Source organism: Saccostrea cucullata, unplaced genomic scaffold, assembly GCF_032062105.1.
Source record: "Saccostrea cucullata isolate Sc308-1 unplaced genomic scaffold, CSIRO_AGI_Scuc_v1 ctg1080, whole genome shotgun sequence".
Lineage (NCBI taxonomy): Eukaryota > Metazoa > Mollusca > Bivalvia > Ostreida > Ostreidae > Saccostrea > Saccostrea cuccullata.
Window position 1 is genome coordinate 1 of NW_026924105.1, and position 144,179 is coordinate 144,179.

At 33.3% G+C, this 144,179-nt stretch overlaps 4 protein-coding genes, 2 long non-coding RNA genes and 1 pseudogene across 6 annotated transcripts; 1 reads left to right on the forward strand and 6 right to left on the reverse strand.

The window, feature by feature from the left end:
- Positions 1 to 1,781: 1,781 nt before the first annotated feature.
- Positions 1,782 to 3,972, reverse strand: LOC134265718 (uncharacterized). Its single transcript, XR_009991806.1, has 4 exons — positions 3,855 to 3,972; positions 3,577 to 3,673; positions 3,063 to 3,230; positions 1,782 to 1,861 (listed from the first exon to the last, which is right to left on the reverse strand). It is a non-coding gene; the product is annotated as an uncharacterized LOC134265718 (long non-coding RNA).
- Positions 3,973 to 9,510: 5,538 nt separating this feature from the next.
- LOC134265719 (uncharacterized) lies at positions 9,511 to 11,706 on the reverse strand. The gene is made up of 3 exons (XR_009991807.1): positions 11,659 to 11,706; positions 11,124 to 11,286; positions 9,511 to 9,882 (listed from the first exon to the last, which is right to left on the reverse strand). It is a non-coding gene; the product is annotated as an uncharacterized LOC134265719 (long non-coding RNA).
- A 6,471-nt stretch (positions 11,707 to 18,177) lies between these two features.
- On the reverse strand, positions 18,178 to 19,872 carry LOC134265722 (uncharacterized). Its single transcript, XM_062747944.1, has one exon. The coding sequence runs from the start codon at positions 19,870 to 19,872 to the stop codon at positions 18,178 to 18,180; it is 1,695 nt and encodes a 564-aa protein (XP_062603928.1).
- A 392-nt stretch (positions 19,873 to 20,264) lies between these two features.
- On the reverse strand, positions 20,265 to 23,156 carry LOC134265723 (uncharacterized). The gene has a single exon (XM_062747946.1). The coding sequence runs from the start codon at positions 23,154 to 23,156 to the stop codon at positions 20,265 to 20,267; it is 2,892 nt and encodes a 963-aa protein (XP_062603930.1).
- A 9,160-nt stretch (positions 23,157 to 32,316) lies between these two features.
- Positions 32,317 to 43,548, reverse strand: LOC134265724 (microfibril-associated glycoprotein 4-like). The gene is made up of 5 exons (XM_062747947.1): positions 43,260 to 43,548; positions 42,506 to 42,642; positions 37,550 to 37,646; positions 36,997 to 37,161; positions 32,317 to 32,576 (listed from the first exon to the last, which is right to left on the reverse strand). The coding sequence occupies exons 1-5, from the start codon at positions 43,546 to 43,548 to the stop codon at positions 32,317 to 32,319; spliced, it is 948 nt and encodes a 315-aa protein (XP_062603931.1).
- Positions 43,549 to 53,787: 10,239 nt separating this feature from the next.
- Positions 53,788 to 59,553, reverse strand: LOC134265725 (microfibril-associated glycoprotein 4-like). The gene is made up of 4 exons (XM_062747948.1): positions 59,265 to 59,553; positions 58,537 to 58,659; positions 54,966 to 55,130; positions 53,788 to 54,047 (listed from the first exon to the last, which is right to left on the reverse strand). The coding sequence occupies exons 1-4, from the start codon at positions 59,551 to 59,553 to the stop codon at positions 53,788 to 53,790; spliced, it is 837 nt and encodes a 278-aa protein (XP_062603932.1).
- Positions 59,554 to 70,957: 11,404 nt separating this feature from the next.
- LOC134265726 (uncharacterized) lies at positions 70,958 to 74,526 on the forward strand (annotated as a pseudogene).
- Positions 74,527 to 144,179: the final 69,653 nt, after the last annotated feature.

The following is a 144,179-nucleotide window of genomic DNA, read 5'->3' on the forward strand; positions in this document are numbered from 1 at the left end:
TTAATAATATAAATTTTAAAATGGGTTTTGTATAGTAGATTAATGGATAATAAATATTCATCCATTCAAAATAATGTATGGGTGGAAAAAGGTATGTTTTCTAGAGAAGCATAATCTTATACGTATTCGTATTATACTTCAAAACATTATAATCAAATATACCTAATTTATTTTTATAAACATCTTAAATTCTTTATTACATAAAACCTGTCTTATTAGACTTATACAGGGAAGAGAGATTACAAATGTATGTGTCGGAATAAATAAAGTGTAGCATTGCAGCGTGTAAAGATCGTTGTGATAAGTATAAATGAGAAATGAAATAAAATGGCGGACACCACAGTTAAATGTATTGCAAATGTGTCGGATTAAACAGGTTCCACTGTAATAGGTTTAACAATAAAGCAATATACATCCTAATTATCCGCCCAGACATCTCCATTTATCAGTGTTTGTAAATAACAACGAAATATTTCTATTTTCAAATTTATTACAACACATATAAAGTACATCTTTTACTGAATTCATTCAGTATCGCTAAAACAGAACAGTTCAACGCCCTTCCTTTACCGGAAACATATTTGTTTACATGTTTTTTACTTGATGTTAAGGGGGTCGACTGTAGTTTTATTGTGTGAAAACTACAAATGCGAAACTCTTCATTTTCATACCATATATAATTTACATAAACTTCAGTGTACATGCAAAGTTTGGGGGAAATCTACTGTCCAGCTATTTTTGAGGGATCGTCTCAAAATACAGGTACATTAACTATAGGATTATATGGGAAAATGCCCATTCTTAGCACTCTAAAGCAAATTATACAAATACTACAATAGACATTTTGTTCAAGCTATAATATGTGATGAGTTATACTATATTATACAATATATGAAAGAAACACAAAATTCTACCGTCTTGTTACCAGAGGGGGCATCTCAAAATGCAAAAAATTAGCAAATTTTACAATTTTTATAGAACATTACAAAATATGACGTACACAATGGATTCACTTGAAAACATAATAAAAATATTGGAGATATTCTCAAATTTCTATCTTTTAAATTTCAAGAGCGTATGTTAATTACTTTTTCTGTAATAATATTTTTATTACCCCTTTCTTTAAGAGCTTCAGATTAACATAACGTCAAAAACACACAGCAACGACGACAACCTACCTATCAATTGCAAAATCGGTTAAAAAAAAAATCAGTTATATGAAATTGTAATCACATTTATATACCTAATTTTTTTTAAAATTTTGTTTAATTTTAATAATTAAGCAAAAAGGTTCATAAAAAACAGTAAATACGCTTCATTTTACTATGATGCGCGAAATATTGCGCAATAGAACTATAGTCGGCCCCCTGAAATATCTAAAAGAACTCAAGATAAAATTAATTTAAAATTTTCTCTTGAGGGTTTGCCAAAACCATGGTCGATCTTTCCTCTGTTAGAAAAAAATAAAATTAATTCTTCACAGATACATGTATAATAATATTTTTTCAATAAAGAAAAACTTTTATACATGTAACTGAAATTTTCACAGAAATACTAAAACAGAAAAAAAAATGTTATTATGATTTAATAAGGTTTACTTAGTGCCGTCTAACCATCATGGTGGTCCCCTTCACTCATGTCCCACTCGTTACTGTAGGAGACCATGGGTTGATCCAGGACTGCGGGGACCATGGACCGTTAAGGAAGGCCCGGTGACAGTAGTGGAACCACCAGCCTCCTCTAACTTCACTGTAAGCAGCACAGTTAAATTCACTACCTCTGTCGCTATCTCTGTCTGGGGTGGAGAAGTACATCCCAGACAGACTGAAGGAAGAATAAGCTGTGTCTAACATAGCGTCACCTATAAAATTAAACAAAAGGAATCACAGAATTAATTGATTTATTAATTTTTAATCTATTTGTCATTAATAATACTGAGGTACTTCTAAGATAGACGGCTTTAAGTTCAGGAATGATCGATAATAATTATTTTGTTCGGTCTTAGAATCCTCGGTGTCTATCATACTGGCACCTGAAGAATTAGAGAAAATATATAACAGAGATGATAATTATTAATTTACATCACATTAATTTTAGTACTGAAGTACGTCTGAGGTACACAGTTTAATGTGTTGTTCTTTCCTGTAAATAGAGATAAAAATAATACAAAACAAAACACTGAACAATTCACATAACATCCTTTCTAGTGTAACAATAAACAACAGACATGTTACACTTTTTTAAGCATGGTATTATTGGGGGGGGGGGGGGGGGGCAAAGGTCACTGGAAATTTTAGAAAACATGAAAAAATGAAATTTTAATATTTGTCCGAGACCAAGCCTTTAAAAATGTAAAACGTGCAGCACTAAGTAAATCATTAATAACGAGATAAGAATTGGTGAATGTATCTGTGAATGTTTAAAGATGGTAGATTTCCAATTAAATAAATGTAAATGTGAAACGCGTTGAGGTCTTTTGAATTTGGCTTTTTAGGTTTATTTTATTTTTTTTTTTATTTTATCCGATCAAATTTTTCTATCATCAAATTTTCGTAAACCTTTCGACATTTAAGATTAATGACACACTGTAAACTTCCTATTCCGTAGTAGTAAAAAATGTGAATCATTGAAAATCAGACTATCATGCTCTGTAAACTATTTTTTTTAGTATTACTTAAAATGTGAATTATCAAAAATTATCAGGAAACTCAAGCTGAATAACAATGTTGAAGAAATGAAAATATTGGATTTGTTTGTAAAAAAAAATTAACATAATTTGCCTCGTACATAAAATGTATAATTAGAAATCGCATCTACTTGAAAATAACAAATTCAATATCCACTGAATATGTTAATGGTATCTGCAAATGATATTTTGAAATATTAAACATGTTTAATTAGCAAGGAATAGAAAACGTATACAGAATATTAAAAAAATGTCAGAAAAAAACGTATCTTTCTCTTTTTTGACAACTTAATACTATTTCAATACAGAAGAGTATTATTATGATAATATACGTAATTGGAACCTAATTTTAAGAACTTAACGTAGATACACTTACCTAAAGTTCCCGTGGCAGGTCCTGCAAGAAAGAGTTGATATTTTCCTGCTTCGTCGGAGACAGAGAATCGGTCGTACATTTCATAAAGCGTTGTACCATTCTGGAGAGTGATGGACACATAAAGGGCCGGGTTGTTTTCTTTTGTTAATTGATGGATTACGTCATTTCCTGTATTAAGATGTATGTTTAATCAGCTAAAAAACACATTGAAATACAAATTAATTCTATTATAAATATGATTCTACCGTAATGAACAATCAAATTATTTTCCTTGGCTGTAGACAGTAATGCTTACTTTGGTCTCATAAAAAATATGCCGCTAAATTATTTTCTTTCCTTCTTTTTTTCTCTTTATTTGATATATAAATCTAACATGATATGTAAATGTCGTAGATCACATATTACCTAGTATTAAATTAAGATCTTTGTTACGCTTTCATCTATTACCTGACACACCTATTTTTCAAATTTTAAAGGCATACAAAGTTCCTATTTGAAAACAATTTACACTTACCAATACAGACATCCTATTCCGGTGGACCGAAACCATTTTTATATTCCGTCCAGTTCCTGTTAAAGTCCAGGGATCCAGTAATTCGTTTTTGGATTGCCTTTAAATTTAACACGTATAGCAAATCATGTGTTTAAACAGTTGTGTGATCAATATGTTATGCTATGCCGGGTAATCTAAAAATATTCATATTTTTTCAGTTTATATCCTTTTAAACAACAAAAACATTGAGTGTTAAATACATTGTATAATGTGCTTTAATATTAAAATAAACTACAAACCGTCCATCCCCCGCCCATTGTGGTCATATCGCAGTATGCCTGGACAGGACTGGTGATGGTTCCATTGGGGTAGATTTCATACACCCTTGAATTAAAGTATCCGTCTAATTGAAGATCCTTACAGTCTACGGGAATGACTAAAGCAGAAAAAATTTCAATCCATAAAAGATAACTGAAAAATAATACAGAAATCATACTGTGTAAATACAATCCACAGAAATAACTCATAAAATGAAACTGGAATCATTAAATGTATATACAATCCATAGAAATAACTAATAGAAATAAAGCTGGAATCTTACATGTACTATGTATATACATTGTAGATAAAAAAATCATAAAAATAGTACTGGAATCACATTATGTATGCACAATCCATAGAAAGAACTAATAGAAAATAATGATGAAATCTTGGTATGTATATACAATCCATAGAAATAACAAATAGAAAAATATACTTCCTTAATGCTGGTATTCTTATTACAGAAATTGAAGTGATAAGAAATAATAAGAAAAAACTATTACTTAGTAATGCTGAGCGATAAAATCATAATACTAATCTGATTTGTGGCAAATGAAATAAAGAAAATTAACAGATATACATACAGTTATGTGAGTAGTATCGCCAGCCACCCTCATTAGACATCCCCGACTTAAAAATCTTCGTTTGGGTACGACATTTCTTCGTCTGAGGATTAAACCCATGGAAACTACACTCTCTTTGGCAACACGCTGCACACTCTATACCTGATGTAGAGTTGCACTCTCCTAAAAGGTCTTCATTTGACTTCTTATCATCTTTTTCCAGTTGTGCGGTGTATTTCCTCGAAAGAATGGTAGATTGGCACACCGCAAAAAAGACCAAAACTAAAATAATTACACAGAGAGCGCGCATATTGTAACTTGTACTTAGAACTACTGGCTGAGTTGTGGGGTACCTGTAGAAATTTGTTATCTAGTATACAGAACGCCAAATATAAATATCAAAATATACATCAATTACTGAAAATGATTGGCTATTAGTTACGTACTCAGCATGTTTCATTAATCAAAATATTGATTTGATGAATTTGATGTAAATTTCCAATTCCAAATATTCAAATTAATGTTTTATGAGTGTGAGCATTTTACCTAACACAAATTGGAATAAAAGTCGCATTCAAAGTAATGTCAGTAGTAGTTTTTATTAAATTTTGATAATTAAATATTCTATAAAATTGTAAATTAAACTTTACTACTTATATTTTCTGATTAAAAATGATTATTAAAATATCTGCAATATCATCGAGTACGTATTTCACGACAACTGACCATTTTCCGATCTCCAAAGTAACGACAGCGCCCAAAATGACAAACAGCGAAAAAAAGATATTTTTAGATACAGAAACCAATCAGAAGATGTGGTGAGGAAACCTGTGACTGTGTGCCCGTATTTCGGGTATTTCTACAATCTATCAATAATTGTCGGTTTTATATATCCCAGAGGCTAGACAATGTGTTAAATAAAAGTTATTTTGGAATTAGGTTGCAGATAATTTAGGTTTAATATCAACGAGAAATCAACTGTATTAAGATATTATCATAACAAAAATTGCAGTAAATATAAAAATAAAACGGATGTTATGAGTTTGCACTTTTAGTCTGACAAAAGATAACGAACGCGAGCTCTACAGATAAAAGTAATTAAAGAGGCTGATCAATAGGAATTAAATCTTAAAACCGGACGGTCCCACAAAATAAATCATGGGAATGCAGCTGCTACTTACCTGTTATGAAAAAAATTATTTGGTTAGGATGAAGAAGGAACCAATACGCAAGTGTGTTAAGGAAGCAGTGAAACCATTCTCGGGAAATTTAGACTTTTTAAAGAAAATTCAGTTTGATAATTTACTAAGACCGCTGATAAAAGTGAACTATTATTTACTTTTGCGTAGAGAATGTGTCTAACGCAAAGACGTGCGCCACATCCCCGTCATCACGTATTTCTATTTATAGCGAATTGTTCCTTAATAAAAAAGCTAGATACAACAGATCCTGGAGTTAATAATTTTTTTGAGTACATGATAATATAGTCGAAAAATATCTGTTCTGCCTTAAAAGTGCTGCTAGAACCCCACTGTCCTGTCAGTAAAATAATAATTATACACATTTGCACGAAACCTTACCCGATGTTTTGAATTTTATACATATGAACTGAATTTTTTCGCAAAACCATGCTTAACTCGGGATTCTAGCAGCACTTTCCAAATATTTTAGAGAGCAAACTTTCCATCTGTACAAATTTTATTTTTTTAAATATCCAGCTTATTGTTGTTCTGTTGCATTTTTTTGTCACAAAGGACAGAGGGAAGGCCGACCGGGATAATATGTAGCTGACTGTCTTTCGAAAGAGAATATAATCGATAAAAATGCATTAGCACACCTGTTAAATTAACTGAACTCCATATGAATTTAACATAATATTAATAATATTTGCTTTTAAACTCTATTTTACAAATCTTTGTACATGTTATCTTATCCAAATTCTCTTTACTCGACATGGTGAATTCCCAAGTTACTTGATATACACATATGACGTCATCGGTCGTTCATTTAATCAAAATGACAAATACAGCATAAAAAAATGAAAACATTTATTTTCTTAATGTATACACGTTTCTATACATTTTCTAGTGTTATATTACTTCTCTAAATAGTAATATTACGAAAACATGTGTTTTAAAATTGACGTCATCTCGCCTACTATGACATCATAATGTAGCACTGATTTAGTCAAGGTAAAATTGTTTGTATGCTTTCTTATCCATATTTGGATAAATTAGCTACTAATAACAACAAGTGATATTCTAAAGATTATGCAAAAGATTGGAAATTATTTTGAAAGTGCATTAAAATTTTAAAACGTACTCAAGATCAGAAGTAGTAGTAATTAAATTCAAATTAAAATTTAAAGTAATTTTTGCAAATTTCGAAGGAGTTACAAATATGGAGATGTAAATCTACAAAAGTACACCTAGTATAAAATGATTGATTGATTGATTGTATGTTGTTTAACGTCCCTCTCGAGAATTTTTCACTCATATGGAGACGCCACCACTTGCCGGTGGAGAGCTACAAATTTTGTCTATACACGGCACTCAGGTCCTTTGAGAAATGAGGGATCTTTTTCGTATCAACACCTAGCAAAAGCTACATGCACTGGGAAGGTCAAGGTAAAAGAATGGATAAAATTGAAAAGTAATGTATCCTTGCTTTAGCTTATTCAAAAATAATATATGTAACAGTTTTTTTATACCCCCCGCTTGAAAAGTGGGAGGATATACTGTAATCGGTTTGTCCGTCTAGCTGTACGTACGTCCGTCTGTTACGCTTTAGGGTACCCATCTCTTATCCACAACTCCTTTGTTTATTGAGTGAAATTTAATGAAACTTTCACAGAATCTTTATTACATATTGCCATTGTGACCTCCTAATTTACTTTTTGATTTGAACGTATTTTGGGTTTCCCAGCAACAGCAAAACATGGACTTTGTCATCAGTTATAACATATATGGGAGGCAGGGGGTATCATTTAGTGAGCTCATTGCTCACAGTTCCTCTTTTTTTTCAATTGTAATAAAACAAATTTGAGAAAAATGAGGTCAAAAAAGGTCAAAAGACAAACAAGAGGCCCATGGACCACATTGCTCACCTGAGTAACTTTCGTGATGCAGTTCTTTACCAGATTTCCCCTCTTGTTAAACCTATCGTGGCCCCCTACCCCCTTAAATGTGATAATTTTTATACTCTAGAATCTACACTACCCCAAGATGCTTTCACATATCTTTCAGGTTTCCTGGCCCAGTGGTTCTTGAGAAGATTTTAAAAGATTCTTTCAATATATTTCTATGTAAAACTTGGATTCCCTCTTGTGGCCCGAACACCCTGGAGGTTATGAATTGACAATTTATAATCTACACTACCCCAGGATGCTCTAAAACACTAAAGAGACAGCTTTTCTGGCCCTGTGGTTCTTGAGATTTTTTAATGACCCCATCCTATTTTTTCTTTTCTTGATTATCTCCCCTTGTGAAGGGACTTGGCCCTTGATTTTAACAATTTAAACCCCCTTAAAAACCTAAGTGTTATCTCACATTTCACAATTTTTGAAAAGGTATCAATCCTCATCATAAATGTTTGATTTATATATAATGGAGCATATATAGTAATTAATTTACTTTAACATTAATCCCCCCCCCCTGTCCTCTATGACTCCCCTGATCCAGGGGCCTTGAAATCACCATTCTGGAAGAATGATAAATGCTCAGTATAACTAGGCTTGTACATGTAGTTAGTTTGTTAAATACATAGGAACAGAAAAGATTTTCAAAGAATTAATGCATTTTCACAATAAATTAAATAGAGCCCCACCCTGAGTAACACTTTGAAACTTATTTCAAAGAGGCACCCTTCCTCATATAACTATGTATGTAGTTTGTTTAACCCTTTCTCTACCGGCACATTTTAGGTGATTTTAGAGACTTTTTGATATGACATTATTAAATTATTTCCAACCTTTTTATTCAAGGAGAAAGCTAGGTATATTGCATACCATTTTGTAGGGAATGTCTTAGAGATGATATTTTATGACTATTCAGATACTCAACAACTGACCTTATTAGTAAAAATGGAGGTCAAAGGTCAATTAAGTGCAAAGTTTTATGGAATTTTTTGATACTTTTTAATCTTCAAGCTAAATATTTACTATGATGTATGTTGAAATAGGAAATTTTGGATATGCTCACAAAAAAGCATGATACTGTACTACATGAAACACATAAACTTTTTTTTCAATTCTGCGTATAGCTACTTAAAAGCAGTTACTTAGCAACCCAGAATTTTTTTTATTTTCGGGCAAGAATTTTCGGTTATTACTCATCCTAGACACATTTATGCATCCCAACACAAATAAAAGTTAGATGTGAGGTCTTAAAAGTACAAGGGACGAACAGCAGATAAATTTTCTTAAAGTTTGACCTCATTAGAACTATTTTTAGGAGGTCAAAGGTCAATTAAGTGCAAAAGTTTCATCAATTTTTTTCAACACTCTTCAATATTCTTGTCATAATTTTTACACAATGGATGCTGAAATGGAAAAATCTGAATGTACTCTCAAGAAGGGATCAGAACTGCAATATCCATGCATCATTTTAGTTCAAATATCTGTTTAATGACCTTTAAAAGGTTGCTAAGCAACAACTTTTTAAAGTTTTTGGCTATAAACATGTTTGTTATTTCACATTCTGGACACATTCTCGACACTTTTTGTATATTTTATGACATTGTATGTAAGATATCGGCCATAAAAATGAAAGAACATTTTTGTATTAAAAATTGACCTTGACACTCTTGTTCTTAAGGGTGTCAAGGTCATATCAGTACAGAATTCTGCTTTAAATTGTAAGTAAATATCAATTTTGAAATGCTTCAATCATGGATAAATCATATAATAGTTGACGTGATAAAAATGGCAAAGACAAAATTTGCAAGCAAAGAATTCTGGTCTGCTTCTTACAAACCCCTAGCAACACATGTATACAATCTTTTTGTTAAACAAAAAAATCCATTCTCTTGATGCCATTAAAAATAATCTTTATTTTCATGGATTTAATAGAACAAGAAAAAATAAACTAAATGATTTTATTACAAGATTTTTCTGGTATAACATAGCTTAAGGGGTACAAAAAAGACTTGACATGTTATCTTAGAGGGAAATAATAATAATAGATAGCATTGGCAATATTTAACGCAAAACTGTTTAGTCAATAAGTTGAAAATGTGACGTTTATATCCAAATATACAAATCCAGAAATATTGCAAGATGAATTCCAAATCAGACTGAAATCTTCAACAAAATGTTGAAGAGCACTTTTACTTTGTGTCCACCATTCTTTTATCAACTGTCATTTCTCTGTAAGACTGGAGGAAATTCTTTGACTTGTCCAAGATATTATTATCTGCTGTCAAGTACAAGTGATCAGCTTCTATCCTGTAAAAGATTTAAATATTTTGAAACAGATACATGTCATTGTGTATATGAATTTATATTTATAAATAAAATTAAGAATGCTAAAATTACTACATTTATTTGATTTTCCTTTTAAAATTGTATTTATTATGTGATTCAAGTAGTTAAATGATATTGCTAAGTCAAAGTATCAGGACTGATAATTCAACAACCTTGTAGTAAACCATCATGGTAAAATTACTGAACTAAAACAAAAAGCATATATGGCAATCTGACTAAAGCCTCTGTTTACGCTATCGCAACATATAAAAAAATCTAGCAGTGGATGGAAGATCTAATTTTAATTAGATTGTTACGAAAGCCATGAAGGGACACATCAATTTTTCAAAAAAGTAAAAAATGAGATCTCGAATTAGACAATCCAATTCCATGGATCACTAAATCGTTCCCTCGATTTATAATTCGAGATCTTGAATTACACAATCCGATCTTACAGATTACTAATTCGCCCCCTTGATTCATAATTTGAGATCTCGAATTACATACTGGTAATTTGTTTTCACAGATTAATAATTCGAGATCTCGATTTGTTACAATGTCAGTCTTCTGATTTTCTCAGTGCTCTTGAATTTCATTACATATATGTACAGATACATCCAACCATTTTAATCAATTTGTGCGTTCTGTTTATTTTGTTTCAGCAGCCGGTCATTTCCAACCTCTTTCATAACTAATTCAACGTATATTTATTTTAGAAATATTATGATTACACAGGACCCATATTCACTTTTACTATTTAGGACTTTCAATTATTCTAATATACACGTAACACAAAAACCTCTAAGATTTTTTGTTGTACAAATATCAGTACTAGCATATGGATTTGAAAATGTTCATGTATTTTTCTCATTTTGGACCGTAATATGTAATAAAAGGTAGGATGTAAAATACTACAATATTCTATTCTTTAAACATGTATTACCATATCCGATATGTACAGATAAATAATTTTATTGAAATCATGGGAAGGGTTTACATTCCGAGGGAACGAATCATTTAAACTAAGAGAATGAATTATACAATCTGAGATAACGGATTGTGTAATTTGAGGGAACGAATTGATAATCTGTGAGAATGAATTGGCAATTTGTTATAACAGATTGTCAATCTGAGAGAACGGATTGTATAAATGGAGAACTCGGTTTACTTTTATAAATTTTTTAAAATTCTATGTCCCTTCATGGCTTTCATAGATTGCATACCTGCATGGCTGCCAGGGTTGTAAAAAGAAAGGAGACAATAGACTGCAATGTTACTTCAGGGCAAAATTCCTGGGGCAAGGCTGTTCATGAGCATGGGAGTGTTGATAAACCATCCAGTGAGTTTGACCACCCATGTATATGATGTACGATAATTGGAAAGTGTCTGAAAAATTGAGAAAATGGAAATTCTAACCACATACCTTATGCAGATTGGAAATACAACAGCAGTCTAAAAAAGCTTGTTCCATATCTCGGCATTCATTTATATTACGTGTTTAAATAATGTGTTTGTATGAATAATCAATCATCATAAGTATTATGTGTTTCAAATACTCAATATATTTTTCAAAATATAAATCAAATGTTTATAAACTTGTATGAATGCACAGTTTTGGTCTGATTTCAATATACATCATTATTCTGTGCGAGTTATCATGAGAATGACACAAATGAAATTTGACTTTATTTTTTGAAATCTGTGAAATTAGAAATACTTGGCACACAAGAAATTTTCAATACCAAAACAAAAATTTACCTGTTCATTGGTGTCCTTACATATTAACTGGCCTTCGTAGTTCATGATGGGCTTAGCAAGTGGTGGGTATTCACAGATGAAAGTATTGTTGCATATGGTGCCAGCACCCTAAAAATTCAATGTGAAATTGGTACATGTATACACTGGTACACACATACTGAAAACAACTATCCATTATTATGGCAACTTTGATTTTACTTTGAACTTTCGAGTGATTGTCAAAAGCATCAAAGTTCAAAAGCAACACAAAATTGGCTGAACAATACGAAATACGCACGACACACTAAAATATGAAGATCTAGTACATGTGTACATTTAGTTTTCTTTTGAACGTGAACTAATTCATACATTGCGTTTTAATCTTAAACTATTCAGTCAATATACACGTATTCTCACCTGCTAATACCAAAGGCATGTCCGTATTGAAATTTTCAATACCAAAACAAAAATTTACCTGTTCATTGGCGTCTTTACAATTGGCCTTCGTAGTTCATGGTGGGATTAGCAAGTAGGTATTCACAGATGAAAGTATTGTTGCATATTTGATTCATTGATGTGATGATCTTCGTCGTGAAATAATCATGAAAATTGACGTTCAGATTTCGGATCGCCATCATGTTGTTCACTGCAAACTGCTACCATAGCGGAAAAACGTGGTTATTTCAATTCGTATCAACTCATACAGTGATGAGTCGTATTTATTTATAAATGCGAGTTTTTGTATTGTTAAATCTCGTGCCAATATAGATCTAATCAAATTGCAAATTAAGAATACAGTATAACAAGATACAATAATATTAAAAATCTGATTTTTTTTTAGTAAAGATCGACGTTTAAGGAATCTACAATTTTTATCAGCATTGTATATCACTACATGAAATATACATCATTACATGTGGATGAATAAATTAACATTTCACTTCACACAAAAGGCAGAACGATCGTATATATTTGTTTTTTGAAATCTATTTTCTTTTCTTTTTTTTTTGTATTATGCATTTATTTCAGTAAAAAATATATTTAAATGGTCAAAAAAGTCTTATAAAAGAATTTGTTGTTTCGAGTAAGACGCAACAATATCGACCTTGACGTTACATGTAAATATTGACCGATTTTTCCATAAAAACTATGCGAAGGTCACAAATTCAAATTATCGTAATTAAGAAAATACTAAGGGTAAGAAGTCCTATAAGGGCTTGTTGGAAAGGAAATTTTCTCTACTTGTACCAGCTTTATTTTGTTTTCCCTATTTCAGCACAGAAATAAACGTAACACTGAGCTTTGTTTAAACATTACGAATAAAATCGAGAAAAAAACACATAAGTGCAAGAAAATTCTTGTTTTTAAAATATACTTTAAAGTAATAACAATAATTTTTACATATTTTAAAAGCAAAGAAAATATACTTTAAGAATATACCATACTTTCCTCATAAAGTTAATCAGGAAAAAAATTTCAATCGTCTGGAAAATCAGCAATTGCTTTGGAAAATTACGCCATTTTCCAAAAGTCACGTTTGTCTTCACAACGTAAAATCGATTAAATACCGGCAATCAAGACATAATCTTTTTAGATATTTTAAAAGTAGAGAAAATTTCCAAAAAGATGATATATAGTTTATATACCTTCATGCTACCATAAAATAGATACGGAGATCTTATTTTCGCGAAGTCGTGTTTTAACGCGCCACCGGTCAATTTGACCGGTACGGAAGTGAAAGGGTTAATACCCAGGAGCAGAGAAGAAGATTTTCAAAGAAATAATGCATTTTCACTATATAATCAATAGAGCCCAGCCCTACACCAGACCCCTGACCCTTGGGCCATGAAATTCATAATTTTAGAAGAGGCATCCTTCTTCATCATAATTAAGTACTTTATTCGTTAGCCTTTTACCCAGGAGCAGAGGAGAAGATTTTCAAAGAGTTATTACATTATCACTATAAAATCAATAGAGCCCCGCCCTAACTCCAGAACCCCTGACCCTGGGGCCATGAAAGTCACAAGTCAGAAGAGACACTCTTGCTCATCATAAAAATACATCAACTTGACGTATATTTGTTTAATACCTAGGAGCAGAGAAGATTTTCAAGGAAATAATGCACTTTCACAATATAATCTATATAGCCCCATCCTAGCATTAGAACCCCTGACTCTGGGGCTATAAATTTCACAATTCTGGTAGAGGACTCAATGCTCATTATAATAATTTCAACAGTTTGACTGCTTGATGTCCAGGATTTAAGAAGATGTTTGAAGATTGGATTAATTTTAGAGGTTTGGGCCCCAAACCTAAGGCCACAGGGGGGCAGGGGCCATGAATTTCACAATTTTTGTTCCCCTTCATCCGCAGATTTATATTACTATTGTTTGCAGTTAAGTGTGAAGTTTTGCGTTACGTCACGATCTTTTTCGTCATATGCATCCTGCATAAACAATTCACGTGATTGGTCAACTAATATTATCAACATTGACACGGAAATAATTTGTTGTACGAGCTACCAATCAGGGATAAGAAGAAACACCCAGTCGTGAAGCTTGCTTAGGAGGCGTGTACAATTTACCTTGAGCGCAGCTGTCAACTAGATGGTGACGTAACGTAAAATTTCACACTTAACTGCAAACAATAGTATGCCAAAATTGGTTGAAATTGGCTCAGCGGTTCCAGAGAGGTTGAAAATGTCCAAAAGTTTACAACCTATTGACGACGAATGACGTACAACGAAAGACATACGACGACGGATGAAAGCAGGTAGCAATTGGTCACCTGAGTTGCTCAGAGCTAACAATGTTGAAGCACTTGAATAGCTCTCATCAATATGTATTGGTATATGAAACTAAACTAAATGCAAAGTGTGACAGAAGGATGGATAGTCAGACATGTAAATACTGTATGCCCAGGCCATAATAATGGAGGGACATAAAAATGAGTTCTCCAAGGCAATCTCTTGTCAAGTGAATTCTAGAGCTACAAAATGTCATTATTGCATTGCACCAAGCAGTAGCACTCATCAATGTCCACATAATATCAACAGGAAATGAAACCATTGGCATAGCATCCAGGCTTCCACATCAATCCTGTAAAAATGAAAAATCATCTTCTTCAGTCTAGTTAGTATTTCAAATTCAAATGAAAGCTAAAAGATACCAACTAGTATGTCACCTTGATTATCAAGCACTTAGGGTAGCATATAATTATTGAAAAATAGACATCATAAGACAAGCACAGATCCAGATGGGAGTTGGAAAATCATATCTCCTTTTTTGAAATTTACATAGTTATCAAGCTTGTATAGTTGAGTAATCAAAACAATGACTGTCCCCCCCCCCCTCTAAAAACCCCTGACTCCCTGATAATGAAAATGAAAGTGATTTTAACAGATTTTTCTCTTTAAGAAAAAAAAAGAGTTCCAAAGACCACATTGCTCACCTGAGTCACATTCGACATTGTCCTTCAGAATACTCTAAAACCATATTCCCACTAATATAATAAACCGATAAATTTTAAAAGTAAGTAGGTCTGTCAGCATGTTTGTTTTTTGGAAATTTTTAGTTTTCAATTTTTTTTTTGTTAAATAAAAAATAACTTTAAATAGGTAATACAGTGTACATAAATAAGCTACACTTGTTATAACCTATTTTGAATGAAAAAAAAATGCAAAATTGAAAATTAAAAAATTACACTATCAGTAAAACTTAATTAGTAATACAAAATCTGTGAAAAAAGTTTTGGCCAAGAGAAATGGATTGGTTGGCAAGTACAAACAAACAATAGGGATCGAAATAAGTTTGATCAGAAAAGTTTATAATGCAAGATGTCATTTTAGTTATTACTGACCTTTGAACTTGAAACTGGTGCATTCATTTACTATCCAGCATGCAAATTCATTCCACAATGTGGTATCTTTCCATCTGACATCAATTCTAACCTTTGATCCTTGACCTTGACATTAGAAAACATGAAATATATCTGTATTTGCAATATGTATTATTCCTGCTTTTCATTTTAGTCAAAACAAACTGTAAGCAGATAGACAATTTGAAATGCTCATGAATTAATTTAAGTGTCAATCACATCTTTTCAGGGATTACCGACAAGCTCGCAAAAACACATAAATGTAAAAACATTATTGAATGTTAAAATTAATTTTAAAAATGCTCACTTGGGCCTATCTAATAATAAAGATATAAATGCAAGCTGTCAATTTATTACTGACCTTTGAACTTGCAAGTCCAATACACAGTGTGGTATCTTTCCAGCTGACATCAGTTCTGGCCTTTGATTTTTGACCTTGACATTGGAATATGGTTGTCTTGGCACCAAAGAAACGTTTAGCAGGTAGACTATGGTTTTTCTTGTCAGAAAGGCCCGAAAAGTTGCAATTGAAGGAAGTGTACCACTTTCACCTGCACATTCCTCATTACTGCAGAATGGTTTCCCATACCCATAGACTCAAGTCAACATATGTCAATCTGAAATACTATAAATAGTTAATAATCTTTTTATATACATGTACATGCATTAGTCATATAAATTATTTGCAAATCTGTAAATGTATTATATCTGGCGTGTATGATATTTGGAGAAAATTGATTTTTGAACAAGTTAGCGTAGATTTGATTTAGCACATTTCTCAATGTTCTTTTTTATGGATATATGTAAAAAACATTTAGCGTTGTACTTTAATTAGCGGAAGTTCCTTTCCGCCAAAAGCAGTACAAATTATACATAGCCATATTTAATATGTTTACAGTAATACAATAATTTCATGTTGCCCCATACTCTGGCAATACAGGTGCAGATTAAAATTGTCGATAAGATTTGAAGATTAAAAATATTAACACGTGGGAAAAATGAGTGTCACGCCAACAACTGGAGATAACTCTTAGGAATGTGAAATTCGTCTTTTACAAGACATAAAAGAAAACCTACCGATTGATCTACATGTATAACCAATCTAAATTTGTAAGGATCTGCAGTTTTGTTGATGGTTCAGTACAACCTAGTCACTGTGATCTGGTACTAAAAAGAGAAAAAAAGTAAACCAAAAAAATGACATATTTAAATATAAGGCAACAGCATAGTTAAACTTGTTTATTCATTAAAAGAACAAATTAGTGATAAACTCCCATGTACAATGTGCAGTTTTCTGTTAAATTCTATCATAGGTTGGATGATCATAATAAAAGCTTTTTGGACTCTACCCCCCTCCCCCCTTCTAACAACACCAACTTTATATAATAATTATGAATGTATAAAAATTACTTTTAAAGGAAAACAAGATCAACAGTTATGAATGTTAATCGAGGTTCAATACAAAATGAATATTTCATTCGAATTTCCTCGATCATACAAGACTAGCTCAGTTTAGGGAGAAAGTAAAATAACTGCATAAACTGTATTCATGTAACTTACATCAAACAAAAAGAAGCCATGCTTAGCCATGCTTGCACACTAAAGTATTAGTGGCTTGGTCAAAAAGGGATAAGTCTAATAATACTGGTGATGTCTTTATTGATGGTAACATCAACGTAAGAACTGTAAAAACAAATACAAAATTTATCAGTAATAATTAACAAGAAAATCTAAATTACATAAAGTACAGAAACATGCACTAAGATGACCCTTTGGTATACATACACATGTAGACTAGAGTTCAATATTCAATAATATCAGTTAATTGACTAGTAATATGTAATATGAATAATATCTATACGTTTAATTTAATTCATTACTTAATCTCAATAAAGTTATTACCAGTGACAATCAGAAAATATGACTGTGCTACTTCACTTAAACACATGTAAACAAACTTGGCGCCTTGCCTTACATTACTGTACAAAGGGCAATAACTCTAAGTAAATCATGACACAAAAATTCCATGTGCACGACAAATAATCTCACAACCGATAATTTACATAATAAATCAGTTCTATTTAATCATTAAATTGATATGATATATAAAATACATATTGCTATGGGACTAATAATTTTCAATCAAAATTTCACCACACGTGGGTCAAATTGGCGCCATGTATAAAACAACACTAGCCATGCTTGTACAAAAATGCTCTACATACAGAGTAATCGTTATATCTATACTAAATCAGAAACATTAACTAACAAGATCAGGGACGTTAAACGTTACTATGAGCATATATGAGATGCATAATTTCTAATTACCTTGTTCTCCTGACCAAGTCGCTAAAGTTTTAACTTTTGTCGTTCTTTCGTTCACGTTAGGATGTACAAAGATGCTGGGCGGAAATTACGTAATATACAAATAGTAGCCGGACCCAAATATAAGAAGATTGTCTATCCGGAATTATTTACCAAACATTGTTACACATATGTGATTAACAAAATATTACAAATAAAATAAACTTCATTAAAATTATAGTAAAATAAAAATTATGACATTTACACTCCCACCAAAATCATCATGATTTTAGAAATTCAAACTATGCAATCTACGTTATCATCTACACTACAACATACAACAATAACATAGCAGTTACATTAATTTGCAATGAGTAGCACAAGCTTATGAACTGTTCTCTCCAGAACTCCAGACTGCATTTTCACCTTGACTCTCCGTACAAGACCATCATCATCTGGGTTGGCTTCAACAACTCTACCGAGAGGCCATTGGTTGCGTGGCAGGTCAACGTCCTTCACCAGAACAATGTCCCCTTCCTTGATGTTCCGACGAACTCCATGCCACTTCTGTCGTAAGGTGATCTGAGCCAGGTACTCATGTCTCCAACGGGACCAAAATTGTTCCATAAGGTACTGTACACGTCTCCAACGTTTACGGACATACATGTCTTCCTTCACGAACTCTCCAGGAGGGGGAAGGGGAGAAATGGTCTTCCCAGCTAAGATGTGGTTCGGAGTAAGCGGCTCCAGTGAGTCTGGGTTGTCTATCTCACTGACCGTTAGTGGGCGACCGTTTACAATAGACATTGCTTCGTAGAATATGGTTCTCAGTTTGGAATCATCTAGCCTTCCAGGACAAAGTAATAATATGGCGTTGAGTATGTTACGGACGGTTCTTATTTGACGTGCCCACACACCTCCTGTATGACTAGCACTGGGCGTGTTAAACACGAATTCACAGTGTTTCTCTGCTAAGAATGAACATATTCTTTCCTTGTTAAGTGCTTTCTGGAATTCATTCTTAGCTCCAATGAAGTTGGTTCCTTGATCTGCGCGCAACTGTTGCACGGTTCCTCTAATGGCGATAAAACAGCGCAAAACATCGATAAAGGCGTCTGTAGACATGTCATCTAACATCTCAATGTGGATAGCACGAGAGCACATGCAGGTAAATAGTAACCCATATCGTTTTATTTCCTTCCGTCCCTGTTTCACAATAAATGGGCCGAAACAGTCCATACCGCAGTATGTGAAAGGCGGAGATGGTTCCATACGATCCTTGGGCAAGTCTGCCATTCTCTGTGTCTCTGTCGGTCGTCTCAACTTCCTGCATATAACGCACTGACGTATGTAGCTGGCTACCGTCTTACTTCCTCCTACAATCCAATAACCAAGAGACCGGAGCTTGTTCAAGGTAATTCCTCTTCCTTGATGAAAGGTTTCCTTGTGAGCATGTGAGAGAATCAAGTGCGTGATATGACCATTTCTGGGTAAGATTATTGGGTTCATGTAAGCAACAGACAAGGTTGCCTTCCTCAGTCGGCCTCCGACTCGAAGTATCCCATCTTGTAGAATTGGTTCTAGGAGTTTAAGGGAGTTCGACCTTGGTAGCCCTTCAGATTTCTCGAGAGCGCTGATAGCATCTTGAAAGGTTTCATGTTGAACGTGCTTGATGATAGTTTGTTCTGCTTGAAGTCTTTCATCCGGGTTTGGTGGATAGGTTCCCTTGACACCATTTGAGAGTCTCTGCATTCTGGCAATGAAGGATATCATTTTGGTCCAAGATGAGAATCGAGACAGAATGTCAAGGATACTAGAATGAGCCTTTGTTTTGGTACATAGAGATCTTGCAGATCTTACTTCAGGGTCTCCAAGTTGCAACTCTGTTTCAACACCTCTGCTTTCGATGATGGGTTGCCATAGTAATGGAGGACCGGTCAACCATGAAGAATCATTAACTTCAGATGCACGTAGTCCAGGCGAGGTGTGATCGGCTGGGTTGCTGGCAGATTCAATGTAAAGCCACTGATGAGGTTTTGTTGCATCTCTTATCATCTGTACACGGTTTGCAACAAATACGTGGAACCTGCAGCCTCGTTGTTGATATAGCCAAGCACCACTTTAGAGTCTGTCCAAAAGTACTCTCTGTTGATAGGTAGATTCAGCTCCCTCTTCAAAAATAAATTGACCTTCACTGACAATACTGCAGCTGTCAATTCCAAGCGAGGTATCGTTACAACCTTTAGAGGTGCTACTCTTGCCTTTGCGATAACTAAAGCACAATGTACCTTCGTTCCCCTTACAACTCTAAGGTAAGAACACTGTCCATAGCCATTTGTGCTTGCGTCCGAGAAATGATGCAGCTCATAGGTTATCGGTTTGCCAAAATCACTTGGTATGAGGCATCTTGGGACTTTGATGAGATCAAGGTTCTGTAGATCTTTGATTCAAGCTTCCAATTCAAGTAGTCTGTCTGCGGGTAGAGGGTCATTCCATCCTATGTTACCTTGACACATCTCCTGCAGTATTCGTTTCCCAGTCAGAGTGAAAGGGGAGAGGAATCCCAATGGGTCGAATATTGATGCTACAATGGATAGCATACTGCGCCTAGTAGGAGATGCATTCTGGTCGACAGCTTTGAAGCAAAACGAATCCTCTTCAATGTTCCACTTTATACCAAGTGCTTGTTCCATAGGTAATTGTTCATGTGAAAGGTCTAAGTCTTTAACATCTGCCGCTCTCTCTGATTCAGCAACAGAATTTATTACGTTCTTGTTGTTGGAAATAAATTTGTGTAGACGCAATCCACCATTGGCACACAGAATCTGTGCGTCTTCTATCAACTTGATAGTTTCTTCTTCAGTCTCAACACTACTTAGTCCGTCATCCACATAGAAATTGTTCTGCACAAAGAATGATGCAGCTTGAAGTTGCTCTTCTTGGCTTCTGGCTGAGAACTTGAGTCCATAATTAGCACATCCTGGCGAGGAAGCCGCTCCAAATAGGTGAACTCTCATTCGATATTCTTTGGGTTCTGCATCTAAGTTTCCTTCCTCCCACCATAGGAATCGTAAGAAATCTCGGTCTGCAACAAACTGGTGGAACATCTTCTCTACATCACACATGACAGCCACAGGGTATTGTCTGAATCTGCACAGAACACCAGTCAGAGCATTTGTGAGATCCAGACCAGTCAGTAGATGCTCATTCAATGAAGCGTCTTTGTATCTTGCTGAACAGTCAAACACTACTCTAAGCTTTCCAGGCTTCCTCGGGTGATAAACACCATGATGTGGGATATACCATGTATTTCCACTGACACCATCTGACGATACTGGTTCGGCGTCGCCTCTTTCCAATACTTCTCTCATGAAAGTCTTGTAATGTTCTTGATATGTCTGGTCTCTTTTAAGTTTTCGTTTCAGATGATCTAAGCGAATCAATGCAAGTGACTTGTTGTTAGGCAGGGAGGGTCGCTCCTTGAATGGTAGAGGCATTACCAAATGCTTATCCTCATGCTGCTGTATGTTTTCTTTCATAAAGTTAAGGAAGGCGATATCATCTTGAGATATCTTTATATCTTCATTCTTGTCATGCGCAAAGTCTTTCTCCAAAGTTTTTATGACATCCCTGGGTGTACAGCTATGCAGCTCCTTCACTGAAGTTCTGTGACAAACCACAGTAACGTCCGAGTCTGTGCGATCTGTGTATCCAACCACGCTCCAACCAAGCAGTGTCTGGATGCCATATGGCTGGTTCTCGTTTCCTGTTAGAGTTTTTTTTGGTACAAGAGCTTGAGGACAATTGTATCCAATCAAGAGTCCAAATTCACATGACTGAAGAGGTGGTAGTTCGTTGCTAAGCTCCTTCAGGTGTGGCCAGCTCATTACGGTTTTCTTTTCAGGTATATGTGAGCGATCCGCAGGAATGAAGTCTCTCGTATATGCATTGTCTATTGTCACAAATTCGGTAGACTTGAACCCTCTCACTATCAGGTTCTGTATACGGAAACTGTTAATGATAGTGTGCTGCGAGGTCATGGTAGACAAGCTGAGACGTGTTGGTTGTCTATTCACATGCAAGGCAGCAGCCGTTTCGTCTAGTACAAAGGTAGTGTCACTTTGTGTGTCTAAGAGAGCATATGTCAATATCTCGTGCGAGGGGTTCTCCTGAACAGAAAGCCACACTGGAACGATCATGGAGGTGCTGTGACCATATCCTCTGCTCACACGAGAGGAACTGGCTACCTTGACCTCTAATTGTTGCTTTCTTGTTGGTGATTCATCTTCATGCATGCAGGTTGGGTGTTTTCCCTTGCAGATACCACACGTATGCTTCTTCTTGCAGTCCTTGTTTCTGTGGCCCTTGCGTAGACATCCAAAGCACAGGTTTTTCTTACGCACTACCACTCGTTTATCATCAATAGACAAGTCAATAAATTTCTCGCACTTGAACAAGGGATGTCCTTCTTTCTCACAATAATCACATAAGTTGGGTCTCATGTCAGTTCCCGTTGCATTGTGCTGATGAGTTGAAGTCGTTGCGAGGACATTTGCTTTGCGACTCGAGTTTTTGTGCTCTCTGGCAGGTTTTGTGTCAGTGTCCTTGAGCGCATAGATTGACGAGACTGGATTACAAGCAATGCGAGCCTCGTTTACGACGAAGTCCACAAACTTGGAGAATAATGGATATTCACCAGTAGAGTCAATAGTTTCTTGAACTTGACGATTCCAACGCAGTGCAGCCCAATTAGGAAGTTTGCTTAATAGTTTCTGATTTTCAGAGCAGTCGTCCAGAATTTTAAGGCTTGGAACCTGAGGCGTTGCATCTCGACAGGCTAGTAGGAAGTCTCCAAAATCTCTGAGAGCCTTTGAATTCCCTTCTGTGATTTTGGGCCAATTCTCTAGTCTCTTCCTAAATGCCTTCTGCATAACAAATGGGTGTCCGTATCTGTCCTGCAGGACTCGTCTGGCGTTTTCATATGCAGAGTTGCTTCCATTGTAGAAGAATCCATCTATGGCTTGTAGTGCTTCACCCGCCACGTTTCTCTTCAAATAGAATAGTATCTCTTGCTCAGGAATGCCTTTATGTTCTATCAATGCATGAAAGGCTGTCTTCCATTCTACGAATCTAAGTGGATCTCCTGTGAACACTGACGGCTCAGGTATAGGTAGCCTATTAAGGTTCACTGAGTCTGCAAACACCTTTGCTAAGATACTTGTTGTAGAATCATCGTTTGTGGTGCTGTTCGAGTTGACTGTAGCGTTGTAAGTAGGTGGGTTGAACGGAGTATAAGTAGACCTCCCAATGTGTGTAACGGTAGGACGAGTAGTAGACATGACGACTGGTGTAATCGTAGGGTGGCTAACAATAGTCGTAACAGCCGGGGGGTCAGGTCAGTTGGACGGCTTCTACAGGAAGTGTCATGTTCAGTTTGACGTCTGCTTGTGGCTGCAGCAATGTTCACATCCCCCTGCATCAAATCCGAGTAGGCCTTGAGTCTTGCTTCTGCCATTGCAACTGATTTCTCTGCTTGCAATTTTCTCACTTCCCGCTTATGAGTTTCTAGTAGTTTTCGTTGTTGCTCTTGCAGTGCTACAAACTTTGTTTGCTGTTCCTCTTATTTCTTTATCGACTCCAGTTCTACCCTTTTGGTTGCTACATCTGCGAGGGCATTCACGAACTTTGAGGACAGTTGTGATTTTATTGAATCACTCTCCGAGACACTAGACCAACTCAAGTCACTAAACACAGACCTAGCGTACTCATTATGCTTTAAACCTTTACAACTGTCTATGGTGTCTTCAAATCCTGAGATTTTTTCATTGATGAGATGAGTCATGTCTTTAGAAATAGCGACACAAGCGTCCACTTTCCGAACTACACTTTGGTGTGGTGCACTACATGAATTACGCAAATGTTCAAAAGCCTCTATGACCTCTCTTTCCAGTTTCAATATTTCGTCTAACATGTTTCCAAGATCTTCTTCACTGGACTCTACTTTCATATTTTGTCTACACTCTCTGACCTTGAACTTCCATCGATCGAAGCACAATTGAATCCTCTTTTCACGTCTCTTAGACTCCTGGTCCATGTAATCTAACATTCGGTCGGTGGGTTTATGTACCCGTTCAGACTTCCTCTGTCTCACAAGTAAAGTGTCTTTGTTTGTCGTTTGTTGTGTCTCGTTATTCACTGGTTCGTTGTGTTCATTATTCATCGTTGTATCATACTTTTCGTTGGATGTTGTACCATTAGCTGTATCCGTAACATCAGGCGTTGTATTGTCATCAACCTTTGACATCTTGATGAGACTGAAGTCAAGTTCTTACTATTAGTGGCTTGTTCTCCTGACCAAGTCGCTAAAGTTTTAACTTTTGTCGTTCTTTCGTTCACGTTAGGATGTACAAAGATGCTGGGCGGAAATAACGTAATATACAATCTAGTAGCCGGACCCAAATATAAGAAGATTGTCTATCCGGAATTATTTACCAAACATTGTTACACATATGTGATTAACAAACAAAATATTACAAATAAAAAAGACTTCATTAAAATTATAGTAAAATAAAAATTATGACATTTACAATTATTGTTATTTTATATATGTTAAATACCAAAGAATATTATTGATATAAACGTACATCAAATGTAATGGCAACGATGGCAGATGGCTCCCAAATGAGTTAATCAAATGACCACGCTGCTTCCACAACCGCGTCCTTAGAAATCTTGGCCAAATCTCGATCTCTTGGAATCTTGGCCGACCAAATCTCTATCTCTTGGAATCTTGGCCGGTTATCTCGTAGAAGCTTGGGAATGATCGAGGTCACCCGGAATCTTGGCCATGGCCAGGGTTAGCTTGGGCATGCCAGGATGTAAACGGCCAGGGTACGCAAGCCAGGCTGGCATGGGATTGGCATACTGCAAACATGGATTGGCCAGGCTAGGGTGGACGGCCAGGGGTAAAGATGTAAACATGGGTTGGCTAGGGTGGACGGCCAGGGTTAAAAGACCCTGACCCTGGGAGTTCCAGGATGCAAGCATGGGAAGGCCAGGGTGGACGGCCAGGGTGTACATCATGGGTGGCCAGGGTTAAAACTATAGATTACATAGACCCTGACCCTGGGAGGTCCAGGATGCAAGCATGGGAATGCCAGGGTGGACGGCCAGGGTTAAAACTATTGATTACATAGACCCTGACCCTGGGAGGTCCAGGATGCAAGCATGGGAAGGCCAGGGTGGACGGCCAGGGTAGAAATCATGGGTGGCCAGGGTTAAAACTATAGAATATATAGACCCTGACGCTGGGGGTCCCCTATGGCTTTCCATAATAAACGCAGAGAGAAGGATTCTAGCAGCAGTTTTCATCGTACAGAGACTGCTTTTACATATTTTTTTTTTTACAGAAAGAAATTAATTATCCGCGCCGTAGTGTTGAACTCAGCTTTTTAATTATTTTTTTCTATTTATAGACTTCATGGTCACATGATAACATCATGGTGGAGTGCTTTTTTACCGTGTTAGTTCCATAGAAGTCGGTAGGACGTTTTAAGATAGAAACACTTTTATGGAGGACTTTACCGATTTTTATCGATGTTACATCTTACGAAACAGTGTAAATTCGCCGAATTATGACCTTTGTCATTAATATATATACATGTAATATGTAGGTCATATCTTTAATTTTTAATTTCCTTTCATTATAGCGGGCGCAAGATTCCCATTTCTACTTTCAGAAGAGTTGCTAGCTTGAAGAAAATCATTGCTTTTTTGTTAATTACAACATTTTTTGTAATGGTAAAAAATCTGCAAAGTTATAAAAATAAAATAAATAATTTTTCTGTATTTTGTCACAAGGTAAGCTTTCACTTTTTGGTATTTTCTTCACAATAATAATTCAATATTTTTATCAACGGTAATGCAAACACAACATACAAACAGTTAGAATGATGTTGAGCGACAAAAACTAAAGGTTTTTATGTGATTTGTAGCAAAATCAGAAAAAATAAGTTGTACCACAGGCCTTTGGATCGCTTAAAGCAATATGAGCTGCATTTTTGAGATTTTTTTTTTTTGCTGGTAAAATGTGTTATTATGATTAATCTGTATGTTATCTTAACCATTATGATCAATAAGACCAAAATAAAGTTTAAAAATGTTTCAGAAGAAATATTCTGTACAACCGAATATACATAGTATATAAGAAATCATTATTGTACAGGATGATAATAATTCAGTTTTGCTTCAATCAAAGCTTATAAAAAGTTCTTCCATATCAAATATGAACAAAAGAAATTTATAAACGTTCTATTTTCCTGTCAATGAAATGGTAAATAACAAATTTGAAATATTATTTTTTCGATGTCAAACATGCAGCTCATATTGCTTAAAAAAACTGTGTGTAGAAAAATATAAAGGTATGGAACTCTTACACTGGGTAACCGATTTCGCTAATAAAGTGTTTTTTAATCAAATGCTCTAATATTCTACTTTCTATTTAAATCTCTTTATAGATAAACATTCTTCATTTCTACCAAAGCTCATTCCGAAATTTTGTATACTTCTCGAGATATTCCAAAATTAATTTTAAAAATGACCTAATTTCTTCTACTTGACATAAGCTTGGCCCCCTCGTTAGTCACATGTAATTAGACGGTTTTTGAAGTGCAGCGAATTGGTTGCATAGTGTTTGCAAAATCTTTTAACATTTTAAAGTTGATTTTTTACTCCAGATTGTAAGGTTAAGTCCGTAATAATTCCTTTCGCGAAAAAGTATTTTGAAAACTTCTACATCAACAACTACACGCGGCCATGTTGAATATTAATGTAAAATAAGGTATGGTTGAACGATTTTTTTCCCGGAATGCATTATGTACTTCTCGATTTCCAAAATAATTATGCCACTAAAATGTTGTTGGTGACTTAGTAAGATAATATGATCAAATTATCTAAAACCTTGTAAAGCTCGAATGCAAATGAGCAAATATTCATTGAGTATAGAATAAATTCCTGGGAAAAGTTTTTCTTTCGTTCCCGCTTAACAATTAGGGAAGCTCTTTAAAGGCCCAAGCTGATGTTGAGTTAAAAAAATAGGTTAATTTTGTATTGATTTCAGAAGTATAAGAAATTACGGAATGAACTTTGGCAGTAATGAAGATTGTGTATATATGAATAGATATGGATAGAAAGTAAAATTGTAAAGCAATTGATTTAAAACAATTTTATTGGCGAACGTGGGTACCCTCTGACAAGAGTTCCCTACCTTTATTTTTTAACACCTTACTTTTTCTATGCGATCTATAGGCCTGTATTTATACATAGTTTACAGCCACCTCATTAGATACTTCAGACGTGAAAATCTTCTTGTGGGTTCGACATTTTTTATCTGAGGATTGACTCCATAGAAACTACACTCTCTTTGGCAACGCGCTGCACACTCCATAACTGATGTAGAATTGTGTACTCCTAAAAGTTCTTCATTTGACTTCTTATCATTCAGTTCCAGTTTTGCGGTGTATTTCCTCGAAATAATGGTATATTGGCACACCCAAAAAAGACCAAAACTAAAATACTTAAAGCTACTGGCTGCGTTGTGGGGTACCTGTAGAAATTCGCAATGTAGCATACAAAACACAAAATATAAATATTTAAACATACATCAGTTAATAAAATTTGACTGGCTAACGGTTTTGCAATCCGTGTGTTTCTTTACTCAGATATTGATTTGTTCGATGTGATATAAATTACTATAATTGTTTTCTTTGAAATTCCAGATATCAGAACGACCGTTTGGTTCTTATTATGTCATAATCCAATATCTATAGCATGTGTTATATAAGGTCAATGTGTGATTCATATTAAGTCATAATCAATATCTACCATGTGTTATATTAGGTCAAAGTGTGATTCTTTACAAAGAATTATCAATATCTATAACATGCGTAATATTTGTTTCCATCTTGGTATCTAAATAATCTACTTTTCACACATCTTGACTATACAAATTCTGGAAATTAAAAAAAAGATTTTTATTACAATGATGACTTTAACTTTTCTATCCTCGACTTACCTTACTTACTCAGTATGCAGCAATATACCTTCATCACCTGCATACGGAGTGTATATATCTCGGTTAATTCGATACGCAAGAGCATGCTCTTCGTATGAACAATTTTTAAAACGAGGTAAATCATTGACAAGCAAGTTGATGATATCAGCAGTCTCGTTTAAAGTCATAATTCTTTAAGTTCTATGGTCGATACAATGACCTTCTCAGCAAATACAATTTAGCATTGAGTCTAATGCTGACTGACGTTATTCATATTAATTGTTAGTCCATTATCAATACAGTGAATTGACGACGGATTTTCCCGTTATTTCCCGATTATGAAACACCATGAACACATGGCGCGTGTAACCAGTCAGCAGGGGATGCTCACTCCTCCATGGCACCTTATCCTACCTCTGATATTTGGGAGGTCTGTGTTTGCTCTAATCCTATTTTGTATTGTTTTGTGGACTTTGATTGTGAACACTGTTCGTTTCACCATATCCTTCTTGAGGCGTAAATACTATATACCTGTGTATATAATTCAGGAATTTATAGATAGCATGCTTTATTTTTATCACATGAACGCAATGGCAAAAATGGTCTAGTCAAATTTCTCTTCCTTGCATTTGATTAAAGATAGATATTTTTTCATAAAAATTTGTAATTTATGTTTAAAAACCTTTCATTGATAGTGAGACATTTTTTGCGTTGTACAGATCTGAACTGAAATTTTTAGATGAAAAACCCGGAAAATATATTTTTGCAATGTATCAAAAATGTGAATTTCTAATTTGATCCAAAAAATACAATTTTTGGGAATCAACACCACCTAACAGTACCTATTTTTTTTCATTCTTTAAATTGAATTTTTGTTTTGCCAAGGTTTGCTTATGCTCGTCATAAAATGTTCTATTTTTACATATGCTACGATGGAAAAAAAATGTATTCCCTTTGAATGTCTGTTTCATTTGTATAAACAAGATCAAATTTTATCAATTTTTACTGCATACAGGATGTAAAGCAACAAGTCATTTTAGATAAAATGGTATTAATCCTTAATCATACAAGTAAGATATGACAAAGATATAAATTTCTGAGAATGATATAATTTTTTTGTCCTTTTCTGCAGAACTTGACCTCAGCTGTTCATTTACGTTCCGTGCCAATGCAGTGGTATTTGACGACCATGAAAAACTATTTTTTTGAAATTTGGACACCAGTGACGTATCAGAATTTGAATCCCAACAAAGACAGTGAGACAGTAGTTGACCCAATCTTTGACCTCCTTTTGACTTATCATAATAACGGTAGGTGGCGCTAAGTGACTGAGAGGAACTACTGAACTACTATACAGGAGAAGTCGGAATAAAATTCTCCTTTATTTGTGAGGATTTGCCGTTTTATTTCGAACCAGAAGAGTGTTCAAAGGTTTTGCGTTTTTTTTTTATTATTTTACTGTGTTTAAGAGTATTCTGATACATAATGATAATGATTCATTTTCATTCAATAAAAATAATCATTTGCATTCATTATTTTCTTTTAAAATTTCATTAAGTACGATGTATTAAAAGTTCTGAATAATTAAAAGTAGTCGTCTCAAGTTTATATATGCAGTATATTCGTCTCCACGGAAGAAATCAAGATTTATTCTCATGCTTTCAAATAAACTATGGATAGCGTTTACATGGAGACAGGTTGTACATTGAATTGTGGCGTCTCGGTATATCTGCATATGAACTTACACTCAGATCTCTTCTCACCATACGTATAAAATGATATTTGGAACAAATTGTTTTTAAAAAGTACCGGTTATCCTTAAATCAGACGAATATATATTTTTTTCTCTGACGGTCGATCCCTCTGTCCGTTTGTCTGTCAGTATAGCTTTCAGTGTTAAAAAATAGCCCTGACCATAACGTTTGATTGGTTTCAGGTATGGATTTCATATTTCACAGGTTTATATAATATGACAGTACTTTTCCTAGGGTTTAAATGTTTTTTGTTTACATCTTGACCATCATTTTGGAATTTGACACACTTTTGGAAAATGTTCCCAAATCTAAACCTTGGTCATATGACTTATGGCTTACATATTTCACTGGTGTATTCCATTTGCAAAACTCTTTTTTGGGGTATAAGTATTTTTGACATTCTGATTTCGCTTTTTTAGTTTAATTCACTTTTGAATAAGTTTTCAACATTTAATCTTAGCCATAAATATCGAACGGTTAAGTCAAGTGATATCTACTCCTCATGTTTTGACACGACCTTCTCTTGCGTACCAGAAGTAATGACCTTTGACCTTGAACTTAAGGATTTTATCTGCTCTTAAAAAAATTACCTTAATCAAACCTCCTGAATGGTTAGTGCTTGGGATTTAGTATTTTACCGATTTATTATTTTTTGTGGTAAGACCTTCCCTTGAATGCCAATATTTTTATCCTTTTACTTATACCCCAAATTTGTACCTTCTTCTGAAAAAAAAACAACTTTGGTCAGAACTTTTGAATAGTTGAACCTGTGACTCTTATATTTCACCTTTGTATTCTTTGTAATTTTCTTTTGGGTATCATTAATATTGACTCCTTGACTTTGTCCGTTTTATTCTACTTTTGAAAATCACTAACTTTCTTCATAATAATTGAACTGTTGTAGCCTTTAATCAAACCAAAAATTTAAAATTTTTGGATGTACATAAACTATAATCTACACATTGCATAATAAAGAAAGACTTGTCTTAACACACATATCGATGTTTTATTGTGTCAAAACATACTGTATACAGGGAAATTTTTGCCCCCGTTTAATTTTCGCCCTTTTCGCCCTAGTCTGGCGTGGGCGAATTTAAAACGGGACGAATGCTAAGTAAACTGTATAATATCTTTTACAAAAATATTTTTGGGTGAATTTAAAACGGGGCCAACTTGTTTTCAGATGCGTAAGGGTGAAAATAACTCTGTATACAGTAAACATTGATTTTTGTTTTTGAAAGATGTAGTCTCATGATTACACAGGTATTTGCAAACGTATTGATAAATGCTAGATAGCTAAATTTTATGAGCAAAGACAGTTGCAGATATAAGAAAACATATTTTTTTTTTTAAAATGAATCAGTGTTTATTTCTTTACTTTTTCTAACTTCTTTAGCTGTTTGGCAAATTTGAATTACTTTTTTAAATACTTCAATTATCTCTGACGTAAATAACAATCAATATTTTTGGGTTTTCGCTTATGACATTGCTCTTGCTTGACTTTGAACGTTTGTGACGTTAGAATAAAATACATATTACACATTGTAACCGTTTACCCCCGTTCTGTGTTATGGTGTTTTGAAATAAAAAAAGATAAAAAAAAATCATATGATCGATAAGTCTACAATGACAGATCTTGTGCATCCATTTATTATTTTTCAAATGCTAATCTGTAGCAATAAAAGATAGTGATCTTCAGAATATGTTTTTTTTACTTTAAGATCATAATATACTATTGATAAAAATGTTAGACCTATCAAACGTTCGAGCCTTGCATCTCTGCGTTTCTTGTAACACGTTAAAGTCAAAATTTTTAAGATAAATTCATGGTATAAATGGTTTTGGGAGAAAAAAATATTCAGTCTGACGTCAACAATTATGTTTATTTTTTATGATATTAAAGAAATATAATAACATCTATTTAAGCGGTTCTGTATAGCAGATAAATGAAGGAAAAAATAGTCATCCAGTCTAAATACTGCATGGGGGGAAAAATAGGTTTTTTTAGGAGCATATTCTTAGACGTTGTATAATGCATAACATTAACATGAAATATACCTAATAATTTTCTCTTTTAATATTTTAAAATCTTAAGAAATGAAAGTGAATGGTGTAAAACACAGTAAAGCGTATTGCTCATGTGTCGGATAACACAGGTTCCATCGAATAGATTCAACAATAAAGTTTACTATATCCAAATTATCCGTCCAGATATCTTCATTTTTCATTGTTAGTAAAAATGAACGAAATGTTTCTAATTTTATATTTATTACAACACATATGAAGTACATCTTTAACTAAATACATTCAGTAGGAAAAAATACAACAATTTACATATTGCTTTAAAGAATAGTTCAACATCCTTCCTTTACCGAAAACATATTGATTTACATATTTTGTCACTTGATGTAAAAAAATATTTTAAAAAAGAAACCCTCGATAAATATTAATTGAAATCGGGTTTGTCTTGATGGTGGATGGTGTTTTATCTGTTAAACATAAAAAAAATAAATAAATACTAAACAAGACTCAAGAGCACTACTGCTACACTGGCTGCCATGTTGAAAAGTGAAATGTCCCAAGGTACAGAAATAGCATATTTTTTTCAAAAAAAAAAGAATATTCAAACCATTAGAAATTTTTACGGAAATACCGGTACGAGAAAACTTGTTATAAAGATTTATTGGTGTTTACCTAGTGACGTTTTATCATCATCAAGGTCCCCCTCACATACATCCCCCACTCAACGGTAGGAGACCACGGGTCAATCCAGTGTCCCGGGGACCAGCGACCGTTAAGGAAGGCCCGGTGACAGATATTAAACCACCAGCCTCCTCCATTACTGGCAGCACAGTTATGATCACCATACACGTCGTTATCTCTGTCTGAAGTGGAGAAGTCCATCCCAGACAGATCGTAGTAGATTGGATAACCAGTGTCTAACATACTGTCACCTATAGATGTAAAATACATGTATCTCATACAGAATGAACTGTTTTATTTAAGCATTAAATGGTATTTATCATCGATAATAAAGTTTCATGACTGCAACGGCTTGTTAGGGCTTAAATTTATCTTTTCAATTCATTTGACATTTTTACCCCGCGGGGATCCGGGTTAGAATAGGTCCTCAGTACCCCCTTGCTTGTCGTAAAAGGCGACTAAATGGGGCTGTCCTTCGGATGAGACCGTATAAACCGAGGCCCTTGTCACAGCGGGTGTGGCACGATAAAGATCGCTCCCTTCTCAAAGGCCCTGAGTGCCGAGCAAAGGCCTAAATTTGCAGCCCTTCACCGGCAATGGTGAGGTCTCCATATCAGTGAAATATTCTGGAGAGGGACGTAAAACAGTATACAATCAATCAATCAATCAATCAATTTATTTGTCTTCACTGCAACTTTGATATTGATTTCAAAACCCCTGTTTTATCTTAAGATCAAGTTATATATCATGGAATTGACATTGCCAAAATTTTTTGTTCAATGTAAGCATGAATGTTGACTTTCCCTTATGACATAGCGTTTCCGGATTGTTCGTCAATTGTGACATCAAAATAAAACGCATAATTTAAGCTTTTAACCCACATACCGTGTTTTTGTGTATTGTATGTAGTAGGTTGTTTCACAGTTTGTTAGAAATCTACGCGTGAAATGTAAATAAACCAGATTAATCTTATTGTCGGCGGGGGATTCTCACTCCTCCATGGCACCTGATCCCACCTCTGATGTTTCGGGGGTCCATGTTTGTTCTGGTCTTATTTTGTATTGTTTTATGGACTTTGAGATTGAATACTGTTCGTTATCTCCATATCCTTCCTCATTGTCAAAAATACTGAAGAACGTAGGAAAAAGACTAGTGGTTTTAAATAGACTGATGTAGTGTGTAAGTTATTTTTAGCATGAGGCGTGAGTATAAAAGTTACCGGTTAGGCCAGAGTGGTCAGATCAGGCGGATGCAATATTGTACTTGTCCTTTACATTCTCAGGGTGTGGTGAATTCTACAATTTATAGGGACTGTTAAACTGGTAGCCATTAGAATAAGGAAGGGTTGTTTGGACTGGCATATTTTCTGTTTTCCCTACGCAGCACAGTTAAGGTTACAGTAAGAAGGCAGGGCCTAATTTGTACGGGAAATGTTTACTATGACGTCACACATAACATAAGGTCTTCAAAATACCACAAAACTAAATTATTTACTATTTCAAACAGCTGGATAGCTGTATACTACATACAAACTTACTATAAAATGCAGTTTTGTCGTTTGTTAAATCCCACACAACAGTATATAAACGATGCATCGATCGCAATGCACTTGTCAATGTAACGTCATCTCGGAAAAATGACGCAGTTTGTACACAGTGAGAGGCTGATCAAGTCACATTTTGTAAAATAAAAAATGTCTTTTTTTCTCAAATAAAATATTATTTGCAGTAAAATAAAAAGCCGTTAACTTGGATGCGATGTCTATTTTAGTATTTTATTTATAAACTGTACGTGCATTCCCCAGACAAGCGATACTGTCGTGTGTTTGTATGCAGATTCATTAAATAAGCAATGGAAGTACCTAATAAATCTATTTATTGCAAGGGCATACCCTCAATGTATCTTGTCAAAATTTTACACATAAACTCAAGAAGCATTAAAATATTTGAAAAGTGCTGCGAACCTCTTGAAATCTTGCAAATAAATTAATTATAGCTATATTTAATGTAGTTGACCAGCAAAATATTCAACCTGCCGTCCAACAAATTAAATTCTACCAATTAAAAAAGGTAATCTATATAGGTTCGCAGCACTTTTTACAAACTACATATAGTGTTGAAAAGGATTATAAAATAAACTAAAATTTTTAACTTGGTTATGCCCTTGCAATATTGAAATTTATAGATGACCTCTAAACTGCAAGTATAATTGCCAAAGTCATGTGATGTCAACATCACATGACAAGTCTAAATAAAAAATCTAAATGTCCCCAACATGTAGATTTAAACCACATTACATTTTTGATATCAGTGAATTCCTAAAAAGAATCGCCCATCCTAATAAAGTATGTATTTTTTTATCTTAAAAAAATCGCCAATATTTCCGTTCGTAACCTTAACTGTGCTGCGTATCTCACTAGTCGGTAAGCGTGTTTGTTTTGTTGGTCAATTTTCACTGTTGTAAGTATGTTCTTTTGCTTGCTTTTTGTGTAAAGTTATTTTAGGGTTAGTTAAACGTGTGATATTTTCAGTGCGTATAGTGTAGAAGGAGTGAGGAGTGTTTGGTGTAATTCCTCGACGGCTACCTATCCAGCATGGATGGTCATGCTGGTGCTGATGCTGTATGGTTTTAAGGACCCAATACGTTCTTTCCAAGCCGGAGGGTGAGACCAGCGAGTCCGGGCCTCCAACTAACGTGGTGAATCATCTATAGGCGATTATCCGCATGTGTGTTTATAGGGGCAGATCAGCACGTGGTGGCGGGAGTACTTCAGCGTGACTAGTGTCGTGAATAGTGAATTTCAGTGAATTGTGTTTCTAAATAGAATTTGAGAAAAGAAATTCCAAAACCTATCATACAGTTTCTTTATTAAAGTGAACTTTGTTTCTAATTTCTAATAAAGAACAGCTAAATGTTAATCTTAATATCTGATACGTGAATTGAACAAAAAGACTCTTGATTCAAAGTTATTTATATTGTATCAGATATTTGTTAAACTTACTTCTGTTTAATTTCATTTCTATTTTGAGTGTGGTGTGATGGGAGGGAGAAAGAATATTATCATTATTTTTTTTGGTTTGGGGACTATTCCTTTTGGTGGAAGGATATTTAGCATAAAATTCTGCAAATCTGCACATTTATAAAATTTAATGTAATGGAAATCTAGCCTCACATACTTTTAATCGGAGAATATTTTCCGTTTTGATATTGCTAAAAATATTTAATATAGGTCTTAATTTCTATTTTTAGACGAAGTTTTACACCTTCCCTCAACAAACTTTTCCAAAAAATGAAAATGTATTAAAGAAGTCAAGGTCAAATTTACACCATTTTTTGACTGAAAATCACATATTTTGACAAATATTTCAAAAATAACATCACAAACCCCATCTTTTTCTTTCATTATTTTAATTTTCTTGATACTTGTGACTGATGAGCATTCAAGTCGTAAAAAGTTTGATATAAGAAAATTTTTCATTGCCTATTTAAGTTTTTATTACCCCCAAATATGCTATTTTTTTAGTGCAAAAAGGTCACACAATAATTTGCGCGCAATAAATTGCACGATTTGTTTAATGATAAATATTATTCAAACTATTTTACGTAAAATAAGATTATATTTATTACCATGCTTACATCTAATCAATATAATAAGGGTTAGAGTAATTAACCAAAGAGATGTAATTTAAGTGCAAAAAGGTCAACTTAAATGTACCGTAGATCAGTAGGATGCACACTGACCCTCTATTTTCTTTGCGATTTTGAGTTACACTTTATGAGTACTTATCCAAAATATACCTCTCAAAAAATCCTTGATATACCAAATTTCAGGAGTGACCTACCTTAAACATTTGAAACTGGAAAATTAAAAGGATTAAATAAGAAAAACTACCCCTGGTATCTTGAAGAAATGCCTGGTAAGGTCATTTTTGTGATTAAGAAGGACATGGATATAACAAACAGTATTAAATCTCTAAGTCCATAAAACAATACAAAACAAGAGCAGAGCAAACACGGTTCCCCCAAACATCAGAGGTGGGATCAGGTGCCATGGAGAAGTGAGCATCCTCTGCCGACCGGTCACACCCGCCGTGTGCTCCTTGTCATGATCAGGAAATAACGGGAAAAATCCGTCGTCAATTCAGTGTATAAAATAATGGACTAACAATTGGTATGAGAAACGTCAGTCAGCATTTGACTAAAGGATAAACTGTATTTTCTGACAAGGTTATTGTTTCGACCAAGGAACTTACAAAATTATTACTTTAAACGAGATTGCTTATATTCTTGATTCGTTAACTTCCTTGTCAATAATTTACCTCGTTTTGGAAATTGATCATACGTAGAGCATGCTCTTGCGTATTGAATCAGCTGAGATATATATATTCCGTACGCAGATGATGAAGGTATATTGATGCATAAGTAAGGGAAGTTGACGATAGAAAAGTGAAGGTCATCACGTTTATCATATACTGTAGAATCACAAATTTTCGTGGGGGTTTAATTTTCGTTGTTTTCGTGGTATGACAAGACAAGTAGCTTGGTTGTCAGATTACAATTAGTGTTTCAGTGTATAAACAAGTTTTAGTAGTAATATTTCAATGGTAAAATCTTATAAAATTTCTATATTATTAAGGAACGTCTTGTTTGCCCTTAAATGCATTCACTTACCTAGGGTCCCCGTGGCAGGTCCTGCAAGAAAGAGTTGATATTTCTCTGTTTCGTTGGAGACAGAGAATCTATCGTACATTTCATATAGCGTTGTACCATTCTCGAGAGTGATGGAAACATAAAGGGATGAGGTTTCTTTTGTTAATTGATGCATAACGTCATTTCCTGCATAAAGCAATATTTTAAAATCAACAATAAAATTGTTTTCAAAACAAAAATTAATTAATACGAAATATACTTAAATGAAAATCAAATTATCATCTTAGTTGTAGATATAAATGCTAATTGTGGCTTCATTAAGACCATGCCGATAAGTGATTTCTTTCTCTTGTTTTCATTATTTTCAAATTTAGATTAACCCCTTGCATTGACCTAATAAATGTAACTTTTTTAAGCTTTATTTGGTCAATGCCATAATTTAGCCTCGTGCACGTATTCCGATGTTCTAAAAGCATTGTGAAGTCATCTGCCCCCCCCCCCCCCCCCAACCCCATAACAATATTGTTCAATATTGAAGCGAATTATGAATTTTCCTTTAAAATAAAGAACTAACCAATCCAAACATCTTGTTCTGGCGAACCAAAACCATTTTTATATGCTGTCCAATCTTTGTCAAAACTCAGGGATCCATTAACACGTTTCTGGATTACCTTTAAAAGTTAGCATACATAGCCACAAAAAATCATTGTATTGAATAATTTTATGATCATAAAGTTTTGATACAAACTGAAACTTTTTTATGTTTTATATTCTTTGGAACAACAAAACAACATGTACAATACGCTCATTGAAATAAACTGCAATGCGGGTTTTCTCGGCGGATGTAAAAAAAACTACGCAGGCTAACTCGAGATACCAGCATACATTTGAAAGTCATATAATTCAAGATTGATGACAATTTCACTATAAAGTTTTTGTTTAAAACCAAGAACTTTTTTAACAAGAATTCATTAGTTATTTCAACACCAGTGCTAAATTGTGAAATATCCCTATTTCCGGCTCTAAATATAAGGGAGTGAGTGGGTTGGTTTCCACTGAAATTTTACCAAAAAGAATCATTATATCTGAAATAAACTTGAATATGAATTAGTGTTCGTCTTTTAAATTTTATGCATATAAAAGTAAGCATATTTATCTCAATCGTGTGGGAGATACTGCTCATAAGATAAACATATGCTTTATTTATGGAATTTATGCTTTATCAAAAGCAATTCCGACTTTTAACACGATCCCCCGCTTTAAGATTTTAATTTATTGAAACTTTTATTTGTGAAAATTATTATCCTTATAAAATGAACGATAAAGATTAATAATATCGTTAAAAGTAAGTAACAGACTTGCATATGTCAAAGAAATGTCTTATTTTATCAAGGAATCTGTATTGGGTAATTGAAAACAGATGTTTTCCCCCCTTTCATCGTTTTCGGGTAAAGTGAAGCCTAGCAGTTAAGTTGTTGTTATAAGAAGCCTTTAACATCTTAAACAATGCTTCTTATAGTATACTACGTATGACTATCTGTACCTAGTAATTTAAGTCTAATTTAAAAAGAAATTGCAGATAGCAAAAAGTATTCAAACTCAAGGTCCATAAAACAATACAAAACAAGAGCAGAGCAAACACGGTTCCCCCAAACATCAGAGGTGGGATCGGGTGCCATGGAGAAGTGAGCATTACCTGCCGACCGGTCACACCTACTGTGTGCTCAATATCATGATCGTGAAATAACGGAAAAATCCGTTGTCAATTCAGTGTATAAATAATGATCTAACAATTGATATGAAAAACGTCAGTCAGCATTTGTCTCAATGATGAATTGTATTTGCTGACAAGGTCATTGTATCGACCATAGAACTTACAAAATGACACCTTTAAACGACACTGCTGATATTCTTGTTTCAAGTTACGAAATGACACCTTTAAACGAGACTACTGATATTCTTGTTTCAATAACTTGCATGTCAATAATTTACCTCGTTATAGAATTTTTCGTACGTAGTGCATGCTCTTGCGTATCGAATTAATTGAGATAAATGCACTCTGCATGCAGGTGATGAAGGTACAAGTAGTCTTGTCTAGCACGTTTTGATTGATTGATTGATTGTATATTGTTTAACGTCCCTCTCGAGAATTTTTCACTCATATGGAGACGCCACCACTTGCCGGTGGAGGGCTACAAATTTTGTCCTATGTTCGGCACTCAGGGCCTTTGAGCAGTGAGGGATCTTTTTCAGGCCAGCACCTACTGCGACACTGGGCCTCGGTTTACACGGTCTCATCCGAAGCACCGGCCTCCCCGTCCCACAGTGGGATTCGAACCCGCGACGTTATCTAGCACGTTTTGTACTGCCACCGCACTAAAGGTTAGTTCTCTCCATCCATGGTCCTTACGACTTGAAGTCAAAAGTTCGTTTGATGTAAAGTTCCAGCAACTGTACCATAGGCCTAACGTTTTCAAAGACGCAGATAGGAAAATTTAGAAAAAATGAACACGATCTACTTTCTTTTGAGGCATATCAAATCAGTGGTGTTATGTCGTCAAATAAAACGCCATCCATTGGAATTTGCCATCATTCATTTACTTTTATTAAAACGAAAGTCTCATGAGATAAATATAACATCAATAATTGAGTAACTTGGTATTGGCTTTATTGAAACTCGTTGATTGAACTCGTTGGAATGCTGTATATTCGCTCGGCAAGCCTCACTAATATATACACAATTTCAACTCGTTGGATGAAGCCAACATAAAATCACACAATATAAATATCCTTTATCTTTTAATGGACGTTGAGATTGAATACTGTTTGTTATTTCCATATCCTTCTTTAGTAAAATACAATATTTAGTTGTTAAGCACTTGAAAAGCATTTTTCTCTTTTTTCTGTCTTAAGACATATGCCCCAGCCTCCCATGCAACACAAAAAACTTCGGTAAGAATTTATGATATGGCAGTCCATATTACCAATAAAAGTTGTTTCATAGAAGGAAAGTGTTTGAAAAATACATTCCGTTTTCCATTGATTTCTAGTAAAAAAAAAAGTGCGAACTTTACCAAAATTTTAGAGTTATCTCTCCTTCCTTTCCCAAATAAGAAATGTTTTTTTGAAAATCCATATAAATACATTTATATATGTATATATATATTAAAAATCATTCCAATATCGTAACTCTTTTTTCTACGCGTGAGAAGAATACGATCATCCGCAGTTATTTGGTGTTTTGCTTTTTCAAAGGTATGCCTAGAATTTTGGCGTATATTAATTTAGTGGACACTTAAGCAATATTTTGTTTAGTTTTGTGAATTATTTGTGGTTAAATCAGACAGACTTGTCGTGTTGGGGTACACAGGATGAAAATCCACCATTCAGTCGACTGAATAGTAACTGAAAGGTCACTAAAAAGACTTTTTTCATGTGACCTTTCCGTGATCATTCAATTACGATTCAGTCAACTGAATGGCACATACATTTCAGTGACCTTTCAGTTACAATTCAGTTGCACCTTTCAATTGAATAATCGGCTTCTTCGCAGGTAGGTTAAGGCTTCAACCAAATATTCTACATGCCTCTATGATATGACGTCATAGTAAGCTATATGACGTGAAGTTTAGAGAAAGACAATTTCTTATAATCGATATTTAAGATTTATTTGAGGTCGTAAAAATTAATCAAAATCTGCAGAGGCATTATACAAACAGAATTTTGTCGTTTCTGGGTCTCTGTAGTTATCACATGAGTAAAATACCGAACCAGTGACGTCATAACTGTTGATCCTGCAGAATCAGAGTGAAAGTGAAACGTAACAAGAATTCATGTAAACAAACACAAGGAATCGGAGTTTAAAAGCATTTAGAATGAATGTCATGTGTGATTCATGTGAGAATAAAGCTTATGAATAAGTTATGGTAATATACTTCAACAATTTCGTCGTAAAATTAAAGCAGGGAGGGTGTTTACTTGCCGATCAGCCTTTTCTCTGTCGTTCGTAACAAATAAGATGCAAAAGTTCAACACTACGCCGCACACTTTGAAACTTAATTTTTGTTTCTATCTAAAGTTCTTATTCTATTGTTTTTTGGAAAGTGCAGCTAGAACCGTATGGTGTACGGGAATTAATGCATTTTTTTTTCAATGTTATGAACAAAATGTAAAAAATTTGGTAAGGATTCATCAGAAAGTGTTGAATAATTATTTCTGTGATAGGACAGTAGGATTCTAGCAGCACTTTTTCATGGTACAGAGATGTTTTTACATAATTATTATTACAAATTGAAATCAATTATCCCCGGGGTAGTGTTGAACTTTTCACTTTTTCATTAAGGCATAATTTCGAATTATAGACGTCACGTGGGGACGTCGTGGTGAAGTGCTTCATGTAGTATAAGATCCATTGAAGTCAAAAGAATGCATAATTATAACAAAAAAATTATGTTTGACTTTTCCGATTTAACAGTGTAACCTAATTATAAAAAAGTGTTAATTCGCCGAATTCTGGTCCATGTGATGCCTTAACATACCTGTGAAGGTGTTAGTAATATAGATTCTGTCTCATCATTTAAAATATTTCCATGAAAAATATGCGTATAAGCACTTTAGAATGTGTTATACGGCATTAATTTAAATTTTGATTCGACTATCGGATCATCATTTTTTATCACTTGAAGAATTTTCGTTTTCTAAATCTAATTAGAAAATAATTTTAAATTATTATCATTTATTTTATAAAATTATAATGATTATTTACACATATTTATAAGGTACCTGAACTTATTTACGATAAGAAAAAAGACACAATTAAGATTGAATAATAAATCAATATTCAAAATATTGCTTCATTGTTAAGGAGAAATATCTTATTATAAATTAATGAGCTAGTGAAAAAGCGCTAAATTGAGTCTAAAATATCACTGAAAGGTGACGGAAATGTAACTGAAACACGACGAAAAGGTCACTGAAAGTTGAGAGAAAGGTCACTGAAAGTTGACGAAAAGTCACTGAAAGTTGACGAAAAGGTCACTGAAAGTTGACAAAAATGTGTCCACTGAATGGATGCTGAAAGGTACTTAAAATGTAACTGAAAGGCAACTGAAAGGTCACTTAAATGTATGTGCCATTCATTGGCTGAATTGTACTGTAAATTCACATTTTTGAAGGTTTTTTTGGCATTTCTTGAAGTGCAATCCTTATAATTACATTATACATATCTAAAAGCACAAAACATATACTCAATGTTTGAGTGTCTTGGCAATGGAGTCTCAAATTTAGGTGAGGTTTTTGCGAAAGTTTCTTCATGGGTAAAAGAAAATGAAAATAATATTTAAATATTTTTTTACAGAAAAAACAGATATTGTTAATTTATAGCTTCAACACGTTGTAAAGGAACATGAAGACAAAATATGGACTATTTTAGCGATCAAAATTCTAACCGGCTACTTACAAAACGCTTAAATAAGGTAGAATAAGCAACCTCTTAAATAGCGTACTTTAGAGTATTAAGTTAATTATATACCGTCCATCCTCCACCCAGTGTCGTCATGTCACAATATACAGGGACAGGAATCGTAGTGGCCCCATGGGGATAGATGACATACACCCCAGAATTCCTGTATCCATCTGATTGAAGATCCTTACAATCGCTGGGCATAACTAAAGCAGAAAACCAACTTACAATCCAGAAAAATAGCTACTATGAGTAATTAAGGAATGAAGCGATTTATATAAAAAAAAGCGTCAACTGACCCAAGTTACGTTATATCGTATAAGAGAAGTTGAAATGAGTTTTATCCCTTATAATTTAATTTCAGTGTAGACAACAAGACAATTTTTCATCCAGAAAAGGCTTTAAATTTAGCATATTTTAAAAGTAACATCAAGCGGGGTAATGTTTTTTTTACGTAATTCATTATGCCGTAGGTAGGTTATGTTATACAAAATGAATAAAATCTTCTATCCAATCAAATGCTGTGTTACAATTAAATCAAATCATTAAGAAATATTGATGGAATCATACTACGAATTAACAAGAAGAGAGAAGAAGCATAATACCCGTACGAAGGACTAAAGTTTTCTGCTGATTAAAGCTAAGATGTGAACTATACAATGTAAATTTTCTTAAGCATGTTCTTATTACGAAAGTTGAAATGATTAGAAATAATAAGACAGGACAATTACTTAGATCTAGTAAATTATGATGAACAATAAAGTTCCATGATCTTTATCTGTTTTGTGGCAAATAAAACATAGAAAATAACAGTTTTACATACAGTCATGTGAGTAATATCTCCAACCACCCTCATTAGACACTCCCGACGTGAAAATATTCTTGTGTGTCCGACATTTCCTCATCTGAGGATTAAACCCATAGAAACTACACTCCTTTTGACACCGCGCTCCACACTCTATAACGGATGTAGAGTTGTATTCTTCTAAAAGTTCTTCGTTTGATTTGGTATCGTTCATTTCCAGTTGTGCTTTGAATTTTCTCGAAATAATGGTAGACTCGCACACCGCAACAAAGACCAAAACTAGAATAATTGAACAAAGAGGGCCCATATCGTAATTTGTACTTAAAGCTTCTGGCTGCGTTGGGGGTAACTTTGATATTTTGTAATGTAGTATACCAAACACCAAACATAAATATCAAACTATATATCAGTTACTGAAGATGACTGGCTAATATCAAACTATATATCAGTTACTGAAGATGACTGGCTAATATCAAACTATATATCAGTTACTGAAGATGATTGGCTAACGGTTACGAGCTCAGTGTGTATCATACATTAAAATATTGATTTGTTGAATCTGAAATAAACTAGTGCTAATTATAATGGAAACAGTTACGGATGTTTGCCAAAGGCTCCGCAAGTCCCTTTTGGTGCCCTTGTGAAGACAAATAATGACTCCTATAGAAAATTGACCAGGGGTCATTTTTCGACGCTGAAAAGTATCATCACTCAAAAAATTTGCATAACCCAAGTGACGAAAAATGACCCTCGTAGAATAATGACTCCCTGGTGGATTTAGGTTAAAGTCTTTACGGGGCAATAAAAATAAATAAAGGTACCTTAAGGCCGAAATACTCACCTGGGCTAAATAGGGAATAAATTGGTAATCTTGATCTCATTAAATTACACAATTATTGCTTCTTTGAGGTCAATGCGATGATTCAGACTGTAAAAGAGTAAAAGATTTATCGAGCTCAAAGGGCTAGGTGGACATTGTTTTTTTTTTTCGCTTATGGAGAGTCATCCTACTGACTGAAAAATATCACAGTATTATATAACTAGTTTTGTACCCCCGTCTAAAAGCGGGAAATGATGTAGGAATAATTATGTCCGTCTGTTGTCTGTTACGCTTTGAGTAACCCCTCTCTGATGCAGAACTCCTCTCTTACTGCTAAATTAAATTGAATGAGTCTTTCACGTACAGAAATTTTGTTACACAGTTTTATTGTGCATCTTCTACTGTACTCTTTGATCTGACACATACAGTGTTAATGAATAAAATGTCACTTAGTCAGCTCAGTGCTTACATAACCCCGGGGCTTATCATTGCATAATCAATGCAATAGAAAGACAGTTTCTTAAGGTAGAACCTATGTCGGAGAAGTCTTTGTCAAAATATTTCCAAACTTTTCATAATGATAAATTAGCACCCTCTTATCAATCAGTCAAAAGCACATGACATGTTTTCTTGCTATTAAATGTAGTGCAGGCGGTTAAACATGGAATGATAATTATATTTTATGACTTCACAATTTCAGTCATTTTCAGGGGTACTTGTCATGCAAAGAAGACAAAAAATCAAAACTTTACCTCTTTAAGCATCGTTGTTTTAATTGTTTAATAATTGAACAGTATCAAACAATATTTCCCGAGAATTAATTCTTTTTTATCCAATTGACATAAAGATAAGTCCACTTTTAAAAAACTATAGGCAAATGAACTCTATTTATTTTCAGTCAATTTTCCACCCTACAATTGTAAATATTTTTTTCAGAAGTCTTTGTCACAACGTTTTCAATTTTTAATATGATAAAGAACATACCCAAATAATTACAAAAAGTGATTAAAATATATACATTTCTCTTCTTACTAATGAGAGATAGGTTATTTACCGATCCTAATATTCTTGACCTTTTTGCACTTACACGGGATTTAATTATTAAATGACTGTTTGGGGTTACTTTCAGATTAAAAATTTTATCAAAAATTGTAGTTTTAATTTTAAAAGATCATATTTTATAGAAAAAATTGTAAATTTTTAATCAATCGTAATGAAACTCCGGGCATATGAATAAGTAACAAATAATTATGAAAAAGAATAGATTTCACAAATGTACACAAAATCACACGATCTACAACACGAACATCTTTGACTTGGACACATTTCATCAATATTTTACAACTATTTAGTTGGCAACTGGAGATTTTTTAGGATTTTTGCATTCTTTCAAAATAGTTACATGTACATACAATTTACATTATTACAATAACTTGTATACATTGTTATTTCAATACACAAGATAGTCTTGGATTTATTAACTTAATTAAGGTCAAGATGTATTAATTGAAAGGTGCCTACAGGTTTCTCTAATTCAAGAAAAATATTTTATTAAGCATTATAACAAAATAAAAAGAATATAGATTATATCGGCATAATCTTAAATTGAATTCTGTGAATATATTTTCTACAATTTTTATTGAAGCTCTAAAGTACGGGAAAAAGTGACATTGAATCAATTATGACGTCATGATGGATCTAGCACAGACTAAACACATTCACTAGTTATGATGTCAAACGACGTAGGTTCTACGTTAAGTAAACTCCTATACTTTGCCTGAGGCATATTACCTGGCCAGAGGACTGTGTGCGTTCAAGCGAGAATTTATTTAACTCCTCTGTTTGCATTGTATAAACTTAAGTATCACAGCATATAAACAGGTCATTTAGGAAATAATTATACTGTTGTGTATATTTATTAATTATGAAATTATGAAAAGCACCAATCACTCTGTGTTCATTGATTAATTGATTGATTGTATATTGTTTAATGTCCCTCTCAAGAATTTATTCACTCGAATAGCTAGCCGGTGGAGAGCAACAAATGTTGTCCTATACTCTGCACTCAGAGCCATTTGGCAGGGAGGGATCTTTTTCTTGCCAGCACCTACTGCGACACGGGACCTCGATTTATACAGTCTCTTCCGAAGGACCAGTCTCCAAGACCCACAGAGAGATTCGAGCCCGTAACATTAGGTTTGACTCCTTTCTTTGCGACTCTAAAGCAGACGCTCTAACCACTGCACCACACTGCACCCATCTGTGTTCAATAATCCATAAGTGAAAAAAAGAATTAGATATATTTACTGATCAGTACGTACTGGTCCCTGCCGATAAAGCAGGTAACAACATTTGTTTTAAGGCTCATTATATAATGCATGTCAGTAGATGCATCTTGGGTCTTTGTAAAATGTCGATTAAAACGTAGGTCACGATGACTTACTTTTGACATTTTATGGCTATATTTAAGTACCTTAAGTATTTATTGTAAGCTGATGCATTTGGGGTCTTATGATACTAATAGAGTTGAAGGCTTCTAATAGAAATGATAGATTGTACAATTTATCAGAAGAGCGATTCAAGGCCCTTGGACCTCTTGTTAATTTAATCGGGTAACCTCCATATTTACTTCAAAATGCATTCAGGTGTTGCAGAATTTCGGACACATATGACCAGTTTCTATAGTAGTTACTTCTATAAAGTATATGTGTGCTGATAGATCATCCGGAGTTATTCAATTTCACAGTTATTAGAAAATCAATAGATTTTTTTCCCTTTTTTTCGTTAAAATAACGTAAATAAGCTCTCTTTAAAATTGAATAATACGTTTAGTATTCACGAAATGGTTCCTACACTTCATAAAGGACATCGTCAAATATGTAAGTTGATCTTGTAAATTAGAAGTCCAACGAAAAAGCTCTTAGGCAGCGTAAAAGGCTAATAAAGAAGGGAAAAGCTAGGGAGAGAGAGAGAGCTTTGGAGCTTAGAGTTTCAAAACAATGTTAGCTAAATAACATTTACTGTAATCTTGAATGCATAATATTCAAAAATGCCATATATTTCTTCAATTGAAATATCAGTGTGTAAACAAATTAAACTATTTACTTTTTTACGTATCCTAGAATACGTTTAAAGTTGCATGTATTTAAGATATTAACTTCAGATTAGGCTTTTTTCATGTTAATAAAAAAAAGATTTGAAACAAGGTATTACGTTCAACATCTAGTGCTGGCAACAAATTTGAAATTCGACACAAATCAATTCTCAACCTTCTTTTTTAATTATAAAATTATTTTGACAAACTTCTTCAATTTTTTTTTTGCTAAGATTCAGTAGACCTTACGGTCAAATTATGACGTCATCATTGTATCATGTACGTAAGCATGAAAATAAAGAGCGTAACTTATAATTTTATATGAAAGATATTAAATGGAAATTTAGATATTCTAAAGCAAAATTATTGACAAATTGGGGATTATATAATTATCAAGAATAAATCTAATAATTTAGGGTATTTACGCATACGATGAACTTATAATTACTATTAAAATGGAGGATCTTGCTTCATTTTCACAAAGCTCAACATTCATTAAATGTAAAATTCATATTGGCCACACGCTAGTACCTCTAAGAAATTTCGCATGAAGGTGCATATATGTTATATTTTCATGCATGCAAAGTTTGGAAAGGATACTTGAGTGTGGCCACATTCAATTTTCGAAATAACTACCGTAAAATCGGCGTTTTAGGCAGTTTTTAATTTCATTGGTATATTTGTTACTGTGCATGTGCTCAAGACGGTAGCCTGTGTGAGAAAAAATTAAAGTAGTGTACCATGACAATGTGCTCTACAAAATAACATATGATAGGCATTGTGATTTCAAACTTAAATTTTGTCTAAAATTAAAGGCAGATATTGATAGTTCGTGGCTTTAGCTCTTTATACGGACTGTATATGAATGAAATAATAAAATAGACATGGCATCCAAGTTAACGACTTTTTTCATATTTGTAAATAATACTTTATTTGAGAACAAAATATATTTTTCATTGTACAAAACGTGACTTGATAAGCCTCTCAATGTGTAAAGATTGCATCATTTTTGCGAGATGACGTCACATCGACAAGTGCATTGCGATCGACGAATCGTTCGATTTTGTTGTGTGAGATTTAACAAACGACAATAATACATGTAACAATAAGTTTTCATGTAGTCTAGAGCTATCCCGCATTTTAAAATAGCAAATAATTTCATTTTATTCTTGTTTTTTGAAGACCTTATATTTTGTGTGACGTCATAGTAAACATTTCACGTATAAATTAGGTCCCGCCTACTTACTGTAACCTTAACTGTTCTGCGCAGTTGATATACTTTCTAAAAAATTGATCAAATACCTTAAGAAGTATTATTTTTTTGCTTGGCATCTTTCATCATTTAATTTATTTTTGTTGTTTTCTTTCACACCACCCCCTCTTCATTCATAGCTGGAACAAAATTAATAGGCTATCTTTAGGTAAAATTATGCCTAAATCAAATACATGGACATGCGAATGGTGTTATTGACATCCAGTTTATGAATAATATATTGTTTGATACACACTCTAATAATGCACATAACATCTACAGAAAAGCTCATATCTTATTTCTGCAATATGTACTAATTAAGACCTTATTATCAAGTGAATAGAAAACATAAGCATAAAAAATGAGATCTCCTTTACATCAAATTATTAATATTTGTGACAAACCAAATTAAGAATATAGCATCATATGAGATAAAAAAAAAAGTAAACTACATTTTTTTTATTCCCCTTCATTATTAAAACGATTCATTTCCATTTTATTATATTCATTAATCGTAATTTGACATAATGAAGATAAAAAGAAATAAAAAATAAATAGTTCAGTTAATGACATTCTTCTAGCTTTCACAATAATCCAAATTGTGAAATAAAATAAACCTTTGTTAAAATAAATAAGATGCTCTCAGTTGACCTATTAACAAAAACATAATATTTACAAAAATTAGGTCCTTTAACAGACAATTTTGTTCATTCCCATTTCGAGAGTTTTGATTTCAGCATGTATATATAAATATCAGTTATAATTTTTGTCTTCTAATATTTTGAATCAGATGCCCCTTTAATGAGTATCTGACTGGACAAAGTTAAAAATTTAGCAAATTTATTCAGCGCAATTTAATGGGTTCATTCCAATATGGCTATGATTCTACTTTTAATATTAATTGTTTCTCACGCTATACTGAAGAGATTCTCTATAAAATATTTACTCCCAATCGTCCGTGACTCAAACATCAGAGGAATTATACATAACCTATGAAGCATTCTATCCCTCGGTAACTATATATTGATTTATCTTACAAATAAATCTATTATGCATAGATAAAAAGCTTTTGCCTATCATAAATGTCTGTCATAAAATTCTGACATTTTTTTGTTTATTTTTCAAATGATTTTCAGAATTATTAAGATGCTACAGTAAATGTTCTACTGTTCACCAACTCAGAGTAATAGTTTGTATAATGTGTGTACATGTACCTAAATTATTTCATGACTTTTAGAAGAACATCATCAGACTACTTTTTAACTCAAGGAATTTGTAGAGAAATTTCCTTTCTTGGTATTTTTATCTCTTTCAACGAAAAATCAATTTATTTTAATGGTGATACTTTTTATGTCAAAATCATTTTTTTCAAGTTATCTATTAAGAATAAAGTATGTTCGATGGCCCATACAAAGCATGGATCGTTTTAACGTCCAAATCTGGCCCCGCGATAATTTACAAAAAACATATTTTTGCCTTAAACTTTCCATCAAACATTGTAGTTTATTAATTTCATTTTCAATTTTTATGTCCATGCACTGTAATAAGGTATTGATCTGATTAATATAGCACTGGAACGTTGTTTACATCGATTTCTCAATGCCTTTAGGCCACACCTCCATTTTGCAAGCCAATTTTCTATATGAGCACATGGCTGTTTCAAGGTGCCGTAAATACGGTCAATGTAGGGAGATAAACTAGTCATTTACATTCATGTAAGAAGGATATGGAGATAACGAACAGTATTCAATCTCAAAGTCCATTAAACAATATACAAAATAAGAACAGAGCAAAAACGGACCTCCGAAACATCAGAGGTTGGATTAGAAATCGAAACAGTCTTGCGCTCATTTATTATTTTCCAAAAAGGTGCAAACTCACGGATACTTGTCTCTTTAATAAAGGCACCTTATTTACAAATTTCGGCTCAAGTACAATATAAGACGAAAATAGTTCAATTTTTTTCTCGTAACAATATACTAGTATATTTTGTGCATATTCATAAATATTCTGAATGTACAAAAAAGATGAATTAGCATATTTTGCATATGAATCAAATGAAAATTTAAATGAATATTTAGGGCCATTATTGGTAAATTTGATATATAAACCAATTGCATTCTATATTGTCAACCATTTTTATATAAAATGGATCATAAATGTACGAAACAAGATATGAACTTTTAAGGGGACGAAGGATGTTTGGTCACGTGACTCAGTTTTATTACGTCATAATATCTGATAAAATATGTACAAAACCAGATTGAAGCCACAGTATTTGGAAGAAAAAAATGACTGTTTGTTTGCGTTCACAATCCTAAATGAAAATATCTAAAAACATTCAAACTTTCTTGCAAATATTTTCAAATTACGGAATAGATTGATCCATTCTTCTGTTTCCCTACACTGCGCGTCCAACGAGTCGCTGACGTCTTAGTGGATCTTAGTACAGTAAGATTATATACACTGTAAAACACGGGTAGTAAAATATCTTAAAAACGGGTCATGATCAGTACATTGTGGGATATTTTATAAATTAAATAACACAAAAAATATTTTTACATGGTTGTTGACGGAAATATTTTGTAGTTATGTCTTACTTAGCTTATATTGCAAATGTGTGACGTCATAATAGGGTTTTCCCGTACTCGAGAAATGAAAACATGACACGTTTTTCTCATGCTCATGTCTTGTTTAACTATGCCCTGAGCAATATTGAGCTCAGTTTCACCAATCGATATTTTGCAGTTAATCAATAACATGACGAACTTGCATTTCGGCATTTTTTTTCAAATATTGAATGATAGGATTTTTTTAAAATTAATTTTTTTGTCATTTAAGTTGTCTTAAAAAGACCGTAATTTTCCGTCTCCAGATGCAGTGTACATGTAACAAAAGAATCTTTCGAATTTTTAACCCTATTCACACTCTGAAATATTTTAAAAGACACATGTGTGCTGACATATTTTTTAAGGCCGGTACACACGGTAAGGCTTGCCTTATAAGTCATGAAACTTACGTTCTAGCCTTACCGTGTGTACACCCTTAATTCACGTTTTTTGGAGCCTTACAAGTCTGACTTTAGAATAGAACACTGCTCTATTTCCTAATACAAGACTTAGCTGACATTTAATTCTTGACCAATGAAAACCATTTACCCAAAGTTCAATCTATTTTTATAAAATCATACACGTTGGTATATTGAAGAAAACACGAAGCATTTTCGAGTAAAATAATGTTATTATCTACAAATACTTCAGTTAACCTCCTCTTCCTGCTTAAGAAGTGTGGATGCACTGGTCGGTAAAACTATTTCAAAGTCCTAGCTAGTATTCTCTTATTCCGTTTAATAATGCGCATTATTTATGGTTCAAAAACACATGGAATTTATGTAAATGTTGTTGATAATAAGTCTTGCCTTAACGTGTGGACAGGAGAGCCGTACGACTTGCAAAACGTAAGGTTTTAGTCTTGTAAGGCAAGCCTTACCGTGTGTACCGGCCTTTATCTATGCTGAAAAAAAAATCCATTATGGACCGAGTAATGGGGCCAGAAATACGGAAAATCAAAACTTCATTCAGACACTGTGGGCATAGTATTTGTCACTCAATATCTCAGAAATAAATCTAGAAACCTATTGATATATCTGCTTTAAGGTATGAGGGACATATTAAATAAGAGCTATACAAAATATGAAAAAAAAAATGAATGACAGGTATTTTTTCAGCTAAAGATCCTTCATCCCCTTAATATTATTTTATTTAAATTATCAATGAATTTAATGTGCACCTGGTAGTCATAAATGAAAATTTGTTCATATGCATGCTACTTTGTCTGGTCGACAGGCAGACAGCATGCCATTATTATAAATGCAAATAAAGTTGACATTATTGTAAATATGTATTTCGAAGTCATAAAATATCATTTGTTTCGTTGAAATTGGACCAGTGGTTTATAAGAAGAAGATGAAAATGTGAAATGTTTACGACACCGACGACGACAGATGACGGACAAATTTTGATCAGAAAAGCTCACTTGAGCCTTCGGCTCAGGTGAGCTAAAAACATTTCTTCAGAGTTCTATTGTTCATACCAGATATCTAAAAATTAAATATTTAACAAAAGTATGCCGATTTCTTTCCTTCTTTCCCAGAACTGTATTGTTTTTATGCAGACGATTTGATTTGTTTAGCAAACGGGGATAATTTAAAAAAAACGAAAGTAGAAAATGAGTTAGGAACGTAACGGACATGCAGGTTTCGAAATTCAGGAAAAAAATTATTATAGTAAAAGTATTTAATTATTCCTTCAAAAAGTAATCTGGAAGCGGGAAATATACATGTAAAGACTGTCAAAGTAGTTCTGGCTGCTTAGAGCAAGCGAACTCTAGATTCTATTGATGCAGTTATCAAAAAAAAAAATTTAATCCAATCAGAATCAAGTATTTTATAGAAAATAAATGATATAGTGATCTTCAGAAATTGTTTTTTTTTTACTTTACGCTCATAATATACCCTTGATAAAAATGTTAGATCTCTCAGACGTTCGAGCCTTTGAGTTTCTCGAACACGTTAAATTCAACTTCAACTATATTTATGGTATAATTGGATTTTTGAAGAAAAAAAACAGTGCGTCTGTCGTCAACCCTTAAGCTTATTTTTAATGATATTAAAGAAAACAATAACATCTATTTAAGCAGTAGCTGTATAGCAGATTACTGGATAAAAAATGTTCATCAAGCCAAGAAACTGCATGGAGGGAAAAATAGGGGCAATGATTTTTAGAAGCATAATTTTAGATGTTTTATACTGCAAAACATGAACATAAAAAACCTAATAATTTTCTGTATAAATTTCCTAAAATCTTTAGAAATGAAAGTGAATTGCTGAAAACACAGTAAAGAGCATTGATCTTGTGTCGGCTTACACAGGTTCCACTGTAATAGATTTACCAATAAAGTTATCTACATCTTAATATTCCGTTCAGGTATCTTCATTTTTCCAAGTTAGTGAAAAAGAATAAAATTTTTCTAATTTCAAATTTATTACAACACATATAAAGTACATCTTGTACTTAATACATTCAGTAAGAAAAAAATACAATAATTTAATGCTTTAAAGAATAGTTTTAACGTCCTTCCTTTCCTTTTGTAACTTGATGTAAAATATTATTTTAAAAAAGAAACCCTCGATAAATTTTAAGTGAAATCAGGTTTGCCTTGATGATGGATGATCTTTTATCTATTATAAATTTTAAAAAAAGAATTAATTTATGTGTAACATATATATAAGAGTAGCATATCTAAAAAAAAATTCTTCAAAACATTGGAATATTTTACGGAAATACAAAAAAACTGGTGATTAAGGTTTACTGGTGTTTACCTAGTGACGTTTTATCATCATCAAGGTCCCCCTCACTGACCATCCCCACTCTACGGTAGGAGACCACGGGTCGACCCAGTCTCCCGGGGACCAGCGACCGTTAAGGAAGGCCCGGTGACAGATGTTAAACCACCAGCCCCCTCCATTACTGGCAGCACAGTTATAATCATCATACACGTCGTTATCCCTGTCTGGGGTGGAGAAGTCCATCCCAGACAGATCGTAGTAAATTGGATAACCAGTGTCTAACATACTGTCACCTGTAAAATAGATGTATCTCATAGATAATGAATTGTTTTTTTAAGCATTAAATGACATTTATCATGGACGATAAAGTTTCATAACTGCAACGGCTTGTTAGGGCTTATATGTAGCTTTTTAATTTAATTTTACGGTATATAATTTTCTACGTATTTAAAGAAGTTAATTTAAATTTTCAACAACGTGGCAATGACTAATTTAATGTCCCCTGTAATGTAAAAAATGCTTATTAACATTGAGAAAGCAAAGTTTACAGAATATTGAGGAAAAATATGTATGATAGACCCCATATAAAAAGACTTGATATTTTTTTTTATTGAGAATAAGTAAGGGGTTTTAAGAAAGTTCCTTTCATAACGAAATATTTTCAAAATATTCAAAGTACTGCCGAGGAACATATAAATTTTGAAATTTTTCAGATGAATATCTTTTCATGAATGTGCTTTAGAATTATAGCAATTTATTCCTTGCAGGAATTTAGAGGGTTTTCTTCCATACAGAAATATATACAGTTTAACATCTTTAAAACACTCAAGTAACAGAAAGGCAGTCATCTTAAGTGAAAGTATAGGATAATTTACTTTTGCTTCTTCATAGCTTATCTTGTATCAGATAAGCTGATGAGCTTTCTAGGTCAAGAACAAAAATTCACTCTTCAGAAGAATATGATTGTCATTTTGAAAAAAAAATAAAGAATCAGTGAATTGATAATCTTTGAATAGTATTTCAAAGAACCGTTTGACCTATGTGCTGAAAATATGTCAAAAATATGCTTCATCTCTAACTTTTCTAAGCAGACAACATCTAATTTATAATCAACAAAAGACACTAAAAATATGTGATATAAGGGATCTGTCAGAACATTTGATATAAGTGATCTGTGGCCAGTTTTAAGACATTAAATGTCATACCCTTACCTAAGGTCCCCGTGGAAGGTCCTGCAAGAAAGAGTTGATATTTTCCTGTTTCGTTGGAGACAGAAAATCTATCGTACATTTCATAAAGCGTTGTACCATTCTCGAGAGTGATGGACACATAAAGGGATGAGTTTTCTTTTGTTAATTGATGTATAAAGTCATTTCCTGCATAATGAAATATTTTAAAATCAACAATAAAATTGTTTGCAAAACAGAAATTCATTAATACGAAATATACTTTAATGAAAATCAAATTATATCTTAGTGTAGACATTGATGCTAATTGTGGCTACATTAGGACCTTGCCGATAAGTGATTTTGATCGCTTGTTTTCATTTTTTTTTCTAATTTAGAATAACAATTAAACACTAAAAGTGAATATCGTCAAAACATAACATCTTGTCTTACAATCAGATGTTTCTTTGATACGGTTTCATTTCTTTATCCTGCAAATACTCCTTGCGTTGACCTAATAAACCTATTAAACCAAAGCTTTAATTGGTCAATTCATAATAAAGCCTTGTGCATGTATTCCGAGTTCTAAAAGTATTGTGAAGTCAGGTGTATTGCAAAGATTACGCCATGGCGTCATAATTTCGACAGATATTGCTTATATTCCAAAACAGTAACCATGTATTTTATATTATCTGCCTTAAAAAACCATATTGTTCATTATTGAAGCGACTGAAAGTTCCTTTAAAAAAAGATGTATACTAATCAATCCAAACATCTTGTTCTGGTGAACCAAAACCATTTTTATATGCTGTCCAATCTCTGTCAAAACTCAGGGAACCATTGACACGTTTTTGGATTGCCTTTAATAATAAGCATGTATAACAACACAAAATCAACGTATTGAAGAATTTTATGATCAATAAGTTTTGATATAAACTGAAATTTTTGTATGTTTTATATTCTTTGGAACAACAAAACCACACATAAGAATTGATTAATTTACGCTAGTTGAAATAAACTACAAGGCGGGTTTTCTCGGCGGATGTAAAAGAACTATGCACGGTAACTCGCGATACCAGCATACATTTGACAGTCACTTAATTCAAGATTGAATTTCTATATGAAGTTTTTGTTTAATACCAAGAGCAGTTTAATTGTGATTTATTAGTTATTTCAACACCAGTGCTTAAAAGTGAAATATCCCTACTTCCAGCTTTTCATATAAAGGGGGGGGGGTCCATTGACATCGAACCATAAAGCATCATTATATTCTGAAATAGACTTGATTATGAATTATTGTTTCTTAATGTTTTTCTTATATTTTCTGCATATAAAAGTAAGCATATTTATCTCATACGTGTGGCAGATACTGCCCATATGAGATAAATGTATGCTTTATTCACGGGTAAATACTTTATTAAAAGCAATTCCGTTTTTGAAAGGATCCCTCGCTTTTAAATTTTAATTTATTGAAACTTTATTTGTGAAAATTATCATTCGTATAAAATGAATGATAAAGAATAACAGTATCCTTAAAAGCAAGAAACAAACTTGTATATGTCAGAGAAATGTCTTAGTTTATCAAGGAAACTGTATTGGGTATTTGAAAACAGATCTTACCCCCTCCCTTTAATCGTTTTCTGAAAAAGTAAAGCCTAGCAGTTAAGTTGTTGTTATAAGACGCCTTTAACATCTTCAACAATGCTTTCTACGTATGCCTATCTTGTAATTTAGGTGTAACTAAGGGAAGATATGGAGATATTGAGGTAAAAAAAATTCAAAATTAGAGCAGAGCAAACACGGACCTCCGAAACATCAGAGGTGGGATAAGGTGCCATGGAGGAGTGAGCATCCCCTGCCGACCGGTCACACCTGCCGTGTGTTCATTGTCATGATCGTGAAATAACGGGAAAATTCGTCGTCAATTCAGTGTATAAATAATGGACTAACAATTGGTATGAAAAACGTCAGTCAGCGTTTGACTCAATGATACATTGTATTTGCTGAATGCTGACAAAATCATTGTATCAACCATAGAACTTACGAAATGACGACTTTAAACGAGACTTCAGATATTCTTGTTTCATCAACTTGCTTGTCAATAATCAACCTCGTTTTAGAAATTGTTCATACGTAGAGCATGCTCTTGCGTATCGAATCAACTGAGATATATGCACTCTGTATGCAGGTGATGAAGATATATTGCTGTATAAGTAAGGGAATACCATAGATCAACAAGGAACGTACAAGTAGCCTTGTCTAGCAAGTTTTGTACTGCCACCGTACAGAAAGTTAGTTTTCTCGATCCATGGTCCTTACAACTTCAAGTCAGAAGTTCCTTTGATGTAAAGCTCAAGCAATTCTACCATAGACCTATTGTTTTCAAAGACGCAGATAGGAAAAATAAAAAAAAAACAAAAATGAACACGATCTACTTTCTTTCGAGGCATATCAAATCAGCGGTGCTACGTATTTAAATAAAGCGTCATCAATTTGAATTAGCAATCAATCATGTACTTTCGCAGCGGTGTTCTAAAAGTTTTGTTAAAACGGAAGTCGTATGAGATAAATAGAACATCTATAATTGTGTGATTTAATGTTGTTTTTATATAACTCGTTGAAATGGTGTATATTAACTCGGCAAGCCTCGCTAATATATATACAATTTCAACTCGTTTGATAAAATCCACATCAAATCACACAATATAGATATCCTTTATCTATTAGTAAAATACTGTGTTTTAGTTGTTAAGCACTTGGAAATTGATGGGAAAAGCATTTCTTTCTTTTTTTTTTGTCTTTTGACATATCCCCCAGCCTCCCGTGAAACACACAAAACAACTTAAGAAGTTTAGAGAATTGGTCAGAATTTGTGAAATGGCAGTCCATATCACCAGTAAAAATTGCTTTATGGGAGGAAAATGTTTAGAAAAATATATTCCGTTTTCCGTTTATTTCTAGTAATTTTTAGGGTTACCTCTCTTTTTTCCAAAAGATTTTTTTTTGATGAAAATCTAAATAAATATACTTGTGTGTTTATATATATTAAAAATCATTTAAATATCGTAACTTTTGAAAATTGACTTGGAAGTACGCGAGAGAAGTTCGCAGTTCTTTGCCGTTTTGCTTTCTCAAAGAAATGCCTATAATTTTGGCGAATATTAATTTAGTAGACACTTTAGCGATATTATTTAAGTTTTGTGTGAATTATTTGTGTACAAATCACACAGACTTGTCGAGTTGGCATATTTCTTGAAGTGCATTATACATGTCTAAGAGCACAAAATATACTCAATGTTTAAATTTCTTGCTGCCCTATATTGTGTAACATTTTTACTAACATCAGTGGATTCTCATTGTCAGGGGATGTTTGAAAATTTTTTTCGTGGGTAAAGGAAAATGAATACCAATAATTTCTTACAGAAAAAACAGCTATTGAAAATTAGTAGCTTGAACACGTTGGAAAGAACATGATGACAAAAAATGGACTATTTTAGCGATGAAAATTCTAATCGGCTATTTACAAAACGCTAAAATAAGCGAAAATTTGCAATCGCTTAAATACTTATAGACCACTTTAGAGTATCAAAATAAATATATACCGTCCATCCTCCACCCAGTGTCGTCATGTCACAATATACAGGGACAGGAATCGTAGTGGTCCCATGGGGATAGATGACATACACCCCAGAATTCCTGTATCCATCTGATTGAAGATCCTTACAATCGCTGGGCATAACTAAAGCAGAAAACCAACTTACAATCCAGAAAAATAGCTACTATGAGTAATTAAGGAATGAAGCGATTTATATAAAAAAGCGGTTTATAAAATAGCGTAAACTGACCCAAGTTATATATCGAATTACATAAGTTGAAATAAGCTTCATTCCTTATAATTTAATTTCAGTGTAGATACCAAGACAATTATTCCTCCAGAGAAAGGTTTCAAATTTTGCATTTTTTTTTTAAAGTAACGTCAAGCGGAGTAATACGTTTTTGACGTAACTAATTATGCAAGTACAAAGTGGATAAAATCTTCTATCCAATCAAATGTCGTATTACAACTAGAATTAAATTATGAATAATAATAGAATCATATTACGTATATACAAGAAGTGAGAAGATACATAATACCAGTACGAAGGACTAAGATTTTCTGGTAATTAAAGCTAAGATGTGAACTATACAATGTTCATTTTGTTAAGCATGTTCTTATTAACGAAATTGAAGTAATTGGAAATATGGCTACTACTTAGAAGTAATTAATTATGATGAGCAATAAAGTTCTATGATGTTTATCTTTTTTGTGGCAAATAAAACAAAGAAAATAACAGTTTTACATACAGTCATGTGAGTAGTATATCCAGCCTCCCTCATTCGACACCCCTGACGTAAATATCTTCTTGTGGGTCCGACATTTCTTCATCTGAGGATTGAACCCATAGAAACTACATTCCCTTTGACACCGAGCGCCACACTCTATAACGGATGTAGAGTTGTATTCTTCTAAAAATTCTTCATTTGACTTCTTATCATTCAGTTCCAGATTTGCGGTGTATTTCCTCGAAATAACGGTAGACTGGCACACCGCAAAAAAGGCAAAAACTAACACAATTGAACAAATAGCGCCCATATCGTAATTGGTACTTAAAGCTACTGGCTGCGTTGGGGGCTACCTTTAGAAATTTGCAATGTATCATACAAAACGCCAAATATAAATTTCAAACTATACATCAGTTACTGAAAACGATTGGCTAACGGTTACGTACTCTGTATGTGTCATACACTAAAATATTGATTTGTTGAATCTAAAATAAACAATTGCTAGGTGTAATAGGAACAGTTACAGATGTTCGCTAAAGTCTCCGCAAGTCCCTTTGGTGCCCTTGTGAAGACAAATAATGACTCTTGTAGAATATTAACCAGAGGTCATTTTTCGACGTCGAAAAATGACTCCCAGTCATTATTATACGGCGAAAATTGCGCCCGGTCATTATTTGACGTCGAAAAGTATCAACACCCTAAAATTTTGCATAACACAAGTGACGAAAAATGACCCCGTAGGGACCTTAAGGCCAAAATACGCACCTGGGCTAAATAGGGAATAAATTGGTAATCTTGATCTCATTCATGAAGAAGGTTCAGTTTGAGCTTTAACGTGCCTTAAAAATTGAATGTTCTTTAAAAGTTATGATATTGGCTTTAACAATTGTCGAGTAGATGACTATGACAAATAATGAAAGAATATGGCATGAATGAGGACCTTTCTGGTAGTATGACGACATTAATTTGGTGCATTTCTAAATTAAATGCAGAAAAGCCTCAAAATGACTCATTTCTGTGCTTTTTTTCTTTTAGAAAATAGTCTCTTCTATCATCGCCACGTTTTAATTTTTGGATATATTATGTAAACTGTTATGAAAAATCACATATCTCAAAATCTTTCCGGGCGACGGTGGCAGAGTATGTTTTCTTGAAGAAAATTCCACTGAAAATTGATGTCTTCTGCAACTTTTTAAGAAAATACGGGAAAATGCCCAAGTCAATGACGTCACAATTAGCATTAAGGAGGTCATATGAGAAAAACGATTTGTATATTCTTGCTGCATGTAATTTCTATTATTTAAGAAAGAATGAATTTTGTTTTCTTATATCACTAACATGTTTTAGAAAAATATGAGGCTTTCTTTGTATTTAAACTGTACTTTCTTCTTACACAATTATTGCTTCCTGAAGGCTTTTTTAAAGTCAATGCGATGATTCAGAATCTAAAAGAGTAAAAGATTTATCGAGCTCAAGGGGCTAGGTGAACATTGTTTTTTTTTGATTATGTAGAGACATCCTACTGATTGAAAAATGTAGTAATATTATATAACTAGTTTGTAGTAATATTATTTAACTAGTTTGTAGTAATATTATTTAACTAGTTTGTAGTAATATTATATAACTAGTTTTTACCCTCGGTGAAATCAGGAGATAATGTAGGGATAATATGTCCGTCTGTCTGTAACGCTTTGAGTAACCCCACTCTGATACAGAACTCCTCTCACATTGCTAAATGAAATTGAATTAGGCTTTCACATACATATTTTTTGTTACATAGTTTCATTGTGCATCTTCTACTGTACTTTTTGATCTGACACATACAGTATGTGTTAAGTAATAAAATGTCACTTAGTGAGCTAAGTGCTCACAAAACCTCAGGGCTTATTTATACAGTCTCATCCAAAAGACCGGTCTCCAAGATCCACAGAGGGAATCGGACCCGCGAAGTAAGGATTGACTCCTAATTTCGCGACTCTAGAGTAGATGCTATAATAACTGCGACATGCAGGCGACCCATCTGTGTTCAGTAATCCAGAAGTGAGAAAGAGAATTAGATATATTAACTGATCAGTACATACTCGTCCCTGTAACATTGCAGGTAACAACATTGTCTTCGTTTGTAAGGCTCATTATATAAACTGTATTTGAAGAGAACTTTTAATTCTACACGTGGTTATCCTACTTTTACTCATACTTCCCTTTCTAAGGGAGAAATTCTTCGAAATCATATGTCAGTCTTAAATATTTTAAATATTCCACGAAGTCAAAATGACTTTGATCTACCCTATATATATATTGGATTCCGAAACTTCATAAAAATCCTTTAAAACAAAGATACGTTGCAGGTTCAAGTAAATGTTCAACCAAGCCTCTTTCGTTACTCCTCACTAAGATATTGACAGTAGTGAAGGAAACCTTCAAGAGTACTGTGCAAAAGTATATTCAAGAAGTGGTGTAAATCAGATGTGGATACTAAAAAATTCCAGAGAACTTTTTGACAATTTGAAATCACTAGATTTTATCAAAGTCAACTGCTGGAAAATATGCAAGTATTTCCCATGATAAATTAAAGTCAGGACTTTTTTTTATATCATTGCTCACTGCTTTTTCAATAACAAAGGAACACGTAAATTTACTTATTTTGTCATTGGTTATTTTCAAACTTATTTTGTTAAAACAGATTTTGATTGTACACACAAGTACTCTGAAGTTAACATCTAAAAGATGTTTGAGTTTCTGATTGACAATAGCTATGTGGTTTTAGGAGACCGGGTATTCCAACAATCTTTTTTAAATTACTTTGGGTACCAATTGCGCTCTGTTAATAGCAGACCTATTTCTATACTCATAGGAAGCAAAATTTGTGAAATTCATATGCGTGAAAAGAAAAAAATATTTTCTGTGGCCTTCAAGTCGACATTTAGGTATATCGACGACATATTGTAAATTAACAATGGTAATTTCCATTTTTACGTCGATACGATATTTCCTGGAGAGCTTGAGATAAAAGATACCACATATATTGACACGTCATGACTGTAATTATTGTATCGTCAACTTCCCTTACTTTTGCAGCAAAATATACTACGTATAATTAATTTCTAAAACGAGGTAAACTATTGCCAAGCAAGTTGATGAAACAAGAATATCAACAATCTCGTTTAAAGTTATCGTTTCGTATGTTCTATGGTCGATACAACGACCTTGTCAGCAAATACAATTTATCATTGAGTCAAATGCTGACTGATGTTTTTCATACTATGCTCGTATTTTGTATTCCTTATCTCCATATCCCTCCTAATTCTTGGTTAGAAAAAAGGGCATGGCGCTGGTAAAAATTGAAATGAAGTCGATTAAGATGCATGGCGTCGCTCCATGGTCATAAATGCCGAGTATAGGACAACATTGCACTTATCTTCACGTTTCACACTCTTGTACTTCGGATAGCAAACTCGAAGATGAACTAGATTTGAACTTAAAAAAAATAATTTTACAGATGAATTAATGATCTTTCTACATGAAAGAAGATTATGTTTGTGAAAGAAATTAACAGTGAATCAGTCTTTTGAAACCAATGAAATAATTCATAAAACTAAATTATTATTTTTTTTTATTAATTCCCTGCGCAGTTTTAAAAAATACGAGAAATGAATAATTTACGAGAAAGGTCAATTAACTAATAAACCAGTTTTTGTTTCTCCTATAATATTTACTTGGTGTTGTTTTCTTGCTACCCAGTCATGTATCACTGTATGCATAATAAACTGACTTAGTTTTAAAAAGTGATCCCAAACCTGATGATTTATTCAGCATATATGGGGATTATCCCATAAATTTTAAAAACAGCATCGGTTGATTTGAAGAAGTCTGGATATGTTTATAGACCAGTTTGAAGCTATGGTGATTATTTAAAAGATAAAAATGTCAACATCATTAAAATTATTTAGTTTCAAATGAAACAAACACCATTTATCAAGGACAGCTGGCCAGGTTTCATTCGTAGCTACTCTGTAACTGTCTCTGCATAATTTATGATAAACTAATGGTGTAAATTTATTAAACCATTAAAATGATTCCTTCATGTATTATAGACTAAACTATTTTGAATAACTCTCACGAGCGTTGAAATTACTGTTTCATATCTAAACAAAAAGCGGCATTTTTAGCTATAAAACAATATTAATATTTTTTCATACAATGTCTATTTTTGGTAGTTCAAAAGTACTAAAAATATATTATTTGTGCCTCTGGTATCGAAAGATCCAGAAAAGATCCAGATACGTTTAAAGCACATACACTTAAAACACCACAATGCTTTTGTATTTTTTTCTGCTTAGGAAAATATGTCAAAATTTGAACATTTAGCACATCCATCTAATATTTAAACCAGACCCTTAATTTGTTTGAAAAATTGTCATGATGAATTAAAAGGAAAAAAAAAATTTCAATAGAAATAAAACCGTTTTTTGCATTCGCTCAAATGTTTTATTTCGCGACTAAAAATATTTTGCACTTTCATGGATGTAAAACACACACACACACCGAAGAGAATAAGGTATTGTGATCAAAGAGATACAGAACATGCTTGTTCATCGATGATTTCATCGATTGCATTTAACGAAATCTATTAAATTAAAGTACTCCAAAAATAACTTTTTTTCAGAAAAAAAGTGTTAAAGTGTTATCAAGTCTTTCTTCCTAAAAGCAATTCAGCACAAGACAAGCAAACAATAACATAAGTTAGGGCCATTACCACTTTTTCAGAAATGTTTTGATTCCCTGAGCAAAATGAAATATTAATCTAAAACTCATAGAAATATCCAATTAAAAAAGACATTATGTGTTATATTTGTCTAGTTTCCTTGGAAAGTTCATGTGTAACAGTCTGTTTACATTTAATGCTTCTCCCATAGTGTACATATGTTAGCAAAAATTCATGATATATTTACGAAATATTTCTTGTGTGTCTGGAGAATGTTAAGTGATGTATAGAGAGTATCAATTGATCGATCTTCCAATAGGATCTTTATATAACAGTTGTGAAGAAGACAAAAGGAGAACAATGTCTCACTTATTGCAATTTTTTATTGCGATTACAAATACGGAAGAAAATGATTTGGTCCCATTCAAATTAAATCAACTTTATTGTTAGATATAAAAAAAAGTCTTGAGGAAAGTCTGGACTTTCAACATTTTCTCTCAAAGAAGAATATGGAGATAACGAAGAGTATTCAATCCCAAAGTCCATAAAACAATACATAATAGGAGCAGAATGATCATGGACATCCGAAACATCAGAGATGGGATCAGGTGCCATGCAACTATGTTTTTAATACCTAAAGGAAGGAATGTTCTCACTAAAAATGTATTTCGTATATTTAAAAATTAATGAAATCTAAGAGAGTATAAACATTTTCTACGGATGAAGCTTACGCGGGTATGTTAAGGAAGCATATAAGTCATTTTTCGGGAAATTTAGACTTTTTAAAGAAAATTAAGTGTTATAATTTACCAAAACCGCTGATTAACGTAAACTATTATTATCTAATGCATAAAGATTAAAGAATGTTTAAAGCAATGACGTGCACCCCCACCACGGCATCACGTGACTTCTATTAATAGCGAAATTTTCCTTAATAAAAAAAGCTAACAGAACAACAATACCCTGGAGTTTGATAATTTCTTTGAGTGAATAATATTGTTGAAAAACATCTGTTTTGTCTAAAAAGTGCTGCTAGAATCCAACTGTCCCTTTAGTAAAATAATTATTCCACACATTCGCACGAAACCTTACCCGGTGTTTTGATTTTTTTAAATATGAACCCTGATTTTTCATAAAACCATGCTTAACTCGGGATTCTAGCAGCACTTTCCATCTATTTTAGGAGGCAAACTTTCCATATGTACAAATCTTAAGTTTTGCAATATACAGCTTATTGTTGTTCTGTTGCAATTTTTTTGTCTCAAATGACAGAGGAAAGGCCGACCGGGATACGTATATAGCTGGCTGTCTTTGAAAGAGAATAAAATAAATAAAAATAACTTAGCATACCTGTTTTATTAACTGAACTCCATATGAATATCACAAAATATTAACAATATTTGCTGTTAAACTCAATTTTACGTATCTTTGTACATGCCGTAATAGCCAAATTCTCTTTACACGGCATGATCAATTCCCAAGTTACTTGATGTACACATATGACGTCATCGGTGTTAGATTTTAATCAAAATGACAGAATACAGCATTACAAAATAAGGGCATTTTATTTTTGTTAATGTTTACAAGTTTCTATTCATTTTCTAGAGTTAAATTACATCTCTAAATACCAATATTACGAAAACTTGTGTTTTAAAATTGACGTCATCTCGCCTACTATGACGTCATAATGTAGCACTGATTTAGTCAGGGTAGAATATTTTGTATGTTTCCTTATCCCCCCTGCGTAAAAAGCTTACATAACTGTAGTTTGTTTAGAAAATAGATCTTATTTGATATATTTATAAAAATTTTAGCGAATATACCTGCAGATTAAATGTAATCTTTAAATTCCAATATTTCACTATTTAATCGCTTAAATATTTTTTATAGACGGCAGGTTGAATATTTTGCGGGTCAACTACATAATATATAGATATAATTAATTTTTGCGCAAAATATCGCAGCACTTTTCAAATATCTTAATGCTAGTTGAGTTTATGTGTGAAAAATGGACAAGATGATCGAGGGTATGCACTTGCAATAAATCGATTTAAAAGGGTCCTTCCAGTACCTCTTTAATAAATCTGCATTGAGACAAACGACAGTATCACTTGTCTGGAGATTTATACGGACTGTATATAAATAGTAATAAAATTGACATTGCATCCAAGTTAAATGTCTTTTTCATAATTGTAAATGATATTTTTTTTTTGAGAACAAAAGATATTTTTTCATTGTACAAAATATTTATGACTTGATCAGCCTCAAATGTGTAAAAATTGCGTCATTTTTGCGAGATGACGTCACATTGACAAGTGCATTGCGATCGACGAATCGTTCAATTCTGTTGTGTGGGATTTAACAAACGACAATAATGCATGTAACAATAAGTTTTCATGTAGTCTAGAGCTATCCCGCAGTTTAAAATAGCAAATAAGTTCATTTTGCGGTATTTTAAAGACCCTACATTTTGTGTGACGTCAAAGTAAATATTTCCCGTATAAATTAGGCCCCGCCTAGCTCCTTGCTGTAACCTTAGCTGTTCTACTCAGTTAATAAACTTTCTAAAAATCTGTTCAAATATCTTAAGGTGTATTTTTTTTGGCTTGGTATCTTTCATCATTTTATTTAATTTCTTTTGTTTTCTTTAACCCCACCTCTCTTCAGTCATATCTGGATATATCTGGATAAATAGGCTTTCTTTAGGTAAAATGATGCCTAATTCAAATAAATAGAAATGCAAATGGTGTTATTGACATCCAGTTTAATATATTGTTTGATATACCATGACAGAGAACCATGAATTCTATTTATGCTTTGGATATCTGTGAAAAAAAGCCAAAAGGGAACAATATTCCCTCAGATATGCAGATAACATCTATGAAGTAGCTCATGTTTAATTCCTGCAATATGTACAAATAAAAACTTTATTATCAAGTGAATAGAAAACAGTTGCATAAAAAATGATATCTGCTTTACATCAAGTTATTATACAGTTAAACTATATCATTGGAGGAGTAAGCAAGATTCCAGTTTTCCAAGAACAGGACTATTTCCCGAAGCGCAGCGCGCCAGTCTTGGGAAACTGGAATCTTGCTAACTCCATCAATGATATACTATAACTGTTTTATTATACCGATACAAATTTAGATTGTAAAGATCACCTTTCAAAAACAAATATTCATTAACAGGTTAACTAATCATTATTCGTCGCAAATACCAGTGATTCCCTAATTCTAATGCAATCAGTGTATTTTGTTTGTTGTTTACGTCTTATTTTGTTGCGTTTTGTTATATGAAATACGTCACAAAGCATTGTTTTGCGTCTCTATTATGACGTCACAATGATATGCTATAACCGCGAATTAGCATGACTAGCTTTCGACCGAGGGATTAGCTCAAAAAACTAACGCACGGCGATAAGTCGTTTCACAGCGATTTCTAGGGAATTGTTAAGATCTAATCACTTAATTTTATATAGGGAAAAAATCAGTAGAGGTATAATAATAATATGTGTGACAAACCAAATTAAGAATATAACATCATATGAGATAAAACAGTAAAATCCCCCCTTTTTTTTATTCCCGCGGTATTATTTCAACAATTAATTTCTACTTTATCGTATTCATTAATTGTTACTTAACATAATGAAGATAAAAAAGAAATAAAAATAAATAGTTCAGATAATGACATTTTTCTGGCTTTCACAATAATCCATATTGTAAAATAAAAAAAACCTTTGTTCAAATAAACAAGATGCTCTCATGTGACCTATTAACAAAAACATTATATTCCCAAAATTAGGTCCTTTAACAGACAATTTTGTTCATTCCCATTTCGAGAGTTTTGATTTCAGCATGTATATATAAATATCAGTAATACATTTGTCTTTTAGTATTTTGAATCAGATGCCCCTTTTATGAATATTTGACTGGACAAAGTTAAAAATTTAGCTTATTTATTCAGTGCAATTTAATGCCTTCATTCCATTATTGCTTTAATTCTATTTTACATGTAATATTAATTGGTTTTTCGCGCTATACTGAAGATTTTAACTAAAACAAACTCTATAAAATATTTACTCCCAATCATCCGTGAATCAAACATCAGAGGAATAATACATAATCTATGAAGCATTTCTTCCTTCGGTAACTATATATTGACTTATCTTACAAATAAATCTATAATGCATAAATAAAAAGCTATTGCTTATCATAAATGTCTATCATAAAATTCTGACAGTTTGTTGTTTTTCAAATTATTTCCAGAATTATTAAGATGCCACAGCAAACGTTTTACTGTTCACTGTTCACCAACTAAGAGTGATATTTTGTATATTGTGTGTACATGTACCTAAATAAAGCCCATGACCGTTAAAAGGGCATGCACCAGACAACTTTTTAACTCAAGGAATTAGTAGAGAAATTTCCCTTTTTTGGTATTTATATCTCATTTTAAATAAACCAAATTCATTTTAATGATGCTCCTTTTTGTGTCAAAATCAATTTTTTCCAGTTATCTATTAATAATAAAGTAATGTTCAATGGCCATGCAAAGAATGAATCGTTTAAAAGTCCAAATCTGGCCCCTCGATAATTTACAAAATATATATTTAAAAATTTCAACATATTTTTGCCTCAAAATTTCCATCAAACATTGTACATGTTTATTTCAATTTTTATTTCCATGCACTGTTATTGGGTATTTATCTGATTAATATAGCAAGGGTATGTTATTCACATCGATTTCTCATTGACTTTAACCCCATTCTCAAACCATTCTTTTTAATATGAGCGCATGGCTGTTTCAAAATGCCGTAAATACGGTCAATGTAGATAGATAAACTAGTCATTTACATTTATGAAAGAAATTGAAACAGTCTTGCTCTCATTTATTATTTTCCAGAAAGGTGCAAAATCACGGATACTTGTCTCTATAGTAAAGGCACCTTGTTTACAAATTTTAGCATCCACAAGTCAAGTCACGTCATTACGTAACGCTATGTGACTCCTACCAAAACAATGCTTTTTCAAACCCCAAATTTTACTGTTTTTCCGCTCTCAATGATTATTTCAAGAATAGAGATATGAAAAAAATTATTAAACTTTGTTTAATATATTTTATTATATTTCTTAACCTCTCTTATATTTACATCAAATGAAAAATGCGTTTGAATGCAAAACTTACACCTGAAATATAGTAGGTAGTAATTGTCGCGCTTTTTCATTCCGCTGTTTCCAGGACAACAAAGGTGCGTGAGACTTTTCTTTTATAAAAACAGACGCTGGAGAAGTTACAGAACAAAATGATACCAAATAACTTATTACAGATGCAAATATTACCATGATAGAAGACTGCATAAAGTAAGTAGTTTTTAGACAAAATTTTCCCCTTTTCTAGAACAGGTTGCATATGTGTAACAACATTAGATCGATTCAGAATTTAATTCTCTTCAAATTAATCTGCATGATATCTTAATAAATCATAGCTTGAATATGGGGTGCGCATGGGGAATTTTTTTAATTATTAAATTATGCCTTATTAAATTCTTTCTGATATTGTCGCCTCTTCAATGATTTTGTATAAAGCAAATACAATAATAGAGTGTATTACCAGAAGTTTTTTTTTTTTTTTTTTTTTTTTTTTTTTGACATAGGAATTTAAAAAATAAAATGCTTTAATGATTTTATAAAAAATATTTTAAAACAGAAAGAAAAAAATTAAATCATAAATTCAACAAAAAGGAAGATGATAAAAAAAATGGTACGTGGTTTGATTATATGAATTAGTAAAATTACACTGACTTATGCACTATTGAAAAAAGAGAGTTAACAGGTAAATTTAAAACATGTTCAAATAAATAATAAATACGCAGTTAAATGAAATATTTAATATTTCAGAGTTCAAGTAGCCTATAATGCCAATAAAAATTAAGGTACAATGTACTCATGGAAGTGGAACTTTTCAAAAAGGAAAAAACTCACCATTTATAAATTATGAAAATTATTTCACCTTTTCTTTCTTGCAAAAAAAAGTAACAGTGGTTCATTGAATGTATTTTTGGATTCCTAAAAATATTTAATGAAGAATATGAGCAGGAACATAAAAGTCGTTTATCACTTTGAAATTCCAATGTAATTTTTGTTAATTAGAGAAATAAAGTAAATACTACATACACATCTTATTATAAAAAATATTTTTAAAAAATACATTAATATCCTTTTTAAAAAAAAAATTGGAGTATTGAAAAAAAAATATATTGTTAGAGGGCGCTTTAGACTGGTCGTTTAAAGTGCACCAAACAATTTTTTTTTGGGGGGGGGGTATGCTGTGGAGGTCTTGGTAAATATAGTTGTTGTAAAAACTATAAATATGGAAGAAGATACATTTTAAAGTAAAAATTATTTAGTATAGGCATTTGATGTCATTTTTTTACATAGATTTACGAAAAGGGTTTTTGATTTATAAATATACGCTATCGATGAGATTTAAATTTAATAAAAAATGATCTGAATACTCGACTATCCTTCGAATAATGCAATCGAATTTCTACTAAGGAAAATGCCGGGTAAATATTTTGAAATCCCTAAAGATAATGTAAATATTTTTTAGAACTTGGTGGAAAATTTGTCTCATCGCTATTGTTATTCAACAAGCTGACAATAAGATGTCCTGCACTACTCCCAGGATTTTAAGTTCTGATGTAATTAACTTTAAAAGAGCACATGGCGTATCCGAAACTGCCCAATGGATTGTGTCACATTCTGATAACTGTAATCCGACATCAATTAGAGTGGTTATTAGGCGACTGTGGTCAGAATATGAAAAGTTCAGAAAAAACAAATCTAAATCTGAAGGTAGCAGAAAACTTACAGAGTTCCTAGAAACAGAATTTGCTCCACCTAAAGTATCAAATACAGTGACTCCCAAAATGCCCGAAGCTACATATCTGATCAGTTCTAGCGGTGATGCCTTTTCTACTGCAATGTCCATTTCAAACTCAGTGTTTATGGAAAACCAGAATCTGACTAAGGAGAAAATAGCACTGTAATGTATGTGACCCCCCCCCCCTTTTAATTTTATGTAATGTAGATAGGATATACAACATTTATTATTTAGTCCACAATATAGTGTTTATTCACGCTGATTCAATGACTGTAATACTTTACTGTAATTGTGTGAGCTTGGAGCGGGTTGATTTTTCTATCAAATAGAGTCAATGACTGTAATATGTTTTCATGCTTTATGGTGATTTGGAGCGGGTTGATGAAGCTTGTTTATTCACAGTTTTATTTTGTTTCACTATGAATGTGCTGTTCGCAAAGTTGTACTTAAGTTATGTAATTGTATTTCTAAATACTTGGAATCAAGAGTAAATTGTAGTATCATAGTATGTTGGTAATGTAAACATGACAGAGATAATTCGAACTGAGTTAGAGTTTGATAGGAGTTTAATAAAGTGAGCCATTTGTAAATTATTACTTACGTATATATGGCAAGACTATAACTGCGTGTAAAAGTATGTGATTGTTGTTTGTTTAGTGTTACTTAATTAATTTGATACCTGTAAATAGTCTAAACTTCTTTTGGCACATGTTTGACAGTTTTGGAACTCTTCTATACGATGTACTTCCGGTTTAGAAACTTGTTAATCTATTCGATAAATTGTTCTCCTATTGGTTGTATAGTCGATAAATTTATTGAGTATAAATGGCGCTATCTTACGAATGAATGTATTTTGAGATGAACTTAATATTGTTTTGAGTTTAATATGTTTTGTTTAAATTATTTGTTGTGAAATATATTTTGTTTTAATTGATAATAAGTGAGAAAGAATGATTTTACATTTGTATAGAATGCTTGGTAACACTTGTTCACGTGAAAGGTCGTGATGTTTTACTATTGACCAATCAGATTGTTCGATATAATTGATCATTAGTTATTAATCCAATGAAATTTCATAATTAATAATTCCGTCTTTTTCCAGCATTTTCCGTCTTTTTCAGTCATTTTCTGTCTTTGAGTCATATAAAAGTTAGACGCTGAGAAATTTTAGTCACTCTTCTGCTTATTTTGATTTGGTAGGTCCGTTTTACGGAGCTCTTAGATTTTTGTTAGGATTTTATTTTAACTTTTATTTTTGTCTATCTTTTATTTTATTTAGGAATTTATTTTATTTTTCATTTATTTAGTTAGGATAGAATTAAACCGTAAGGACATTAAATAGTGAAATACTATTGTCCGTGATCGATGGTTTTTAACTACAACAGTCTATGACTGAGTAGTTCTCTTCTGTAATTAATTTTTCTAGGATTATTTTATTTTACAATTTTACTCTACATTTATTTAATTTTTATTTTAATGCAAACTACGTAACAAAAGTTATACGTTTGCTATCTTTCTCTTTTATGATGACTAAAGTTGATTAATTCAACGAAAGTCAATTTTTATTTTGTTTAGATTCCAGTAATTTGTCTAGATACGTAAATTTTTCTTAGAATTTTTCATAGAGTTTTCCAATAGAGAACTTAGGAATTTAATTTTTACTTTACTTGAAACTTAAGAAAGATTATTGGATTATGTATTTATGGCCCGTAGTATTTACAAGCTGAATCTGTTTAATACAGTAAAGCTTGCTTTAGGTTTAACAAGTCAACGTTATAAATAACTACGGCTTGGGTCTCATTTTAATAAAGAGTTTAGGAGATTAACAAGCTAATCTGTTACATACAGTAAAGCTTGTGTTAAGTTTTACAAGTCAAAGTTATAAATAACTACGACTTGATTTCATTATTAGACATTGGGAAATAGACACGATAGATTTTTGGGTGGTTTTTCAGTCTGTTTTACGCTATGATTTTTCTTATTTACTTTATTAAAACTTAATTTATTGTTGTTAATTTGGTATGAATGTGGTGTGAATGTCGTCGTTTGAAATAACTTGTTTGTTGATTATGCATTTAATAAATTCAATTGTTTAATGTTTATAATCTTATGTCTTCTTTGCGAATGGTACATTTATGAAGGAAGTTGAGTTAAATTATTTATACCATATACAGTTAGCAGAACCGCTAGCGTTACAAGCACTAAAGTCTGAGTTGACTGAAACAATATCTCACATGCAGACACTCAATATAAAATCAGAAGATGTAATAAAGCAAAATAGAGTGCTACATGAGAAACTGAAATCATCAAATCAAGCTGTCAAACGCACTAAACGGAGAGAGGACTACTGGAAAACTAAGTGTACAAAATTGGAAACATCAGATGACACATCTAAAGAAGACTACCAAGCACTTCTAAATGAGCTACAAGCTGAAAATAACCAACTCAGAATCATTGTCAATGAGCTTCAGCATACCCTTAAGGAAAAGGATGATGAAATCTCCTATCTCATGGAGCAGCTGCATGATTTGACTGACAACAAAGTCATCAAGCTATTTGACAAGAAAGAGAAAGCATTCACTCCAGAACTTCATTTGTGTGTGTACTCTCTTCTCGAACGCAATGTCCCATCAGCTAAAATTGGTAAGTTTTTTTGTTTTTGTTTTTTTTATTCTGATTTGTTTACTTGATGTATGCACCTACATAAAGTAAATGTACATTTTAAATAAACGTTCATATTTTGATTTAGGACCAACGATAGAAACCTGTTTGAAGTTAGCAGGAAAAGAACCTGACCGACTACCATCCCCATCGACAGTTGTTAATATGAATATCCAAAGACTCTGTCTAGCCAAAAAACAACTACAAGAAGAGCTGTCAGAAAAAATCAACACCACCTTGCACACTGATGAGACATCGAAGTTTGGCATTAAATATGGTGGGTTTTCTGTTCGTGATGAAGAAGGTAATTATTTTGCATTAGGACTTCGTGAAATGGCCACAAAATCAGCACAAAACACACTGGACACATTTAAAGAAATTTTACAGGATATTTCTGACAACAACGAGGAAACCCAGAAGAAAATTGGAAACAAAGTTATCTGCAATATCCAAAATACGATGAGTGATCGTGCCGCTACAGAATTAAAGTTTAATGAGCTATTAGAAAGTTACAGAGAAGAGCTGCTACCACAGATACGGGAAGATTATCACGCATTTGATGATGTTGAAAAAGAAACAGTTAGCAGACTGAATAATTTCTTCTGCGGTGTTCATGGCCTGGTACATATGGCGAATGCGGCCCAGAAGGGATTATGTGAAGCAGAAAAGGGAAATTTCGATGGAAACCCACCAATTTTTGATGAGAATTTCTCTAAAATTGATGAATCAGGTTGTTTTCGCTTAATAAGAAGTGCATGGAAGGCTTTTGCAAGAAGAGGTGATGAAAAGTGTGGGTGTTATAGGGCCTTCCGAACATACATGCAGCCATTTCTTACTGAAAACAGAATGATCTCACTTCCTCTGCAACCATTTAAGGGCCATAGATTCAACATTTTATTTCAAAATGCTGCATGCCTTTACTTTCTACATCCTCACATGACTGAATTTCTGGAGAAATCAGATATTGAAAACAAAAGACTTCTGAAGTCTGTTCTCTCAGATATTAAAGTTTCATTTATGTTGCCGGACTGAAAGCCCTGGGATTGATTTCAAAGATGATTACCACACCCCTTTGGAATATTCTCGAGAACAAGGAACACATCAATTGAAGACATGACACAAAATTATCTCCATCTATCAACTTATTTGGCGAATGTAACAGAAAATCTAGCTGATTTTATAAAGGGAACCTTTCCAGCTTTAACAGGAATAGACTTTAATGGCGACAGAGTTTTTGAATTCCTGACCAATGAGTCTAATTATGATACTGATGTGGAAATCATTCTACGTGTCCTGTTACCAGCGATCCGGAAAGTAGTACTGCATGTCTATAAAGACCACTTGCCAGATGGTAAATATGAAACTTTTACTGAGGAGCTCTCACTGGCTACCAAGAGTGTGGACAAACATAATTCTTATTCCGAGCGACTGTTCGCGTACATGGACCAAATTTTAAGAGCTAAACCTAATATATCAGCTCTAGCTCTTGAGGCTTACACACTTTTCCTAATGAACAAGACATCCACATGGATAAAAAGAAACAAAGAGGATATGGAAGACCTTATTTCGGAAGCTAGAAAATCCGTTTCCACTGAAAGAGATTTATTCTCAAAAAGAAAAGGAGAAATTCAACGACAGAGAGAGGAGAAACAAGAAGAAGAGTTCCGAAAAAGAGCTGAAAAAAAGAGAAGAAAACAAGCGCAACTGGAAAAAAAGAGTGATGACATTATTTTCTATGGTTTATGGAAATCAGCCCGCGAGTGTAAATTGAGAATAAAGGAGTATGGACGCACATCAGACAAAGTCAATGCTTTGAAAGCCCAGCTCCGGTACCGTAAAAATGTTTTAAAGCAGAATATTCTTGAACAAAAACTGTTCTCATTTTCTAGAAAGAGTCATGATGGAAAAAGACAAACATTGACCCATAAGGAACTTATGTCAAATCTATTAAAAATTCTGCAATCTGTTTAAATTAACCATGAAAATCAAATTACTACATTTTTTTTACATTGATTACCTCTGTTATTTGATAGTTTTTATATAATCTATTTGATTGTTTTTATATAATCTAAACACTATTACAGGAAAAGATTAAGCTTTTGTATTTCAACTGCTTTTATAACTGTCAAGTGCTGGAGATAACCAGTACATACAATACATTTAAAACATGTACTTTTAAACATTACATGCAAGAGTACAGAGAAATTGTCAAAGATTTAAGAATTATGTTTTAAACTTCTATTGCACACACAAAAAAGAATTCAGTTTAAGTGCATTTATTTGATAATTTATTTTTCCCTTCATCCTAATCCTTTTTAGAGTTAAAAATTTTGACGTCATTTTTGTAAGTGTTAACGTTGGCGCAATAATATGCATTTTTATTTGTGATGCATTGTGGTAGAGGAAGTTAAACGATCAATAAAATAATTAAATTTGTCATATAAAAGTGTCTTTTACAAACAAACATATTATTTTGATTTAGGATCAAATTTTTCAAAGTATTTGCTTTCATTCAAAACCAACTACGTTGAAAAACAAAATGGTCACACAGAAAAGTGCAAGCACTACTTTTTAGTAGTCTATTTTTAGTAACAACTTATGACTAGAAAACCAAAATATTATATTTTCTTTTTCTACTCTCCATATGCTTTAAGACAGTATATAATACATGTTGTAAATATCAAATATAAAAAATGACTTGTGGATGCTACAAATTTCAACCCGCCTTTGACTTCATGAATAACAAAAAACTGAACACGTGACTCAAATCTATTCGCTTTAGTCACACCTGAGCGACATCGTGCATGGATGTCTGTGAGCTATCGATGGTCAAATCATTTCTAAATGGGTTATTGAAAATTCTGGAAGAAAACATTTCCTTCATCAAGACAGGTCTCTCTTTCTTTATTCTTTAAGCAAAAGGTTCATAAGATTTTATACAACATATAAACATGATAAAGGGTACAGAATAAATGCACAAAGGATATAAATGTCAGTAGTAGTTACAAATTAAACTTTAGACTTTATATAAAAATTTTCCCAAATTAAGAAAACTCTTTTACATTTTGACTACTCATTAAACTTAAAACCTTTAATAACTTGGTGTGACATAATAATACTTCTTTATGTACATACTTCTAAGATTTTCATGCTAGGGACATTTTAATATGAAATGAAATTCATCTTCAATATCATAGAGGAGCTAAGTGTGCTATGTTTTGGAGATCTAAATGTATTATTATATCTACCAGTTTCATTTTTAGCCAAAACGCTCAAATGAGCTTTTCTGATCAAAATTTGTCCGTTGTCACGCACTCTTCTTAGGGGAGATAATTATGAATTAGTGAAAAATTAATGGCATCTTTTTAAAATCTTCTAAAAAACCACTGGGCCCGGAAAGATGAAACTGTGGAAGTATCCTCAGGTAGTGTAGATTCCAGTTTGTTCAAATCATGACCCCCAGGCGTAGGGTGGGGCCACAATGGCCGATCAAAGTTTTACAAAGGAATATATAGGAAACATCTTTAAAAATCTTTTTCTCAACACTGGGCCAGGAAAGATGAAACTCATGTGAACCTATCCTCAAGGTAGTGTAGATTCAAATTTGTTTACATCATGACCCCCGGGGGTTCGGATGGGGCAAAAATGACTGATCAAAGTTTTTCAAAGGACTAGATAAGAAAATCTTTAAAAATCTTCTTCTCAAGAACCACTGGCCAGTGAAGATTAAACTCATGTGAACTCATCCTCAGGTAGTGTAGATTCAGGTTTTTTCAAACCATGACCCCCGGGGGTTGGGTGGGGCCAGAATGGCTGATCAAAGTTTTACATAGGACAAGATAGGGAAATCTTTAAAAATCGTCTTCTCAAGGACTTCAAAGCAATGATTATTGATATTTTTATGGAATCTTTCTCAGGTAGTGTAGATTCTAGTTTGTTCAAATTATAACCCCCAAGGATAGGATGGGGTCACAATGGGGGATCCAAAGTTCTACATTGTAATCCATATTTAAAAAATCTTCTTCTCAAAAATAGCAAAGCCATGATAAGTAATACATGTACATTGTATTTATATCTCTTTAATTCAAACATATTCCGTAACATTTTCTATCCAATTTCTGATTGTTTTTAGAGCTCATTTTTGGGTATACATGTACCCTAAGTATACTGGAAAATGGCAGATCCATTGATTTCCTGGACTTGTTTCTTCCTTCTTTAATACACATAATCCTTTAATCGTTATTTAAAACCATATCTTTATAACAGGCCCTGAAAAGAAAATTATCAGTCCCTCTTAACTTGCATTGAGACAGTATTTAAAAAAATATTTCATTTTTAGACCTAGTGGATATCTTTCCAATTCTCAATATACGAAATTATTGACTGTTTTCTGCCCGAACCCTAATACTATTTTACACTAATTAGGATGGATTTTTTTTTTTCAATTTCAGTAGATTTTTGCCATCCCCATTCCTCTGATGCTTATAAAAGTACACTACTTATGTAAGTATAAAAAAACAGATAAATTTGTTTCAACATTGAATGCATGTGCTTTAAATGAATTAGAAAAAGCATATGAAGCTTTTCTACCTTGCTTTGCGGCGTGTTTTTGAGTTTTCAAAGAAAAAAAATTCCGTTGTAACTAAATACCATTCCAAGATAATTCAAATCGTCAACAATATAAACTTTATCGTAATCATAAGTCCATTTGTCATTCTCTCTAATCTTTCCAACGTATCTGAAAATAATTATTTTTTTCTTTTGAATATTAACTTTAAGATTTTAAGATATGTTAGGTTTTTGAATTGTTATTTTTTTTTTGCTATTTTAGTATACTCTGTTTGATTTATTTCGGTATCTATCATATATGCCTTTGTTCCTAAATATACATCATCGCTACGTTTATTGACTCTTGAAAGATGGAAAAAGTTTTTTTTTTCAGTTAAAACTTTCATTAATTGCATAGACTGTCATTTGAAAAACAAAACACTAATTCATCATATATTTAGAAAATAAACTGTTACAAGTGCACACATGCAAACATCTGGTTGAGAAACATTAAGGGGAAGAAATTGGAATACGTTACGCTAAAAAGACCAGAATAACGGATAAAAAGTTACTGTATGAAAAAAAATTGCACAAAATGTGCCTATAATTGAATAAAGGGAAGTTTTAGGTTTCTTTTGACGACTATGCGATTGCTAAAACTTTTTACCTCGGCACAAAAAATAAGTTTTTTTTCAGATCATATAAAAATTCTATGTTTGCAGGTATTTTTAAAGCTAATTGTTTAAAAGCAAGAAAATGAACGTGTATCGTCTTTTTATCATGTCCAATCAACGCTTTAAGTAAAAAAAAATCAATCAGAAGAAGAAAGGCATTAAAAACATTTTAGTATCTTACAACGGAGAGACATTTAGTAAAAAATAAAAAAGTACACGAGTGAATTTCAACACTAACTGATTGATTGATTGTGTATTGCTTAACGTCCCTCTTGAGAATTTTTTACTCATATGGAGACGTCACCGAGGCCTGTGAAGGGCTTCAAATTTAGACCTATACTCGGCACTCAGGGCCATTGAGCAGTGAGGGTTCTTTATCGTGCCAACGCCTACCGTGACACGGGACCTACGTTTTTAAGGTCATATCCGAAAGACCCGTGACTTTCATTTCTAGTGCCGAGCGCTTGGCGAAGGAACAGTCACTACCTTTGTTTACGTCTTAGGTATGACGCGGCGCCGCGATCGAGAATCGAACCCGGGCCTCCCGATCACGAAGCGAAAGCTCTATCCCTAGGCTACCGTGACAGGTCAACAGTTACTGAATTCCTAAATGAAGACGGTCATATTAACTTGTCTGGCATAAATAAATAAGATTTTGTTCACAATAATATTAATGAAATCTGGACTGTGCAAATTCCCCTGACGTTTTATTATCCACCAGCGATGATACCGACGTTTTTAATTTTTTACTTTCCTAAAAAAAAACCTTATTTTAAAAGAAATGATTAATCTGTTTAATATTATTACACTTACATGTTAAATTAGAATTTATTTTAAAGCATATATATAATTTTGAAATCCGAGTGCTACAACAAAAACATGTAGGCGGTTGAATTATGATTAAAAAAAATGATACACTATGTCTGTACAAAAAGTAAATCGTTATAACGTCTAGATAGAGATATTTGGGAATAATTGAAAATTTGGTGGTATCTTTTAAAAATCTTCTTCCTAAGAACCACTGTGCCAGGAAAATGAAACTTATGTGGAAACATCCTCATGTTGTATAGATTCAAGTTTGTTCAAATCATGACCCCCGGGGGTAGTGCGGGGCCACAATGGCAGCCCGTTTTACATAGAATTATATAGGTAAATTCTTTAAAAATCTTCTTCTCAAGAATAACAGAGCCATAATTGATCATATTTATTTTGAAGCATCCTCAGGTAGTGTAAATTCAAATTTATTAAAATCATGACCCCCAGGGGGTAGGGCGGGGCCAAAATGGCCGCCCAATTTTTTACATAGAAATATAGGAAAATTCTTTTAAAATATTCTTCTCATGTTTCTTCGCATTGAAATTATGTTAAAATAAAACCATTAAAACTTCCCAGTAGGAAGACAATATAAAATCGTTCATTTTCAATCTTATGTTATTTTTATTTTTTGATTATTTTGATGTTTTCATTATTTTTTCTCAATCCTTTATCTTTTAAATTATGAATTTACTTTCTTAAAGAAATTTTTTGCTTCATCAAACATAAATAAGAAATAACTTCGGGTGCAGGGATATAATTAATTAATTGTATTGCTACATAAAACTTTACAATCATTGTTGGACAACTTATTTTATGAAAATGTCAAATAAAGTGAAAGGAATAAAGAGAAGATGTTTTAAAACAATAACCACTTAGGAAGCACACATTCCCCTAAAATATACACGGGTGTATCAATATTTATCCACTGACAAGTTATTTCAATATTATATGGGGAAAATGTTGAATGCAAAAATAAAATGAAATTCTCTTATTATAAACACAAACTCTCTCATGTAAATCTTTTCTTCCACACATATTATAAGGATCACCCCCTTTTCATTAATTCAAATATGAAACAAAAAAAATAAGTTAAAGTATATATGTTTACTGTTTCCTAATCTCCTAATGCTTCAAGCTTAGATTTTATTTTGGTAAATTTGAGTCATAAAACTATTCCATTCATGACCTTTTTTGACTCAATTAAAACATAAAAGTGATTTCCTTTAGCCTCTGTGTAAATTCATTAATTAAGTTTTGTCTTTTTGAGTCATAAAAGAGCAAGAGCCACTTTGGGCCTTATAAGGCCCTGAGAATTTCTGAAAAACGGTTGCAAATGCAGTATTTAACACTTTGAGTGTTGGTGACCACGTATCTATTAATCGTGACGTAATTCTTCATCTAATCAATTCATTATGACGTCATAACATGCGTCATTTTACTCATATCCTGTAAATTCCTTTGGAAATGACCTAAAGTTGAAGAATATCTTCAATATTTCATATAGAGACAACCTCCGATCCAAAATGTGCAAATACATAATGAAAGCTTTTTTCTGAAGATCAAATTTTTTTTTTTTTTTTTTTTTTTGGATCGTGGGCTGTGCTCAAATCTAATTCTTTGCTGAAGGTTGTCAAATACGCATGTTTTCTGCAGATTTCAGGAACATTGCAATTTCTCAAAGCCTGTTTTCCAATACTCGATTGGATTCTCAAATTGAAATTTTATTAAAGAAAATGAAAGCACCAAGTGTCTACTTTATTTTGATATATGGAATGGGATAGAGGAGGATAGTTAATTAATTGATATAAGTGCAGGGCCATTTTATGCTTAAGATGGCTCTTGCTTTTTAAAAAGATTTTCTGCGAAAAGAAGGATAACTCTACATGATTATGTCGTCTAGATTTATATCAACAAATCAAAACAATTGCAGTCATAATTTTTTTATTCACATAATTTGCTGTTTTGATTTCAGTAAATATCACTTAATTAAGTTTGATATCTTAAATAGATTTTTTAAAAAAATCGTACCTACTCTTTATAAACCGAATTATACACCAATTATGGCTATCAACTACAAAAAGAAGAAAAGACTGGAATAGAACATACACCCTCCCTCTCTATATAACACATTATCAGAATATTTACACAAAAATAGCACTGTTTTAATTTTTCTGCTTTCAAAGACAGTTGCAGAATTTACCTCCCTTGCATTTAAGTATTTTTTTAATGTTATAGAAATACCAAAGGCATTTATTTCAACGTAATTCCAAGAGGCATTGCGATTGTAGGATGTTGAGGTATATTGTTACAGGTAAAATCCATAAAATTCTGAAAAGCTAAAGGACAGAGAAAGAGGAAGAGTCAATCATTCTTAGAAATTTGAATGTTTTGCTAAATTTTATGAAATATCCCACCCCAGAAAAAAAAAATCATTTGTGTTAGTACTTTAAGAAAATATGCTAGTCTGATAGATGTTGTACGTTTAATGACGTCAAATTATTGCCATGGAAACATATTGTTTGCTAAAAATGGCTTTAAAAGTCATTTTTTGCTTGGACATTTTCGACAAATTTCTATCTTACACAGCCATGTTCCCAATTCCCCTTTGCATATATTGTACTTAAATACTTCTGATGTTTTATATCATGATATCCTTGTAGCATATGCTTGTGGAGGGGTTATTTTTTATAGTAATAAGTCTATGAAAATGTAAATCTGACATTAGGGAGGGGTATTGTTCAGAAATTAGAAAATTAGAAAAGCTGGAAGCCCTTTTTTACTACTTTTACTAGATAAAGGAGTAACAAAAATAAATTAGATAAAAAAAAGAAAAATCATTTTTCAAAACTGTAAATTGTATTTAATTCTAGTTTTATAGGTTATCTCAACCTACTTTTCCTTCAGTATAAAAGGAAGAGCCACACACAGATTGCGAGTGAAACGTAGGGTATGTATGAGCACTAAAAGATAATTGGAGATAATTAAACGTGTAATCGCGTTGAAGTTAGAGCATTCACTGCGTATGATAGCTATCACATAATTATAATTCTATGAATATCTACCTATAGGTCTTCATGAATATAATCGTCGGACATATTTTAGGAAATTACTGTACGTGCGAAGTTGTGTGTCCATACTAATATGTTGACCCAGGACGATCCAAATTTTGCTTCAGCATGACCACCTGTGACAATACAATGACGACAGAAATCAGAAGGCGATCAAGTTTTTCTTTCTACATCTCGGAATAAACATATTTTGTGAGTTCAGAAAAAGTAAAACAGTAGGCTGTTGTCAACAAACTCCGTCTGTCACTAGCTGTCTATCGAGATATTCAAGAAATGTTTTTAAGTTTTGTGTGAGTTATTAGTGTATAAATCACATAGACTTGCAAATTAGGCATATTTTATGAAGCGCGCTATAAAAGAAACAATTTAGCTGAATAAATATTTAATTTTTTAGGGATGGCAATCTTATGCAGATTTGCTAATCGGTTAATCGCAAGACGTTTCGACCAAATAACCGGTAAATTGCATCTAAATACACATTCTTTAACAAAAATATTTTAGTTAACTAAAGTTTACTATAGTAAATCAAAGTTCCAAAGTTTTGACTTCAGTAAATCAAAATTCCAAAGTGTTTACTGTAGTTAATCAAAGTTCTAAAGTTTTCATCACAGTAAATCAGAGTTCCCTAGTTTATACCATAGTTATTCAAAGTTCCAAAGTTTTTACTATAGTGAATCAAAGTTTTAATTTTTTTGTTATTATTTTACAATTTATATAGATTAATTAACTTTTTAATTATTATTTAGTCGTTTCAATGGATATGATATTGGTTTTGTTGGGGTTGGTTTGTGTTGTTAGTCTTATTCAGAATGTTAAAATTGTAAAAAAAAAAAATATATATATATTATACAGTAAAACTTCTTTAAACCGGCCAGGTGCCGGACTGAATAAAATGGCCGGACTAGAGGGGTGGCCGGTTTCCCGAGAATCTAACATATTGAAGAATTGCAGAACTAATATGTGACAGATGCTAGAAAAAAATATGTGATTGGTGTCTGTTATAATTATCTGTCAACATGTTATTAATTATCGGCAGGCACGTAATGTATTCTTAAGGTCTAAAAAATAAATTATTATTAGTGAGGATAAATTCCTCATTCATGTTGATGTTTATAAAAAGAAAAAAAAATAAAACAAAAAAAAAAACATGGAAAGTTACTTTATTAACCATAAGTGAAGAAATAAACCAGACCCTTTACCTTAACTGAACTCTATAACAGTATACTGCATGTATCTGTGTATCGCTTACGTCATTAAAAAATTGTACTTCAGTGAAAAGTAAATAATTAAAACATTTCTGAGCAATTCTTCTGTTAATTTTATTTTAAAAAATGTATTATATTTTGGTAAACTTTTTAATAGTGATATTTTTCCTTAGCATTATGTTACTGTATCCAATTTTAAGGCCGTTTATGTGTATTTAAAAAGATGATGCAATATGGCGTGAGATAATTTGTTGATTCATTCTGTGATTTGAATTTATTAGTTGCTTGATATTTTATTAATTCAAGTTTAATTTTTTTAATCATAATTATGTTCACAACTTAGACCGGCCATTTACATTGTCTGGCAAGATGACTACCTCTTCAAGACGGTTAAACAATAGAAAACCCTATGAGGCCATATTCAGTTTTCACACCTCTGTCTTCTGGTGGATAGGCTATTTTTCACACCTCTGGCCGGTCATTATTACCCCTTCGGCCAATACCAGTTAATTTCGTGCAATCAAAAAGTGGCCGGTATGATGAGGGGAAATTTCCCATGTTTCTTAACTGTTGTTCTTGGAAAAGTGGCCGGTGTCCGGTTTTCAGGGGTGGCCGGTTTTATGAGAGTTTATGTGTAAAGAAATGTTAAGAATTTTGCCGGGACTTATAAATTTGGCCAATGTTCAGGGAGAACCGGTACCCTGAGGGGCCGGTTTGGAGAAGTTTCACTGTACTATAAATAAATCTATGTATTTCCTTTATTTCAGATTCGAACAGAAAACAGTTCATGAAATTAAATAGGAACACCGAGCATCAGTTTCGTCATCTAAAATAACATAGCATAACATTTAAAATAAAACAGTAAAATTTACAAAATAACTAGAGGAAAAAAAATCTTATCTATATGGAACAACAAATACACCAGGTAAGTAAAATTAAAAAATAATTTAAAACAAAGCCTTCCGATTAAGAAAAACATACAACTAAATCTTTTATCAAACTCTCCAATATCATATATAAGAAAAAAAATTACACCTTTCCATGAACAGGTGTGTTAATGCTTGACATCGTTGCTTCCGTAATTTTGTGTGATTGTATTTATTGTAACGAAGATTTATAGGACTCCACTGATCCAAAATAATCCAAATAACATCACTAGTGATGGGATAATTAATGACGGTATGCCATTCTTCTTACTGATCACCTGCTCAGACACTAGTTCATCAAGGTAGCTGATCATATAGTGTAACGTAAATTCTCTAACTACAACTCTTCGCATTATTTTATCCAGGGACATCCCACCCACTGTCTGCACTGTCTGTACATATCTACGTTAAACCTTATAGTACAATACAAAATATATTGTGGTGACATTCTCTCCTGTGCTTTTGGTAGAATACTGAGTGAAAATTCATATCTACATGCTCTGTAGAAGTCTAAGCAAGATAAAAAATGTAGGACACAGAACCAAACGTGCAAGATACCCTAAGCAACGTTGATATCTTATCAGCTTTGTAATAAACCTTATTGCAATATTTATTTGATAGAATACTACTTTTAATTAAGAAAGCAACATTTGATGTTAAATGATGTAAGGTAACTTTCTGGTGTGGTGTTCAGTTTCCAATAATTATGCTCTTTATGCTTATTAAATAGACTTGGAATTCGTAAATACTACAGATATGTGTGCATGTCTTTCGTTCTTTGAAGACGCAAGCATCTAACTCAGTGCTAGATATGAAACTGAGAGATATGAAACTGCTCTCTTCAGTACAGACTCTCATTGATCTGTTAAATATAGCTTTACTAAGATAAAGTCTTAGAGTTGGACTCAATCCCTTACAATATAAATCATACAAGTAACTGAACAATTTTTGTAGTCACTACAGAACCGGTGACTTTCACTCTAAACGTGTTGTTCTGAGGAATGAAAAAGTTCGGACATTCTCCAATACGTACCCAGTGTAACAATAATTGAAAACATTTCCGAAAACAAAATAATAACAGGTCTCCAGATCAAGGAATGATCGTTCTGAATTACCCAAAATACATTTTTGTACCTGAAATTACAGAGCCTTTATACCTAAAGAATAAAAGTTACGCAAACAGGAAAAAATTATATGAAAAAAAGATACCTCTGGTCAGTAAAATTAAAAAAAATATAGCAAAGCCTTTAGAAAAGTATTTAAAAATACACATTTAATCAATATCTCTCATATCAGGAATTAAATTTGTGGACAGATACCAAATGTTTCCAAAGAAATATCTCTGTAATGAGTAGGTACATTAACTCCGTCATCATAGAGCAGCAGAGTGTGTAGATCCTGTAGAGATTGTTGTGACGTCACTGTGTCACCCAGTCTGTGGTGATTCAGTATAAACAACATGCATAACATCACTAGAGGTGGGATAAATTATGCAGACCTGTCATTCCCTATTACTGATCGGCTTGGCCGAGATCAGGTGCCCATGCTCATTGCAGATTAACCAAAAAAATGAAGTCAAATGAATATTACTTCAAGTATGTTCTATGTAACACTACATCCCTTTGGCAGATTGTCTGAAATTTCTGTCCATTTCTGTCGAGCGGTTTAAAAGATTTCACTCGAATGATAACAGAGACCCAAGTGGGCTACGGACTATACATATTCAGGCATAACATTTATTTTTTTTATCTCATTCAACTGAAAAAAAAAATTATAATTCAATACAAACTCTTCAAAAAATATTATCTTAGCGAAAAAAACCCATACTATAGTAAGTCATTTCCATTACAAATGTTACAGTGTATAAAGGACATTGGTTAATCTGTTTGTCTTTCTACACTTAATATTTGGACATTTGACGAAAAGTATTTTCATTTTTTTCTAAAATAAATTTGTATGGGAATGTGAATTTCAAACTTATTTGTTAATACTCAAAGGAAAAATATGTCAGGGAGTTTTTATTGACTATTTTGATACCTGGGACTACGGACTATACATAGAGTATTTTTCATTTTAGGAGTGACAATAGAAAAGAAAATAGTTGCTTGTATCAGTAAATATTTGTTAACATTATCATCTTGGAGGTAACATGTATTTCAAAGATCCTATCAGTTTAATATATATAAAATCATTTTTTACAAAAATTCTGTAATTTTTTACAAAATAAACTAAAACTTAATATAATTTCCCAATACGAGTAAAATATAACTTGTCAGAACAAAAAACCACATGTCAGAACTACATGTAACTGGTGTTTTGATAACAAAATGTCTAAAACCATCTACAGACCAAGAATGAACTTTAATTTAGCATCTAAGAAGGATGAATTTCATTAGAGAACTGGGGCTAGAGACTACACCGTTAAACAGCTCTATTGTGGACAATCATCTTAAAGAAAATATGATAGTATAATTAATTATTAGGTATTTTTTAATTATTATTTTGGATTTCTATAACAGTTCACAACACTTTGACTGTGTATTTATAATGTCATACTTAAAGATAAACTGTCTAATGTACTGTGCACTTAAATGATCAATGCCAAAAAAAATTCCAGTTCAACTAATAATTAATCTTAAAAGAATTATTGGTGTTCATCCGTTAAACAGCTCTATTGTGGACAATCATCTTAAAGAAAATATGATAGTATAATTAATTATTAGGTATTTTTTAATTATTATTTTGGTTTTCTATAACGGTTCACAACACTTTGACTGTGTATTTATAATGTCATACTTAAAGATAAACTGTCTAATGTACTGTGCACTTAAATGATCAATGCCAAAAAAAAATCCAGTTCAACTAATAATTAATCTTAAAAGAATTATTGGTGTTCAAACTATAATGAAGAAAAAAACATGAGCTCAAATTTAGTCAAGGCTTTATTTTTTGTTTTTGGAGGGAGGGGGTTACTTTTATGCTTCATACTTTTTTCCCAATTTTATTGTAAATGTTATACATATAGCCCAGGATGATTCATTCAAAAGGTGTATCAGTATGGAATTTATGATCATGATCATAGAGTGTAATTCATGAAAAGAAATACAAACAAGATTGACCATTTGAATTAAAACACCATAATATTACGATATTTATCCATAAAGAATAAATGCTTTTTTTATTTTAAATTAACAATTCAGTGACAAGTAGATTGGGTTGTGTGATTACTTAGTGTGAAGGTTTCACAGTGTACTAAATCGCAAAGTAAGAAGTTAATCCTTATGTTTTGGGATCAAATCCCAGTATAGGATATGATGACTGGTGGGTGAAAACTAATAAACCATAGAACCAAATTTTGCAGTGATGCAGCCAGGAAAAAAAATCTCATGCTGATAAAGAAGTATGTTATGATCGACAAGCCGTCAAAAGCTCTACAGAGCTTTTGCAAATTGTTTGAAATCTCCGAATTTAGATAATTTTTTTCTGATTTTGGACCTCTCAATAAAAGAAATTTTCAATTCTGTCTGTTTTTGCATTTATATGTAAACAAATGAAATCTGCTTTATAGATAGATTGATTCGCAAACTATATTTGAATAATACGAGTATATTATCTAACAGAATTCAATGAAACAAATGATCAATACATTATAACAAATTGCAATAATATTGGATTATAAAGAGTACAGGTTAACAAATAAAAATATACATCATATGAATTTACAAAAATATTAAAAAGAAAATAATGCAACTAAACAATGATAAATAATGTTGAATTACGCAGAGTGCAGGCACAGAAAGGTAAATTTTATCAATCCAAATGAAAAAAATGACTTTGCAGAATATAGCGAGGCATTAATATACACTCAACAAAAAAAGAAACGCATATTCAGATGAAACATGACAATCTAAGTTTTCAGTTTAAATCTTTATTTTTAAAAGTGATTTAAGAATGTTTTTTGATAAAAATCGAACGTGTCTTATGTCCCAAATAAACAAGTTAAGTTGAATTCATTGACGTCGACCCCAAAGTCTAGAGGCAGGCGTTTAAAAAAAACAATCAAATTGTCTTTTGCGACCTCTCATCGCTAGTGGATTTCACATGTATGAACGTCGTGCACGAGTATCAGTTCCTCCCAGTTTCTTAAGGACAATTTTTGCACTTTATGCTGATTTTAGCAGTTTGTACAGTAGTTCTAAATAGATTGTGCAGATGCTGAAGGAGGATCAACCCGCAGACAGCCATTTCTTGGTCTGTTATTCGTGTTCCTAGATGGCGGAGACATGCGTTTAACTGCTGCAAAGCCGATTGATGTTCACCAAATACAGTTGCAACTTCCAGTTGCGTAGCTCCGATAAGTATCATTGTTAGAGCTTGTAGCCTCCATCTTTGTTCAGACGTGGCATTGCAGCAACAACATTGCAATCAAAGCAAAAATATGGATGTAATAGGAGTGTTTAATGTTTATCTAAATCTAAAATTTCATTCATTATTTAACCCTGGTTTACATATCATGCGAAACACTATTTTCATAAACATAATTTATCAAGGGAAATAATTCAACAATTGGGATTTAAAAGACCATGATGTACTTTAAATAGGTCACAGGTATCCAATGATTAAAAAGATAATTGTTCCATGTACTTTTACAAAATTTTTGGATGATTTAAAAATATGCGTTTCTTTTTTTTTTCGAGTATACATTTATTGTCTGGGTTCGAGGGCAACATGCGTTTTGTCGGGCCCAAGAATCAAACTGTCTGCCTGACCTACTTTAAATATGTCACAGGTATCCAATGATTAAAAAGATAATTGTTCCATGTACTTTTTCAAAACTTTTTGATGATTTAAAAATATGCGTTTCTTTTTTCGTTGAGTATATATTTATTGCCTGAGTTTGAGGGCAACATGCGTTTCGTCGGACCCAAGAATCAAACTACTGCATCTTGCCCGAGAACACAGTCAATAAATGTGTCGTTATGCCTTTCATTTTAATTTTTCTTTTACATACATATACGAGATCATTGCATATTGTAACGCCTTAGTGATGAAACATCAGGTCCGTCAATTTTGAACACCAAAGAATAAGAATAAGTTCCGCCTATTATGTGACGTAAGCGGTCCAACATCTCATCTACCGGTCAAACATCTCAATCAGCGGTCCAATTTCAATTCTTTATGCTCAACAAAACATAAGAAATGTTACATTTTTCCCCGTGTATACATGTACCTGACAAATTTTCAAAGGTATAACAAAATGCCTTATTTGCATTGACAATGATATTGAGTTTTCCAACTCGAACATTTTATTGTTTATTTTAAAATATATGATTTGAGATAACAGAAAAAGTTCAGTCAAACATATCAGATCTTAAAAAAGTAATTGGCAATAATTGGCCTGGAATTACGAAACCATAGACAATGAAGGATGCATCATAAATAATTTAAACAAAGATGGTAGATATGACAGCAGAACATCTAAAACGGCATTTAATTATAAATTCAATAATTAATTTTCCTTTATAGTGTTAAAGTATTCCACGTACATTATTCCGTTTTATAAATCTGTACTCGTATCTGTCCTCAGTTTGAATCAGAATTTGTCTGCTATGAAAGAGGTATACAGGTTACTACCTCTTAAATTCATAAGATTTTGATATTTTAATTCTTTTTTTTTCTAAAGTTATTTAACTGTTTTGATTTAGTAACAAATGATTTCCATCAAAGAATAGATGTCACGGTATTCACTACACTGTGTAATATTTAGGTAAATAAAGATGATTCGAATATATTTTAATCTCTACCTCCAATTTAAAAAGTTCAGTATGTTGCTTAGATGGAATGCAACTTGAACGGGTGGTGACACAAAGCCCTTGAGTCGTCTGACCTCTTTTTCAGCCAAAGTTTCCATTTTTGTTATATCCTTAAATGCATCACTGACAAGCCTTTGAATTTTTTGGATTAAATGTGTCTCTAATTTGTTCATGTTTTCGCCTATAATACTCCAAATTTCATCAGCTATTTCGTCTCGCCACCCGGGAGAATTAACATCAGCAGACCAAACTAAATACTTTACTAAGGCATACACAAATAAGATTGGATATATCAGAGTCTGAAATATGGCTCTAATAATGTACAGAATGTCGTCGTATAAAAAAAGTTTGCTTTCATAAAGCTTCTGAATGATTTCCAAGTCTTTTGATGTGACCATTTTCAAATTTCTTTGTACACTTTTAAGGATACTTTCTGAGATCCTTTCACTGATCAAAGATGCCAACTTCTCTAAAGCTTTCTCGATTAAATCTTTTTTAATGTGATTGATAGTTACTACAAATCGACATACGTATCTTCGACTACTTATATCTCCAACGACAGCGTTATTGAAATCATCATAAAGATATGCATTTCTACAAATTTCTTTTAAGTTTTCGAAGCTGCACCTTTCCACTAATGCCTGTATCACAATATTTCTAATGACGCTATTCCTTCGAATGTCTATGGACTCGATTCCCTGACAAAATTTCATCAAACAAAACAAGGCATTGCGCCGATAAAAATAATCTTTTCTATCGCTCATTTTTGCAAAAACACCAATATTGTTGCCCTCTAAATTCTCTCTGTACAGGCTAGATACTAGGGACACAGCCTCCCCAGCATCTCCTCCACTTGGCAAAATAACAACACATTCTCTGTGTCTGTTTTTCATCTTGAAGAAAGCCTCCATGACTTCTTTTGACTACAAATATATATTATAATTATAAAGTATTAGAATGTAACTCTGTGCTTCTCTCTTTTATAAATTCCTTCTTACGCTCACATAAGAACAAGCAAATTTTAAAAAATGTGATCCCCCGCTTTCGGTGGATTTGTGGGTGAGATGTCAAATATGAAGGCCGTATCATAATATCATTTAGAAATTATCACCAAAGTTGAATTAAAAAAAAATAAGGTCAATCATGAAGGTCACGGTCAAGAAGTCAGAAGTCATTGCATGCTCAGAAAATATCCTGTCATGGGTAATGCAAGAGTTCTCCATGAGCTTTTTTACTGTGTTGCTTCCGACGGAGTAAAATTTTCTCCGACACCGTAATGAGTAAAATTTTATGCGTACGACACAGTTAAAATTTTGCCGACACAGCAAGATCTGTGTTAATTAGAAAAACCAAACATTTAAATTATCTCTGACTGAAATTTAAATTAAACAATTCTACGTCTTCATTTCTAAAAGGTAGAACACTTAATTACTAGGGCTTCACCCTACATAATCCATTGTCTCCTAGACCTTTGCCGTTGTAACGTTGAATATTGACCCCAGTTGAAAATTGACCCGGGGATAACTTTTCAACGTTGAATATTTAGGGGGTGTTTTTTCACCGTTGAAAATTGAGACCAAAAGACGTTGAATTTATACCCGGAGTCATTTTTCAACAGCTTGACAATTTTTTTCTTATCCCTGGTGACCTCAACAAGTTGAAAACTGACCCTGTTGAATACTGACCCCACCGCAGAGTTTGAACACTTTTTAAACTGGGAAGTTGTTGTACGTGATTTATCAGAATCTCTATATTTATACATGTATTTCGGTTTCAATTTTTCTCCCTTTTCCCCTTTTCAAGAATAATAGAAATAAACCAAATCATCCGGTGTGTATAAATATGTACATTTCGATCAGTACACGATTTCAGTTATCCTCAAGCATGATAACTTTATTTTTGACAATATTTTCTATAATCCATAGCATTCATGAATAACTAGAAAAATATGAAAAGGACATAAAACAAAAGTCCTGGAAATCTGGTGTCTAGAAAGTGAGCCCTACGTGTATTGTTCAGGTGGCAGAACATTCCATCTTGTCAAATTCAGTATAAAATGTAAGAAAATGCAAAGCCTAGAAATTAGAATGAAACACATATGGTCAAAATGAATCCAATAATAGGTTATATTTGTTAAAAAGATAAATATAGCGACCATAGCATGTAAGTCGTGCTGATTTTAAACAAGGTTGGTGAAATCCCTGTAACGAACTTATCTGTCAGTAGCCTGCGTTGGCTAACAAAATTATCGTTTTTGCAGCATAACCTGGAGAATGAGATTATTCTTATTGTAAAGCATATCATTCTTATTCCATATAATGTGATTCCTATTGGATTAGTTGTTATTCCTTTTCGATAATTTGTAATTTGTATTTGATAAATTGCTATTCACATTGGAGGAAATATGACAGTATGATTCCTACATCATAATATATCATTCTTTTCGAAAACACGCGTTTCTTATTCGATGTCATTTATCTTGGAAAACATGCAATTCCTATTTGCTAATTTTGTCATTCCTATCCGATAATTTTATCTTTCTTATTCGATAATTATTTGGTTTATATGCAATAAAGTTGTTCTTCGAAAACATACTAGCATCCATTTCTATTCTAGAAAATTCGATTCCTATTCGATAAACTTTTCGCAGCACAGTTAAGGTTACAGTAAAGAGGCGGGGCCTAATTTGTACGGGAAATGTTTACTATGACGTCACACATAATATAAGGTCTTCAAAATACCATAAAATGAAATAATCTTCTATTTAAAACAGCTGGATCGCTGTATACTACATAAAAACTTACTATTACATGCAGTTTTGTCGTTTGTTAAATCCCACACAACAGGATATAAACGATGCATCGATTGCAATGCACTTGTCAATGTGACGTCATTTCTCAAAAATGACGCAGTTTGTACACAGTGAGAGGCTGATCAAGTCACATTTTGTACAATGAAAAATGTTTTTTGCTCTCAAATGAAATATTATTTGCAGTAAAATAAAAAGCCGTTAACTTGGATGCGATGTCTATTTTAGAATTTTATTTATAAACTGTACGTGCATTCTCCAGACAAGCGATTCTATCGTGTGTTTGTATGCAGATTCATTGAAAAAGGAACGGAAGGGCCCTAATAAATCGGTTTATAGCAAGGGCATACCCTCAATTTATCTTGTCAAAATTTTACACATAAACTCAAGAAGCATTAAGATATTTGAAAAATGCCGCGAACCTCTTGAAATCTGACAAATAAATTAATTATAGCTTTATTTAATGTAGTTGACCAGCAAAATATTCAACCTGCCGTCTAACAAATTAAATTTTACCAATTAAAAAAAGGAATCTATATAGGTTCGCAGCACTTTTCACAAACTACATATAGTGTTGAAAAGGATTATAAAATTAACTAAGATTTTTAAATTGGTTATGCCTTTGCAATATTGAAATTTATAGATGACCTCTAAACTGCAAGTATAATTGCCAAAGTCATGTGACGTCGATATCACATGGCAAGTCTTAATAAAAAATATAAATGTCCCCAACATGTAGATTTGAACCACATTACATATTTTTGATATCAGTGAATTCCTAAAAAGAATCACCCATCCTAATTAAGTATGTATTTTTTATCTTAAAAAATCGCCAATATTTCCATTTGTAACCTTAACTATGCTGCGTTGATCTTATGGCATAACTTTATCTCTCCTATGCGATGTTTTCTTATTATTTTTCAATAATTGCATCCTGGGAAATTTGACAAAACTAGAACTCGTTGTAGACACAATAAAATAGGAATGACATGTTAAAAAAAAGTCCATCCTCCAATGATATCATAGGTTTTTTTTTTCAGAAACTGTTATTACTTTAAATCCATACCCATTAGAACAATATCTTTTGGAAGAATGGTTTTCTATAGGAGTAATGATAAATAATTATTGTTAACAAAAAGTGTTGACAAGGCCAAAAACTTCTTAGGTATCTTCTTTCTGGCATTTGAAGCTGGGCATTTCTAATGTTAAATAGTTTCCCTGATTTTCGCTATTCAAACTTATCTTATAAGTAGTAAGTATTTTAGAACTTTCAGCATCAGAATTATGTATTTGAAACAGTTTTTACATATTTTTCATCATACTGATAATAAAAAATGTATGATTTTTTTATGTTGACATATGCTTTTTATTTATGTTTCCCATCTTAAATACTATGGCGATCTATACATTTTTGGCAATATTTGGTAAATTTAAACTTAAAAATTAAATGAAAATAAATAAAGTTTTTTGTACTTTGAACCAGAAAAATAGCGAGGATGGAAAGACCTTAACAAGATTATCGAATATGAATCATTTTATAATCGAATAGAAATGACAAAATCATCGAATATGAAACATATATTTTCGAACAAAATAACAACTTAAAGGTGATGATTTATCGGACAGAAATAACATTTTTTTTCACACAGGAATAACAACTAATCGAATAGGAAGCATATTTTATAGAACAGGAATGGCATGATTACGAAAAAGAAAAAGAAAGTTTTGCATAAGAATAATAAAAAGAGTACAATAATGCAACGTTTTCCGACAATGCTATAAACAGGTGAAAAGGGGGGGTGTAGAATCCAATTCTTTTTTCGCAACCATTACCACTTACCCCGGTCCTTTCTTTTTTGACTTGAAGTGCCTGTTGAAGATAAGGAAAGGGGAGCTTAACCAATTTCACTTTTTTCAGTGCCTATATTATCTTTTTTTGGCAAAAAAGTGGGGAGGGGACTTAGCATCCCTTACCCCCACCCCCCTTTCCCGACGCCTACGGATTAAATCACAGTTGTGAAAACCAAGTCATAAATATGTGTTTTTATGCTGTTGAATTTAGAACCGGTTTCATGATCAAAATTCCACGACCCGGCTCAGTTCTCAACGGACTAGGGTCTAAATTCAACACCTTTGTTCTCAGTATTCAACGTTGAAAAATGACTCAAGGGTCAATTTTCAATCCGGGTCAAAATTCAACGTTACACCGGACTTTACGCATAACTGGACAGAGACAAGTATTAATTTGTTTTTACACTTTTATGTAACGGTAAATTGGTAGTTGCATTATTATAAGGTATTATTTTTTAAGTATGTTCATATGTCTTTTCTATAGAGACAAGGCTGTAGTTACATCGTAAAGTCATTTAACTTATGGATGGAAAAAAAAATTGCTGAAAATTTTCTACCTGTTCAAGGAACACAAAAGTATTTTACTATGGTGAGGTTTTTTTTTGGGGGGGGGGGGGGGGGGGGGGTCGGGGGGGGGTTAATTCGATAATTCTATTAAATTAAAAATAAACTAAGAAATAATCACGGTAAATATACTTTCGTCAAGATGTGTTTGTGAAACACTATGCGCCCGGCGGCTACAAAGTTACAAAAAATATTTTTAGCATTTAGGTCACAGTCAAGGCCGCAAGGTCTTTGATATTAATGTTATTTGAAGAACTTTAGCTGTGGAGTATGCATACTAAATATGAAGTCTATATCTCCTATGATTCAAAATTTATAGCAAAAGTCCGAAAATAGCTGTTTTTTAGTATTAAGGTCACAGTCAAGTTCACAAGGTCAATAACTTTGGTGTCATTTGTATGAGCTTTATTAGTGAAGTATGAATTCCCAAATATGAAGTCTCTATCTTCTATGCTTCGAAAGCTATGGCAAAATTTGAAAAGAGCTATTTTTATCATGAAGGTCACCATCAAGGTCACACTCCCATTGATCTTGGTGTCTTTTGAAAAAACATTTTTAGTGGAGTATGCATACCAAGTTGAAGTCTCTATTTCTCAAGGTACAAAAGTTATGGCGAAGGTTAAAGTTTTCAGCAGACAGACCGACATACAGATAAACAGACAAACAGACAGGACAACTATATACGCCTCGGATCTATTGATCCGGGCGCATTAAAATGTTAAGTTGTTCGACAGTTTCGACCAGAATTTCCTCTGCTTCTCAGAAAATGTGTTTTTACTTTAATCAATATGTACAGCCATACCCTGTTATTTAACGAATTATGATATTTTTTTAAAGTGTGTTCATGCATTCCTTTTTTTATAGTGATGTATGACTTAGTTGCTAATTTGAACGCAAAGATACTGCGAAATTTTAATGCTTCGCGTAAACTCTGCAACACAGTGAAGTTTTAAATGATGGAGAACCCTGGGTAATGCACATGTTTAATATAGAGGCCCTAACTCGTCGCAAACGTTTTAAAGAACAAATGCGTTTGTGAAACACAACCCCGTACGGCAACAGAGCGAAGAATAATTTTTCTGATATGCATATTAAATATATAGGTACTGGAACTTTAAAAAGTAGGTCAAACTCAAAGGTCAAGGTTAAAGTGTCATAGGTCTTCGTATCCAATGAAATGTCTGCTCATAAGGATCACTTATATTGAGTATGAAAGCCCTAGCATTTACCATTCAAAAGTAATGGCCAAGGTTCAAGTTTTTAAAAGTAGATCAAACTCCAAGGTCAAAGGGTGTAATAGATTGATATCCAATGAAAGGCGTCGTTATAAGGATTAAATGTTGAAGAATCAAAGCCCTAGCCCTAACCCTTCAAAAGCTATGACCAAAGTTAAAGTGTCAAATAAGTGGGCCAAACTCAAAGGTCAAGGCCAGAATGTCAAAGTTCTTGGTTTCCAATGAAAGGAATCCTCACAGGGACTACATATGTGAAATATAAAAGCCTTAGCCCTTACCGTTTTAAAGTTATTACCAAGGTTAAAGTGTTCTCATAATTATGGAAAGTTCAAAGTCAAAGGTCAAAGATGTTGATATCCAATGAATGTCTAACCGCAAAGAATACATATGTGTAATATAAAAGTCCCAGTATCTACCGTTCAAAAGTTATGGCCAAAGTAAAAACTTAAAAGTTTTCTGTAAAAATCGGTCAAACTCCAAAATCAGGGTCAAAAGGTCAAATTTGGTGGTACCCAAAGAAAGATCTTCTCACACGGAATACACACATAAAATATGAATGTCATAGCTCCATTAAATCAAGAGTTTTGGGCAAGGTTAATTTTTTGTGACGGACGGACAGATAAACTGACAGACAGACGAATGAGATTTAATGTCCCGCGCTTTCGCGAAAGCAGGGAATATCAACACACATGTACCATTAGTTTAAGTGTGAGTTGACTTTGAAAATACAATATAACAATTGTGAACCTAAATAAGTATATGGAGAACATATTTTACCGTAATGGAATTTATCTTATACTAGTGACTTTATAATCTTTTTTATTTGTACACTGTGGATACAGACATTACATATTTAACTATTGTACAGAATATCTGATCTTGAACCTTTACTTTGCCCACTTGATAAAAATATATGAATATGTTTGGACTATTTTTTATATTTCTTGATTTTAATTTCTAATAAATTAATTATCTATTAAACCCAAATCTATTATTTTTTCATTCATTCTGTTTTTTTTTTTAATTTATGTATTTGTTAAAAAATATCTGCATTTGAAAATTGTCTTTATATAACACTATCTAAGTTTGACGTATTTAATTCCGTGTAATCCCGTATTTACAACTTGATAAAAGCTTTTAAATGATACGTTATTTTTCTTTATTCATTTTCATTATCAGCAATCTCAATTTGTCTTGTGCCGTCCGTTGTTTGTAAACATTTGCTTTCAGCTTGATATCGAAATTGTTTTCATGGGAACATACTTTTTCAACGTTATTCTGTCTTATTAAAGCAGCATTCCACCTTGCCTATCTTGACGGTCTTTTTTCACCATCAAATGAATTTTTACATAAAAATTTATCCAGACGGAAATTTAATAAATTGATAAGTCAATTCTTCTTAAATTTCTTGATCTGGGTGAGAATTGGTTTTTTTTATGTATCTCAGTTGATTTGATACGCAAGAGCATGCTTTACGTATGAACATTTCCTAAAACGATGTAAATTTTTATCTTGAACATTCAACATTCCCAAATTTTGTATTTTATTAAAGTTTTAAGTTTTTCACACATACGTCATGAATGGCGGGAAAACGTGGTTACAGAGTGCCCACAGTTTTAGCGATTTTAATCAATTTTATAGACAATTCTCCTAAAGATTTTACCTCAACGGACTCTTTTTTTGCAGATCATTAAAATATACTACAGTACAATCTAACACCCTGGAAACAAGTTTAAACACCGAAATTCTTTTTTAGTCGGGCAAACCGGAAGCTGTCAATTTCAAAATAATGCCGACCTGAATATCTTGCTTTGAAACTCTTACGTCTTGGAGGTGACCTATCCACTAATCCAGGTTCAATTAAGAATCCCTGTATGGCATGCCATAAACCGGTACGCAAAAATCAGCAGCAAGCAATACACTGCGATTTTTTTTTATCATTGGAGAAATCGAAAATACACCAAAAAAAAATGTCTGTGAATTTACTCGGCTAGGAAATTCAAACAATCCATTTTTCTGTATAGCCTGTGACAGCAGATTACCACCCTGCAGGGGAAACTCGAACCATGGTTCTATCTATATTGCACATGCTGAGTACGACATCTTCAGTGAATTAAGAGAAACTCGTAAGCAACTACCATTAAATCTCGTGTGTGGCTATTTAAATATAAACAGTTTAAGGTCTAAATTTGAAAGTATACAATACCTCCTGAATAGAAATCTCGTTGACATTCTTTTCATCTCTGAGACTAAAATAGATGATTCTTTTTTTAGATTCTATTTTAAGTATTAATAACTTCACTTAATGGCTAGCTGACAGAAATGTACATGTACAGATATTGCAAGTGATAGGACAAAGCAACTTGAGTTTGAAATAATAGAATCAATAGGCCTGGAAATAACAGTGGATAGTCAAAAATGGTTTTTATCTGCTGTATACAAACCACCAAATGTTCATAAATCTACTTTTTACGACGATTTTTGCAAAACGGTGGACAAAACAACTAGAGAATACTATAACATCATGTTTATAGGAGATACGGTTTTTGATCTGCTAGATGAGAATAAAAGAGCCCCTTTGCTAGACATCTGTGATATTTTTGTTTTTACCAATGTTTCCCTACAATGGCTAAACCAAGTTTGCTTGATGTTTTTTTGACTAAGGATGGTTCTTTATTTAACAAGATATGCAATTTTAGCTGTGGTGTGAGTGATGTTCATAATTTCATAGGTGTTCATTTAAAATTTTGCTACATCAAATAACCAAATTGCAAATAGAAGAGGTGTCGTACTTTAAAATAAATGATGGGGGCATCCTTTATTTCAGATCTTGCGCAGGTTCAATACATGAATAAAAAAACTACGCAAAACTATCTTTAACAAAATAAAAATGCTATAAATACCAAGCTAGTAAGACAAGTAAGAACTGGGAAGGCTATAGAGTTCAAGGAAACTGTGTTACAAAGGTAAAGAATAAATCAGTTGATAATTACTTTCTGGAAAGATGTACAGGTGGTCCGAAATTTAAGGACTTTTGACCTACTATTAAACCATTTTCAACAAACAAAGTAGTGCACAAAATTATACAGTCTTGTAAGAAACTTACTAACCCAAACTATCAGAAATTTTTAATGACTTCTTTATGAATTTGGCCAAAGAAATAGGATAATTCAAATATAAGCACTGATGATGATCACCCAAGCAATAAGGGAAAACTAACCACAACTCGGTGATCAAATTTTCAAATTTAAATCTGAAGATAAAGAATTCATATGTAAACAAATTAGTAAGGTCATTACCAGAAAAGCTACCGGCATAGACGGAATTTTTCCAAAGATACTGCATTACGCGAAGCCAATGATTATCAGACCTTTGACCAAACTTGTAAATATGTCGTTGTTATCCTCAGTTTTCCCAGATTCCCTGAAAATAGTTTAAGTAGTATCTATTCACAAAAAGAACAGTGTCTTAGATAAGGGAAATTACAGACCAGTAAACGTCTTCCCAGCTCTATCCAAGGTTTTTGAAAATGCAATCAGCGCTCAAATATAAAACTATTTTGAGAAAAAAAAATTTAACGCTTATTCAGCAACATTTACATCAGGGTATGGTTGCCAATCGACCCTATTAAGAATCACCAAAGATTTCAAAAGAGGTCTAGATGAAAATAAATATATTTGTCACAATATTGGAAATATTGCTCCAAATGCGCTTCCATACATATTGGAGTATTTTACTTGCACGCATCGATGATCACTGAATTGTAGCATATAGAGCTGAGGCATCGATTGGAAAACCAGTTTGTCAAATTTATTGATATTTATAGTCACTTAACCAGGGGATTTGGCTAGGTTTGTCAGATAAGTTCTGGACCCCAAACAGTGTGGACGGTGTGAGATAAAGACCCATACATTGTGGATTTGGCGGTTCCCATGATGTGTGAAATTGAGGTGAATTACTTAATATTTACATTTGCTAATGTCTTTCCTTATATGACAATATAAATTAAATTGACATTCAATTTTCAATGACATGCAGTTGGGCAAACCGCACGAGACTATTAGAAAGTCTTGACTGTGACGTCATATGACGCCGTAGTTACGTTATGTTGCATATTTATATAACACGAATAACAGGAAAATATAAATATAAGAAATAAAATATCATTTTTTAGAGTTTCATTGGGACATGAAGTCGGTGCGTGATCGAATTTATTGAATTTACTATAACGCCCTTTGGGATTTGATCATGTGACCGACTTCATGTCACATCCCAATAAAACTCTAAAAATGATATCTTATTTCTTAAGTGTTACTGGTACCTGCATGGAATACTTGAAAGCTTAGTGGACGTTTGAATCCCGTATGGACCGTTTGAAACCTGGGCTTTTTGTCTTTGCATGTGTAAGATTGTGACTACAATCCAGTAAGTGTTATTTTCCTGTTTATCTAAGAATTTTGTGTATTCGAAAGTATTTGCTTGTAGCGCTGCGCAAAAATATCGATATTTCAATATATTGCGATACAATGACAAATAATATCGTATCGCAGTACGATTTTGTAATATTGATATATTGGCATATGCTTAGATTAAGGAATTTTGTCATTTAAAAGTATAAAAATAAACTTATGAAAGTTTGTTATTAAGCCAAACAGTGAGACAGAAGTTTTGTGGGAGCATTTTAGAGCATAACTTAGATGAAATCAACAAGAGTTTTTTTTCCGTGTTCAAGGTTACTTATAATAGTTATTCTGCATGTAAATTAAGTAAATATAGTAAGAAAATGTTATTTCAAATACATTGGAAATACATTGCAATACGTATCGCAATACGGTTAAAAATATCTTAATGTACCGCAATACGAAATCTTGGACCAATACCCACCCTACTTGCTTGTTGCTTGTATACATTATTGTCGCTGTAAGACGTAAATTATCTGGATTATAGGTTAAAATACTTGAACTCAAGCGTTGTTACGGAAGACCATATTTGGAATGTAGTTTTTTGTCACAAGTATATGTTAGGCTTGTTAATGAGAATTAAATTAAATAGATTAGGTCGTTATCTATGGCTGTTCAATATTTTAAATTGGTGACCTTTTTATTGATGTACATAGCCTACCCTGGTATTATACTACATTATGTTGGAATTAATCAATTTTGCTCGTCTGATGACGCCTACTTCCGGTGATGATTTGTACTTCCGGCGAACACCTGGGAGAATACCGAAGAAAATAGTTGTTCCAATTTGGGGACACATGGGGCTGATGTATTATGTTTGTTTCTGCACTACACCGGAGCTTGAGTTCTATTTTGAAGTAAATAAATTGTTATTGTTTTTAAGTATTGTTTTTCTTGATTGACAAAGATTATCCATTTACTAGATTGGTAAAGGTAATTTTAAAGAAATGAACCTAACACAATTAAAGGCAGTTGTGACAATGTTGCAGCTATTTTAATGGACTTATCCAATGCATTTGATTGTCTTCCTCATGATCATGTTCTGCTAAGACTAAAATCTTATGGTCTCTCCCCACCTGCGGTAGATCTGATAAAGAATTGTTTATCTTGCAGAAATCAGTGTGTCAAATTAGTCAAAATATAAGCATCTCATTTGATTTCTTTAAAGGTGTACCTCAAAGATCAATTCTTGGGCCAGTTGTTTTTAATAGTCTCATTAATGATATTTTTCTATTTTGTAAAACATTCAAACTTGTACAAATATGTAGCTTACAACACCTTATCCTAATCAGATCCTATCTCACAAAATGTTATTACTACACTTGAAAAGGAAAATGGTACTCTCATCCACTGGTTCTCAGCTTTTAAAATGCAGGGAAACCAAGAAAAAAAGCTCAAGCAATAGCACTGGGGGAAAAGCGCATGATAAAAAACTTAAATGGTACAACTCTTGCCTGTGAGGATGAAGTAAAAGTGCTTGGTATTACTTTTGATTTTAAACTTTCATTCTCGTTTATCAAATATTTGTAAGAAAGCAGTTCGTCAATTAAATGTGTTAAAACTTGTCGGGACACATCTTCGTAAACTCACGATTTATCATTTCTTTATAATTTTAAACTTTTGTTATTGTCCTCTGGTATGGCATTTTAGTAGTGAACAAAATTGCAAAAAAATAGGGAAAAAAATCAAGAGCGAGCACTAAGATATAACGACTACACAAATAGTTATGACCAGCTACTAGTAAAATCAAACCTCCCCTTACTGAAAATCAGGCGCATGAGAGCCATGGCCCTTGAAGTTTTCAAAATTATAAACAAGCAAAGCCCATTGTTCCTGCAAGATTTAGTTCAACAGAGAAATTCCACATACAATTTTATATATCAAAAGACTATGAAATTACCTAGGCCAAGAATCACATCCAGCTTGTCACAAGTTGTTCTTTTTTTTTATTCAACTACTTGCAAGGTCTAATGAAATTCAAGGAAATCGTGGCAACACTTAAGTAGACATTAATACAAGACATTTTCAATGGAATCCGTGGTGTAATGGTTAGATCCGAGGGATTAGGGATCGAATCCTTCTGGAACACACTTAATGTTTTTTTTTTTTTTTGGGGGGGGGGGTCTTTTTTTTCCCAACCCAAATGACACGGAAAGAATTAAAAAGGTGAACAACGTGTCAACTAGTTTAGTTTGTATTTTTCTTTGTCGATCTTTCAAGTACTGTGTGACAGTGTTATATCATATTTTATTTCATATACAGTATTTATTTTGTATTTAGGCGAATACCGTGCCCATGTTTGTAAAATGAACTTTCTTATTCGATTATGCGAATCAAATGAGTATAATTCTGATATTTGGTACTAAATGATTTTGTCGAACTCCCCTTTGTAATCTTATTCATGACTGGAGTTTTTTTAATCAACTCAATCCACTTGCACGTATATATCTGGGTATAAATATTGATTTTTAATTGATATTATTTGTCCTGCAGACCTGTTTTAAAGGTCACAACTCCTCGAGGCTGTGCTATCCATATAGGTATTTGCTTTTGTAATACTTTTCTTTTTTATAACTAATGTTATTATTCATTTTCTAACTATTTGATGTTATATTTTTAAAAAAATAATTTATATATTTCTTTTCTAAAAACTCGTGCCATTGCCGTTTATTTGCTGTTTTATAATAAAGATATAAACGTGACCTGGTGTTGTTCCTCTGCTCGTTTCCATACATTTTCTGTGTTGACAACTATTAAAAAAACATTTAAAGAGTGCAATATCATACCTCTTCTGATATTTCTAGGGATGTGTGCTTATTCTTAAACCGCACAGGACATACACAGAGAACGAATGGATTCTCTCTGCCGTATGTTTTGAGAATGCACTCAAAATTCTTTACTGCACACGAATCCTTTAGGTCTGCTATGTGCGATAGAATCTTTTCAAACTCAACTGTATTCATAAAGGCTTTGGGAATTCCTTCAAGTTCTCCGTAAGTACTGTCCAGTTCAGCTAATGTTTGTTTGAGCTCCTCATCAGATGTAGTAATCACTGTTTAAAAAAAAATAATTGTCACTCGACGTTTAGATTGTGAATAGGGATGGCCACCGGTACTTATGGACACCCCCCCCCCCCCGATATTCAACCCCATGGCTTGTTGAACATTTTTGCACAGATTATATTTATTACACTGATTCATTATCTGTACCAAAGGAAAGTCTAAAATAAGCACTAAAAAACCAAAAAACATGAGGTTTATGATCTAATGCTCACACGTAATACCCCCGCTCTATTGAGAATATACACTTTGATATTCATATACACTTGCTAGTTAAGTTACTGAAAGATGCATGGATAATCAGAAAATTGACATCTAATTTAAACAAAATAAATCCCCCTTACCTCGCAACTTTAGGGCGGACGCTCTTATACCGTGTCACGCGGGCGACTTATGTGTATGTGTATTTTTTTTCTCGAGTTAAGATAGAAATCAGAACAATTTTTTTAACACTTGAAAGTTAGGTTTGCCCTGCTTTTCAATAAAAAGTAAAAGAAATTAATTGTTAAAAACAATAATTTCTGTCATAAGATATGAATAAGTAGATATGAGTTTCTTTATTGTTTAACATGAAGAAGCACAAAAAGATGAACTTCATGGAGCAAAAAAACTTTATAGATATCTGTAATGTACTCTGGTAAATTTCAAAAGAAAAATTTTCGAGGAAGAAGAGCCTTTCATGTGCTCTGTACGGATCATCTTTACAAAGCCTACCAAAATAGTTTAAAAAGTTAGTAAAGTTATACTAAGAATTTGACACTGCACCGTTACTGAAAGCACAATTTGGCAGTGTAAAAAAATATAACATTGACATTGATTGATTGACATCAGTAGACAAATATTGTAAACCTGGAATCCTTATTGGACAAAATGACAGACTCCTCATCTCTAAGTTTTTCAAGATTTTCAAAATCTGTCTAAAGCTTTTACCCGATAGGAATTTTTGCATAGTTGTGAACGTAAAAATATGTTGCTGCACAAGTAGTCAATGCAAAAGAAGTGTGGATTACTAGTGATTGAAAATTTATCCGTTTGTTTTCATATTTCTCGGGCGAAAATTCCCTTTTCTGATACGCGGATTAAGCTGGCCTTTTACAAGGGTTTAGGCGTGAATGGATAAACCAGAGTTCCTCCTTCGTTGTTTGATTGTTCTCTATGCAAAAGGACTTTAGTTAAAGTTCCTTGGAAGACCACGTTCAATAGGAAAATGAGGTCAGGAAAGTGTTCATCATTTACAAGGACATGAATCAAGGGTCTGGGTCTGTTATTGCAATCGCAAATGGACCATGAAGACACCATTAACAACTATACATGTATATACGGTTATCTTTCTTGTAACAAGAATATCATCTAATATTTCAGCTTAAGACGTAGGTAGCAAAGAGAATTAACAGTCTATAGGGTTTTAGAATAGTTCATTTTACTGCCCATAAATCTTTATACGAAAAAGAATGCGATCTCGTTTCGAGAAACGAGTGGGACTTCGTCCGATTTTTGATAAGATGAGATAAGGGTCTGACTGAAAATTTCCTTCAAATATAATGATATAAATGAATTATGAAGAAGGTTAATTTTGCTGTAGTAATGTTGAACAAAATTTTAATCATTAAAGTTTCGAGATTTCAGTCTCTTCTACTTGATATCATCCTCTACGTTTATCATCTTGCAAACGTTTTATTCAACAACTATTAAGGAATTCATTTTTGTTTAAATACATATGCATTAGAAGCAGCCTTTCGCTCAGCTCATTAAAAGGGACATTAAGCTATAACTTAAAGGCTGAAAACTGTTTATAACATTATTTTGAATATCTTTTATTCAATGCTGTTTTAAATGGCAATATTTCCTACTCTCGATACAGAGATCATACACTATGCATTCTGGTTCCATATGCCTCCTAGTTATATAACATACGATGAGAATATTATAAAATATATTTATAAATTTCAGTAATGTATTATAAATCATTGATAATTAAAGATTTTTCATGAAAGACGTTTGGCCCCTCCTCGCCCCTATTTTGAGGAAGTAGTGCATTTCATTCTGATATCACCTTGTAGCATTTGTGATGTTAACATTTTTTGTTTAAAAACTAACCAGAAATTCTTTTCCAATGCCGTGATGAAGGCAAAAGATATATTTTAAGGGCCAGCGTTTCAACGCCCTAATGGGGACCTTTAGCAAGAATTGAAAGGTTGTTTATTGTTCAGAATATTATTTAAAACACTTTTTTTCAATATTATTTATTAAAAAAAATTCCCAATTTTGACAAACGAGGGCTGTTCAATAAATAATGTCCTGAACTATATGACATACATTACAGATATCGTATGACATTAAACTTGACTTTCTCTCATTATTTAATCTTTCGTGAATTTATAACAGTCTATGTGACCACTTTTCATCACATAGTTTCATCATGAGAAGCTGGGAAACAAGGGCTTTTCGAGACACTGCATTATAAATGAATGGTAAAGAATCAGTAAACAAGAGTGAAAATAAAAGCTTCATTAAAGCTGCTGTAAAACTTGTAAAAAATCCTAAAGAAATATTAACTGAAATATGTGACATTTAGAGCATCCGATGCCTGTTTTATAGACAAAAGAGCAGTTGGATTTCAAAGATAAAAAATTATATAATTGGCATCCAAAATGGGTACCCTCCTTGCCAACAAAAATTATAACAACTCATGTACTGTTCGCCAAATTTCAACAAATAATATTTGATGCTGTATGATTGACTTTAAGACACATAGCAAATTTGATAGACATCACATCGGAGGTAGTTTACACTGTATTTAAGAAACGTTTGGCTGTAAAAAAGCTTGATACTCAAAGGTCACCCTATATTTTGAAAAATGAGTGAAAATGACAGCGTGTACGAAATTCTTAACAATTATTTTAAAATATCAGTAATTGTAGTTATCCACGTTTGTTTTATTTTCAAACAGATATTGGAACATGAATCTATCGCTAAAAACCCTAAAAACAAAATTTACCATAAGATGTACTTGATAAAAACGGCGAATGTCTGAAAAGTGCACAGGTATGCAAGAGCACAAGGACAGATTTATATGTAATTTTCTTAAACATTAGTGGTAATGTTGTTCAAAATCGTATTCGGATAGACAGTTTAATTTCTGGAGGAGTCTAGAAAGCACTTTTTTGGCCAAAAAATCAAAAGGTTTATTAGAGGAAGGACCCAGAATCAGGAATCCACTACATTGAATTTCTTCAAGACAGCGTCCAAAACCGCATGCCCTGAAGAGTAAAGGGGTTTTCGTGATAAACAGAAAGTTAATGTTTTTTCACATTAACAATTTTTGCAAGATCTTTGACTTCTTGAATTGTTTCAATTTCCAAACTTGGAAAAAACACCTTTTAGAAGGAAGAAACAAGTCCGGGAAATCATTGGATCTGCCATTTTCCAGTATACTGAGGGACATACCTAAATATGAGTTCTACAAACGATAAGAAATTGGATAAAAAAAATGCTACGGACATGTATTTTACTTAAAAGAGATTGAATAATAAAATCATGAAGAATAAATAATTGAAAAGCGTCTTTTACTTCTTTCTGAGCACCGAGGACATTATTTATTGAACAGCCCTCGTATATAGCCTAAAAAAGTAAAGCATTCTGGCTATCGTTGGTCCTTACCTGTGGCACATATGAAGATAATATCATGATATTCAGTTGTAAATTTTGCTTCAGTAATACTAGTATACAACAAGATATGGATCGTAAAAGACATATTGTTTAAAGACTTTTGACCCTTATTGTGATAAGTCAACCTTATTTTTTTTTATTTCATATAAAATATTATGTTATTCTATACAATGCTGTTGAAAATGTTTTACAAGATATCCATAGGTTAAAAAATCTGATAAAAAAAATGTGATAAGTCAACCTTGTTTTCTTGATATCATATAAAAGATGTTGTTATTCTACATACTTTGGTTCAAAATGCTTTGCAATTTATCAATAGGTTTGGAAATCTGATAAAAAAAAAAACATCTCGAAAATTCAGTCCTGTTTCATGTTCTTAATATTAATCCATACCAAGCTTCCATATTAAGCACGGATGGAAAATTTTAAAACCATAGTAAACAATGAAATATACTATAACATCGCAGAAAATTGTCCACAATCAAGTTTTTTTTATTTATTTATTTATTTTTTGTGTAGACCTATTCCACACTCCCCCAAAATTCGAAATGCTGAAATTCCCGGAAATATGAAGGAAACAGATTTTCCTGGATGTATACACATCTTCACAATGTGTCCTAATCTACGAAATTGTGTTCGGCGGTTTATGAGGAGTTGTGCTGTCGATCTATTCATTACTATACTAGTATTCAATATTTAGCCAAAACATAATTAAGAAAGTGCGGAAATTCCCGGAAAAATAAAGGAATCGGAATTTCCTGGTAATATGCACATGTACACATTGTGTCCTAAATATCTGCAAAGGTTGACGAAATTTTGTGTGGCGGTTTATGAGGAGTTGCACTTAAAAACTTTTTATTTCTATATTCAAAATATTGCCAAAAATCTCAATGTAAAAGTGCGAAATTTTCTGAGGAGTTGTCCTGACAAAAAAATTGGACTGACGGACTGACTGAATGATTGATTGGTCCAAAACATTATTCCTCGCACAACTTGTGTGGGGTATAATTAAAAGCGTTTTACGTTTAGATCACGATGCATCAATACTGATAACATCAGGTCAAACATCAGGTCAATCTGACTTATAGTCTCTGATAAATTATATCCACAAAATAGGACTGAAAAAATAAATTACTAGACGTGTTCTTGTTGCTACGCCAACAAATGGCTTCCGAATGACTTATCTCTAGAATCTTTGACGATAAAAAGCTTTTTAAAAAGGACAAAAATTTCTATAATTTTTTTTCAAAGAGAAATAAGGCAGTTTAAAATAAGAAAAGAGAAAATCTTTGAGCCTATGCTCACTTGTAATACCCCGCTCTGATGTAAGTAAATGCTATTATGTTAATATACAAAAGTTCAATTACAGGCAGATGCAGAGAAAAATATGAAGTTGACATCAGATTCATATCAAAATTAATCCCACCATATGGCATGCCTCAACAAAGAGTGTACTAAAATTTCAAGCAAATGCTTTGAATAGTTGCTGAGAAAGCTGCAATTAAAATTTCTTATGTATGAAACGGACGCACAGACAAACAGGAAGTTCACTTGGCATCGGATTTGAACAAATATATATCACACTGTCTGGCACGCATCAAAGAAAATTGTGTTTAATTTCAAGAATCTGCAAAAAGTAGTTGCTGAGAAAACTGCGACGAAAATTTGTATAATACAGACAGACGCACGGACAAACAAGAAGTTAACATAGAGTTTGAACAAAAATGTATCCCACAGGATGGCATGCCTCAGAGAAGATTGTGTTAAAATTTCGAGCATCTGCGATGAGTTGTTACTAAGAAAACTGCGATGAGAATTTGTTACGAACAGACTCGGGTGGACAGACAGACGGCTGGCCGGACAGACACACAAGGGTAAAACAATATATCCCCCTCTCCTTTGGAGCGGTGGTATAAAAACAAAATTCTGATTGATTTATAATGTCACAATGTAGTCTTTGTATTAGCGTGCTTAGTTTTGTTCCAGATTATATATATTATATATATATATATATATATATATATATATATATATATATATATATATATATATATATATATATATATATGTACTGAGATTTCATCTAAGGAAGTGTTTTTTTGTTGTACAGTATTTGAAGTAAAGCATTATACTTACATCCAGGGATAAATTCAGATTCCATCTTAAGAATTGGTCCTTTCTAAATGCTTGAAATCTTGCAGAAAATATCCTTTACTTGGGGTTGATATAATGCTTAGGTATTATATCTGTCTGCAAACTACAGTACAAGAAAAATGATACTTGTAGCATATATTATCCAGGCAAATAGTAAACATTATACATGTGTATATTCAATATCAATGTAGATAAAAGACGATGCTACTTGAAGCTATTGATATTTCATTCATCAGCACTGTTATTTAGTTTGTCATATAGACTACAGGTCTTTTCTTTCAGTCATCGTGTTCATTTATTTTGTCAAAAAAATAATGAAACTTTTCATGAATAAATTCAGATATTACAATTATGAAGATAAGTAAAGTTAAAACAGTATGAAATAAAACTAGAGGTACTGTGAATGCTGAACTCATTAAATGATACCTCCCGCCTCTAATATGAATATAATGGTTGTGTCGATGTTTTGTTATTAGAAACCTTAGTTATGTGTCGGATCAAAAAGTTAAATAATGGGTACATAACTGTAAAATGTAATAAAGATTCTGAGCAAGTACCATTAAATTCAATTTAGTGGTATGTGAGGAGTTGCAGATAAGAGATGGGTACCCCAAGGCGTAACAGACAGATGTGCGAATGGACGGACATGTACCGATTACTATTAAACGTCACTCTTTTCAAGCGGGAGTACATGTATATGATAAGATTCATTTTATTAATTCATATTTATTCATGTCTGATTTTCTGATTGACTTTATCTATGTTGTTTTTAGAGACCACCTATTCCAACAATCTGTTGGAAACCCCACTGGTATTAACTTCGTTCGGTTATTAGTAGACATATTTTTCTATTCATATAGAGGTTTGTGCAAAATATTATGCGTGAAAATAAGAAAACACTTACTCTGGCCTTCAACTCGACATTTAGGTTTATCGACGACGTATTGTTAATTACAGTGAGGATTTCCAAACAATATATCCTGGTGAGCTTTATATAAATATTCTGACACATCTGTTTCATACATGGATATTTTACTTGAAAAATAAGTTAATGGTAATCTAACAACCAAGCTCTATGATATACGTAATGACTAACTTTCTATCGTAAACTTTCCTAATTTATGCAGCAATATGCCTTAATCACCTGCATACGAAGTGCATATATCTCAGTTGATTCGATACGCTAGAACATACTCTAGTATATAATGGAAAGATACCACAAATGTATATATTTTGATATGGTGAGATCTTGTGTTGCAAATCTTTTTCAGATGGAAACAAAGAAATGACTTAACATAGTTGTCATGACGTCAAAGGTATATATCCAGATTGCAGAACATTTGTTAAAGGTCTGTATAAAGCGTCTTTTTAATCTTGATTAAAAATGTACAGTTTATTTAATAATATTTAATGTTAAACAAACTTTATAAATATATAGGTTATTTATAGTTCTTACATGTACATAATCTATACAAGTGCAAACAGTTTTTAAGATGAGATGATAAAAAAATTTAAATCACAGTCTTGAAATATAAGACATGGTAAATGTACATTTTTCTATGTGCTAAAATACAGCTTTGGTTTTCGTAGGATTAAATTTCAATAACCACTGTTTAGACCAACGCTCAAATTGATTTAAATCATTTTCAATCATAATTGAATATCATCTTCATTTTCAGAACATTTCTGCAAAGAATTATCATCAGCATACAACCAGCTTAAGGTCGACAAATTTTTATTAACATCATTGACATATATCAACAATATAAGTGGTCTCAATACAGACCACTGGGGGACTCCAACATGTAAAGATTTAAACTAGACATAGCATTCCTATGCAATATCCTTTGTGTCCTTTAATCTAAATAACTCTGAAACCATAGTGATAACTTTTCACTAATACAACATGTAATACAACAACTAAAAGAAAAAAGCTTTATGCCATGAACGATCAAATGCCTTATACAAATCACCCAAAAAAACATACAACAGTGTTTCCTTCATCGATCGCTCTTTTAATATATCGCTTGGCTGCATTCGGCTTCAGCCAAGCGCTTGCACTCGATGACACGAAATGTTCTTTACATCTAAAAACGTTGCGATATCAGCTGAGATTTGCAGTGGATTTAAATGCAATAACCACGCATTCTTGAGAGAAATAGGGATAAAATAGGAGACAAGCCATTGTTTGTCCCTTTAACAGTTAAGGCAACACATGAAAAAATATGGTAATGAGGTTTGAGGTCATGACAGTTGCTCCGCCTTGATTGATTCATATAAAAAAGTAAAGCTCAAAATAACTTTTATTCGATATTTGCAAGAATATATGATAAACGGTTATATTTTTATATCAATTTTATATAGAAAATAATTAGTGATTTTCTCGTATATAAAATATCATGCAATTTCAGGCCAGGAATATGTATGCGCATGTATGTACATGTCCAGATCTACAATATGTTGGCATGCTTTTGTAAACATCAAAGAAAGAAAAAACATGTTCATTAAAATGTATTATCACAATTAGTGAAAAATTGTAATCAGTGCCTTGTGTATAACCCCCCTCCCCAAACTAAGTTGGACACTTTTTAGAATTATTAAAAATTTTATTTCACTAGATACAAACTGTATGTCCCAACTGTCTGTTTACGGGGCAAAAATATCTCACAAAATTTAGCAACTTTTCTATTATATCTTCTTATCTGTAAACAATTTGGTAAAACACACAGAAGAAAAGTTATTCATAGATTTGAGACCTCTCATTTAATACGGGGGAAAAGGGACTGGATTCTCTGGCTTCTCTAATTAGGGGCCTAGCTAGAGGGGCCAATAGATTTTTATCCATAACACTTTCAACATAATTTTTTTTTGTAATAAATGTTTATCTTAACAGTCTGCAACAATAAATTGTTAATTTATTATCATATTTTACGAAATTAGAGGCTATACGGGGTCAAAATGTTATATCTTTGATTTTTTATACCTACAAAGGGAGAAATATTTTGAAAAGCAACATTGAATAAAAGATGTTCAGAATCGTATTCTTAACAATTTTCAATCATATCGAATTTTTGCAAAACAGCCCCATTAAGAACATGAAGGACTGGCCCCTTTGTTTTGTATGTGTACCTTGTTTTTCTATGCGCAGAAACGAGCCTCATTTTGATTGTTAACTACATGTGCTTCTGAGCACACTGTTTTTGTTGTTGTTGTTATTTTTTTTTTTTTGCCTTTTAGAGCCTTTCTATTTGACTATCTTGTCTTAGCCACAACGTAAGTGTTTTTCAATAATTATGTAAAAATAGAATTTATTGTTTGTCGATTTCAGGATGTTTTTAATTTACTAGCATATATATATGTAAACATGTATGTGACAGAGAAAATTCAGGTTAGGTTTTTTTTATCTGTGTAATCTATTTGTATCGGTATATCTGATAACTATGCAATCTACTCTGTATTAATATACTTATACCTGAAATGCTAGTCTTAGGTCTACTTGTATTTAAATCTAGTCACTTGTTTATTATTTTAATTTGGCCATGTAGTGCACATGTACTTAAGATATTCAAATTCGGTTCATATTATTAGATGGATTTACCAGTGTCAGATGAAATTGTTTGTACATTAAAGTTTAAAGCATTATCCGTTTGATTAATGTCTTGATATGATTTTTATTTAACATATAATGTGTTGAAGTATTGATTCGTGTATAAAAGTATGGTCACTAGTTTCTGTCACTGTTAACTTAGTTTAGGATGTAATCTGTGTCATATCATTCAGATTGTAATTCTTTTTTTTTCGTTTACAGTTCTTTTACAACATGTTTCAAAAAACGCTTTTCAAGCCTCAGGGGTGTTTTGGGTTTTTTTTTTTTGACAACAGTAGCTCTCCGGTGCAAGAGACTGTGACACCCTATATGTTTCCATTCTGCACAGCTCGACAACGAAAAGAAATTTCTGAATAGTTGTTGAACACAAAATCTTTAAAATCACAAGCCTTATAATTTGATATGAAGAAAAAAGGGCTAACCCTCAAATAAGGGGCCTAGAGGGCCCAAAAGACTTTCATCTATTACTCTTTTACTATCATTTTTTGTTATAAATCACTGAAGGAAAGTGTTTATCCTAGCAAATCTGCAATAATATATTGAAATAGAATTAGGAGCCATAAGGGGCCAAGATGCTATATCTTTGTTTTTTAATACCTCCAAATGGAGAAATATTTTGATAAGCAGTATTGAATAAAAGGTGTTCAGAATTGTATTCTTAACAATTTTCAACCATTGAATTTTTGCAAAATGGCCCAATTAAGGACATGAATGGCTAGTCCATATATATTTCTATTCTGCATAGCTCCAAAAAGAAAACAAATTTCTGAATAGTTGTTGAACAAAAATCTTTAAAATCACAAGCCTTATCATTTAACATGAAGAAAAAAAAGTTGAACCCTCAAATATGGGGCCAAAACACTTTCATCTATAACTCTTTCACTATCAATTTTGTGTAATAAATTACTGAAGCAAACGTGTTTATCTTAACAATCTGCAACATAATATTTAACTTTATTACTGTATGTAACTTACTTAGGGACCATAAGGTGCCAAATTCTAAATATTTGCTTCTTTATGCATGTACCTCCAAAGGGAGAAACATTTTGATAAGCAGCATTGGATAAAAGATGTTCAGAATCGTATTCTAAACAATTTACAACCATTGAATTTTTCCAAAACGGTCCCATTAAGGACTTGAAGGGCTGGCCCTTTTTTATTTCTATTCTGCATAGCTCAAAAACGAAAAGAATTTTCTGAATAATTGTTGAACATAAAACTTTAAAATCACACGTATTACCATTTGATATGAAGAAAAAAGGACTGACCCTTCAAATAAGGGGCCTACAGGGCCCAAAAGACTTTCATTAATAGCCCTTTGATAACATTATATTAATCAGACAAATGAAATGAGATTGGGAAAGACTTTATATCATTATGTTTTAACAGAGATTATAGTCAAAATCATGTCTCATCTTATCGAAAAATCGGACGGAAGACCTTTTCGGTGCTCGCAAGGAGACTTATCCAGTTAAATCTATATTTCAAAAAGTGGCATGAAAAAAACTGTATACAATACAATTTCCGCCCTATTTGTCTTCTCTTCTTTTGCCCTACTCACAGGTGGGCAAATTTAAAACCGGGCAAGTCTTTAACGCGGTTTAATTTCTTAAAAGAGAACTGTTATTGAGCTTATTTGAAAATAACGCTGGGCGAAAATAACCCTGAACAGTATTTTTCGGTGAACATCCCTTTGCCTTTAGTTAGTAATTTCGAACTGAAGAATTATCTGTATTAAAGGTTAATCAAATACCATTTAATGTCCTTCTTTTCGGAAGATTAAGGTGACAATGCGCTCTGTTGTGACATTTAATGAACTTTTATCTAGACCTAATCCAATAGCACAAAAGAACCAGAAGTCTCTGTTGAGACTGTTCCTCTACTGGTTTGTATTTATCAAAAACCATTGCACTATTTTATGTATCTTTGTGTAGTCTTAACTTGTGTGCCAACTTATTTTGAAATCAAACTAAAACTGTAGAAGGAGTAGCGTTTTAAAGGAATTTCACAAAAAAAAATCTTTTTTTAGTAACCATGGCAACATCGTTCATCGAAATTAAGAACCAATGCACTATTCTATGTATCTTAGTGTAGTCTACTTGTGTGTTATATTGAAATCAGACCAAAACTGTAGAAGGAGTAGTGTTTTAAAGGAATTTCACAAAGAATTCTATTTTTAGTAACCATGGCAACACCGTTCATCGAAATTAAAAACTGATGCACTAATTCATGTTTCATAGTGTAGTCTACTTGTGTGCCTAATTATTGAAATCAGACCAAAACTGTAGAAGGAGTAGCGTTTTTAAAGAATTTCACAGAAAACCTATTTTTAGTAACCATGGCAACACCGTTCATCGAAATTAAAAACCGATGCACTATTCTATGTATCTTAGTGTAGTTAACCTGTGTGCCAAGTAATATTAAAATCAGACTAAAATTGTAAGAGGAGTAGCGTTTTGAAAAATTGTTTACAGAGAGACAGACAGACAGACAGACAGACAGACGGACGGACGGACGAACGCCGGACGCAATACTATCGCATAAGCTCTTCTGGTCTCTGGCCAGTAGAGCTAAAATGATTGAAAACTTAAAAGTCGACTCATATGAACAATCGAAATCAATAAAGTCAGTTTAAATAGACAGTCCAGACATCCGCAGACTAAAGTGCCTGGTACATAGAGACGCAAGTGGTTATAATTTTAACACATATATATATATATATATATATATATATATATATATATATATATATATATATATATATATACAAAGCACAGAGAAATTCACTTTTACAAGGATACTCACTTCCGCCCCAGCCCGGGGTTGAACTCTCGACCTACGGAATCTGTCTCCTAGCAGTGCAGGAACAGCGCGTTAGACCGCTCGGCTATCTAGGCAAGTTATTAAACTTGCTTTCGATGCCGATGGAATTCTCACAACGCTGTCCTGCACTACACGGTCATTGAGAATGGAAGTGAGATACAGTTAATTGGACATTAGTTTTTAGAGGATTGTTACCAATACATGTTGTGATGAAATTAATTTTTATTTATAAAGCACAAATTACAACAACTCTTAAACTAATATAACTGCCCTAAGTGAAGAAATATTAATATACAAAGCACAGAGAAATTCACTTTTACAAGGATACTCACTTCCGCCCCAGCCCGGGGTTGAACTCTCGACCTACGGAATCTGCCTCCTAGCAGTGCAGGAACAGCGCGTTAGACCGCTCGGCTATCTAGGCAAGTTATTAAACTTGCTTTCGATGCCGATGGAATTCTCACAACGCTGTCCTGCACTACACGGTCATTGAGAATGGAAGTGAGATACAGTTAATTGGACATTAGTTTTTAGAGGATTGTTACCAATACATGTTGTGATGAAATTAATTTTTATTTATAAAGCACAAATTACAACAATGGACAACAATGGAAATTAATTTTTATTTATAAAGCACAAATTACAACAATGGACAACAATGGACAACCCATTACCTAACGGGGGCTTTAAAACTTGCTCTGACAGAAGATGTCTTCTTTGTAAGCACAGTACTGACACAGACAGTTTTAACAGCCCCGTTACAGGCCGCAGCTACAAAATACTAGGGAATTTGTCCTGTCATACTGACAACTGCATTTATCTCATCAGTTGCAAAGTTTGCTCCAAACAGTATATTGGTGAAACAGGAGATCTCCGCAGGAGAGTCAATAACCACCGTTCGACCATTAGGACCAAAAAACTCAATGAACCCGTTGGGGAACATTTCAACCTTGAGGGTCACAAATGGGAGGATATGACAGTAGTGGTGATTGACCATAACCCAAGATGGACAGATGCTCAGAGAAAAAGCAAAGAAAAGTTCTGGATGCACAGATTGAAGTCATTCCGCCCTAATGGTATTAACAAACTAAATGACTTCACCAGAATGAACGTAAACTAGACCCAATTCCTGACGATACTAAACAAGATTATTCTCTCAATTTAGTGTAAACTCTACAGTCAATTTGCGTCACCAACTCTCGAACAACCCACATAGCTATGTATTGCTTTCGCCTTTGTTAATTATTTTTTCCCGGTATTAAGTCTTTAAATATTTCAAAATTTATAATGGATCATAATTCATATGTTTAAATATCCCTGCCATCTTATTTTTCTTTGATTATTCTTTATTAAGTAAAGCTACGCCATTTTGAGAGAATGAAACCATGTACGATTTACTGATTGTCGTAATTAATTAGCATAATTAATTCGTTCAATTATGTAAATCGCACTTCACCCGAGTATACCCGATAGACCGGACGCATTTCATAGCGGTCCGGATTTCTTTCTTTATTGTTGTTCTTAAAAAATTCGAATTCAACATGTAAATTATTAAGTATGTAAATATCTAGTGTTTAGTAGCTTAGTAGTAGTGCTAGTTGTTTTTGTTTCTATTTTTCCTTTGTTCTTATGACTTTTTAACTTTTTTCTTTGTCCTGAGGAAGGGACAGTGCGTCCCGAAAATTTGACAATTTTTATTGTTCGTGTCGTTGGTCATTTTTAGTGCTTTATATAAATTTCCATCCGTGACCTTGTATCTACTTGATAGATCCGACATTTAGGATATACAGTGTTGTTGGTTTTTTAGTGCTTTATATATATATATATATATATATATATATATATATATATTAAAAAGTGCGCGAGTCTGAAAAGATGAGATTCATCATGAAACGTTTTGGAGATATAGATATTTTCTCTATTTTGTTCATAATTAGCCAAGATCGATAAAAACATCGAAGTTAATCATGGCTCACACATCCTCATTCAGAAGTACGCCAATTTTCAGAAAAAAAAAACAAGATGTGTTTGTGAAACTCTATGCGCCCAGCGGCAACAAAATTTTTTAAAAAGCTATTTTTAGCATATATTTCATAATCAAGGTCACAAGGCCATTGACCTTGGTGTCATTTGAAAGATCAAGTAAAATATGAATATCAAGTATGAAGTCTCTGTTTCTGGTGGTTAAAAAGTTATGACATAGGTACGAAAAAAAAAATTTTAGCACACATGTCACAGTCAAGATAACAAGGTTATTGACCTTGGTGTAATTTGAAAAAGCTTAATTATTGGAGTATGCATACTGAACATGCAGTCTTTATCTTGTATGGTCCGAGAGTAAGGCAAAGGTAGGAAAAATACTGTTTTTAGCATAAAGGTCACAATCTAGGTTACAAGGTCATTGACTTTGGTGTCATTTGGTTGAGCTTAATTAGTGGAGTATGCATATTACATGTAAGCATGCAATCTTCTTCTTGTATGGTCGGAAAAATATGGCAAAGGTACAAATAAAAACTATTTTTAGCATATTGGTTATAAAGCAATTTATAAAAATACTACAATAGACTTTTTATTAAAACTTTAATATTTAATGAGTCATACTATATTATACAATATATGTAAAAAACATAAAATTATACTGTCTTGTTACCAGAGGGGGCATCTCAAAATGCAAAAATAACGATATTTCCTTTTTTTTAAGAGTACTACAGAATATGACGGGCACAAAGTATGCCTTTGAAAGCATCATAAAAATAATGGAGAGATTCTCAAATTTCTATATTTTATATTTCAAGAGCGTATGTTTACTTCTTTTTTATAATTACGTTTTTATTACCCCTTTCTTTAAGAGCTTCAGTTGATAATAACGTCAAAAAACATCAACCTACCTATCAATTGCAAAATCGGTTAAAAAATCAGTTATATAAAATTAAACGAAAATTTTGCTTTAAAAAGGAAAATTTTGAAATTTTAAAAGACTTCATTTTACTATAATGCGCAAAATATTGCGCAGTGGAAACCACAGTCGGGCCTCTTAAAATAGGAAATTTACTCAGTGTTTTTTCAACAAAATCTTGAACGTGTTTATTATTCTTTGAATCAAAATATAACCTCGGGGTATATTTTCCCAACAGTCCACAATAAGAAGTTTCAAATTAGGTTTATGTAATGGTTTTAAGCCGAAAACTGTCCATTATGTCAGATATTAGACGACCCGAGGCGCGTTAGCGCCGAGGAGAGTCTAATATCTGACATAATGGTCAATTTAAGGCTTATAACTTACTTAAAACATTTCACCACTTGCGAACACTTCCATTGTTAACTAACTGGACAGCCACAGGTAAGGTCTCGTTCTGCTTGGATGACGACCTGACACTGTTCATCAAGTTAGGCCAAAGAAAACCAGTTCAGGTTTTTCTTCGGTCTTTATTTATAGTAGGAATCATCAAGAGGTGTTTTATACCGATAGATATGAACATTAACTTTGTTTAGTTTTATTTATCCACATTGCGACATTTTTATATAATACTACGCATGCGTAAAAGTCAGTTCTACTAAATTCTTTACAATTTATTCATTCTACAACGCAACGACCACAGATGACGACGTACATTTTAATTTTGAAAAAACAGACCTTCAGAATCGGGTCTTTTGACGATGCCATTTATCGATTACACCAAGATGCCTCAGTTCAAGTTTTTACTGTGAAATCCGGATATACATTCTTATGTTTCGGAATTTGCAAAAAACAGTTTCCCTTTAACAGGTAGTTTTTTTAAAGCAATAGGATTTATAGGGTTTTACCCAAACAACTATTTAAGCATTTTCTATGAAATTGGGAGATTATTTCTGATGATTTTTTTTAAAAAATGCAATACTTTCTCTTTTGTGTGCAGGTTTCGAACTCGAAAGGATTTTACTCCAGCCACTCCTTAAAACAACGACAGATACTCGCTCATACGACGCAGGACTAGGACTAAGGTGGACAAATGGTCATAAATCACCGCACGAATTTTCAGACTCCGTTGGAATTTTTTGAGCTAAATTTTGTGCTAAATGCGGAAAAATGTATGTTCAATAAACAAAAATCCCAAGGTTGTGTGTAAGAAAACACATGCTTCTCATTCATCTTTTGTGTCCATTCGATTCTATATATGTTCCGTGGATCAATCCGTGAAATGAATCTATTAAACAGCAATGAACAGTGAATTTGGTAAATTTATGATCGGAGCCACGGATGCGTCTAAATAATGAATCTGAGACATTCAATTCACTGGATTATTTGTACCATTTTCAAAAGGATGTTTTGTACAATATTAACATTTAGCGCTACTAATTTTCTTCATTGTTCATATTAAATTGTTTGATTTGTCATTGCCTTTAAAATGCTGTTTACTTATTTGTCCCGCCCTTTGTTCTCACTTTAACGTTACCTGTACCTGTCCAATAAGTTGAATATTATTGGACACCTACAGGTTACTTATTGGACGGGGTGCAGGACAATAACAAATTTATTGAACCAGGTTTAACAAAAGATGACGTCACAAAAATGTTTTAACTCTCTATATTGAAAAAAATTATCGATCCTTCAGTGAAACCATATAAACCGAGGTCTCGTATAGCAGTATTTTTTGTCACGAAAAGACTTACTCACTGTTCACTTACACTTATAAGTATCGAAAAGGTATAAATTTAAGTCCTATAGCGGCAAGTGGTAGCGTCCCCGTACTCTGATGAAGATCCCTTCCCCTTACCCTGTTTAGTCCCTCATCATGCCAAATACTTTTACGTTAAACTTACTTAGTTGTTTCATAAATATATTAATCGCCTCGCTTGATCCTGATATTTTTTTCTATTCATCTTATCAGAAACAAAGTATAAACATAAAAATAAATCCTGTCATATGGCATGAAATTTCAAGCATCAGTTATGATATAAGTAGTTGCTTTGAAAACTGCGACGAATTTTTTTATATGTGAAACAGGTATGAAACGGACAGACGCACGGACAACCAAGAAGTTGACATAAGATTTAAACAAAAATAAATCCCACCATATGACATGCTTAAGAGAATATTGTGTTCAAATCTCAAGCATCTGCAATGAGCTATTGCTGAGGAAACTGCAACAAACATTTGTTATGTATGAAACGGACAGACGCATGGATAAACAAGATGTTGATATTAAATTTTAACAAATATAAATCCCAACGTATGGTATGTCTCAGAGAAGATTTTGTCAAATTTTCAAGCATCTGCTATGAGTAGTTACTGAGAAAACGTCGACGAAAACTTGTTACGAACAGCTAGACAGACAAAGAGACAGACGGATAGACACAGAGACAGAGGTTAAATGCTTATAAACGATATGTTATATAAAAAACAACTACTTCTTGTAAATTTCACTTACTAAGATCCTCTAACTGTAACCGATATTATCTTTTTGCTATTTCACTTATATTCATCGAAAAAGAAAGTAAACTATTTATTGATTTTACAATAATAAGAAAAATATGTATTTTGTTAACGGATCCATTCACATATCTCATGCACTACTGGTAATAGGGGAGTAGATGTGAACCTTGTAGCAGGTGTTTGGGGTTAAATTGCTAAAAATATTATAATAAATTAAGTATAATTCATCAGTATGGATGAGTTTGATCATCAAAAAATTTCGGAAACATAGATAAAAATTTCTCGATTTTTCATAATTATATATCATTGATGATACATTCTTGTTCAGTTGTATTCTTATTTGAAGAAAAAATAGCATTATTGTGAATTAAGCTCAAATATAAAGCAATTCGATTAAACAAGTTACAATTAAATTCCAATACTTATCAATATTTATCAATTCAATGTTTACAAATTCAAAATAGTAAGTAACAATATCATAAAAAAGACCAACCTCTCTTCTGAATGACACTACAAACAGAAATCCCCTTATGTGTTCTATCGGATCAAATTGTCCGTAAAAATTATACATAGAACTCTATTTTAGTCTTTAATTTAAAGTCTGTCTTTGGATTACCAGAAATGCATTTACATGTGTTTATTTCCTCTTGGAAAAGTCCCTAACATATGTACTTTCGGTTTGCATTATCAGTAAATAATTAACCATAACTCTATTTTAGTCTTTAAAGTCTGTCATGTGATTAACAGGAATAATTATTTTTACTTAAAAATAGATTATGTTTATTTTCGAAATGTATCTCTACTTTCGGTTTGTACAATGTAATATCAGTATATTTGTATGTGAAACCTAATCTCTACAAAATACATTGTCCTTACTTTCAGTTAGGGTGTATTCAAACGAAGTGATCAATATTATTTACATTTGAACCAGAATCGACATATTAATCATAAGTCATAAAGTTAAACACCGGAGTTAATTTTGACTCGATCATTCATCCTTTTTTTTTTTTTTTTTTTTTTTTTGGCAGGAGTGCGCTTATTTTTAGGAAGAACATTTAATGTGAAATAAAACTCAAACATTTAGAAATAAGAATTAGCAAGATGCATTAATTGCAATATTAATAAATATTTATCAGTTGAATATCTACAGACCAAAAAAAAACAAGTAAAATTAATCAATTAAAAGACAAACCTCTGTTCTGAATGATACTTTAAACGGAAATCCCCTTACATGTACTTTCGGTTTGAATCATTAGTAAATAATATAACATTACATATACTCTATTTAAGTTTTCATATGTGCCAATGGATTTACACGGATGAATTTATTTCAAACAATAATTGTGTTCATCTTGGAGAAGTCTCTCACAAGTACTTTCGGTTGGGGTGTTGCTAAAACGCAGAACGGAAAACGGAACGTAAAGCGGAACGGAACGGAAAACGGAATGTATTTTTTTGGATTAAATCACTTAAAATACACAAATTAAACGATATATCTTTGACACATTCAACCCACCACTATTAAATACAAGTTGATTTTGTCATGCTCTGTCTCTGATTTACAAATGTCACTAACATAGCAGTCACATGGAATCGAATTTGAAAAGGGGGGGGGGGTAAACGAACTTTAAAAGTATTTGACAAGCAAAAACACAAAAAGTAGACAATTATTTGATTCGGGAGGGGAGATAAAACACAAAAAGAAAACAATTGTTTGATTCGGGAGGGGGGATAAGTTCCAACTCCCAACATCTTTCAGTACTATTTTTTTTTACACTAACTTACTACATTTATTGCATTCACAAAAAGGGTGAGAATGTGAACTTGAACAAAGATTTCCGTAGTAAAAAGGTTTTGCCGGGGGGGGGGGGCAAATATTTTATATCTAAATGAACCATGGAAAGAGAAAAAAAATGTTTTAAAAAATTATTAAGATTACGTTTAGGGCAAACCTTAAGGGCAAGCTCGAATTAACATCTCTTATACACACTGGTTGTTAAAATTTTATTCAAAAATAGAGCCCTGTTGTCGATAGATAAAGTTGTGGTAGATATAATGCAGACTGCAGAATCTTTGCATTCATTGAAGTTAAATTTTGTTTATTTGCGGCACATATGTGTGCATGTTGGGGGGGGGGGGGGGGTAGGCGTATATGAATGACCCCGTAAAAATGAGTTTGTTTTTCCGCTCATCGGAAATGTCTTAGAAGTTGTAATAGGTTGTAATAAGTCTGTCCCCCTTTTTATTTCCAAAATGTACATAAGGTTTATTAAATCAATTTTTAATGTGGCTGTGGGCCCCTACACAGACCCGAAAATGCCACCCCTGTGGCAACGCACTTTGAAAAAATTACGCACTTTGAAAAAATTTTTCAAAGTGCGTTAAATTTTGGGACCAGGTTAACGCACTTTGAAAAAATAATTTTTTTTTCAAAGTGCGTTAATATCGACCATATTAACGCACTTTGAAAAAAAAATTATGCATGGCTTAGTCAATATTCCTACAAATCTTAGGTATGATAAATTATCATTTGAACCTGATTTGATACATTTTGTCCCCCGCTTGAAAAGTGGGAGATAGTAATTTGGGTCTATCTGTCAGTCCGTCTGTCTAGCTGTCCGTCCATCCGTCTTTCTGTTACGCTTTCGTTTCCACACGATATCACGCCAACCCTTTGAGCTTTTGTATGAAATTTAACATAAAAGAATCCCTGTGGCCTTAGGAAGACCCCTTTTGAATTTGGGGTCAAAAGGTCGACATTCAATGTCATAAAGAACTACGAACGATAGTATTGTTCTTCCGCCTATCTCTTAGTCAATTCTCAAAGGTTAACATATTGGAATGATTCTAAAAAAAATTATAGATATTTATATGAATTTTCATTAAACCCTACTTAATTGGGATACCAAAAAGAAATAACTCTATAATTTTGGCAAAACTTGTGTTTTTAAATACCTGGAGTTTAACAGAGAGATTATCGATAAGGTATCAAATTAACATCGAAAAGCAGACAGGTACTTATTCCTTATTATAAGCGAGGAATTAATTTCTGCGTAATTTTGCGAGAAGTGTCACTCGCGAAAAAATATTACTCGCTTTTATTTTTCTGGTGCTTAATCTATGTAAAATTTGTTCATTAACCGTTCATTCTCGAATTATAATTCTAGCGATGTGACGTTTGAGAGCCAGTTCGCGATAAAAAACACTCTCGAAAAATAAGGAATTTACAGCTAGTAATTAATATTCTGATTTTCCTGAAAATGAACATAAATAGACTTTGAGATTTAAAAGAACAAAATTTTGATTTACTACAGACTTCCTTGTACAGTGCTTATAAATACTGTAACTAGAATGCTCTTTTTTTCAAATATCATTGACACTTAAAGTTACGAGTTATAGAAATAGATATATCTGGGTGGGAATGATAAGGAGTTGAGCTGATAGACCTTAATTCAGCCAGTCTTTTCTTCGTCATCCGTTTCTTGGTTTTCTTCAATCCATCAGTTTTTAGAAAGAAACACATCAAAGTAAGGGCACCGCAAAGCGGAGCATTCCTTCCCAAAAAAGCATGTTCAGTAAATCATTTAACATCGATCCCGAAACAAATTACGACAATATTCCACACAGAAAAAACTAACATACACATAAAGTAATAACACATAATCGCATCACTATATCCCATCATACGTTGCGAGGGGATAATACTGTTGTCTATTTCTAAAATAAAAGTGTAATTCCTTTTGTTTCATGAAATTTTTTTCAAAGTGCGTTAAATGTTTACATGGTGTAAAATTATGATGTACAGTTTAAACGCACTTTGAAAAAATTTTTCAAAGTGCGTTGATTTGGTCCCAAATTCAACGCACTTTGAAAAAAATTTTCAAAGTGCGTTAACCTGGTCCCAAAAATTAACGCACTTTGAAAAAATTTTTCAAAGTGCGTAATTTTTCAAAGTGCGTTGTAACACACCCCCTTTCATGACTCGCGAATTCGACACTGCGTGCATAATCTGAATATCATAACTAGTTATTTTGTCTTTTCAGACATTGACATTGGAAACAAATTGAAAGAGGGGATATGGGTCAGAGAAAAATTCCAACATACAACGAATTTGACAAGCAAAAAAAAAAAAAAGGACCGAACACGAAAATCCTATTTCGTGTGTGTGTGGGGGGATTTCTTTCAGTAGTTTTTTTTTCACGGAGGGTGTGTATGACTCATGAATATAAAATAGTTTGCAATTAATTTAAAAAAAAAATTATTAGAAATGACATTTACAACAAGAATATTGCTCTTTTATATGATTTATATTGAATTTATGTTATTTGTTTGACAAAAAATTTTCCGTTTTCCGTTCCGTTACGCTTTCCGTTCCGTTTTCCGTTCCCCGTTTTAGCAACACCCTTTCGGTTGGCATTATCAGTAAAAAATTCAACAAATGTGTACTTTATTTTAGCTGTTATAGTTTGTCGTGGGATAAACATATATGATCATTTATTTCAAAATAAATTATGTTTGTTTTCGAGAATTCCCTTACACTGATGATACTGTTGTGGAACTGAATAGTTCGAGGTACGAGCTATCTAAAACCTGAATGAATTGGCAGTGTTGATGTCCCCTTACTTCAGTGAGCCTCGTGTCCGCGTGTGTCCTGACCACCGACCGTCTCCTGCAGTCCAGGACAGAAGCATCAGCACAACATTGGTGTCAGAAGTGATAACGTTTGACCCCGCTTACTTCCCGTTTATCTTTCCTGCTAAATTTGCATGTGTTGCTGATTTACTCCCCAGTAGGAATAGTGGAGGAAATTCGCGTTAAGTTTTTCATTCGTCATTTTCATAAATTTTTTCACTGATAAAACTAAAAGAAACAATAGAAATTTGTTGCTAAGGGTTAAATATAAGTGCTTTTTCTATCGAACTGTATAAAATCTAAATATTTTTTTGTTTTTGGTAAACTGTCATTTTGGCTCGTATCTAGACTAGGTACGGAACGCAGTTGTCATCATAATTATTATTCACTGAGTCATATTTTTCTTGTGTGGATGTTTTTCAGTTTTGAATCGAGTTAGGTTCAGCTAATCTGATCTTTCTTTTCTATTACAAGAAATATAACAGTTTATTAATTTTATGTCACTGTCAAAACCCAAACTTGATAATTTTTTGAAGAGAAAAGCACCTCATAAACAAGGCAGTCTTTATTATACGCCCGTCCTCTTGTCAGACAGCAAGGGTTTTGCAATCAAAAGAAAGATGGAAGTAAATTTTGTTGTATTTTGGTGTGAACCGGGCTGGCGTTCAGCCCCTGCTGTAGATTTTCTAGAAAATCACTTGAAGAGAAATAGCACTTAAAAGTATTTAATCTATATTTGGTTAGGTACTTGCGACATACTGTGAAATCACAAATTTTCGTTGGGGTTTAATTTTCGTTGTTTTCGAGGTATGGCAAGACCCACGAATTCATGTCCACCACGAAATGTAAAATGTAACATACATAAGTACTAATTAATCGTTGATCCACGAAATCAAATCCCCACAAACCAAGAGATTTTCCACAAACCACGAAAATTTGACCCCACGAAAATATATGATTTTACAGTATCTATTAAAGAGGGAAAATTCACAAGAGTTAGGTCTTGGGATAATACATAATACTGAAGTTGATCAAATATTGTCTCAATATCATAGAGTTGTTGCAATAAGTCAACAGTATCCAAACATAAAAGTCAAATTTATTGAGGTGCCCTGCTTTTCTATTTTTGCTTACAACAAGTTCAAAGGTCATACTGACCCAGATTCATTTAAGGTGCATGATATAGAAATTTGTAGGCAGGCGGAACAGCTAAATTGTGCACTCAGAGAAATTAATTCCAGCATTAACGAAAGAACTCTACCTTTTAACTGTGATATAAAGAAACGTCGAAAGGATACAAATAAGAAGAAAGGCGGTTCCCCAAGATTACAAGTGTCCTATAAATTTGCGGCGTACTACGACGGCATTCATGCTGACACAGACTTAGCCCTTATCTGGACAAAACGTTTAACAGATGACATTAATTTGAACTGTTTTAAGACTCTAGATGAAGATGTTTTAGACATTATTGTACCAGAAGAAGAGTTAAGCTCTCTGTGAACCTTTGTGGAACCAAATTACAAATATGATAAACATAAATACCGCCTCTATAGATGAGCTCATTACCCTGGAGGGCATTGGTGCCCAACGAGCCGCAGCCATCATTAAACTAAGAGATGAAAAAGGTTATATTACCATGAATGATATCGAAGAAAACCTGCATAACACAGCATCCACGATACAGAAGTTACTGTATGCAGAACTTATTTCTTTTGAAATATCACCTACACTTGTGGGCTCTATCAAGGAGAGACAAGATATAGAACATAAAAAGGCATTGGACAATGTGTCAAAGGAGTTTGGCGTGAAACTCGATCAAGTTCATGAGCACTATAGAGCTATGCAGAGAACTTATGAAGAAGAAATGAACAAAATGACGAAAATGATGGGAGAACTGGAAAAAAAAAACTTTCAGAGAAAAAGTCAGAATCATTATTCACTGGAAATATTGTTGACCAACTAGCACCACATGGTATCTATGGAATCAAAGATGATGGTCAAAAAAGCCTAAAGCTGGAGAAAAATACTCTAGGAGCAGAAGCCAGTGGAGGAGTAGCAAGTTGTGTTTCTGCTGACAGTGGCTTGGTTAATTCTGGCCAAACTAGCAGTGTATCACAAACTAAATCTGGGAAAATAACTTTTACAAGTGGTGCTAATAGTGGCTTGAAACAATCTGGCCCATTTAGCACACACATCAGTGGACCCCCTCCTTCTAAGATGGCTACATTTGACGGACGCAGTGAATGGTGCCCATTCAAAACCCAGTTCGATAGGATTGCAGACAGATATAAATGGTCTGAGGATCAACGCTTGGAGAGACTTATTGAGTCCCTATGAGACAAAGCACTTAAATTCTATTGCACCTGTACCAAACCAGTTCAAAATAACTACAAGGACCTATGCAAGAAATTCAAGTCTAGATTTGTTCAAAAAGAATTACCCTAGACTGTAAGGCGAAAACTCCAAGACATAAAACAGGAAATTAAAACAGTGGAGGAATTCGCAGAAATAGTCCAGGATATGGTTGCCGAGGGATATCCAGATGCTCCAGAAAGTGTTATAGATACTATTGCCACTGACACTTTTTTGAAAGGCATCGAAAACAAGCGTGCAGTACTAACAGGTATGGATAAAGACCCAACAACTTTAGAAAGTGCACTACAACAGGTCAAAGCAGCAATAAATAACCAAAGGCTAATTCTGGGAGTCCGTAAACCTGAAGTCAGGAAGGTTCGATTCAACGATGCATACAGTGACAGTGACGAGGAGCCTGAATTTAGCTCACGTACAGTTCGTCCCCAGAGTCGTGTTGACAAGCTTGCTGCAGATGTTGACTCATTGAAACTAGGTCTGGAAGCAACCAATACCAAGATTGACAAACTTATTGGACTCATTTCAAACCGTTCAAGATCCCCCCAGAGGACAACAACTCAATCCAGATTATCCTCTCCAGTGAAAGAAGGTGCCTGTCATAATTGTGGGGAAAAAGGCCACTTTGCAAAGGACTGCAAACAACAGCGTAAATCAAGATCACCATCCCCGCAAGCTAGAATAAGCCCTACATTTGATATGAGACTCTATCAATGCAAAAAAGAACCACAAAATCTAATGATCAATGTGAAAGTTAACGGAAAACCAGAAAATGCCATTGTAGATACAGCAGCACAAATATCGGTCATAAATAGAGAGTTTGCAAACTCGTTGACTCCACCTTTAATTATTGGTAAGGAGGTGATTCTTAAGGGTGTAGGAGAGGACAGTTGGTTAAAAGCTAACTACTCAAACGATGCCAACATTGAAATTGAAGGGATTCAATTTAAAAGGCCCGTTATAGTTGCAGACATAACTGATCAAGTGATTATTGGTCTTGACTTCCTTAGTGCCAACAACGCTCTGATTGACCTCAATGACCAAAGTATAAGCATTCAAGGAACTAGATGCTGTCATGAGACAGTAATACCCGCACTAAGGTGTTTGCCTCTAAATGCACACTCCTCTAAAATTAGGCTTTACCAAAGAAAAAGTCAATATAATTTAATAATTTACATAATAGCTAGGGCCTCCATGTATTCATCAAATTGAGCATAATATTCACAAGTGAACATGTGACCCATGGGCCTCGATCTTATAGGTACATGTATTTCATATTCATAATTCATTACCAGTCTGAAATTAAACAACAGAATTCAATTAATGATGTAAATTAGGTTTGAAACAAGGGGGGGGGGTAAATTTTTGGCCCATAATTGGAACTTTTTAAATCTATTTTCTCATATAGATCAACAACAAATATTATTCAAATTAGTTTAAAGCGTTTTTGATTATTTTTTCCAAAATGTACAAACTTTTTTATACTTGATTAGGCAGAAACACCCTGAAAGCTGCCATATACCATGTATACCCAATCAATTTAGTCAACCCCCACCCTTCTCCCATCAACACACACACACGCAAACACACCCTATTTTCCTGTTTTTGGAAATAGGCCTAGATGGCAAAGTTAAGATAAAACATCTTTTGTAAATAATAATTTTAAATTTGTTCTTATACTGTAAATGTATATGAAGACCTGCATCACATTGGGCTTGCGTCACGTACCTAACTTAAGTACTAGTTTTACCATAATCATTTTTAGATAGCACTGCACGTGCAGTACTAGGCCTAGTGTTGTGTACACATCATTGCATGTATGTCAGTTGGAATTATTTTGTGTTTAATTGGATTATATTTCATGAAGTTGGAGCTATGGCAGTCGGTAAGTACACGTTTTGGTATAGATTTGGGTAAAATAGTCTGAAATGCAACTGGTTAGGTTAAAGTTTAAAGGATCAAAGGTCATCCGATGCTGCAATGAGACGAATTTCACATTCTAAAGAGTTATCGCCCGTTATCGACGTTACATTCAGTTACAAAAAACAGAATTTTTTTCTGAGAGGGAGGGGGGACTTCCAGACCAGAATTTCCTGAGAAGCAAATAAAAGGAGAAGTTATGGTGGTGTCTGTTTTCTAGGGTGGAGGGCATCCAAAGTCTTTTTTATATTATAGTCCTGCAAATTGGGAGAGAGAGAGAGAGAGAGGGGGGGGGGGGGGGGGGGGGGTCTCAAGATACACTTCCAGTCCCTGTAAACAGTAATGGCAAATGATCATGTGACTCCTAAATAGTGGGAAACTTTTTCCATTTGACCATACATAATTTTGCGCTTTTTGTGTTATTATGTTATGTAAATTTAATGGTATAAAGGTCTTGAACCCCCTGGAGGTCATCCCCACTCTTCTAATGATTCTAACTGGAAATGTTCACAATATGACTGCATTAAATGAAGTAAAAGTGCATCAATGATAAGATTGCTTGACATTTCATTCATCAACCTATCCTCCTAGAATTAGGAATGAAAATCATTCAAAGAGATGGACCACATTAAAGTATTTGTATATAGGCTATTAACATATTTTTTAAAAAATGTAAAACAAGCAGTAGTTTGCATACATGTCATGAATATAAACAGGGGTCTGGGATGAGGTGAGGGGAAGGATCGAGTTCCTGTCTCTTTACGTCTTAATGGTTGAAAACTCCTAAAATGAATGTTGACCTCAAATCCGACTTGTCCTCATTATTTTTCAAGTGGGGGTGTCTCCATTTGAGTGAAAAATTCCTGAGAGGGATGTTTAACAACAAACAAACAATTAAATGACATAAAAACACAATATTGATTTGCGTTAAGAAATATGCAGGGGATTTTTTCCATCATCAATCTTCTTCTCAAGAACAGCAAGGGCATTATTGTCCCCCGTTTTGGGGGAAAGGGAGGGAACATTAAATCTTATTTGTCTGTTAGTCTGGCCATCTTTGACAGTATGTGCATCTGTCACAATAAATTTAACCTTGATCATAACTTTTGAATAATATGAGATAGGGCTTTCATATTTCACATGTACATTACCACAAAACTTTCTAAATGTACTATGATTTTTTAACCCAAGTGAGACCTTGACCTCAAAATTTTACCTACTTTCCAAAAAATAACATTTTAAATTAATCATTTTGAAAGAGAAAAGATATGGCATTTAAATTATACATGTATATTACATCTGAAAAGACTTTTCTAAATATATCATGACTTTTGACTTTCTTGACCTAGAAGTTTAACCTACTTTTCAAAAATATTATATTATATATTTATATATATATATATATAACTTTTGATTGAAAATAGATGGGTCTTTCATATTTGACATGTACTTTACCTGCAACAAAATATTTCGAGCATGCGATGATTTCCCCCCTTTGACCTAATTTTCATAAAGTGACATATGATAGGGATGCATATTTGATACACAATCTGCCATAAATTATGGCATCCCATTCACTTAAACACAGAAAGCAAAGGACCACAATTCTTTGAATTTGCATGTATAATCTTGATATGGAAACATCCTCATATAATGTATATTCAAGTTTTTTATGCTACGCCATGATTAGGAATACATGTATTAGTTTTTGTCATGTCCGTCCTCCACCCTTCCATCTGTCTTTCCATCGAGCTCAAAGAAATTACTTTCTAGATATTTTATCAAAGTTCATATATGCTGATGCATATACTGATGTAAACTATCCAACTGTGGCAATATTTTTTATGCGCCCGGATCAATAGATCCCGGGCATATATTGTTTTTGTCCTGTCTGTTTGTCTGTTTGTCTATTTATCTGTTTGTCTGTTTGTCTTTTTGTCTGTTTGTCTGTTGTCAACTTTAACCTTGGCCATAACTTTTGAACAATAAGAGATAGAGACTTCATTTTTGGTATTCATACTCCACTATTAAAGTCCTTTCAAATGACATCAAGGTCAATGACCTTGTGACCTTGACTGTGACCTATATGCTAAAAATAGCTTTTTCCACTGTTTGTCATAACTTTTTAACCATAGGAGATAGGAACTTGATATTTGGTATGCATACTCCTCTAATAAAGCCCTTTCAGTTGAAAACAAGGTCAATGATCTTGTGACCTTGACTGTGACCTATATGCTAAAAATAGCTTTTTACACTTTTTGCCATAACTTTTGAACCATAGGAGATAGGAACCTCATATTTGGGATGCATACTCCACTGATTAAGTTCTTTCAAATGACACCATGGTCAATGACCTTGTGACCTTGACCTTGACCTAGGTGCTAAAAATAGCTTTTTACACTTTTTGCCATAACTTTTTAACCATAGGAGATAGGAACTTCATATTTAGGATGCGTACTCCACTGATTAAATTCTTTCAAATGACACCATGGTCAATGACCTTGACTGTGACCTATATGCTAAAAATAGCTTTTTACACTTTTGGCCATAACTTTTAAACCATAGTAGATAGAGACTTCATATTTGGGATGCATACTCCACTGATTAAGTTCTTTCAAATGACACCACGGTCAGTGACCTTGTGACCTTGACTGTGACCAATATGCTAAAAATAGATTTTTTGAACTTTGTTTCCGCCGGGCACATAGTGTTTCACAAACACATCTTGTTTACCTTTACTTTCCTTTGACCTTTACTTAACTTTTCTTAAAATTAGTGTTTAGCTTTATTTTAGAGAAACCATAATGATTCAAGTTGTGTAATGAAACTTCACATGATGATACATACTGATGTAAGCAATTAAAGCTTTACAATGCTTCACTCTTTTTTACCTTGACATTTCCTGTGATCTTGACCTCACTGTCTTAGACTAGATCAGTTTTGAATAAACAGTTCAAGATATATTAATCAAACTTCATATGCTAATACATACTGATGAGAGCTATTATTGCATTAACTTATTTTGACCTTGAATTTTCTTTTGACCTTGACCTCACTTTTTAAAATATTTGTTTATCTAAGTTTCAAATAAACCATTAATTATATTTTTATCAAAATTCATATGATAATAGTAAATTCACACTGATGTAAGCTTTTCAGCTAGAACAACATTTTGACCACAACCTTTCCTTTGACTTCTCTTTTCTTAAAACAAAGTGTTAAGCTCAGTTTCATTAAATCATTCAAGATATTTTTATCAAACATAATAAGCTAATATGTATTAGTGAGAGCTATTCAGCTGCATCAAAAACTTCATCTTGCACATTCCTGTGACCTTGACCTCCCTCCTCTTTAATATGTATTTTGCTTAGTTTTAAGAAATAATTTAAGACATTTTTATGTTTAACATGCACTTATACATAATTTGATGAGAATTTATTATCTATATCCAATTTATTTATATTTTAGTTTCAATTCTGAAAAAAAACTGTTTAAGATATTTTCATCAAACTTTATACACAAATACAAATTTTAGTTTTTAGTTTTTAGCTCATCTGAGCCGAAGGCTCAAGTGAGCTTTTCTGATCATATTTTGTCCGGCATCCGTCTGTTTGTCTAGCTGTCTGTAAACTTTTCACATTTTCGACTTCTTCTCAAGAACCACTGGGCCATTTCAACCAAACTTGCCACAAAGCATCCTTGGGTGAAGGGGATTCAAGTTTTTTCAAATGAAGGGCCATGCCCTCATTCAAGGGGTGATAATTGGGAATTAATGAAAATTTGGTGGCATGTTTTTTATAAATCTTCTTCTCAAGAACCACTGTGCCAGGAAAGATGAAACTTATGGGTTAACATCCTCAGGTAGTGAATATTCAAATGTGTTCAAATCATGACCCCCGGGGGTAGGGCAGGGCCAAAATGGCCGACCAAAGTTTTATATAGAAATATATTGGAAAATTCTTTAAAAATCTTCTTCTCAAGAACCACTGTGCCAGGAAAGATGAAACTTATGGAGTAACATCCTCAGATAGTGTAGATTCAAGTTTGTTCAAATCATGACCCCCGGGGGTAGGGCAGGGCCAAAATGGCTGACCAAAGTTTTACATAGAAATATATAGGAAAATTCTTTAAAAATCTTCTTCTCAAGAATGACAAAGCCATAATTCATCAAATTTATATGGAAGCATCCTCAGGTAGTGAAGATTCAAGTTTGTTCAAATCATGACCCTGGGGGTAGGGCGGGGCCAAAAAGGCCGACCAAAGTTTTACATAGAAATTTATGGGAAAATTCTTTAAAAATCTTTTTCTCAAGAATGACAAATTCATAATTCATCATATTTATATGGAAGCATCTTCAGGTAGTGTAGATTCAAATTTGTACAAATCATGACCCCAGGGGGTAGGGCGGGGCCAAAATGGCCGACCAAAGTTTTACATAGAAATATATGGGAAAATTCTTTGAAGAAAAGCAAATCCATGATTGATCATGGGATTACTTTTGGATTTTAACTTTTCAATAATAAACCAATTTCTACTTTTTCTTAGCTTCAGTACTCAGGTGAGTGATGTGGCCCATGGGCCTCTTGTTTAATGTACCATTAGTAATACACATCTGGCGGGACATTCATGTCCTGTAGACATATTTCTAGTTTTTCAAATCATCACCTCAGGCTAGGGTCAGGCCACAATTAGGGATCAAAGTTTTATTTAGGAATAAAAGGAAACACATCTTTAAAGTTCTTCTTTTCAGGAACACCAAGAGCATGATTAATATGGAAATATTCTCAAGAGGTGTAGATTCAAGTTTGTACAAATCATGACCACCAGGGTTGGGGAGGTGCCATATTTTTCCAGCCCCTTTTTGCCATCCATATGAAAATTCAAATTTTGAAACCATTTTACACATACACAAAACAAACCAATCATTTTCTAAATGATCATGGTTTAAAGCTATTGCAGCATAAGATATTAGGGAAGTTCTTGAAGGCAGGGTGATTAAACATGTCAAATATATGTAAAAAAAAAAAAATATATAAAAATTCTACCTCGATTTGATCCCCATACCCCCCACCCCCCAGGCAAAATGAAAATTCCGAAACCTTACTGCACATCTACATGACACAACCAACCATCTCTTAAAAGATGATAAGGCTGCTGAGTAAAATGTAGAAGGAGTTCAGGGAAGAAGGGGCTTTTTGTATAAAAAACATCATTTTTCGACCCCCATTTGATCCCCCGGGGCAAAATCAAAATTCCGAAACCTTACTGCACATCTACATGACACCACCAACCATCTCTCAAAAGATGATTAGGCTGCGGAGTAAAATGTAGAAGGAGTTCAGGGAAGAAGGGGCTTTTTGTATAAAAAACATCATTTTTCGACCCCCATTTGATCCCCCGGGGCAAAATCAAAATTCCGAAACCTTACTGCGCATCTAAATGACACCACCAACCATCTCTCAAAAGATGATTAGGCTGCTGAGTAAAATGTAGAAGGAGTTCAGGGAAGAAGGGGCTTTTTGTATAAAAAACGTCATTTTTCGACCCCCATTTGATCCCCCGGGGCAAAATCAACATTCCGAAACCTTACTGCACATCTACATGACACCACCAACCATCTCTCAAAAGATGATTAGGCTGCTGAGTAAAATGTAGAAGGAGTTCAGGGAAGAAGGGGCTTTTTGCATAAAAAAACGTCATTTTTCGACCCCCATTTGATCCCCCGGGGCAAAATCAAAATTCCGAAACCTTACTGCACATCTACATGACACCACCAACCATCTCTCAAAAGATGATTAGGCTGCTGAGTAAAATGTAGAAGGAGTTCAGGGAAGAAGGGGCTTTTTGTATAAAAAACGTCATTTTTCGACCCCCATTTGATCCCCCGGGGCAAAATCAAAATTCCGAAACCTTACTGCACATCTACATGACACCCCCAACCATCTCCCAAAGGATGATTAAGCTACTGTGAAAAATGTAGGAGGAGTTCAGGGAAGAAAAGTGTGACAGACGGACGGACGGACGGACGGACGGACGGACGGACGGACATGAGTAACAACAATATACCCGAACTTTCTTTCGAAAGTGCGGGTATAATGAAACTTAAAGCCAAGGTGTTGAAAGCTGAGAAGAAACCAGTCAGTGTGGCCAGAGTGTTACTTAAAACCAAGCTTCGGATTCCGCCTCATACTTCCGTACACATAGTGGGCAAATTAGATAACATTCTTGAGGAGGAAGTCCTGATACAACCATCTAGAAGCATGAAAGGGTTACTCTCTCCCTATGCTATAACACAACAAGAATCTGCTGATGTACCTATCTTGCTCAAAAATGTGTCGGCTCATAGAGTAATCTTGCCAAAAAAGCATGTTCTTGGAACAGCAACACCATTCGATGGAGTGATTGAGGACCCTGGGCAAATTCAGGATGAGGGATACAGTTGTAAGACCTTCAAACACCTACCTAGCTATCTGTTAGACTTGGAAAGGAGATCAATTGAGAATCTATCCCAGGACGAGGCCAACAAGATACATGACCTACTCATTGAATTTCAGGATGTTTTTGCAGCTGATGACATGGACATAGGCCTTTTCAAAGGAATCACACATAAAGTAAACACAGGGGATTCACAACCAGTCCGTGCCAAACTTAGACGTACACCCCTAGGCTTTGAAAAGGAGGAAGAAGCCCACCTGAAGAATTTATTAGATAATTGAGTCATAGTTCCATCAAAGTCAGAATGGGCGTCTGCGCCAGTACTGGTGCGCAAAAAAGATGGCACTGTGCGGTACTGTGTTGACTTCAGGAAAGTAAAGAGCCTTACCAGAAAGATGCATTTCCCCTCCCAAATATTGAGGAATGCATGGATACCTTAAGTGAGAATGTTTTCTTAAGCACACTGGATATGGCCCAAGGCTATTACCAAATAGAAGTGGACCCAAATGACCGTCATAAACTTGCCTTTATAACAAAATATTGATTGTACGAGTTTGTTAGAATGCCATTTGGCACATGTAACAGTCCAGCCACCTTTCAATGATCCAGCTTGTTTTGCATTGACTAAATTGGAGGGAATGCTTGGCCTATCTGGATGATGTTATTGTGCTGGGGACTTCATTCGACAACCACCTTCTCAACCTCAGAGCAATCATTACCAGGTTTAGACAACATAATTTGAAATTAAAACCTAGGAAATGCTGTATGTTTAGAAAAGAAATACAGTTTTTGGGTAGAATTGTTAGCGAGAGAGGTGTATCTGTAACTCCGGATAGTATACAGTGTGTAGCCCAGTGGCCTGTACCAAGAAACCGAAAAGATGTGGAGACTTTCTTGGGATACATGAATTATCACAGAGAACACATCAAGAATTATGCTGCCCTGGCCTCCCCATTGTATGACCTTACCAAATCCATAAGCACATTTGTTTGGGATGAAACACAAGACCATAGTTTTCATTCTTTAAAAAAGTCAATGTCAGAGCCAGCCATATTAGCATTCCCTAAGCCTGATGGTTTATTCATACTTGACACGGACGCCTCGGATCATTCATTAGGTGCAGAGTTATCACAAGTACAGAAGGAAAAGAGGTACTCATAAGCTATGCAAGTAAAACCTTATCAGCTTCCCAAAGACGTTACTGTGTAACAAGACAGGAACTACTTGCCATTGTCGTCTTCACACGACAGTTCAGATTCTACCTTCTCGGACGACCCTTCATTGTTCGCACAGACCACCACAGCTTAGCATGGCTCCTGGGTTTTAAAAATATAGAAGAGCAACTTGCGAGATGGTTGGAAGAACTCTCGCAGTACAATATGACTATTCAGTACCGCAGTGGGAAAGCACACAGCAATGCAGATGGACTCTCAAGGATACCTTCAACAGATCCTCCATGTGACTGCTATGATGCTGGAAAGGACATCAGTGAGTTGCCTTGTGGTGGATGTAAATACTGTCAGAAAGTCCATGAACAATGGAGTAGATTTTGAGAGGATATCGATGATGTTGTTTCACTAGCTGTCCGTAAGGCACAAACAGAATGGTGCTCGGAGGATTCTGAATCAGATAAGGTCATCGATGGATGTAACTGGTCAAAAGGGTTTAGTCACAAGGAATTGAGGGAAGCGCAAGAAATTGATCAGGATCTAAAATATCTTCTCAGTTGGAAAACTGAATGTGATTCGAGTGAAATAGAGCTTTCTCTTGCTAGTCCAGCTGTTAAACACTGGTGGAACTCAAAAGAGCAACTAACAATTGTTTATGGAGTGCTTTACTACATCTGGTTTGATGATGATACAACATGTAAGACACCCCTACTTCTTGTTCCAAAGGAACTAAGAGAAACAGTGCTGGCAGGCTGCCAGGACTCCAAATTTGCAAGTCACCATGGACAGCAGAAGACATTGCAGAGACTGCGCTCAAAATACATTTGGTATGGTGTATCCCAGGACTGCAAAAATTATGTTCAGTCTTGCAGAGAGTGCAGTACAAGTAAAAAACCCCACATTCAACCAAAAGCTCCACTTGGCCAGTTCCATGCTTGCATCCCTATGGAAAGAATACATATAGATATTCTAGGACCATTCATAGAATCAGCTAGAGGGAATCGCTACATTGTAATGATGATTGACCAGTTTACGAAGTGGCTAGAATGCAATGCCATTCCTATCCAAGGAGCAGAACAAGTGGCTTTGTCATTGGTTGAAGGATTCATTGCAAGAATGGGGTGTCCTCTTCAGATCCACTCGGATCAAGGTAGAAACTTCATGAATGACTTATTTCAAAGACTATGTAAAATGCTAGAGATCACAAAAACGCGCACAACTCCATACAGACCATTTGCAAATGGTCAAATAGAGCGGTACAGTAGAACTATCCTACAGTCGATCCGTTGCTATTTAAAGAATGTGCGTTTCCAGCGACATTGGGATCGGCATTTGCAACTCATTGCGGGTGCTATAAGGGCCACTGTAAACAAACAAACCGGATTCACCGCCAACAAAATGATGCTAGGACGAGAGATTTTACAACCTGTAGACATCATGATGGGTATGGGTGAAAATCAACAGCTATACCGCCACAAGAACAAGAAGAGGAGGAAAAGGAAGATGAATGCTACCTAGGAAACCTATATGGTGACCAGAGGGGAAACATTCCAAATCAAGATTCAAGAGCCCCCAACGATACAGGTGAAAATCTTACAACCACTTGTGATCCAAGCCCTACATGTACTTCAAGAGCCAACTCAAGAGAGCGTCGCCGTGTTAGGCTGCCAAAGGCATTGGCAGATTATGACTTGTCCTGAGCAAGTACATCATTATTCTAAGGTCAGAATGTTTATATCTGTAAATACGTTATTATTAGTTACTTTTCAGGCATTCAGTTGAAATTGATATTTTAAGTTAATTTGTATTCTATGGCTTGCTAATGCTGTCCCAGACTATCCACTTTAAGCTCTATACAAGGGATTTAAATAAAACGGGGAGGAGTGTTGTGGAACCGAATAGTTCGAGGTACGAGCTATCTAAAACCTGAATGAATTGGCAGTGTTGATGTCCCCTTACTTCAGTGAGCCTCGTGTCCGCGTGTGTCCTGACCACCGACCGTCTCCTGCAGTCCAGGACAGAAGCATCAGCACAACAATACTTTCGGTGTCAAGCTCTTAAGGAACTACATATCAAGAATAGAGAGAAAAGAAAATCTTGGGTAAACGACGGCAAACCCCGAGACAAAGAACACCTTTCATACAGAGACTACAAGCAAGCAAAGCGTCAGTTTACAAATGCCCTTAAAACAGGTCCAGAGGCAATATGAAGAAGAACAGTTTGAACGTTCACAAGAAACAGCAGAGATAGACATAGGGTTGTTCTACCGGACTATAAAACGCCGTTACCAGAAATCATGGACATCTCACGAACTGCGTTTCAATGGAGAAATCGTTCGGGATCCTGATATTATTCGGAATGCTTGGTATAGACATTATAAAGGATTAGCAGAAATAAAACTAGATCCGTCTTTTGATCACGAATTTGAGATTACAATATATCAAGAGGTTTCTAAAATGCTCGCGATTTCAAAGGATAATTGCGATAGTATAAGCGAAGTATATATTACTGCAAATGTCACAATGTCAAAAGTCACTTCAGCACTACGTAAAATGAAACACAGCAAAGCTCCGGGACTTGATGGACTTGTAGTAGAACACATCAACCTTGCGAAAGATATCCTACTCACACACCTTGTGAATTTATTCAACTCAGTCATAGAAACAGAAAGTTATTCCTTTTCAATTTAAAAAGGGAGTGACAATTACATTTTTTAAAGGAGGCAATAAAGACAAATTAGATGTGAATAGCTATCGCGATATAACCCTTATGTCTGTTTTACAAAAACTCTTTGAAAACATACTAAACGCAAGAATACAGAATTACAGCATCTAAAAATGCTTTCCCCATCCTCTACAACAAGGATTCAGACCAGGATGCGGTAGTAAAATGGCTGCATTTGTCTTAACCGAAACTGTGAATCACTATCTAGAAAGAGATTCAGATTTGTACGTAGCATTTCTGGATAACGAGAGGGCCTTCAACAGCGTGTGGCACACGGGTTTGTTCTATAAACTGTTTCATATTGGTATAGATGGAAAAGGATGGCGTCTTCTTTTTGACTCGTTTCAGAACACAACTTCTAGTATATTATATGACGGGAAAATGTCAGATGAATATGTTTTACAACAAGGCGTTGGGTAAGGACGAGTCCTGTCCTCTTGGCTCTTTTTACTTATGATTGACGGCCTTATACATGAATTAGATCATCTTAATATCGGCCCTCGAGTTTGCGATCCTCATGTTCCTTGCGCTATCCTTGCTGACGACACCTCGTTGTTCTCCAGTACTCAGAGCAGGATGCAAAGACAGTTAGATGTTGTATCCAACTATGCATCGAATTGGAGATTTACATATAATCCTTTGAAGTGCTGTGTCATGTTCTTTACATGTAAGCGCAACCGTAGACATCCTGATGCAGAGAAGAACTTTCATCTGGGACAAAATAATGTAGATCTAGCTACACTTTATTTTCTAAGCGTCTGTTCATTGCAAGGTCGTGTTCCTTCTCCGATAGTACTCTTCAAAACAAACGCGGATTTATAGACTGTATTTATAAGATTATGAAAAGTTACAACATAGGTTACTTTTTCAGCGAGTACCTCGTTAATAGAGAAATACCATCAAAACTCAGTTGGAATCAGTACACTAATAATCTCATGAACCATTCTTCTTATAGCGAATGGAGGATTTCACTTGGACATCGACCAGAACTAAATCGCTTTGCAGAAATACATCAAGAACTTACGCCTCACCCGCTTTGAACACTCATCCTCGAACACCCGGAGCTTACATGGAAACTATTCGAACTAATAAATCTCTCAATGACATATGAGACAGAAGAAGTATTATGCAAACTATGCAAAAGAAGTACACAGGATATCGTATTACACTTCATCTTAGACTGTCCGAATCTGTACAAAAGCCGCGAACATCTCATGACCCTGATCGTTAATTGTTTACCAGTGAACACATATGTCGATCTCACGCACTTGCCCGAAACTACTATAGTAAATATCCTCCTAGGGTCTAGAAAGGATGAAACTATCCCAGAAGAGGAATGGGCCACCTTTATATTGTCGGTAACTTCCGGCATCACAGTAAAATTGAAGGACATGAAAACTCTTTTATAGTTAAAGATAAAAACTTTATCGAGTTTCAGTGTAAAAAATAGCTCATGAACTCTTTTGTTCAATGCACTTGTACATATATCATTATTTAATGCACTGTTGTCGTTAAATGTTTAAAAATATGATATGACCAATCTCTATACTATAGAGGAAATAAAGAATGTCTGTCTGTTTGTCTGTCTGGCCCAGGGTCATTTTTTTCATTTTCCGGATTTTCATATTTTTCAGAGAAATATTAAGGAAATTTTTGTCTCAATCTGTTATAAACTAAATTTTAAATACTTAAAAATGAGAATATTCTAATTTAAAATGAGAAGAAATTAAACAAAACCATATTTTAATTGTACTCATTGGTTGAATTGTTCCGAGAAAGAAACCCTCTTACCATAATTTAGTATAAAATACACATGGTATATGTTTGATAAAATTTAAACACAGTCATAATAAAGGTTGTTTTTACATTACTAATTACCAGACGACTACGGATTCAGATATACAAATATTTTGCTAATAAGAATATTCTTAAATACAACTCTCCAGTTCAACACAAGTTATACATCTCTTTACTTGCAACTAATGAAGATGTTTGCAACAAAAATTTACCCATTCGTTTTATGTATTTACTGATGTTTCTAACCAATGTCAATGTTGTTTTATTGTAAATCGAAATAAATGATTTCCATTCTATTCATGTTTCTATTTTTGAATGCATGCATAGTTAAAGCTAAATGTCTGCCATTTCATTTTTCAAAACCTTTGTCTAATATAGCTATCTATAGTTAACATACCGTCTGCAGTTTGTTTAAAACCTATATATCTATATTGTCTTCGAATGTAAATTACCATGCATATTTAAAAAATCTTCAATTTATCATCTTTGTCAACTCGGTTTAATTTGCAATTTGAAAATCGAATTTCCATAACTTATAACTTAACTATGTTAAGGGAGATATTTTAACAGATTTAACATTTGCTTTCGTTACTTTAGAAAAAAAAAGTGCTTTTAGACACGGGGTGTCTTCATCTCTTCTGAAGTACCGACACCTGTTTAGCGAACTGCTACATGTAGGAGCAATGGTTTTCAGCCCCGATAAGAATCGCGCAAAATATAACAGAGAAACCACGTGTTCCCGCCTTGGAATTAGAAACCGGACTTCTGTGGATAGTCGATACAATGAGGTTGTCAGCAAATGGAACAGGTAAGTCAAATACTGACTAAACGTGTAACGTTGTTCACATAAACTGTAAGGTCGTTGTTAACAGACAGAATTGTTCTTGGATTCTTTTTCGTTTATTCCAGATCGTGACAAATGTAGACGGCGGGTGTAAGCGATT

What these genes read in the sequence shown, in the direction of transcription:
- LOC134265725 (XM_062747948.1), bottom strand. Translation starts at nt 59,553, where the DNA reads ATGGGCGCTATTTGTTCAATTGTGTTAGTTTTTGCCTTTTTTGCGGTG. An exon ending in GATATACTACTCACATGACT is followed by an intron (nt 58,660 to 59,264) that starts GTATGTAAAACT and finishes TTTCTGCTTTAG; the next exon opens with TTATGCCCAGCGATTGTAAG. An exon ending in ACCTTCCACGGGGACCTTAG is followed by an intron (nt 54,048 to 54,965) that starts GTAAGGGTATGA and finishes TCTATTTTACAG; the next exon opens with GTGACAGTATGTTAGACACT.
- LOC134265724 (XM_062747947.1), bottom strand. Translation starts at nt 43,548, where the DNA reads ATGGGCCCTCTTTGTTCAATTATTCTAGTTTTGGTCTTTGTTGCGGTG. An exon ending in GAGATATTACTCACATGACT is followed by an intron (nt 42,643 to 43,259) that starts GTATGTAAAACT and finishes TTTCTGCTTTAG; the next exon opens with TTATGCCCAGCGATTGTAAG. An exon ending in ACCTGCCACGGGGACCCTAG is followed by an intron (nt 32,577 to 36,996) that starts GTAAGTGAATGC and finishes TTACATCTATAG; the next exon opens with GTGACAGTATGTTAGACACT.
- LOC134265722 (XM_062747944.1), bottom strand. Translation starts at nt 19,872, where the DNA reads ATGATAAGAGATGCAACAAAACCTCATCAGTGGCTTTACATTGAATCT.
- LOC134265723 (XM_062747946.1), bottom strand. Translation starts at nt 23,156, where the DNA reads ATGTCTACTACTCGTCCTACCGTTACACACATTGGGAGGTCTACTTAT.